General features: G+C 38.9%; 7 protein-coding genes across 14 annotated transcripts; 2 read left to right on the top strand and 5 right to left on the bottom strand.

Moving 5' to 3' along the window:
* Positions 1-58,326: 58,326 nt before the first annotated feature.
* On the top strand, positions 58,327-60,200 carry LOC138894843 (uncharacterized). Its single transcript, XM_070179573.1, has 5 exons — positions 58,327-58,333; positions 58,413-58,541; positions 58,618-58,913; positions 59,367-59,558; positions 59,871-60,200. Exons 1-5 carry the CDS (start codon positions 58,327-58,329, stop codon positions 60,198-60,200), a joined length of 954 nt encoding a protein of 317 aa, XP_070035674.1.
* Positions 60,201-69,826: 9,626 nt separating this feature from the next.
* Positions 69,827-73,750, bottom strand: LOC104091669 (transcription factor PIF7-like). Its single transcript, XM_009597052.4, has 6 exons — positions 73,601-73,750; positions 72,649-73,129; positions 71,740-71,826; positions 71,314-71,379; positions 70,635-71,099; positions 69,827-70,072 (listed from the first exon to the last, which is right to left on the bottom strand). The coding sequence occupies exons 1-6, from the start codon at positions 73,714-73,716 to the stop codon at positions 69,947-69,949; spliced, it is 1,341 nt and encodes a 446-aa protein (XP_009595347.1). The 5' UTR covers positions 73,717-73,750; the 3' UTR covers positions 69,827-69,946.
* A 15,408-nt stretch (positions 73,751-89,158) lies between these two features.
* On the bottom strand, positions 89,159-90,688 carry LOC104091670 (remorin 1.4). The gene is made up of 4 exons (XM_009597053.4): positions 90,107-90,688; positions 89,755-89,923; positions 89,532-89,613; positions 89,159-89,460 (listed from the first exon to the last, which is right to left on the bottom strand). Exons 1-4 carry the CDS (start codon positions 90,249-90,251, stop codon positions 89,269-89,271), a joined length of 588 nt encoding a protein of 195 aa, XP_009595348.1. The 5' UTR covers positions 90,252-90,688; the 3' UTR covers positions 89,159-89,268.
* A 5,820-nt stretch (positions 90,689-96,508) lies between these two features.
* On the top strand, positions 96,509-106,193 carry LOC104091671 (heparanase-like protein 2). 4 transcript variants are annotated; one of them, XM_018769291.3, is made up of 11 exons: positions 96,509-96,924; positions 97,852-98,118; positions 98,243-98,279; positions 98,500-98,683; positions 99,603-99,751; positions 99,854-100,087; positions 103,367-103,417; positions 103,610-103,799; positions 103,889-104,014; positions 104,134-104,233; positions 105,531-106,193. In XM_018769291.3, exons 2-11 carry the CDS (start codon positions 97,909-97,911, stop codon positions 105,918-105,920), a joined length of 1,671 nt encoding a protein of 556 aa, XP_018624807.1. In that variant the 5' UTR covers positions 96,509-96,924; positions 97,852-97,908; the 3' UTR covers positions 105,921-106,193. The 4 variants fall into 4 exon arrangements, with proteins under 4 accessions (XP_018624807.1, XP_009595353.1, XP_009595357.1 ...); XM_009597058.4 differs by having other exon boundaries at positions 96,510-96,924; positions 97,861-98,118; XM_033654932.2 differs by lacking the exon at positions 96,509-96,924 and adding an exon at positions 97,206-97,355 and having other exon boundaries at positions 97,861-98,118.
* Positions 106,194-106,332: 139 nt separating this feature from the next.
* LOC104091673 (SNAP25 homologous protein SNAP33) lies at positions 106,333-111,975 on the bottom strand. Of its 2 annotated transcripts, XM_033654933.2 has the most exons (7): positions 111,819-111,918; positions 111,267-111,343; positions 110,015-110,564; positions 109,440-109,533; positions 109,171-109,301; positions 106,892-106,989; positions 106,333-106,646 (listed from the first exon to the last, which is right to left on the bottom strand). In XM_033654933.2, exons 3-7 carry the CDS (start codon positions 110,504-110,506, stop codon positions 106,547-106,549), a joined length of 915 nt encoding a protein of 304 aa, XP_033510824.1. In that variant the 5' UTR covers positions 110,507-110,564; positions 111,267-111,343; positions 111,819-111,918; the 3' UTR covers positions 106,333-106,546. The 2 variants fall into 2 exon arrangements, with proteins under 2 accessions (XP_033510824.1, XP_009595358.1); XM_009597063.4 differs by lacking the exon at positions 111,267-111,343 and having other exon boundaries at positions 111,819-111,975.
* Positions 111,976-115,690: 3,715 nt separating this feature from the next.
* On the bottom strand, positions 115,691-118,243 carry LOC104091674 (zinc finger protein ZAT1-like). Of its 2 annotated transcripts, XM_009597066.4 has the most exons (2): positions 117,452-118,243; positions 115,691-117,301 (listed from the first exon to the last, which is right to left on the bottom strand). In XM_009597066.4, the coding sequence occupies exons 1-2, from the start codon at positions 117,698-117,700 to the stop codon at positions 116,252-116,254; spliced, it is 1,299 nt and encodes a 432-aa protein (XP_009595361.1). In that variant the 5' UTR covers positions 117,701-118,243; the 3' UTR covers positions 115,691-116,251. The 2 variants fall into 2 exon arrangements, with proteins under 2 accessions (XP_009595361.1, XP_070033996.1); XM_070177895.1 differs by having other exon boundaries at positions 115,691-118,243.
* Positions 118,244-126,835: 8,592 nt separating this feature from the next.
* Positions 126,836-132,734, bottom strand: LOC104091675 (uncharacterized). Of its 3 annotated transcripts, none has more exons than XM_009597067.4 (3): positions 132,306-132,734; positions 128,867-129,017; positions 126,836-128,685 (listed from the first exon to the last, which is right to left on the bottom strand). In XM_009597067.4, exons 2-3 carry the CDS (start codon positions 129,009-129,011, stop codon positions 127,214-127,216), a joined length of 1,617 nt encoding a protein of 538 aa, XP_009595362.1. In that variant the 5' UTR covers positions 129,012-129,017; positions 132,306-132,734; the 3' UTR covers positions 126,836-127,213. The 3 variants fall into 3 exon arrangements, with proteins under 3 accessions (XP_009595362.1, XP_009595363.1, XP_009595364.1); XM_009597068.4 differs by lacking the exon at positions 132,306-132,734 and adding an exon at positions 129,442-130,233; XM_009597069.4 differs by lacking the exon at positions 132,306-132,734 and adding an exon at positions 129,883-130,233.
* Between the last annotated feature and the right edge of the window lie 11,445 nt (positions 132,735-144,179).

Raw genomic sequence — 144,179 nt, 5'->3', positions numbered from 1 at the left:
ATAGAATACCGGGAACTGTGGGCCTCTTCAAGAATTAATTCACGAAGTACATCCATATTAGACACACAAATACGACCATGTATCCGCAGAACTCAATCTTTCCCCACATCAACTTGCTTGGCACCACTGTGCCACACCATGTCCTTAAGGACAAGTAAATGAGGATCATCATACTGTCGCTCTTTGATACGCTCATATAAAGAAGACCGAGCGACTGTGCAAGCTAGAACTCAACTGGGATCTGAAACATCTTACCTCACGAACTAATTGGCCAAAGTCTGAACATTTGCAGCTAACGTCCTCTCACTAGCCGGAATATACGCAAGGCTGCCCATACTCACAACCTTTCTGCTAAAAGCATCGGCTACCATATTGGCCTTTCTGGGGTGATATAAAATGATGATATCATAGTCTTGCAACAGCTCCAACTATCTTCTTTGCCTCAAATTGAGATATTTTTGTTTGAACAGATACTGTAGACTACGATGATCAGCGCATGAACAATGGCTGCCAATTCTAAGTGATGAACAGGATAATTCTTCCCGTGAACTTTCAACTGCCACGACGCATATACAATCACTCAGCCATCTTGCATTAATACTGCACCAAGCCCAATGCAAGATGCATCACAATATACAGTATAAGATCCTGAACTTGTGGGTAATACCAACACTGACGCTGTATGCAAAACATTCTTGAGCTTCTGAAAGCTCAACTCACACTCGTCTGACCATCTAAATGGGGCACCCTTCCAGGTCAATTTGGTCAATGGGGATGCTATAGATGAAAACCCCTCCACGAACCGACGATAATAACCTGCTAATCCCAGGAAACTCCAGATCTCTGTAGCTGAAGTAGGTCTAGGCCAATTCTGAACTGCCTCAATCTTCTTAGGATCCATTTTTATGCCTTCTGTCGATACAACATGCCCGAAAAAGGCGACTGAGTCTAACCAAAATTCACATTTTAAAAATTTAGCATATAGCTGATTATTTTTCAAAGTCTGAAGCACAAGCCGAAGATGTTGCTCATGCTCCTCTCGACTGATGGAGTAAATCAATATATCATCAATGAATACAGCCACAAAAGAATTCAAATAGGATTAAACACCCGATTCATCAAATCTATAAATGTTGTTGGGGCATTTGTCAGCCCAAATGACATCAGTAGGAATTTGTAATGCCCATACCGAGTCCAAAAAACTGTCTTAGGGACATCAGATGCCCTAATCTTCAACTGTTTGTAGCCAGACCTCAAGTCAATCTTTGAAAACACCTTGGTACCTTGAAGCTGATCAAATAAGTCATCAATTCTTGGCAACAGATACTTGTTCTTGATAGCGACATTGTTCAACTGCCGATAATCTATACACATTCTCATCGACCCATCTTTCTTCTTCACGAATAACACAGGCGCACCCCAGGGCGAGATACTAGGTCTAATGAATCCCTTATCAAGCAATTCGTGTAATTGTTCTTTTAATTCCTTTAACTCTAGCGGGGCCATACAGTATGGTGGAATAGAAATGGGCTGGGTGCCTGGAACAAAATCAATACAGAAGTCAATATCTCTATCGGGTAGCATCCCCTGCAAATCTGCAGGAAATACATCTGAAAACTCACGGACAACTGGAACTGAATCCATAGAGGAACTTCCGCACTAGAATCGCGAATATGAGCCAAATAAGCAAGAAATCCCTTCTTGACCATACATCGAGCCTTCACATAAGAGATAAACCTACTGGTGGAATGGCCAAGAGTCCCTTTCCACTCTATTCGAGGTCACTCCGGCATGGCTAAGGTCATCGTTTTGGCGTGACAATCCAATACAACATGATAGGGTGACAGCCAATCCATACCCAATATGACATCAAAATCTACCATATCAAGAAGTAGAAGATCCACGCTAGTCTCAAGACTCCCAATAGTAACCACACACAAATGATAGACATGATCTACAATAATAGAATTTTCCACCAGCGTGGACATGTGCACAGAAGTACTCAAAGAATCATGAGGCACAACAAAATATGAAGCAAAGTAGGAGGACACATAGGAATAAGTAGATCCTGGATCAAATAGAACTGAAGCATCTCTATGCAAACTAGAACAATACATGTGATCACGGCATCGGATGACTCAGCCTCAGGCCTAGCTGGAAAAGCATAAAATTGGGGCTGGGCCTCACCTCTCGGAGCTACATCTCTTGGACAGTCTCTAACTGGCTGGCCTCCACCTCTAACGACCTGACCTCTACCTCTAACAGTCTGACCCCTGCCCCTAGATGGCTGGGTGGGCGGAGGAGCAGCCGGTGTCGGTATGATGGCACGAGAATCCTGCTAAGATCTGTTGCTCGACAACCTAGCTCAATACCTCATGATGTGACCAATGTTCCCACACTCATAACACCCATTCTGTTGTCGTGGCTGCTGAAGCTGAAGCTGATCCAAATGGGTCGAATAAACACTGTAGTTACTCTGGAGCGGTGGTGCAATGATAGGAGCTGAATGTGCACTAAATGTTGTCTGTCTAGAGTAAGGCATAATAGGACCATGACTCCTTGAAGCACTGTAAGATGCCTGAAGTGCTAAATAAAATGGCATGGGAGGATGACCTCTACCATAAGTACCCCTGCCTCCAGATGAGGCACCTCTGAAATTACCGAAATGGCGGGGCCTCTTATCTGACACCATCCCTCTCTCCTGAGCACGATCTAACTCAATCCGCCTAGTAATATTCACAGCTGTCTGGAAGACAATATCACTCCATGTATCATTTGCCATCTAAAGCCTGATAGTATAAGTGAGTCCATCAATGCATCTACTTACTCTCTCCTTTCTCAGTAGGAAGCAAGACGATGGCATGAAGTGCTAAGTCCACAAATCGAGTCTCATACTAGGTAACAGTTATACTACCCTGCTGGAGATGCTCAAATTGCATGTGGTATTCCTCTCTCAATGTAATACGAACAAACTTCTCCAGAAATAGCTGTTAGAACAGCTGCCAGGTAAGTGCAGGTGAATCCGCTGGTCTAGCAAGTACATAATCTCTCCACCACCTCTTGGCGGAACCAGTCATTTGAAACACAGAAAAATCAACCTCGTTGCTTTCAACTATTCCCATGTTCTGCAGCACCTCATGGCAACGGTCAAGATAATCATGTGGGTCCTCAGAAGGTGCACCACTAAAGTGAACTGGAAAGAGCTTAGTAAACTTGTCCAACCTCAATAAATCCTCAAAAGACATGGCGGGTCTATCAATGGTATATGCTGCAACCACCGGCTGAATTACCCCAACTGGCGTGACTGCTAGAGCTTGATCCTGGGGAGCCATATGCTCCAGAGTGGGAGTAGTGGGAGTCTGTGCTCCTCCCCCAGCCTGTGAGACGGCTAGTGCCACTGGAAATTTACCATTCTGGGCCACGCCCTCCATTAGGCTCACTAGACGGACTAGAGCATCCTGAAGTACTGGACTAGCTACGAATCCTTCCGCGACCTGAACTGGTCCAACATATACAGTCTGAGCTGGAACTTTCACTTCCAAATCCACCTGATGTTCTACAATAGGTGTTGTTGCTCGAGGTCTAGACTAAGTTGTACCTCTGTTTCTACCTCGGCCTCTGGTAGGACGTCGGCCTCTACCCCTGGTCATAGTTACCACTGAGGGATCTGGCTCATATCCGGCAGTAGATGTAGTACGTGTTCTCGCCATCTGTGAGAGAACAAGAATAGAATGGTTCAATTATCGATGATAGAACAAAATTGCACGACAAAATAAGAAAGAAGTGATATTGTTCCTAAACTTCATAGCCTTTGAAAGAAAAGTAAAGACGTCTCCGTACATATCCTTCAGACTCTACTAAGCTTGCTCGTGACTCGTGAGACCTAAGTAACCTAGTGCTCTGATACCAACTTGTCACGACCCGAAATTCCCACCTTTGAGACCGTGATGGTGCCTAACATATCACTGGCTAGGCAAGCCAACGTTAGAATAATTTTAACCATTTTTAACAATTCACCTTAATTAAATAGTAAAGAAACCAACAACTGGAATAATATCTTAATTTAAATGAACAAATCAAAATGAATACGATGTCTAATGTCATGACCCAAAGTCCCACCACAGGCGTTGTGATGGCACTTAGTCTCTAAGACTAGGTAAGTCAATTACAATTTCATTTCGAGCCATTTTTATTTTTAAAACATATCATTGTAACAACCTCCCAAGCTGTAATACGGAGTTACGAACTCTAACTGAATACATGCAATGATCTCAAGGATCGAATATACAATACTATTTGAATAAGAGTTGATAGTACAATATAATAGAAAGACTCCAAGGGATTACGATGACCAAGCAGTCCTACCTTGAATCCTTGCAATCACACTCTAATCTTTGCCCGAATCAGATATCTCTAATACCTGGCTCTGCACAAAAATGTGCAGAAGTGTAGTATGAGTATACCACAGTTGGTATCCAGTAAGTATCAAGACTAACCTCAGTGGAGTAGTGATGTGGTACAGTCAAGACACTCGCTAGTCAAATAACATGTGCAATATAACATACAAAAATAATAGAAAACAAATAGCAATGATGGCAACAATAATCAACTTGTGACATAAATAGCAAAGCAATAGGAACACCATAAATATTGCTCAAACGAACAATAAACATAAGTACTTCCAATTAATCAAGTCCTTCAAAATATACATCTTTTATCTATGAGTTTTTTAAATAACAATCTTTAGAATGTAAACCGTACAATTAAATATATCCCAAATATACATCCTTCAAATAAATATTTTATGAATATAATTCTTTCAAATAAATATCTTTTGAATATAATTCTTTCAAGTAAGTACCTTTCGAATATAATTCTTTCAAGTAAAAGTCACCATGTGACACCTCATTTAACTTTCCTGGTGTGAGAAATATATTTAACATATCACAGTGAATGGCGAGGTAATACCTTCGTGCACATGTCTCATTCTCACCTGATATATATATATATATCAAATTGGCACGGCAACACCCTTCGTGCATTTATCTCTTTCTCACCGTGCATACATATAACAGTACCAACTAGGTGGGAGAAATGCCAATAACAGTAAAAGAAATAAAGTGGGAGGCACATAGGAAGCAACAACGACTACAAGACACATAGAAAACATAGATGCACAATAACAACTCAAGATAAAGGCATGAATGTATACACAACGAAAAGATATCACAATGCATGTCTCTTATCCTCGCCTGCACGGAAACACCCTTCATGCCATGAACATATGATAATATAAAAATAATGGCAAGGCATCACCCTTCGTGCTTTTACTCTCATCCTCACATGATAATATAAATGAATGGCAAGGCATTATCTTTCGTGCATATTAAGAATGGCACGGCATCACCCTTCGTGCTTTATACTTTTCCTCACATGATAATATAACTGAAATGACACGGCATCACCCTTCGTGCTTTACACTCTCAAATGGCACGGCATCACCCTTCGTGCTTTACACTCTCAAATGACACGGCATCACCCTTTGTGCTTTATACACTCAAATGGCACGGCATCACCCTTCGTGCTTTACACTCTCAAATGGTACGATATCACCCTTCGTGCTTTACACTCTTCCTTACCAAGCACATGTATATCATTAACAAGCAAGATAGGAAGCACAAATAACATTAAGGAGAGTGTTTAAACGACAACACAATACAACAATTCATATCACAATTTATCCACCTGCTACAACCAACTCCAAAGATACAATAAAAATCAATAAATTTCAAAGAAAATAGCCCAAGGCTCCACACAACGTATATAAAACCTCAAAAACAACAACGGAGATGGAAAAGTAACTTAGCATAGAACAACACCTTCTTTAATCCAAATTTTTGATAAATATATTAATGCCTCTTTTTAAGCTTATTTAACTAATTATTTGCAGATGAAAAATCCATAATGAAATTAATTTCAAGAAATATCAAATCAACAAACATACGGAATTCACATAAAATCAAAGTGGCAATCACCCCAAATTATCATATAAAATACAAACCCGACAAACAAGGGACGAGGCATGACAAATAAAGGATTTACTATGTTCCAATAATTTTTCAATTTAATATATAAGGGTGTCTACAAATTTTAACCTATATAAATTGTACATATAAACCAAGTACATACTCGTCACCTCGCCTATATGGTTTTCAATCACACAATTTCCAAATAAGACTCAATGTCTAAGGGGTAATTTCCCCCTCAAGGTTAGGCAAGATACTTACTTTTTTGAAGTTATGTCGATATTCCAAAATAGTCTTCTTGCTTGAATTGACCTCCGGACAGCTCATATCTATCCAAATTGATTGTATAACTTCATTAAAATTCATCGGAAATAATTCCGGATATTAAAATATCAACTTAAAATTTTGCATTAAAAAGTCAACGCGGGGCTCGCCTCTCGGAACCCGACAGAAGTTTCACAAAATCCGAACACCCATTTCGATACGAGTTCAACCATACCAAATTTATCAAATTCCAATAAAGAATCGACCTCCAAATCTTAAATTTAAGGTATAGAAAATTTCTACCATTTTCAACCCAATTCACTAATTGCATGATAAAAACAACAATATATTCATGTATTAACCAAAATCGAGTTAGGAATTCTTAACCCCCCCCCCCCCCTCCCAATATTTTCCTTGAAAAACTCTCGAAAAATCGCCTCAGTCGAGCTTCCTTCGTCCAAAAATTGAAGAATGAGATGAAGTCTCATTTTTTTACTTTATTCTGCTGCCCAGGGGTTTGTTCTTCGCCTCGCGACCCTCCCCTAGCTTTCGCAATGAAAAAATTCTTCAACAGCCATTTTCAAACTCTTCTTAGATAGCCTTTAGTATAATGGTCTTAATGTTTTGTACAAAACTAAAAATGACGAATAGTTTGACTTTTTGAAACCTAGACATCAAGGGCTACAACTTTCATGATTTGCTCATCTCCCAATTCCTTATAAATTTCGAGCTCTAAGCTTCCCAATTCAGCCATGTGCAGCAGCAAATGTTCCTTCGCGATTTCCAAACTCTTCCTAGATACCCTATAGTGTATCCATCATAACCTTTTGTACACAACTCCAAATGCCAAACAGTTTAATTTTCTGTAAAATAAACACAAAGGGCTACAACTTTTATTTTTGGATCATCTCCGAGTTCCTTATAGATTGCAATATATAAGCTTTCGAAGTCGGGTAACGGACAACAGCATTTCCTTTTTCGCGAACTTGAGAGTCTCTTCGCGAACGCGAAGAACAAAATCCCAAAAGCGAAATCCTTCTTCGCGAAAGTAGTCCAAAATGATCTAAAACACACCCGAAACACACCCAAGGCCTCCGGAACCCCAACCAAATATACCAACAAGTCCTAAAACACGATACGAACTTAGTCGAGTCCTCAAATTTTCAAACAACACCGAAACTACGAATCGCACCTCGAATCAAACTTATGAGTTTATTAAATTTCCAAATTCTATAACTTATGTCGAAACATATCAAATCAATCCGGAATGACCCCAAAATTTGCACACGTGTCCTAAATGACAAAATGGAACTGTTCCAATTTGCGGAATCAAACTTCGACCCTGATAACAATAAAGTCAACTCCCGGTTAAACTTTCTAAAAAACTTCCATTTTTCAACTTTTGCCATTTCAAGTCATAATCAATTACGGACTTCCAAATAAATATAGGGACACACTCCTAAGTTCAAAATTACCATAAGAATCTATTGACATCATCAAAATTCCATTCTGGAGTCGTTTGATCAAAATTCAAACTCCGGCCAAACTTTAGAAATTCAAGCTTTATAAAATCAAACCTTTTATTTTAGTTTTTTTTCAAAAACTAACGGAAAACGTGCCTACGCACCTCGGAAAAACCTCAAATTTTGTACATAAGTCATAAATATTGTTATGAAGTTGATCGAACTCTCGGAATCTAAATCGGGACCCGGTATGAACAAAAATCCAATTATGGCCAAATTTAAGAATTCTTTAAACCTTTAAATTTCTAGTTTCCGTCAAATGGCGATAATTTATACTAGGGACTTCCAAATTTGATTCCGGGCATATGCCTAAGTCCCAAATCATGATCCGGATCTGTTTGCTCAAAACACTGATCCGGATCTGTTTGCACAAAACATTGACCGAAGTCAAACTCAAATGAGTTTTAAAGGCAAAATTTCACATTTTCTTTGTTTTTCACATAAAATTTTCCGAAAAAAGATAAGGCTTATGCACGTAAATCGAGGAAGGCAGAATGGAGCTATTCGAGGTCTCAGAATACATAAATGAAGGTTAAAATTAAAATTGATATATCGGGTCATCACATCTAAATATCATCCCAGAACTGGAGTCACAAGTGCACGAGCTTTTAGAATAATACAAACAAGGGTCTGAATAAAAACAAAGTTGTCTGAAAGAAAGCACACAACTAAAATAAAATAGAAGGGGACTTCAGAGCTGCGAACGTCGTGCAGCTATACCTCAAGTCTCCTCTGATAGCTGAATCCGAGCAAAATCTACAGTATGCCGCTAGGACCAACTCCGGTATCTGCACAAGAAGTGCAGGGTATACTATGAGTACAACTGACCCCATGTACTCTGTAAGTACCGAGCCTAACCTCGACGAAATAGTGATGAGGCTAAGGAAGGTCGCTTACATTAACCTGTACGCAATAATAATAATAATAATAATAATAATAATAATAATAATAATAATAATAATAATAATAATAATAATAATAATAATAATAATAATAATAATAATAATAATAATAACAAAAATAGAGATGAGACGGGTATATATATATATATATATATATATATATATATATATATATATATCAATAATTGACGTCAATTCGGCAGTCACAACCAATTATTTCTTTTATCATTCTGTTACGGCGTATAACCCGTTCCCACAATATAATTCTTCAATTAATTTCTGTTGCGGCATGTAACCCATTCAAACAATATAAACTTAAAATAATTTTCGTTGCGGCGTGCAACCCGCTCCAACAAAATAACTTAAAATAAAATTCGTTGCGGCATGCAACCCGATCCAACAATATAATTTAACAACACTTAAATATAAAATTTCTCCAATAAGTACCATGATTAATAAGAAATTATTAGACAATAAGGTATACAACAATTATGGATTATGTAGAAAACAATTAAGGGCAAGTAACAATTAAATGTAGAATCAGGGAGAAGATATGCAATTTAACATATAAAATATTAATTTTTTAAATAACAATTATGGCACAAAAATCAAATAAGCATGTAGAAACTAAGGCATGATAGTTGGCAATAAGAATAAGAGATCCAATTAATCTAACAATTAATTCATGAAACAAGGTAATTAATGAAATACGTAAAAATATGGAAACAAGCAAATTGACGATGTATAGACACTCGTCACCTCACATATACGTCGCTATTCATAAAATTCACATAACATGTAGTTCAGGGGTTCTATTCCCTCAAGTCAAGGTTAACCACGACACTTACCTCGCTTAATAACCAACTCACGATTCCAATAAATCGTTGCCTCGTGAATTAGTATCCGAATGCCTCAAATCTAGTCACAAACAATTCAATATACTCAATACGAATTATAGAAACCAATTTTATATGAAAATACTAAATTTTCCAATTAAAATCTGAAATTAAATTCAAAAATTGACAGTGGAACCCACGTTTCGAAACCCGAAAAAAGTTACAAAATGTGAACGCCCAATCAACCACGAGTCCAACCATACAGATTTTACCAAATTCCGACATCAACTTGACCTTCAAATCCCCAAATCGTATTTTCAAATCCCTAGGCCCAAATCCCCAATTCTACCATGAAAATCCTAGATTCTAGGTTGAAATCTTATAAAATGCAATGGGTAATTGAAAGAAAGTAGGTTAGAATAACTTGCCAACGAATTGGAGAAGAAGAGCTCTTGGAAAAATCGCCTCTAAGGTTTCTAGGTTCGGAAATTTGAAGAAATGAGAAAACTCCCATCTAACTCAGCCTAAGTCCAGGCCCAGATATCGCAATTGCGACCTGGGGTTTGTAATTGCGAACCCTGAAAATGCAAAAAACACTTCGCAAACGTGAAGGTCTCACACCTCTACTATCATCGCATTTGCGATGAATTGTTCGCAAATGCAAAATAGGACCTATCGCAAATGCTACCGATTTGATCACAATTGCGAACTAGTCTTCCCCCAGCAGACATCGCAAATGCGAACTACTTTCCCACAATTGTGAACTTGCCTCTATCGCAAATGCGACAAAGTACTCGCAAATGCGAAAACCAGCCCCCCTTGACCATGCTCGCAAATGCGATGTTCTGCAGCAGATACCAGAAGCACAAAGGCTTCCACTATGATTCCAAGTCCAAAGACCTTCTGTAGCCTATCTGAAACTCACCCGAGCCCTCGGGGCTCCAAACCAAACATGCACACAAGTCCAAAAACCTCATACGAACTCGCTCGCACGATCAAATCGGCAAAATAACACCTAGAATAATGAATCGAGCGTCAAACCAAATGACTTTTTTCAATGAACTTAAGAATTTCTATTTTAAAAACCGGACGTCCGGATCACTTTCTTTTGGCACCAAATTTGGCATACAAGTCATAAATATGGTCATGGACCTATACCGAGTTCCATAACCAAAATACGGACCCGGTATCAACAAAGTCAAACTTGGAAACTCTTTAAGCTTTCAAACTTCGAAAATTTAACGAAATGAGAAAACTCCTGTCTAACTCAGCTTAAGTCCATGCGCAGATGTCGCAATTGTGACCTGGGGTTCGCAATTGCGAATCCCGCAAATGCGAAAAACACTTCGCAAATGCGAAGGTCTCACGCCTCTGCTATCATCGCATTTGCAATGAATTGTTCGCAAATGCGAACTGGGACCTATCGCAAATGTGACCAATTTGATCGCAATTACGAACTAGCCTCCCCCCAGCAGACATCACAAATGCGAACTGGGACCCATCGCAAATGCGACCCATTTGATCGCAATTGTAAACTAGCCTCCCCCAGCAGACATCGCAAATGCGAACTACTTGCCCGCAATTGCGAACTTGCCTCTATCGCAAATGCGACAAAGTACTCGCAAATAAGAAAATCAGCCCCCCTTGACCATGCTCGCAAATGCGATGTTTCCTTCGCAAATGCGAGGCTTGCATTGCGAGCCAGACATCGCAAATACGAGATCTGCAGCAGACACCAGAAGCACGAAGGCTTCAGCTATGATTTTAAGTCCAAAAACCTTCTGTAGCCTATCCGAAACTCACTAGGTCCCTCGGGGCTCCAAGCCAAACATGCACACAAGTCCAAAAACCTCATACGAATTCGCTCGCTCGATCAAATCGCCAAAATAACACCTAGAACAACGAATCAGACATCAAACCAAATGAAATTTTTCAATGAACTTAAGAATTTCTATTTTAACAATTGGAAGTCTGAATCACATCAAATCACTTCCGTTTGGCACCAAATTTGGAAGACAAATCATAAATATTGTAATGGACCTATACCAAGTTTTGGAACCAAAATACGGACCCAGTATCAATAAAGTACAACTTGGAAACTCTCTAAGCTTTCAAACTTCTAATTTTCAATAATTTGCTATAACTCAAGCTAGGGACCTCCAAATTAAATTACGAGCATACGCCCAAGTCCCAAATCACGATACGGACCCACAAGGATCGTTAAAATACTGATCTGGATCTATTTACTCAAAATATTGACCGAAGTCAACTTAAGTGAGTTTTAAAGCACAAATTCACAGTTTTATCATTGTTTTCACATAAAAACCTCCCTAAAAATTATATGGATTCCACACGCAAGTCGAGGAGAGTTGAATGGTGCTATTTGAGGTGTCAAAACATAGAAATAAATATTAAATTTAAAGATGACCTATCGGGTCATCACACTTTCTTGGAGTCTAGTGCTGAAGAGCAACAAAAAATCCCCCTTGGCATCTTAAGGTTGTTTATGTCCAAAATGATTTGAATTATATATGCAGATAGCGTAAGAATATTTTGTATTGTCAATATAGTTTAACATGTGATACAAGTTAATTATCATTTTTACAAGGTTATCAAGTAATGCTTAATTGTAAATATTTATATAATTACCTCACATATCGTTTCATAATGTACTGTATCGTATTGTATTTATATTTTACTGTATTGTTTAGATTAATACAATATTTGGATAGATTATAATATTTGTCGTCATTTTATCATATCATGCACACGCAATATGAAGAATAAACATATATTATTACAAAGAAAAATTATGGTACGATGTAGAATTATTATATAAAGAGGTAGTGCAATGAATAAAATATGATTATTTAATAATAATGAAGGGCAAGATGAGAGAAAAAGATAAGGTAACGATGCGACTACATCAAATCGGTCGTTACATAAAGTGATACTTGTCGTCATTACGTAACGACGGATTTAACAATATGATACAATGAAATTTAAATAACAATCTATCACAACTCCAATTTCCCTCCGTAGGATGTCGTGATGGCACCTACTCTCTAAGACTAGGTAAGCCTGTCAATACGGAATAACATAATAAAAATCTAAAATAAATGAAACTAAAATTCAAATAATTACAACTCCCAAAACCCGGTAGAAATAAGTCACAAGCTTATAAGAGAAATACTAAATGTCACAAGCGTCTAAGAGAAATACTAAATGTCTCTATACATCAGAGTCTACTAAAATAAGGAAAACGACACAATAAAGATAGAAGGGGACTCTGGGGTCTGCGCACGCTGGCAAATATACCTTGAAGTCTCTATGTACAGTCAAATTCATTGATGCCTGGTCTGATAGGGTGTACCTGGATCTTCACAAAAAGATGTGCAGAAGCGTAATATGAGTATACCACAGCGGTACCTAGTAAGTTCCAAGCCTAACCTCGGTAGAGTAGTGACGAGGTCAGGTTAGAACCTACTGGAATAATAAAAGACATGGTGAAGAGTTTAACAATATAATAATAATAATAATACTAAAATGACAATGGGAATGAATCAAGTAAGTAGTATGTCACAATTTAACTTCATAGAATAAGGACAAATAATACCTCGCGGAAAGAAAACAAAAACTTACAACTTTAAAGAAATCACCAAAATAACCAAAGGCAAATGCAGCCATAAAGAAATATCAACAAAGGCACTCCCGAGGTACCGCCCCGTAGTCCCAAATCATAAATAATTTCAAAATATCTCATTTCCTTATATCACCGCGGGAGCCATCACAATTAATTTTAAAGAAAACATTTTTTCCAAAATAGCATCCCGCGTTTTAGCCACCCTTATCACACCGCATGACTTCTAGTAGTTCCCCTACTAGCCACGCGTATCAAGCTACCCTTATCTCATCGCATGCGTTTCAACACCTAGACCTTATACCACTGCATGCATATCAATATCACAATATATCATAATTTGCACCTCAAGTGCCCAAATATTTCAACTTGCCAAAATAAATCTACAACAACAATATTTTCCACAATAAGGAGCTCACAGCTCAATCACAATGCGTACAAAATCTCACAAAATATTCAGAAATGAATAACTCAGCAAAAATAATATTTCACAAATTTAACACCTTGCATTAATATCAAAATTTTAAATGTAAAATACTTCATTTTAATAATATTTAAATTAAAAAATCCAACCTTCAAATAATGCACAAAACAAAAGAAACAGAGTTTCAACTAAACAGGTAAAACACATAGCAGGAACAGGTCAGGAAAATCTAAAATACGAAAATATATTAATGATAATGAATATAACAGAATAAAATAATTTAATTAATATGCAACAGTGATCTACCCAATTTAAAGATATAATCTTCCACATTTAGCCCGTGTACATACTCGTCACCTCGTGTACACGACTTTCAACACATCAAAATTTTCATATCAATACCAATCCTCAGGGGAATTTCCCCCACACAAGGTTAGACAAGTCATTTACCTCGAACCACGCTCAATCAGTCAATAAGAATGTCTTTCCCTCGATTTTCTGACTCCGATCGGTTCGAATCTAGTCATAATTAATTTGATTCAGTCAATACAAATTATAGGAAAACATTTCATATGAAAATACAAATTTTCTAACAAAATCCGAAATTTAACCCAAAAATCGTCTATGGGGCCCACATCTCGGAACCAGACAAAAGTTACAAAATACAAATGCTCATTCAACCACTAGTCCAACCATACTATTTTTACTAAAATCCGACATCAACTCGACCCTCAAATCTTCAAATTAAACCAAGAGGGTTTTCTAAATCTTCCAACTTAAATCACCAATTAAATGTTAAAAACAACCATGGATTCGGGTAATTTGATCAATATTTACTTAGGAACACTTACCCCATTGATTTCCTTGAAAATATCCCGAAAATCGCCTCTTTTCGAGCTCCAATTTGTCAAAAATGGAAAATGGGACGAAGTCCAATTTTCAAAACTTAAAGTTTCTACCTAGTCAGTTCTTCTATGCGATTGCGAAGCACAATTTTCCAATGCCCAAAAATTACCCTAAGAGATCGCGAACTCCATCACGTGATCGCGAAGCACTGCTTTCTCAACCCTACACCATCCCGGACAACCACACGCGATCGCGTAGCACAACGCGTGAAACATTCCAGCTCCCTTCTTTACTCTATGCGAACGCAGCTTAATCCATGCGTTCATGTAGTACTGCTGACCAACTACTTAGCGATCGCAGAAATCCCTACGCGATCGCATAGCACAAAAATATCCGCTGCCCAATTAAACCTACGCAATCTCGGACCTTCTCACTCGATCGCGTAGAAGGAAACCAGACAGTGCACCAGAAAAACTTCAGCAAAACACTAAGTCCAAAATTGGTCCGTTAACCATCCAAAACTCACCCGAGGCCTCCGGGACCTCAACCAAATACACCAACAAGTCTTAAAATATCAAACAAACTTAGTTGAAGCCTCAAATCGCATCAGATAATGCTAAAACGCGAATCATACCCCAATTCAAGCCTAATGAAACTTAAGAATTTTCAACTTCTACATTTGATGCCGAAACCTATCAAATCAAGTCCGATTGACCTCAAATTTTGCACACAAGTCATAAATGACATAACAAACCTATTCAAATTTTCAAAATCGTATTCCCACCCCGATATCAAAAAGTCAACTCCCCGGTCAAACTTCCAAACTCAAATTTCTATTTTAGCCATTTCAAGCCTAATTTAACTACGGACCTCCAAATAATTTTCCGGACACTCTCCGAAGGCAAAATTCATCATACGAAGCTATTGGAATCATCAAAATTCTATTATGGGGTCATTTTCACATAAGTCAACATCTGGTCAACCTTTTCAACCTAAGCTTTCAACCTTGAGACTAAGTGTCCCAATTAATTTCGAAATCTCCCTGGACCCAAACCGACTACCCCGGCAAGTCACATAACAGTTATAAAGTACAGAATAAGCAGTAAATGGGGAATGGGGCTACAACTCTCAAAACAACTGGCCGGATCGTTATATCCTCCTTTTCTTAAATAAACATTCATCCTCGAACGGGTTTAGAATTATAATTGGAGTGGTGAAAAAATGAGGATAATAGCTATGCATATCATGCTCGGTCTCCCAAGTCGCCTCCTCAACCGGATGACCCCTCCACTAGACTTTTACTGAAGCAATGCTCTTCGATCTCAACTTTCTAACTTGTGTGTCCAAAATAGCCATTGGTTCCTCAACATAAGATAGATCCTTGTCCAACTGGACTGAGCTGAAGTCTAACACATGAGATGGATCGCTGTGATACTTCCGGAGTATGGAAACATGGAACACTGGATGAACTGCGGTGAGATTAGGTGGTAGTGCAAGTCTCTAAGCCACCTCTCCAATCCTTTCACGTATCTCAAAAGGCCCAATATACCTAGGGCTCGACTTGCCCTCCCAAACCTCATAACACCCTTCATGGGCGAAACCCGGAGCAAGACCCGCTCACCAACCATGAATGCAACATAACGAACCTTTCGATCCGCATAATTCTTTTGTCTAGATTGGGTTGTACAAAGTCGATCTTGAATCAATTTAACCTTTTCCAACACATCTTGAACCAAGTCCATACCCAATAGTTAAGCTTCACCCGGCTCGAACCAACCCACTGGAGTGCGGTACCGCCTGTCATATAAGGCCTCATACGGAGCTGTCTGAATGCTCAATTGATAGTTGTTGTTGTAAGAAAACTCTGCAAATGGCAAGAACTAATCCCAAGCACCCCCAAAATCTATCACATACACACGAAGCATATCCTCTAATATCTGAAAAGTGCGCTCGGATTGTCCGTCCGTCTGAGGGTGCAATGATGTACTCAACTCTACCTGAGTACTCTACTCACTTTATATGGCCCTCCAAAACCATGATGTAAACTGCGTACCCCGGTCAGAGATTATATATACCGGTACGCCATGAAGCCTGACAATCTCGTGAATATAAACCTGAGCCAGTTGCTCCGAAGAGTAAGTAGTAACCACATGAATGAAATGAGCTGACTAGGTCAATCTATCCACAATCACCCAAACTGCATCGAACTTCCTCTGAGTTCATGGGAGTCTAACAACAAAATCCATAGTGATCCGCTCCCATTTCCATTCTGGAATCTCTAACTTTTGAAGCAATCCACCCGGCTGCTAATGCTCATACTTCACCTGCTGGCAATTTAGGTACCGATCTACATATTCCACTATGTCTTTCTTTATCTGCCTCCACCAATAGTGTTGTCTCAAGTCTTGATACATCTTTGCAGCACTCAGATGAATGGAGTACCGCGAACTGTGAGCCTCCTAGAGAATCAACTCACGCAAACCATCTACATTGGGCACACATAGCCTGCCTTGCATCTGTAATACACCGTCATCTCCAATAGTGTCTTCCTTTGCATCATACTGACGCTCTCTGATACGATCATAAAGAGAAGACTGAGAAACCACATAACTCGGCTCGACTCGGAAATATCTAGTCTAACAAACTGGTTGGCCAAGGCTTGAACATCCAAGGCTAATGGCCTCTCAGCTATCGGTAAATATGGTAAGCTGCCCAAACTCTCCGCCTTATAACTCAAGGCATCGGCCACCACATTGGCCTTTCCGGGATGATAGAGAATGGCAATATCATAATCCTTAAGCAACTCCAACCACCTCCGTTGCAACAAATTAATATCCTTCTATTTAAACAGATGTTTTAGACTCCGGTGATCGGTATAAACCTCACAATGGATACCGTACAAATAATGGCGCCAAATCTTCAAGGCATGAACAATAGCTGCTAACTCAAGGTCATGGACAAGATAATTCTTCTCATGTACCTTTAACTGTCTGGACGCATAGGCAATCACCCTACCATATTGCATCAACACTGCGTTGAGACCAATACGCGATGCATCACAATACACAGTATAAGACCCTGAACCTGTAGGTAATACAAATACTGGGCCTCTAGTCAAAGTTGTCTTAGGCTTTTGAAATCTCTCCTCACATTCCTCGGTCCACCTGAACGGAGCACCCTTTTAGGTCAATTTGGTCATAGGTGCAGCAATAGAAGAGAAACCCTCTACAAATCGGTGATAATAACCTGCCAAACCAAGGAAACTCCGGATCTCCGTAGCTGAGGACGGTCTAGGACAACTCTGCACTGCCTCAATCTTCTTTGGATCTACCTTGATCCCCTCGCACGAAACTATATGACCCAAAAATCCCACTGAATTAAGCCAAAATTCACACTTTGAAAATTTTACATATAACTTCTTTTCTCTCAAGGTCTGAAGCACAGTCCTCAAGTGCTGCTCATGATCCTCCCGACTCCGGGAATACACCTGAATGTCGTTAATAAACACAATAACGAAAGAACCAAGATAGGGCTGAAATACATTTTTCATGAAGTGCATAAATGGTGTTGGGGCGTTACTTAGCCTAAAAGACATCACAAGGAATTCATAATGACCATACCGAGTCCTGAAAGCAGTCTTCGGGATATCTGGCTCCCGAATCTTCAACTGGTGATAGCCTGAATACAAGTCAATCTTAAAGAACACCCTGACACCTTGTAGCTGATCAAATAGGTCATTAATACGAGGCAATGGGTACTTGTTCTTCATTATAACCTTGTTCAACTGGCGGTAATCAATACATATCTATATAGAACCATCCATCCTTTTCACAAATAAGACAGGAGCACCCCAAGGCGATACACTGGGCCGAAGCCTTTATCAAGCAGCTCCTATTACTGCTCTTTTAATTCCTTTATTTCTGTTAGGGCCATACGATATGGTGGAATAGAAATGGGTTGAGTGTCTGGTAACAAATCAATGACAAAATCAATATCCCTGTCGGGTGGCATACCCGGAAGATCCGCTGGAAATACATCAGGAAAATCCCTTACTATAGGAACTGAGTACATGGTAGGGGTATCAACATTAACATCTCTCGCATAGGCCAGATACGAATCACACCCCTTCTCAACCATTCATTGAGCCTTAAGAAATGAAATAACCCTGCTAGGAACATAATCCAAGGTACCTCTCTACTCTAGTCACGGTAGACCTGGCATAGCCAACGTCACTGTCTTGGCATGACAATCAAGGATAGCATGATAGGGCGACAACCAGTCCATGCCCAAAATAATATCAAAATCCACCATACTAAGCAATAATAAATCAGTTCTGGTCTCAAAACCACTGCTAACAATCAAACATGACTGATACATGCGGTCAACAATAACAGAATCACCCACGGGTGTAGATATATAAATAGAAGAGCTCAAAGAATCACGGGATATGCCCAAATACGGGGTAAAATAAGATTGACACATAAGAATAAGTGGAGCCTAGATCAAATAAGACTGATGCATCTCTATAACAGACCGGAATAATACCTGTGATAACAGAATCGGATGCAACTACCTCCGTCCTAATATGAAGTGCATAATATTTGGCCTGGCCTCCCCCTCTAGATGGCTGTGTAGGTGGAGTGGCAACTAGTGCAGTAATCATGGCCTGAGAAGCCTGAGGGCCCTATGGAATAGGTGGGGCATGAGAAATCTGTGGAGGTGCACCCCTCCTAAATCTGGGGCAATCATTCAATATATGACGAGTTTCACCACACTCAAAACAAGCCCTCGGAGGACGTGGCTACTGGGACTAGCTAGGGCCTGATCGACTGGACTGCCCGCTGAAAGCACCCCGTACAGGAGGTACAGTAGACACTGGCGATGTATAATATGGATACTGAGGTTTGGGAGTAGCCGAAATACCGCTGGAAGCTGGAAATGCTGAATGAATAGGATGGCTCACATAGCTTCTACCATGACGGGCTACAGCTGGGCCATTAGAACTGTTATATGTGCCAGAATCTTGAGGTCTATTAGCTTCCTTCTCTTCTCTCTCCCGAGTCCGCATCCCCTCCAATCTCCTAGCAATTGACACCACATGTTGGTATGTGATGTCCATCTCCAGTTCTCGGGCCATACTGAATCTGATACTAGGGTGGAGCCCCTTAATAAATCAATGAACCTGCTCTCGAACAGTAGCAACCAAGGCTGGTGCATGCCTAGCCAAATTACTGAATCGGACTGCATACTCTGACACAGTCATAGAACCCTGGCACAACTGCTCAAACTCTACGTGTCATGCATCTCTGAGACTCTTAGGAACATACTCCCTCAAAAACATATCTGAAAATTGAGTTCAAGTGAGTGAAGTTGCCTCAGCCGGACTATCCAACTCATATGCCCACCACCACTGGTAGGCTGCTCCTCTAAGCTGGTATGCCGTGAAAGAAACCCCACTAGAATCCACAATACCCATAGTACGGAGGATACGGTGATATTTCTCAAGAAAACCCTGAGCATCCTCTGAAGCCAAACAACTAAAAGTGGGAGGGTGGTACTTCTTGTACCTCTCGAGACTAAGCTGCTCCCTCTCCGAAACTGCTGCCCTAGCCTCTGTCCGAACTGGGACAACTGGCTGCACTGGTATAACCTCTAGGGTATGGTCAACCTGGGCCCGTGGCTATAGGGTAGGGGCGGCGGGAGTTTGTGATCCTCCCCCGGCCTGAGATGTGGCAGGAGCAAGTGGAATCAACCCTGCCTGAGCTAGAGTGCCAAACATGCTCAAAAACTGGGCAAGAGTCTCCTAAAGTGCAGGGGTAGTAACAGGCCTGTCAGGTGCCTACTCTCAAACTAGAGTTACTGGTGGTTCTGCTGCAGCAGCTCGTTCAGGTGTTCTGGATGCACCATGTGATCTTCCTCGGCCTCTGCCCCAGCCCCGGTCTCATGTGGCTCCAACAGGGGGCGTGGGTATTTGATCATCGGATCTAATTGTGCGTGTCCTCACCATATGCGAGAGGATAGAAATACAAGGGTTTAGAATTTTGAAGTCAACAAATGTGCATGATAAGGAATCAAAGAAGTGAACATTTTCCTAACAGTTCCATAGCCTCCCGAAGATAAGTACAGATGTCTTTGTGCCGATCCGTGAGACTCTACTAAGCTTGTTTGTGACTCATAACACCTATGAACCTAGAGTTTTAATACCAACTTGTCACGACCCCAAATTCCCTCAGTAGGATATCGTGATGGAACCTAGTATTTAAGCCTAGGTAAGCCTGTCAATGCAGAATAACATAATAGAAATCTAAAATAAATGAAACTGAAAATCAAATAATTACAACTCCCAAAACCCGGTAGAAATAAGTCACAAGCTTCTAAGAGAAATACTAAATGTCTCTATACATCTGTAATGACTCGGTCGGTCATTTTGAGGAGCCTCTCGTTCGTGAAGGGTTAATGTGAGCTGGGAAGATTTTGTTCTTCGCTTTCGCGAAGAAGAGGACGCGAACGCAAAGGTGTGGTCTGCGTGTGGATCGCAAGCACGTGAGTGGTGTCGCGTTCGCAAAGAGAAGTGAGGCAGCTGGGGACCCTAGTTCTTTGATGTACGCGTTCGCTAGGTATGGGCCGCGTTCGCGATGAGTTGAGCTTGTAAATCTTTGCGTTCGCGAAGGTTTGATCGCATTTGTGAAGAGTAAACTGGGAGGCAGTCTGAGTTGGCCTACGCGAACGTGAGAGGACGGTCGCGTTCGCGAATAAGGAAATCTGGGCAGACAGTATTAATTTCAAAAATGAGGGTTTGAACCCATTTTTTGCATATTTTGAGCTAGAGAACACGAAATTGGGCGATTCTTGAAGGGATTTTTGTGGAGTTTATTAATTCCTACTTGGTTTTGGTTAAATCCCAGGATTTCATCTTTAATTTTACCATCTAATTTGTGATTTGGGGTAAGAAATTGGGGAAAACGAGGAAGAACTCTTGAGTTAGAATATTGAGGTTTTGAATGGGATTTTGTTATCGGATTTGAGTAATTTTGGTATGGTTAGGCTCGTGAGTGAATGAGCTTTCGAGTTTTGTGACTTTTGTCGGATTTCGAGACGTGGGTCTGGGGGCCGGGTTCGGGCTGATTTCGGATTTTTGGCTTATAATTTCGTGTTTTCTTGTGGAATTGATTCTTTTAGATTGTATTAATTACATTGTACTGCTTGTGGCTAGATTCAGCGAATTTGGAGATTGATTCGGTGGGGCAAAGGCATTCCGGAGTAGGATTTTGCGTGGTTTGAGGTAAGTAACAGTCTTAAATCTGGTTTTTAGGGTATGAAACCCTGAGAATTGGTATGATGTGAATATTTGGAGGTGACGCACATGCTAGGTGACGGATGTGTGAGCGGGCTCCGTGAGGGATTGTGACTTGGTTCATCCCGTGAGACTATAACATCGAATAGCCATTGTTATTACTTGTTTTTCCTTGTCTTTGAGCAATTGACTGCCTTTCATGTTAGAAACCATGCTTAGGCCATATGAAATCACTGTTGGGACCCGCAGAGGTCGTATACTTGTTGAATTGACTGCTAATTTATGTCTTGTAGTCAATCACAATCTTACTTGTGTGCTATATCTCTGTTCCCACTCATTTCTTGTTGATACTTGTTGTATTCTCTGTTTGGGCTAATTATTATGATATTCTGTAAGCCCGAGGGGCTAGAGAGGTTAGTGACTGAGATATGGCCTGAGTGTCGAGCTGTGAGCTGTAAGGTATATGGATCAGGTTGGACGCCGCAACAAGCCTTCGGGCTATATATATATTATTGGATCAGTTTGCACGCCGCAACAAGCCTTTAGGCTATATATATATATTATTGGATCAGTTTGCACGCCGCAACAAGCCTTCAGGCTATATATATATTATTGGATCGGGTTGCACGCCGCAACTAGCCTTCAGGCTATATATATATTATTGGATTGGGTTGAATATATTATTGGATCGGATTGCACGTCGCAACAATATTGGATCGGGTTGCACACCGCAACAATATTGGATCGGGCTACACGCCGCAACAATATAGCGCTTGGGCTGAAGGAGCCCCTCCGGAGTCTGTACACCCCCCGTGAGCGCAGGTACCTATTGAGAGTGTGTGTTGAGGGCTGAGAGCCGAGAGTATGAGCTGTTGAGATAAGTTGAGTGACTACTGCCTTCAGAGGCTGTACTTGCTTTTATTTATTATTGCACTTAGTTGTTATCTGTTGTTGTTGTGAAATTTCTGGAAGATTCATATCTGTTTTACTTGAGCTCGAACTGAATTGACTTATACCACCGGATTTGAAACATGTTCACTCTTTACTGAAAACTTTTGAAATGATCTGTGTTTTTTATAGCTCGTCACTGCTTCTCAGTTCCTTATTTAATTCTGTTACTTGCTGAGTTGGTTGTACTCATGCTACACCATGCACTTCATGTGCAGATCCAGATGTGTACGGTTCTGGCGGTCGATGAGTTCGTGCGCGAGCTGATTATAGGAGACTTACGAGGTAGCTGACGGCGTCCGCAGTCCTTGTTTCTCCTTTTGTATTATCGTTTCTCTCTTGTATTGGCATTTGGAACAGACTGTTATAGACTTTGTTTCTATATTGGTTGTTAGATGCTCATGAATTAGTGACACCCCGATGTCGGGCTATTATTCCTCACTTGTGTTTTGGGTTTAACCCCATTATTATGTAAACCTCCGGTTAATTTAATTGCTTTAGCTCATTTCTATCATATATTGAAAGCATATTGAGAATGTCGGCTTGCCTAGTTTCACGATAGGCGCCATCACGACGGGTTAGGTATTTGGGTCGTGACAAGTTGGTATCAGAGCATAGGTTACCTAGGTCTCACGATTAATGAGCAGGTTTAGTAGAGTCTTGCGGATCGGTATGGAGACGTCTGTACTTATCTTTGAGAGGCTGCAGAACCCTTAGGAAACTCCACATTCTTGAATTCTTGTCATGCGAATCTTTTGATTCTGGTAACTAAACATCTGTTGTTTCATTCTCTCACAGATGGTGAGGACTCGTACCACTGGGCAGGATGCACAACCACCAGTACCACCAGCCAGGGTCGCGAGAGGCCGAGGTCGCGGTAGAGGCCGAGGTCGCGGTAGAGGCCGCGGTAGGGGCAGAGGTGTAGCCCGCATAGCAGCTGGGACAGTACGTGTAAATCCACCAGTTGTCCCAGATCAGGATCAGATTCCAGTTGTTGATACACCAGCTCATGCACCACCTGTGCCCATCATGATTCTTGGCCTTCAAGAGGCCTTAGCTCAGATTCTGACCGTGTGCATCGGCCTTGCTTAGGCGATCTCTATTTCGATGGTAGCAGCCACTTCTTAGGATGGGGGAGGCACTCAGACTCCCGCCGCCCGCACACCTGAGTAGGTAGTACAGGGACTCCAGACACCGGGGGCACCACCAGCCCAGCTGGTTGCAGATGCTCAGGACTATGTGGTTCCTGCTATTCCTGAGGATGAGCAGTGTAGATTGGAGAGGTTTAGGAGACTCCAGCCTCCATCTTTCAGTAGTGCAGAGGGAGAGGATGCACAGGGTTTCTTGGATAGGTGTCAGAGGATACTCCGTACAGCAGGTATTCAGTTGGTGGGAGGATTACAAGAGGGGTAGGCTGGTCGGCGCAACGCCCCTTACCTAGCAGCAATTCTCCGTTATCGTTTTGGAGAAGTTCGTGCCTCAGTCCCGCAGAAAGGAGCTGCGCAGATAGTTTGAGCAACTTCGTCAAGGTGATATGTTTGTGACGCAGTATGAGATATGATTCTCGAAGTTGGCCCGTCATGCTATCTGGTTGGTTCCAATAGATAGAGAGAGGATCAGGAGGTTCATAGATGGCCTCCCTTTTCAGCTGCGATTGCTTATGACCAGAGAGGAGGTGTCTGGTGCAAGTTTTGATGAGGTTGTCAACATTGCTCATCAGATTGAGATGGTACGCAACTAGGAGCGGGTTGAGAGGGAGGCAAAGAGGCATCGTAGACATGGTGGATTTAGCGGTGCTCTTTCTGGGGGTCAGTTCCAACACGGTAGAGGTCGTCCTTTCAGACATGCTCAAACGGCTCGTCCAGCTCATCGTGGTGCATCATATGGCCATGGTTCTCACAGTTATTAGAAGGGACGTTCATCTCTCGGTGCCCTCCCAGCGTAGAGTTTTTCCCGTGCTCCATCGGGTCAGGGTTCGTCTATGCCAGGTCCTTCTACCAGTTATTCCGGTGCTCGGGGCTCCTTTCAATCCCCTGCACCAACACCGGGGAGTTGCTATGAGTGTGGGGAGTTTGGTTACATGAGGAGAGAGTGTCGCCGTATAGTGGGAGGTCCTGCTCCGCAGAGGAGCCAGTCTATGTCATCAGCACCAGCCCCTCCACTGCCCGCTCAGCCAGCCTGGGGTGGAGCCCAGTCAGTTAGGGGTCGCCCGATAGGGGGAGGCAGATCATGGGGTTGCCAGGCCCGTTTCTATGCCCTCCCTGCCATACCAGATGCCATTGCTTCAGATGCTGTGATTACAGGTATTGTCTCAGTTTGCCACAAAGATGCCTCTGTATTATTTGACCCTGGTTCCACTTATTCATATGTTTCCTCGTATTTTGCTCATTTTCTGGATATGCCCCGTGAGTCTTTAGTTTTATTTGTTCATGTATCTACTCCTGTGGGTGATACTATTATTGTGGACCGCGTATATCAGTCATGTATGGTGATTATTGGTGGTCTGGAGACCAGAGTGGATCTTTTACTGCTCAGTATGGTCGATTTTGATGTGATATTGGGTATGAATTGGTTATCTCCATGTCATGTTGTTCTAGATTGTCACGCTACGACTGTGACGTTGGCGATGTCGGGGTTGCTGAAGGTTGAGTGGAGCGGTTCTATAGACTATGTTCCTAGTAGAGTGATTTCATACTTGAAGGCTCAGCGGATGGTTAAGACTATGTGAGGGATGTTAGTGCAGAGACTCCTGCCATTGATTCTGTTCCGGCGGTGCATGATTTTCCGGATGTGTTTCCTGCAGACCTGCCGGGCATGCCTCCTAACAGGGATATTGACTTCGGTATTGATTTGGTGCCGGGCACTCAACCCATTTCTATTCCACCGTACCGTATCGCACCGGCTGAGTTGAAGGAGTTGAAGGAGCAGTTTCAGGAACTCCTTGATAAGGGGTTTATTCGGCCTGGCGTGTCACCTTGGGGTGCACCAGTTCTATTTGTGAAGAAGAAGGATGGTACTATAAGAAAGTGCATTGATTACAGACAGTTGAACAAGGCCACAATCAAGAACAAGTATCCTTTGCCGCGCATTGATGATTTGTTTGACCAGCTTCAAGGAGCGATGGTATTCTCCAAGATTGATTTGAGGTCAGGGTATCACCAGCTGAAGATTCGGGACTCAGATATTCTTAAGACAGCTTTCAGAACCCGATATGGCCATTATGAGTTCCTTGTGATGTCTTTTGGGCTAACCAACGCCCCAGCAACATTCATGCATTTGACAAACAGTGTGTTTTAGCCTTATCTCGACTTGTTCATTATTGTATTCATTGATGACATCCTGGAGTACTCTCGTAGCCAGGAGGAGCATGCTCAGCATCTGAGGGTTGTGTTACAGCGATTGAGAGAGGAGAAGCTTTATGCAAAGTTCTCCAAGTGTAAGTTTTGGCTCAGTTCAGTCGCATTCTTGGGGCACGTGGTGTCCAATGAGGGTATTCAGGTGGATCCAAAGAAGATAGAGGTAGTGCAGAGTTGGCCCAGACCGTCCTCAACCATGGAGATTCGGAGCTTTCTTGGGTTGGCGGGCTATTACCGTCGTTTTGTGGAGGGTTTCTCAATTGCATCGCCCTTGACAAAATTTACCCAAAAGGGTACTCCTTTCAGGTGATCGGAGGAGTGCAAGGAGAGCTTTTAGAAGCTCAAGACTGCTTTGACCACGGCTCCAGTTCTAGTTCTACCATCAGTTTCTGGTTCTTACACAGTGTATTGTGATGCCTCGTGGATCGGCATTGGGTGTATTTTGATGCAGGGAGGTATAGTGATTGCTTATGCTTCGCGCCAGTTGAAGCCCCATGAGAAGAACTATCCCGTCCATGACCTTGAGTTAGCAGCTATTGTTCACGCCTTGAAGATTTGGCGGCACTATTTGTACGGGGTCCATTATGAGATTTACACTGATCATCGGAGTTTGCAGCATTTGTTCAAATAGAAGGATCGTAACTTGCGTCAGCGGAGGTGGTTGGAACTTCTGAAGGACTACAATATCACCATTTTGTACCATCTCGGGAAGGCCAATGTTGTGGCCGATGCCTTGAGTCATCTGGCGGAGAGTTTGGGGAGCTTAGCATATCTTCCAGCAATAAAGAGGCCATTAGTATTGGATGTTCAGGACTTAGCTAGCCAATTTGTTATATTGGATGTTTCTGAGCCGAGTCGAGTATTGGCTTGTGTGGTCTCTCGGTCTTCTCTTTATGATCATATCAGGAAGCGTCAGTATGATGAACCCCATCTGCTTGTCCTTAGGGACACGGTCTAGCACGGCGATGCTAAGGAGATCACTATTGGGAATGATGGTGCATTGAGGATGCAGGGGAGGCTATGTGTGCCCAATGTATATGGTTTGCATGAGTTGATTCTCCAGGAGGCTCACAGTTTGCGGTATTCTATTCATCCGGGTACTGCGAAGATGTATCAGGACTTGAGACAACATTAATGGTGGAGGAGAATGAAGAAGGACATAGTGGATTATGTAGCTCGGTGCCTAAATTTCCAGCAGGTGAAGTATGAGCATCAGCGACCAGGTGGGTTGCTTCAAAATTTAGAGATTCTGGAGTGGAAATGGGAGCGGATCACTATGGATTTCGTTGTTGGGCTTCCACAGACTCAACGAAAGTTTGATGTAGTTTGGGTGATTGTGGACCGGCTGACCAAGTCAGCTCATTTTATTCCTATGATGACTACCTATTCTTCCGAGCAGCTGGCTCGGGTGTATATCCGCGAGATCGTCAGGCTTTATGGCATACCGGTATCTATCATTTCTGACCGGGGTACATAGTTTATATCATGGTTCTAGAGGGCCGTACAACATAAGTTGGGTACTTGAGTGGAGTTGAGCATAGCATTTCACCCTCAGACGGACAGACAGTCCAAGTGCACTATTTAGATATTAGAGGATATGCTTCGTGCATGTGTGATAGAGTTTGGGGGTTCGTGGGATTAGTTCTTGCCTCTAGCGGAGTTTTCTTACAACAACAGTTACTAGTAGAGCATCCAGATGGCACCGTATGAGGCTCTGTATGGTAGGCGGTGTAGGTCTCCAGTGGGTTGGTTCGAGCCGGACGAGGCTAGATTATTGGGTACGGACTTGGTTCAGGATGCTCTGGAGAAGGTTAGGGTGATTCAAGATAGACTATGCACAGCCCAGTCTAGATAGAAGATTTATGCGGATCAGAAGGTTCGCGATGTTGCATTCATGGTTGGAGAGTGGGTCTTGCTCCGGGTGTCACCCATGAAGGGTGTTATGAGGTTCGGAAAGAAGGGCAAGCTGAGCCCGAGGTTTATCGGTCCATTTGAGGTATTGCGACATGTTGGGGAGGTTGCTACAGTCAAAAGCCTCCCAGTCTAGCAGGAGTTCATCCAGTATTCCATGTTTCTATGCTCCGAAAGTATCACGGCGATCCGTCTCACGTGTTGGATTTGCAGCTCAGTCCAGTTGGACAAGGATTTATCTTATGTTGAGGAGCTGGTGGCGATCTTAGATAGGCAGGATCGAAAGCCGAGGTTGAAGAATATTGCTTCTGTGAAGGTTCAGTGGAGGGGTCAGTCGATCGAGGAGGCGACTTGGGAGACCGAACATGATATGCGCAGCCGTTATCCTTATCTTTTTACCACTTCAAGTATGTCTCTATGCTCGTTCGAGGACGAACGATTGTTTTAAGAGGGGTGGATGTAACGACTTGACCGGTCATTTTGAGTGTATTATCCTCGATCCCCTATTTACTGTTTTCCCCGTACTTGTTTCTACTTATGTGACTTGCCGGGAGGTCTTGTTTTTGGTTTCAGAGTGATTTGGGACACTTAGTCCCTAAAATATAAGCTTAAGTCTTAGGATTTTGACCGTAGTTGGAATTGTGAGAAGACGACTCTGGAATGGAGTTCTGTCAGTTCTGTTAGCTCCGTTGGGTGATTTTGCACTTAGGAGCATATCCAGACTGTGAATTTGAGGTCTGTAGCTAATTTAGGCTTGAAATGGCGAAAGTTGAATTATTGGGGAGTTTGGCCGGGGGTTGACTTTTTGATATCGGGGTCAAATTCGGATTCCAAAAGTTGGAGTAGGTCCGTAATGTTCAATATGACTTGTGTGCAAAATTTGAGGTCAATCTGACGAGGTTTGGTATGATTCGGCATCGTTTGTAGAATTTGAAAATTCTGAAGTTCATTAAGTTTGGATTGGAGAGTGATTCATGTTTTTGATGTTAATTGAGGTAGTTTGAGGATTCGACTAAGTCCTTATAGTGTTTTGGGACATGATGGTATGTTTGGTGGAGGTCCGGGGGGGCTCGGGTGAGTTTCAGGTGGTTAACGGATCATTTTTGGACTTTGGTTGATGGCTGATATCTGCTGGTGTATATTTTCTGGTTTCCTCTTACGCGTTCGCGAAGGGTTAATGTGAGCTGGGAAGATTTTGTTCTTCGCGTTCACGAAGAAAAGGATGCGAACGCGAAGGTGTGGTATGCGTGTGCATCGCGAGTGCGTGTGTGGTGTCGTGTTCACGAAGGGAAGTGAGGCAGCTGGGGACCCAGGTCTTTGGTCTACGTGTCGCGAGGTATGGGCCGCATTCGCGATGAGTTGAGCTTGTAAAGCTTCGTGTTCGTGAAGCATTGATCGCGTTCGCGAAGAGTAAACTAGGAGGCAGTGCGAGTTGGCCTATGCGAACGCGAGAGGACGGTCGCGTTCGCGAAGAAGGAAATCTGGAAAGACAGTATTAATTTAAAAAACGAGGGTTTGAACCCATTGTTTTGCATATTTTGAGCTAGAGAACACGGAATTGGGCGATTCTTGAAGGGATTTTTGTGGAGTTGATTGGGGTAAGTGATTTCTACTTGGTTTTGGTTAAATCCCATGATTTCATCTTTAATTTTACCATCTAATTTGTGATTTGGGGTGAGAAATTGGCGAAAAAGAGGAAGAACTCTTGAGTTAGAATTTTGAGGTTTTGAATGGGATTTTGTTATCGGATTTGAGTAATTTTGGTATGGTTAGGATTGTGAGTGAATAGGCTTTCGAGTTTTCTGACTTTTGTCGGATTTTGAGACATGGGCCCGGGGGCCGGGTTCGGGCCGAATTCGTATTTTGGCTTATAATTTCGTGTTTTTCTTGTGGAATTGATTCTTTTAGCGTGTATTAATTATATCGTACTGCTTGTGGCTAGATTCGGGGCATTTGGAGATTGATTAGGGGGGGCAAAGGCATGGCGGAGTAGGATTTTGCGCGGTTTGAGGTAAGTAACAGTCTTAAATCTAGTTTTGAGGGTATGAAACCCCGAGAATTGGTATGATGTGAATATTTGGAGGTGACTCACATGCTAGGTGACGGGCGTGTGAGCGGGCTCCGCGAGGGATTGTGACTTGGTCCGTCCCGTGAGACTGTAAAGTCAAATAGCCATTGTTATTACTTGTTTTTCCTTGTCTTTTAGCAATTGACTGCCTTTCATGTTAGAAAACCATGCTTAGGCCACATGATATCATTGTTGGGACCCGCATCGGTCGTATACTTGTTGAATTGATTGCTAATTGCTGTCATGTACTCAGTCACAGTCTTACTTGTGTGTTATATCTCCGTTCCCTCTCATTTCTTGTTGATACTTGTTGTATTCTCTGTTTGGGCTAATTATTATGATATTCTGTGAGCCAGAGGGGCTGGAGAGGTTAGTGACTAAGATAGGGCCTGAGTGCCGAGCTACGAGCTATGAGGTATATGGATCGGGTTGCACGCCGCAACAAGCCTTCAGGCTATATATATATTATTGGATCGGGTTGCACGCCGCAACAAACCTTCGGGCTATATATATATTATTGGATCAAGTTGCACGCCGCAACTAGCCTTCGGGCTATATATATATATATTATTGGATCGGGTTGCACGCTGCAACAATATTAGATCGGGTTGCACGCCGTAACAATATTGGATCGGGCTGCACGTCGTAGCAATATAGCGCTTGGGCTGAAGAAGCCCCTCCGGAGTCTGTACACCCCCAATGAGCGCAGGTACCTATTGAGAGTGTGTGTTGAGGGCTGAGAGCCGAGAGTAAGAGCTGTTGAGATGAGTTGAGTGACTGCTGCCTTGAGAGGCTGTACTTGCTTTTATTTATTGTTGCACTTAGTTGTTATCTGTTGTTGTTGTGAAATTTCTGGAAGATTCATATCTGTTTTACTTGAGCTCGAACTGAATTGACTTATACCACCGGATTTTAAAACATGTTCACTCTTTACTGAAAACTTTTGAAATGATCTGTATTTTTATAGCTCGTCACTGCTTCTCAGTTCCTTGTTTAATTCTGTTACTTGCTGAGTTGGTTGTACTCATGCTACACCTTGCACTTCATGTGTAGATCCAGATGTGTACGGTTCTGGCGGTCGCTTAGTTCATGCGCGAGCTGATTATCGGAGACTTATGAGGTAGCTGCCGGCGTCCACAGTCCTTGTTTCTCCTTTCGTATTATCGTTTCTCTCTTGTATTGGCATTTGGAACAGACTGTAATAGACTCTGTTTCTAGATTGGTTGTTAGATGCTCGTGACTTAGTGACACCCCGATGTCGGGCTATTATTCCGCACTTGTGTTTTGGGTTTAACCTCATTATTATGTAAACCTCCGGTTAATTTAATTACTTTAGCTCATTTCTGTCATATATTGAAAGCATATTGTGAATGTCGGCTTGCCTAGTTCCACGATAGGTGCCATCACGACGGGTTAGGTATTTGGGTCGTGACAACATTAGAGTCTACTAAAATAAGGAAAACAACACAATATGGATAGAAGGAGACTCTGGGTTCTGCGTACGTTGGCAAATGTACGTTGAAGTCTCCATGTACAGTCAAATTCATTGATGCCTGGTCTGATAGGGTGTACCTGGATCTGCATAAAAAGATTTGCAGAAGCATAGTATGAGTATACCACAACGGTACCCAGTAAGTGCCAAGCCTAACCTCGGTAGATTAGTGATGAGGTCAGGTCAGGCCCTACTGGAATAATAGAAGACAGGGTGAAGAGTTTAACAATATAATAATAACAAAATGACAATGGGAATTGTAAGGACCCAAAATCCGCATGTCGTGATGGCGCCTATCTCAATACAAGGCAAGCCGACAATCACAATAAAATACAATATCTTTTAAGTTTGAAAATATAATATTCGAATTCAATAGAAAACCTCACAAATATGGATATAAAACACTCCCAAAACCCGGTATCACTAAGTACATGATCATCTAAAAGAAAACAAAGTCTGACTGATAAAAACATTGTCTGAAAATATAGAACAGTACAATAACTGAAAGGAAGAGAGTCAAGGTCAGCGGACACCAGGCAGCTACCTTGATATTCTCCAACTGATAACACTCTGAGATCTAACTGTTGCCGAGTCCGGATGTACCTGGATCTGCACACGAGGTGCAGACTGTAGTATGAGTACAACCAACTCAATAAGTAACAAGACTAACCTTTAGGCTGAAAGAGGTGACGAGCTCCGCAGGTACAGTCCAGTATAGAAATAACGGTACAGAAATGTAGCCATGCTTTCAAGTTCAACAGTTAAACTAAGTACAAGATAAATCAATACTGCATGATATGAGGAATATGACATCTCAGTGGAAACCCTCGTGTACTCATGATCACTAATCGCTCGGCCACTCGGTACTATTTATGGCCAATTTAACCCAGGGATATTCCATCCTGTATATATATATATATATAAACACACACATTGACTGACAGTCAGTCACTCAGTACCGTATAAAGCCAATCCAGTCCTAGGTAATTTATCCCCAAATGTAAATGTTTCAGACAAGATCCATGTAAAGGGAAATTCATCACAATCATAAATAAGTATGGAAAGTCCATGCCCTGGGAAGTCCATCCCATATATATAAATAATCTATGCTCACTGTGGGGGTGTAGACTCCGAAGGGGCTCCTTCAGTCCAAGCGTGATATAAAGCCGATATGGCCTGCTGTAGGCGGGCAGCCCCGATCCATATAATGATAAAGCCTCGATCCATATAATGATAATATATATAAAGCCGATATGGCCTGCTGCAGGCGGCAACCCCAATCCCATAAATATCCTCACAATGGATAAACATGACTGAGTATGAAATGTACATTTTAAAATAATTAAATTCAACAACACAACCCTATGGGTCCCAAAGTATCGGCACGTAGCCTAAACATGATCTTTAATACAAGTCTCAGCTCAATTTCTCTAACACGTGGAGGATACGTGGATAATAACATGATTCATTAATTTTACAACTCCACAGAATTTATTTAAGTCACAATTTCTATGGTGCAAGCCCACACGCCTGTCACCTAGAATGTGCGTCACCTTCATACAATTCACATAACACGTAATCCAGGGATTCATACCCTAAGAACCAAGTTTAGAAATGTTACTTACCTCAAGCCGTGCAATTCCTTACTCCTCTAAGCCTTTGCCTCGCGAATCGGTTTCCAAATGCCTCGTATCTAGTCATAATTAATTTGATTCAATCAATACAAATCATTGGAATTAGTTCCATATGAAAATACTAATTTTTTCAGCAAAATCCAAAATTTAACTAAAGATTGCCCTTGGGGCCCACGTCTCAGAACCCGAGAAAAGTTACAAAATATGAATGTCCATTCAACCACGAGTGCAACCATACAAATTTTATCAAATTTTGACATCAACTCGACCCTCAAGTCTTCAAATTAAACCAAGAGGGTTTTTCTAAATTTTCCAACTTAAATCACCAATTAAATGTTAAAAACAACCATGGATTCGGGTAATTAGACTAATATTGAGTTAAGACCACTTACCCCATTGTTTTCCTTGAAAATCTCCCAAATATCGCCTCTTCCTGAGCTCCAAATCGGTAAAAATGAACTTAAACTCTCTACCCAGACATTTGCTCTACGCGATCGCGAAGCACAGATTTCCCCCTGACCAATTTTCCCTTACGCGATCACGGATCTGACCACGCGATCGTGAAGCTCAGTTTCACAAACCTACGCGATCGCGAAGCACAAACGTGTGACCTCCACTTCTGCTCCATTTCCTCTATGCAAACGCGACCTTAGCCACGCGTTCGCGAATCACAAAATCCCAGAGCTACGCAATCGCATAGAACAAAACTCAGTAGCCCCCAATTAACCCTACACGATCGCGGATATCCCCACGCGATCGCATAGAACAAAACCTCACTGTCCAACTAAGCCTACGCGATCACGAACACATTCATACGATCACATCTAAGAAAATCAGATACTGACATCAGAAAATTCCAAGTCCAAGAATTGATCCGTTAATCCTCCAAAACTCACCCGAGCATCCAGAACCTCAACCAAATACACCAACAAGTCCTAAAACATCATACGAACTTAGTCGAAACCTCAAATCACATCAAACAATGCTAAAACCACGAATCATACCCCAATTCAAGCTTAATGAAACTAAGAACTTTCAACTTCTACATTCAACGCCGAAGCCTATCAAATCAAGTCCGATTGACCTCAAATTTTGCACACAAGTCATAAATGACATAACCAACCTATTACAATTTTCATGATCACATTTTAGCCCCGATATCAAAAAGTCAACTCCTCGGTCAAACTTCCAAACTTAAATTTCTATTTTTGCCATTTCAAGCCTAATTTAGCTATGGGCTTCCAAAATAATTTTCCAGACACGCTCCTAAGTCCAAAATCATCATACAGAGCTACTGGAATTATCAAAACTCTATTCTAGGGTCGTTTACACATAAGTCGATATCCGGTCACTATTTTAACTTAAGCTTTAAACCTTGAAACTAAGTGTTCCAATTCATTCCAACACCTCACCGGACCTAAACCAATCACCCCGGCAAGTCACATAACAACTGTAAATCATAAATTGAGCAGTAAATGGGGGAACAGGGCTGTAATACTCAAAATGACCGGTCGGATCGTTATATTCTCCCCATCTTAAACAAACGTTCATCCTCGAACGGGTTTAGAATCGTACCTGGAGTCTCAAATAGTGCGGATATTTGCTCCGCATCTCCTGCTCAGTCTCCCAAGTAACCTCCTCGACGGGCTAGCCTCTCCACTGTACTTTCATTGAAGCTCAATTCTTTGATCTCAACTTTCGAACCTGCCGGTCTAAAATGGCCACCGGCTCAACATCATAAGTCAAATTACCATCCAACTGCACTGTGCTGAAATCCAAAACATGACGGATCTCCGACATACTTTCGGAGCATAGATACATGAAAACTGGATGAACACCCGATAGATTAGGTGGCAAGGCAAGTTCATAAGCCACCTCTCCAATCTGCTTAAGTATCTCAAAAGGTCTAATATACCTAGGACTCAACTTGCCCTTCTTCCCAAACCTCATAATACCCTTCATAGGTGAAACTCGGAGTAGTACCTTCTCTCCTACCATGTAAGCAACATCATGAACCTTCCGATTGGCATAACTCTTCTATCTAGATTGCGCCGTGCGAAGTCATTCCTGAATCAATTTAACCTTTTCCAAAGCATCCTGAACTAAATCAGTACCTAATAGCCTAGCCTCACCCAGCTCAAACCAACCCACCAGAGATCGACATCGTCTCCTATATAAATCCTCGTACGGAGCCATCTGAATGATCGATTGGTAGTTGTTATTGTAAGCAAACTCTGCAAGTGGAAAAAACTGATCCCAAGAACTCCCCAAAATCTATAACACAAGCGCGTAGCATATCTTCCAATATTTGAATGGTGCGCTCGGACTGTCCGTCCGTCTGAGGTGAAATGTTGTACTCAACTGAACCTGTGTACCCAAACCTCGCTGCACTACTTTCCAAAAATGTGATGTAAACTGCGTGCCCCGATCTGAAATGATAGACACTGGAACACCGTGTATGCGAACAATCTCGCGGATATAAAGCTCAGCCAACCGCTCTGAAGAATACGTAGTACAAACTGGAATAAAATGTGCGGACTTGGTCAACCGGTCTACTATAACCCAAACAGCATCAAACTTCCTCAAAGTCCGTGGAAGTCCAACTATGAAGTCCATGGTAATACGCTCCCACTTCCACTCCAGAATTTCATGTCTCTGAAGCAATCCGCTTGGTCTCTGATACTCGTACTTTACCTATTGACAATTTAAACATCGAGCTACAAACCCAACTATATCTTTCTTCATTCTTCTCCACCAATAGTGCTGCCTCAGGTCCTGATACATCTTAGCGGCACCCGGATAAATGGAATACCGCAAACTGTAGGCTTTTTCAAGAATCAATCCACGCAGCCCATCTACATTTGGCACACAAATACGACCCTGCATCCTCAATACCCCATCATCCCAAATAGTAACATCTCTAGTAACATCATCCCCAATAGTAACACAAACATATCACCATGTTGAACCGTGTCCTTAAGGACAAGCAAATGGGGATCATCATATTGGCGCTCTCTGATGCGATCATATAAAAAAGACCGAGAAACCACACAAGCCAGAACCCGACTGGGCTCTGAAACATCTAATCTCATGAACTGATTGGCCAAGGTCTGAACATCAACTGCAAGAGGGCTTTCACTAACAGGAATGAATGCAAGGCTACCCATACTCACCGCCTTTCTACTCAAGGCATCGGCCACCACATTGGCCTTCCCGGGATGATACAGAATAGTGATATCATAGTCCTTTAGCAGCTCCAACCATCTCCGCAGCCTCAAATTTAGATCCTTCTATTTGAATGAGTGTTGAAGACTCCGATGATCTGTAAATACCTCACAAGACACACCATAGAGACAGTCTCTCCAAATCTTCAATGCATGAACGATGGCTGCCAATTCTAAATAATGGACAAGGTACTTCTTTTCATGTGGCTTCAACTAGCGTGAAGCATAAGCAATCACTCTACGCTCCTACATTAAGACACACCCAATACCAATCCAAGAAGCATCATAATATATTGTATAAGAACCAGTAGTCGAAGGTAGGACTAGAACTGGAGTTGTGGTCAAGGCAGTCTTTAGCTTCTGAAAGCTCTCTTCACACTCATCCGACCACCTGAATGGAGCACCTTCTGGGTCAATTTAGTCAAAGGCAATGCAATAGACGAGAAGCCCTCTACAAAGCAACGATAATAATCGGCCAAGCCAAGAAAACTCCGAATCTCAGTAGTTGAAGATGGCATGTGCCAACTTTGAACTGCCTCTATTTTCTTCGGATCCACCTTAATTCCTTCACCGGACATTATGTGTCCCAAGAATGCCACCGAACTAAGCCAGAACTCATATTTAGAGAATTTGTCATAAAGTTTCTCTTCCCTCAACCTCTGTAGTACAATACTCAAATGTTGTGCATGTTCCTCATGGATATGTGAGTACGTCGGGATATCATCAATAAATACTACGACAAATAAATCAAGATACGGTTGGAATACACTATTCATCAAGTGCATAAATGTTGCTGGGGCATTGGGCAACCCAAAAGGCATCACGAGAAATTCATAGTGACCATAACAGGTCCTGAATGCCATCTTTAAAATATCCGAATCCTGAACTTTCAATTGGTGATACCCGTATCTCAAATCAATTTTGGAGAACACCCTCGCTCCCTGAAGCTGGTCGAATAAATCATTAATATGTGGCAAAGGATACTTGTTCTTGATTGTAACTTTGTTCAACAGGCTGTAGTCGATGGACATCCGCATTGTACCACCTTTCTTTTTCACAAATAGAACTGGTGCACCCCCAAGGTGACACACTAGGCCTAATAAACCCCTTTATCAAGAAGTTCCTGGAGTTGCTCTTTCAATTTAGTTGGTGTCATACGATACGGAGGAATAGAAATGGGCTGAGTGCCCGTCACCAAGTCAATACCAAAATCAATATCCATACCGGGTGGCATACCCGGCAGGTCTACAGGAAATACATCCGTAGAGTCTCACACTACCGGTAAAGAATCAATAGTAGTAGTGTTTGCATCAACATCTCTCATAAAGGCCAAATATGACAAACACCCCTTTCCAACCATATGTTGAACCTTCAAGTAAGAAATTATCCTGTCGGGAACATAATCTAGAAAACCTCTCCACTCGACCTTCGGCAATCCTAGTATCGCCAAGGTCACGGTTTTTGCGTGACAGTCCAAAATAGCATGACATGGAGACAACCAATCCATACTTAAGATTACATAGAAATCAACCATACTAACCAATAAGAGATCAACTCTAGTCTCTAGTCTCCCAATAGTTACCACACACGACCAATACACAAGGTCCAAAATAATAGTATCGCCCACCAGCATAGATACACAAATAGGTGAAGCTAAGGACTCACAAGGCATATCCAGATAATGAGTAAAATACGATGAAACATATGAATATATGGAACCAGGTTCAAATAATATAGAAGCTTCCCTGTGGCACACTAAGACAATACCTGTGATCACTGCATCTGAAGCAATAGCATCTGGCCTAGAAGGAAAAGCATATAATTGGGCCCAACCGCCACCTGATCGGCCTCCCTCTCTTGGGCGACCCCTAACTGACTGAGCCACACCCCGAGCTGGCTGGGCCGGTGGTGGAGCAACTGGTGCAGGAGTCGTAGCCTGACTCCACTGCTGAATTGGACCTCGCGAAAAGCGGGGACAATATTTTCTCACATGACCCAGCTCTCCACACTCATAGCTATCCTTCTCGAAAAATGATTGCAAGTTCTGAGGTGGACCTCGAGAACCAGAATAACTACCAGAAGTTCCTGGTACCGATGAACCATAAACTGATGGTGCACGAGATTAACTCTGAGCTGGAAGTGCACTAAGAGAAGACTCACTCTGTCAAGCACTGTATGGACCATGGCTAGCTGATGCGCCATGATGAGCTGAACGAGCCATCTGAGCGGGCCTATAAGGACGACCCTTACTGTGATAGGGCTTTCCTCCAGAAGGAACACTGCCGGAATTACCCAGACCAGGCCTATTGGCCTCCCTCTCCTCACGCTCCTGAGTACGGACCATATCTAGCCATCGAGCACTGTCAACCACCTCATTGAATCTAGCACCTGATACATTCCCCAGAGTCATAACAAAATAGAATTGTTGGTTGAGGCCATTAATGAACCTCCTGATCCTCTCTATCTCAGTAGGAACCAACCAAACTGCATGACGGGTCAACTCTGAAAATCACATCTCATACTGAGTCACGGACATGTCCTCCTGACATAAATACTCGAACTGCCTGCGCAGTTCCTCTCTGAGGGTCAGTGGCACAAACTTCTCCAGAAATAATACGGAGAACTCATTCCATGAAAGTGGTGCCGTACCAACTAGTCTTCTCCTCTCATAAGTCTCCCACCATCTGAAGGCTGCCCCAGAAAACTGAAAAGTAGTAAACGAGACCCCACTGGTCTCCAGAATATCTGATGTCCAAAGCATCCGCTGACACTTATCCAGAAAACCCTGAGCATCCTCTGACTCAGCACCGCTAAATGATGGAGGTCGTAGTCTCCCAAATATCTCAAGTCTCCTCTTCTCATCATTGGCCATAACGGGGATCACCTGGGCCTGAGCAGTTGCAACTGGCTGGACTGGTGGTTCCCCCGGTATCTGAAGTCCTTGCACTACCTTCTCTGGAGTACGGGCAATAGGGGTATGAGTACCTCCCCCGGCCTGAGAAGTGGCAGGTGCGGCCTGAGCCGAAACCACCTGAGCAAGGCCAGAGCAAACTATCAATATCTGGGCTGAAGCCTGCTGAAGACCTGGAATCACAATGGGCACAGTTGGTGCCAAAGCTAGTCCTGACAGCTCAGCTATATCTGGAATCTGCTCCTGAGCTGGAGCAACTGGCGATTCTACAGGTGCTACTCCAACTATTGTACGAGCTACACCTCGACCTCTACCATGGCCCCGGCCTCTCGTGGCCCTAACTGGTGGCACTGGTGGTTGGCCGTCTGATCCGGTAGTACATGTCCTCACCATCTGTGAGAGAATAGAATAATAGATATTTAGTTTCTGGAATCAACAAATCCGCACGGCTGAATAGAAGGACGTGAAATTTTCCTAAGGGTTCGGCAGCCTCTCAAAGATAAGTATAGACGTCTCTGTACCGATCCGCAAGACTCTACTAAACCTGCTCATGACTCGTGAGACCTATGTAACCTAGGCTCTGATACCAACTTGTCACGACCCAAAATTCGCATGTCGTGATAGCGCCTATCTTAATACTAGGCAAGCTGACAACCACAATAAAACACAATATCTTTTAAGTTTGAAAACATAATATTCGAATTCAATAGAAAACCTCAAAAATACGGATATAAAACACTCTCAAAACCCGGTGTCACTGAGTATATGAGCATCTAAAAGATAACAAAGTTTGACTGATAAAAACACTATCTGAAAATATAGAACAGTACAATAACTTAAAGGAAGAGAGTCAAGGTCAGCGGACACCAGGTAGCTACCTTGATAGTCTCCAACAGATAACACTCTAAGATCTAACAGTTGCCATGTCTGGAAGCACCTGGATCTGCACACGAGGTGCAGAGTGTAGTATGAGTATAACCAACTCAATAAGTAATAAGACTAACCTCTGGGCTGAAAGTAGTGACGAGCTCCGCAGGTACAGTCCTGTATAGAAATAACGGTATAGAAATGTAGGCATGCTTTCAAGTTCAACAGTTATACTCAGTACAAGTAAGATAAATCAACATTGCATGATATGAGGAATATGATATCTCAGTGGAAAACCTCGTGTACTCATTATCACTAATCGCTCGGTCACTCGGTACTGTTTATGGCTAATTCAGCCCAGGGATATTACATCCCGTATATACACACACACACACACACACACACACATTGGCTGACAGTCAGTCACTCAGTATCGTATAAGGCCAATCCAGCCCTCGGTAATTTATCCCCAAATATAAATATTTCGGACAAGATCCATGTCCAGGGAAATTCATCACAATCATAAATATATATACACACATACACACACACACACACATTGGCTGACAGTCAGTCACTCAGTACCGTATAAGGCCAATCCAGCCTTGGGTAATTTATCCCCAAATATAAATATTTCGGACAAGATCCATATCCAGGAAAATTCATCACAATCATAAATAAGTAAGGCAAGTCCATGCCCTAGGAATTCCATCCCATATATATATATATATATATATATATATATATATATATATATATATATATATATATCATCTACGCTCACTGTGGGAGGTGCAGACTCCGGAGGGGCTCCTTCAGCCCAAGCGTGATATAAAGCCGATATGGCCTGCTGCAGGCGACAACCCCGATCCATATAATGATAAAGCCGATATGGCCTGCTGTAGGCGGGCAGCCCCGATCCATATAATGATAATATATATAAAGCCGATATGGCCTGCTGCAGGCGGGAAGCCCCGATCCCATAAATATCCTCACAATGGATGAACATGACTGAGTATGAAATGTACATTTTAAAATAATTAAATTCAACAGCAACACAACCCTATGGGTCCCAAAGTGTCGGCACGTAGCCTAAACATGATCTTTAATAGGAGTCTCAGCTCACTTTCTCCAACACATGGAGGATACGCGAATAATAACATGATTCATTAATTTTACAACTCTACATAATTTATTAAATCACAATTTCTATGGTGCAAGACCACACGCCTGTCACCTAACATGTGCGTCACCTTCATACAATTCACATTACACGTAATTCAGGGATTCATACCCTCAGAACCAAGTTTAGAAGTGTTACTTACCTCAAGCCGTGTAATTCTTTACTCTGCTATGTCTTTGCCTTGCGAATCGATTTCCAAATGCCTCGTATCTAGTCATAATTAATTCGATTCAGTCAAAATAAATCATTGGAATTAATTCCATGTGAAAATACTAATTTTTTCACGTCTCGCAACCCGAGAAAAGTTACAAAATATGAACGCCCATTCAACCACGAGTCCAACCATATAAAGTTTATCAAATTCTGATATCAACTCGACCCTCAAATCTTCAAATTAAACCAAGAAGGTTTTTCTAAATTTTCCAACTTAAATCACCACTTAAATGTTAAAAACAACCATGGATTCAGGTAATTTGACCAATATTGAGTTAAGAACACTTACCCCATTGTTTTCCTTGAAAATCTCCCAAACATCACCTCTTCCCGAGCTCCAAATCGGTAAAATTGGAACTTAAACTCTCTGCCCAGTCATTTGCTCTACGCGATCGCGAAAAATCTCACGCGATCGCGAAGCACAGATTTCCCCTGACCAATTTTCCCTTACGCGATCGCGGACCTAACCACGCGATCGCGAAGCTCAGTTTCACAAACCTACGTGATCGCGGATTAGTCCACGTGATCGCGAAGCACAAACGTGTGACCTCCACTTCTGCTCTATTTCCTCTACGCAAACGCGACTTTAGCCACACGTTCGTGAATCACAAAATCCTAGAGCTACGCGATTGCATCCCTCTTCACGCGATCGCATAGAACAAAACTCAACAGCCCCAAATTAACCCTACGCGATCGCGGATATCCCCATGCGATCGCATAGAACAAAATCTCCACTGTCTAATTAAGCCTACGCGATCGCGGACACATTCATGCAATCGCGTATAAGGAAACAAGATACAGACATCAAAAGATTCCAATAATTTTCCAAGTCCAAGAATTGATCTGCTAACCCTCTGAAACTCACCCGAGGCCCCCGGGACCTCAACCAAATACACCAACAAGTCCTAAAATATTATACAAACTTAGTCGAAACTTCAAATCACATCAAACAATGCTAAAACCACAAATCATACCACAATTCAAGCTTAATGAAACTAAGAACTTTCAACTTCTATAGTCAACGCCGAAACCCATCAAATCAAGTCTGATTGACCTCAAATTTTGCACACAAGTCATAGAAGACATAACCGACCTATTCCAATTTTCATAATCGCATTCCGGCCCTGATATTGAATTTCTATTTTTTTCCATTTCAAGCCTAATTTAGCTACGGGCTTCCAAATAATTTTTTGGACACGCTCCCAAGTCCTAAATCACCATACGGAGCTATTGGAATAATCAAAACTCTATTCCGGGATCGTTTACACATAAGTCAATATCCGGTCACTATTTTAACTTAAGCTTTAAACCCTTGGAACTAAGTGTTCCAATTCATTCCATGTCATGACCCAAAATCCCCCCACAGGCGTCGTGATGGCACCTAGTCTCTAATACTAGGTAAACCGATTTTAATTACATTTTTGAAGTCATTTTATTTTTAATTAAATAAGTAATCAAAACTAACATCGGGACAAATAAGAATATACAACCTCCCAAGACTGGTAGTACTAAGTCACGAACTCTAACTGAATACATGGAATGATCACGAGGACCAAATATACAAATATTGTTTGATTAAAAATTAACAGTACAATGAAATGAACAGACTCCAAGGGACTTCGATGACCAAGCAGCTCTACCTTGAATCCTTGCGATCACACTCTAACTCTGTCCGGGTCTGATACCTCCAATACCTGGCTCTGCACAAATATGTGCAGAAGTGTAGTATGAGTACACCACGGTCGGTACCCAGTAAGTATCAAGACTAACCTCAGTGGAGTAGAGACGAGGTACAGTCAAGACACTCACTAGTCTAATAACCTGTGCAATATAGTATACAAAATAATACTGGAAAATAACTAGCAATGATAACAACAAAATCAATCAGTGATATAACAACAATGCAAAAAGAACATCAAAATTATTGCTCAGGCGAATAAGGAACACATGTATAACCAATTAATCAAGTCCTTCAAATATAAATTCTTTCGCCTATATATTTTTCAAATAATAATTTTCAGGATATAATACTTTCCAATAAATATATTTTCAAGTAAAAGTCACAATGTGACACCTCATTTCGCAATCATAAAAATTACGGGTCTCAGCCCACTTTCATATTTTTTCCACGGCACCTCGTGCCCATATTTCTATCACCATCACACGGACCACTCACGTGTCAAATATCAATGTTTATAAGATCCGCAGGATCAATTTATTTTCACTAAAGTAAGGTTAAAATCTTTAAATCAAGTAAGAAATCAACAAAGGAATGTATTTATTTTAGAAACCATTTGGGTGAAGAAAATGACATTCCAATAAAAATGAAGCATCCGATAATTACTAATTTGGATGTAAAATTTATTAAATTAAAATATAATAGCAATTTCTTTTATTCAAAATAACTCAATTCTCGAAAACCAGTAAAAATCATAAACACAAATCTATAGAGTCTTGTACAAGGAGCCAAAGCAAATATAATACAACAAGGAATGCAAAACACATAGTAAAATCAAATAATACATCACGGAAGAACACAAGAATTTACATATCACGGAAAAACAAAATAACCAAAGGCAAGTGCATCCATAGAAAATATCAACAAAGGGAACTCCCGAGGTACCGCCTCGTAGTACCAAAAGTAAATATGCAATACAGGAGGATCTCTTGGAATACCGTTCTGTAGTCCCAAAGTAAATATGCAGGGCAGGGAGATCTCCCGGAATACTGTTTCGTAGTCCCAAAGTAAATATGCAGGGCAGGGGGATCTCCCGGAATACCGTTCCATAGTCCCAAAGTAAATATGCAGGGCAGAGGATCTCCCGGAATACCGTTCCGTAGTCCCGAAGTAAATATGATTTCAACAACTGCACATCAAGTGCTCACATATCATAAATGGCTCATCAAGTGCTCAAATATTTCAACTTGCTACGGAAACCAACAATACATCATTTTCCACAATAAGGAGCCCATGGCTCGACCATAATGTGCACAAAAATCTTAACAAAAATATCCGGGAGTGAACAACTCAATAAAATAATATTTCACATAAATTCAAGGTGGCAATCACACCAAATCATCATATAAAAATAATTTCAACAAACAGGGATCTAGGCATGACAAATAGTGGATTTAATAAGTGCCATTAATTTCCAACTTAATACATAAGGGCGTCTAAGGATTTTAATCAATGAAATTTGCACATATAAACCAAGTACGTACTCGTCACCTCGCGTACATGGTTTTCAATTACACAATTTGCATATAATGCTCAATGCCTAAGGGGTATTTCCCCCACTCAAGGTTAAGCAAGACACTTACTTTATTGAAATTGTGCCGATATTCCAAAATAGCCTTCTTGCTTGAAATAACCTCCGGACAGCTCAAATCTATCCAAATTAATTGTATCACTTCATTAAAATTCATCGGAAATAATTCCGGATAATAAAACACCAACTTAAAATTTTATTCTAAAAAGTCAGTGCGGGGAACGCCCCTCGGAACCCGACAAAAGTTTTACGAAATCCGAACACCCATTCCGATACGAGTTCAACCATACCAAAATTATCAAATTCCGATAACGGATCGCCCTTCAAATCTTAAATTAAAGTCTAGAGGATTTCTACTATTGTTTAACCCAATTCACTAATTTAGTGATAAAAACAACAATAGATTCATGTAATTTAACCAAAATCAAGTTAGGAATTCTTACCCCAACGTTTCCCTTGAAAAACTCTCAAACAAGTGCCTCACCCGAGCTTCCTTGGTCCAAAAATGAAAGAATGAGACGAATTTGGACTTTATTCTGCTACCCAGGGATTTGTTCTTCGCGTTCACGACCCTTCCCTCGCGTTCGCGATGAACAAATTCTCCAACAACCATTTTCAAACTCCTCTCAGACAGCCTTTAGTATAATGGTCATAACTTTATGTAAAATGACAAATAGTTTACCTTTCTGGAAACTAGACTCAAAGAGCTATAACTTTAATTTGTTGCTCATCTCTGTATTCCTTATAGATTGCGATATATAAGCTTCCAAAGTCAGCCCTATGCAACAAAGATTTCTAAACTCTTCCTAGACAGCTTGTAGTATATCCACTATAACCTTTGGTACACAACTCCAAATTTCAAATGGTTTACCTTTCTGAATACTAGACACAAAGGGCTACAACTTTTATTTTTGGATCATCTCCAAATTCCTTATAGATTGCGAGATATGAGCCTCTAAAATCAGACGACGAACAGCAAACTTTCCTTCTTCGCGAACGTGCGAACCTCTTTGCGAACGCGAAGAACAAAGTCCCAACAGTAAAATCTTTCTTCGCGAACGCGAGAGGCTCCTCGCGAACACGAAGAACAACACCAGAACCAGCAACCAGCAGCATCAAAACACTCAAACATGGTCCGGAACCACCCCGAATCAAACCCGAGACCCCCGGGACCCCGTCCAATCGTACCAACCAGTCTCAATACATAACACGAACCTGCTCGAGGCCTCAAATCACATAAAACAACATCAAAGCCACGAATCATACGGCTACAACTTTTATTTTTGGATCATCTCCAAATTCCTTATAGATTGCGAGATATGAGCCTCTAAAATCAGACGACGAACAGCAAACTTTCCTTCTTCGCGAATGCGCAAACCTCTTTGCGAACGCGAAGAACAAAGTCCCAACAGCAAAATATTTCTTCGCGAACGCGAGAGGCTCCTCGCGAAAGCGAAGAACAATGCCAGAACCAGCAACAAGCAGCATCAAAACACCCAAACATGGTCCGGAACCACCCCGGATCAAACCCGAGACCCCCGGGACCCCGTCCAATCGTACCAACCAGTCCCAATACATAACACGAACTTGCTCGAGGCCTCAAATCACATCAAACAACATCGAAGCCACGAATCATACCCCAATTCAAGCCTAATGAACTTTGAAATTTAAAATTCTATATCTTGTGCCGAAACACATCAAATCAATCTGGAATGACTTCAAATTTTGCACACAAGACATAATTGACATAACGAAGCTATTCTAATTTCCAGAATCGGATTCCGGCCCCGATATCAAAAAGTCAACGGTCAAACTTTCCAAAAATTCATCTTTCGTCATTTCAAGCCAAATTCCTCTACATACCTCCAAATAATTTTCCGGACACGCTCCTAAGTTCTTAATCACCATACGGAGCTATTGACAGCGTCAAAATTTTATTCCGGAGTCGTCTTCACACAGTTCCGACTATGGTAAAAATCCTAAGACTTAAGCTTCCATTTTGGGGATCAAGTGTCCCAAATCACTCTGAATCGTTCGGTAACTGAATTCAACCACGCACGCATGTCAATACACATAATAAGAAGCTTTCAGGGCCTTATGCCGCAAGACAGGGCTTAAATTCATTAAATGACAAGTCGGGTCGTTACATTCTCCACCTCTTAAACCAACGTTCCTCCTCGAACGTGCTAAGAATTATTCTGAGGTTACCAAATCGATGATTTTACTTTTACAAATATACTCACGGTTGATCCCACATTACCGCATTTGAGATAAGCCCGACAACACCATCTCAATTGAGATTATTCCTTTTATCTATATTTGTAAACTTTAAGACCAATTTCTTACACTCCAAGCATTTTCAAAAGGCCTAATTGTTTTTTCACAACAACGCACGGTATTATTCTTAACTGGCTATAGCAACTCGTGCCTACGCCCATATCAATTTTCTTGATAGTGTTGAAGTACTTCAAAAAAAATTTGGGGTGTTACATTTTTCCCCGCCTAGGATCATTCGTCCTCAAACACATAACATAATTTATCTCTTCTTTCACACATATTAATCTCCCAAATTTTTCTAACTCCCAAATTTTTCACAAAATTTCGGCAAAGTCTCCCCTGTAAATGGGCCTATCCACCTGCCAGAGTAACACCAAAACGACTCCTAGCAACACATCCACAAGGTATATATCAATAACACTGATCTCAGCATTATAAGTATTGCATTATCATTATGATATCGGGACATGAAGTACATCATATGTATACTCATCACCATATCTCAGGTCTTAAAAGGTGTTCATAATTAATTCTGGCATCATCAATTAATCTCATATTAACCAGTACCCCGTTTCAAATTTTTCTCAATACTGACAACATAATGTGAGGCATGAAGACCTCATAACTATTTTGCCCGATTTAACGAGTCACACTTAACGCCACCTGGGCACTCATCTTATAGGTTAAAACTCAATGTTTACAGCACAAAAATGGATGAATATGCACAGAAAATATACAAGAATTATCAGATAAGCCTAACAGGCATGACTCCCTATTAATATTATTGTACAAATTACATTTCACAAAGGGAGAATTTTAAACTCATATATATTTTACCACAAGGACCTCGTCCTTATATAACTTTCACCGCGGCTTGTAGCCTGGTTTAAATATTTCACATCATGTAAAAATGCGAGGATCTAGTCCTCAACTCCAAATCACAAGTATTTTGCACATTGTGCCAACTGAATTTCAATTTCCTTTCTTTCTTCCTTTCAATAAATTTCGTAAACATTTTTCATAACACATAACGAACCCTCATACCGGTAGGGCATATAACTTATAAAAATTGAAATCAATTATTCCGAAATCACATCAAACCCCACTGTAATGAATAATAAAACTTTACTTTTGGACTTATAGCCCTAAATGGTTCACAAAAATAAAATGACAGACACGGGCTCACATCTTTAAATCTCCCAACAGGGATAAACATATAAGTGAGTCACAAATTTACGAAGCTCACCCATAAGTGGAGCATAATAGGGGGACTTACCTCAATATTCTGAACCAAATCAAATTAAGGGAAAATAGCCTCTTATAACAGAATCAGGATCGTACCTGTAACGACACCATCTGGTGTATCGGCCTTAGCCAAAATCATAGTGATTATATCAACGGGTCGAGCCTCCACCTCTTAGGCGCCCTCTACCCGCCTGTCCTCCACCTCTAATTAACCATGCACGTGGAGTATTAACTGGAATAACCACTATAAGAACCCCGTGCCGATGGTGCATTAAAAGAACTTACTGTAGCACCCCGAATATTTTGAAATTGTTGATGTTACCCTGCTGGTACTGAAATGTAGAATTATTAAGGACGCAGGAATACCTCAAGCCCCAACATCATCCCATACAAATCTTACCCCTTACTCATATACAAGTTTCGGAGAACCTTTCATTATCACGTAAATACATCTCAGGCCAAAACTGATATAACACATGACCCCACAATCTAATCGTTAATAGTGGACTCCCCTCACTTGGCGCAAAGCCATAGGACACATGCCGATGATCCACAATACTAACCTTCACCGGTCATACGACACCTCAAGCCATTTATTTGGCGCATGTCACCCGCGTGACAGTTAAACTCGCTTTCTCCAGTGCCTTGGCTGCCAGTATGTAACCTTTGCTAAATAGAAATCCCATACGAACTACATAGTCTCTAATACCACCAACTATCTTCATATCTACATCCACCTCATGACCCTACCACGATTGTGACGATTAGTCAATTAATTAAACCTTCTTAAGATCATACTTATTAACCAGATGTCAGAACCTGCTGCACCCCCATGTGCACAACTGAATGATCTCTAAATACTTCCACATCCTTGATCTAGACGACACGTTGTAACAATGATTGAACAAACCTGGCACCCTTATAACCCCTCGGTAGTATCACAAATCGTTGGCGCATAGTTGATACCGAGTGCGCAATTTTATACACTAGTGGATGCAAAAGAACATAAGATATATGCTTCAAGCTGAATAAATGCTGCATGACAAGGAATAAAAGAAGTGAATTCTTCCTACTAGCTCTGTAGCCTCTCGAAGATAAGTATAGACGTCTCCGTACCGATCCGCAAAACTCTTCTATACTCGTTCGTGACTCGTAGAACCTATGAACCTAGAGCTCTGATACCAACTTGTCACGAACCAAAATTCTGCCACAGGCGTCGTGATGGCACCTAGTCTCCAATACTAGGTAAGCCGATTTCAATTATATTTTTGAAGCTATTTTTGTTTAATTAAATAAGTAATCAAAACTAACAACGGGACAAATAAAAATATACAACCTCCCAAGACTAGTAGTACTGAGTCACGAACTCTAGTTGAATACATGGAATGATCACGAGGACCAAATATACAATACTGTTTGATTAAAAATTAACAGTACGATGAAATGAACAGACTCCAAGGGACTGCGACGACCAAGCAGCTCTACCTTGAATCCTTGCGATCGCCCTCTAACTATGTCCGGGTCTGATACCTCCAATACCTGGCTCTGCACAAACATGTGCCGAAGTGTAGTATGAGTACACCACGGTCGGTACCCAGTAAGTATCAAGAATAACCTCAGTGGTGTAGAGACGAGGTACAGTCAAGATACTCACTAGTCTAATAACCTGTGCAATATAGTATACAAAATAATACTAGAAAATAACTAGCAATGATAACAACAAAATCAATCAGTGATATAACAACAATGCAACAAGAACATCAAAATTATTGCTCAGACGAATAAGGAACACAGGTACAACCAATTAATCAAGTACTTCAAATATAAAATTTTTCGCCTATATGTTTTTCAAATAATAATTTTCAGGATATAATACTTTTCAATAAATATATTTTCAAGTAAAAGTCACCATGTGACACCTCATTTCACAATCATAAAAATTACGGGTCTCAGCCCACTTTCATATTTTTTCCACGGCACCTCGTGCCCATATTTCTATCACCATCACACGGACCACTCACGTGTCAAATATCAATGTATATAAGATCTGGAGGATCAATTTATTTTCACTAAAGTAAGGTTAAAATCTTTAAATCAAGTAAAAAATCAACAAAGGAATAAATTTATTTTAGAAACCATTTGGGTGAAGAAAATGACATTCCAATTTAAATGAAGCATCCGATAACTACTAATTTGGATGTAAAATTTATTAAATTAAAACTTAATAGCAATTTCTTTTATTCAAAACAACTCAATTCTCGAAAACCAGTAAAAACCATAAACACAAATCTGTAAAGTCTTGTACAAGGAGCCAAAGCCAATACAATACAACAAGGAATAAAAAACACATAATAAAATCAAATAATACATCACGGAAGAACACAAGAATTTACATATCACGGAAAAATAAAATAACCAAAGGCAAGTGCATCCATAGAAAAATATCAACAAAGGGCACACCCGAGGTACCGCCTCGTAGTCCCAAAAGTAAATATGCAAGACAGGGGGGATCTCCCTAGGTACCGCCTCGTAGTCCCAAAAGTAAATATGCAAGACAGGAGGATCTCTCGGAATACCGTTCCGTAGTCCCAAAGTAAATATGCAGGGCAAGGGGATCTCCCGGAATACCGTTTCATAGTCCCAAAGTAAATATGCAGGGCAAGGGAATCTCCCGGAATACCGTTCTGTAGTCCTAAATTAAATATGTAGGGCAGGGGGATCTCCCGGAATATCGTTTCGTAGTCCCAAATTAAATATGCAAGGCAGGGGGATCTCCCAGAATACTGTTCCGTAGTCCCAAAGTAAATATACAAGGCAAGGGGATCTCCGGGAATACCGTTCCGTAGTCCCAAAGTAAATATGCAGAGGCTCCTCGCGAACGCGAAGTACAACACCAGAACCAGCAACCAGCAGCATCAAAACACCCAAACGTGGTCCGGAACCACCCCGAATCAAACCCGAGGCCCCCGGGACCCCGTCCAATCGTACCAACCAGTCCCAATGCATAACACAAACCTGATCGAGGCCTCAAATCACATCAAACAACATCAAAGCCATGAATCATACCCCAATGCAAGCCTAATGAACTTTGAAATTTCAAATTCTATATCTTGTGGCGAAACACATCAAATCAATCTGTAATGAATTCAAATTTTTGCACACAAGTCATAATTGACATAACAAAGCTATTCCAATTTTCAGAATCGGATTTCGGCCCCGATATCAAAAAGTCAACCCCCCGGTCAAACTTTCCAAAAATTCATCTTTCGCCATTTCAAGCTAAATTCCTCTACAAACCTCCAAATAATTTTCCGAACACGCTCCTAAGTCCATAATCACCATACGGAGCCATTGACATCATCAAAACTCCTTTATGGAGTCGTCTTCACACAGTTCCAACTACGGTAAAAATCCTAAGACTTAAGCTTCCGTTTTGGTGATCAAGTGTCCCAAATCACTCTGAATCATCCAGTAACTGAATTCAACCACGCACGCAAGTTAATACACATAATAAGAAGTTGTTCAGGGCCTTATACCGCCAGACAGGGCTTAAATTCTTAAAACAACAAGTCGGGTCATTACATTCCAACACCTCACCAGACCCGAACCAATCACCTCGGCAAGTCACATAACAACTGTAAAGCATAAATTGAGCAGTAAATGGGGGAACAGGGCTGTAATACTCAAAATGATCGGCCGGGTCATTACAGGAATGAATCAAGTAAGTAGTATGTCACAAATTAACTTCACAGAAAAGGGACAAATAATATCTCGTGGAAAGTAAACAGAAATTTACAACTTTAAAGAAATTATCAAAATAACCAAAGGCAAATGCAGCCATAAAGAAATATCAACAAGGGCACTCCCGAGATACCGCCTCGTAGTCTCAAATCATAAATAAATTCACAATATCTCATTTTCTTATATCATCGCGGGAGACTTCACATTTAATTTTAAAGAAAATATTTTTCCCAAAATAGCATCCCATATTTTAGCCACCCTTATCACACCGCATGACTTCTAGTAGTTCCCATACTAGCCACGCGTATCATGCCACCCTTATCTCACTGCATGCGTTTCAACACCCAGAGCTTATACCACCGCATGTGTATCAATATCACAATATATCATAATTTGTACCTCAAATGCCCAAATATTTCAACTTGCCAAAATAAATCAATAGCAACAATATTTTCCACAATAAGGAGCTCACGGCTTAATCACAATGAGTAAAAAATCTAACAAAATATTCAGGAATCAATAACTCAACAAAAATAATATTTCACAAATTTAACACCTTGCATTAATATCAAAATTTTAAATGTAAAATACTTCATTTTAATAATATTTAAATTAAGAAATCCAACCTTCAAATAATCCACAGAACAAAAGAAACAGAGTTTCAACTAAACAGGTAAAACACTTAGCAGGAACAGGTCAGGCAAATCTAAAATACGAAAATATATTAATGATGATGAATACAACAGAATAAAATAATTTAATTAATATGAAACAGTTATCTACCCAATTTAAAGACACAATCTTCCACATTTAGCCCGTGTACATACTCGTCACCTCGTGTACACGACTTTTAACACATTAATATTTTCATATCAATACTAATCCTAAGAGAAATTTCCTCCACATAAGGTTAGACAAGTTATTTACCTCGAACCATGCTCAATCAGTCAATAAGAATGCATTTCCCTTGATTGTACGACTCCGATCGGCTCGAATCTAGTCATAATTAATTTGATTCAGTCAATACAAATTATAGGAATAAATTCCAAATGAAAACACAAATTTTCTAACAAAATTCAAAATTTAACCCAAAAATCGCTCGTGGGGCCCACATCTCAGAACTCGACAAAAGTTACAAAATACGAGCGTCCATTCAACCACGAGTCCAACCATACCATTTTTACTAAAATCCGACATCAACTCGACCCTCAAATCGTCAAATTAAACCAAGAGGGTTTTCTAAATCTTCCAACTTAAATCACCAATTAAATGTTTAAACAACCATGGATTTGGGTAATTTGACCAATATTGAGTTAAGAACACTTACCCCGTTGATTTTCTTGAAAATATCCCAAAACTCGTCTCTTCCCGAGCTACAATTTGTCAAAATAAAAAATGGGACGAAGTCCCATTTTCAGAACTTAAAGTTTCTGCCCAGTCATTTCTTTTATGCGATCGTGGACCAAGTCTCATGATCGCGAATCACAATTTTTCACTGACCAAAATTTACCCTACACAATCGCGAACTCCATCACGCGATCGCGAAGCACAACTTCCTCAACCCTACGTGATCGCGGACAACCACACCCGATCGCGTAGCACAACGCGTGAAACATTCCACCTCCCTTCTTTATTCTATGCGAACGCGACTTAATCCACGCGTTCGCGTAGCACTGCTGACCAACTGATTCGCGATCGCGGACATCCCTACGCGATCGCATAGCACAAAAATCTCTTCTGCCTAATTAAGCCTACGCGACTGCGGACCTTCTTATGCGATTGTGAAGAAGAAAACCAGACAGTGCACCAGAAAAACTTCAGCAAAACACTAAGTCCAATATTGGTTTGTTAACAATCCAAAACTTACCTGAGGCCTCCGGTACCTCAACCAAATACACCAACAAGTCCTAAAACATCATACGAACTTAATCGAAGCCTCAAATCGCATCAAATAATGCTAAAAACGCGAATCATAACCCAATTCAAGCCTAATGAAACTTAAGAATTTTCAACTTCTACATTAGATGCTGAAACCTTTCAAATCAAGTCTGATTGACCTCAAATTTTGCATACAAGTCATAAATGACATAACGGGCCTATTTAAATTTTCAGAATTGGATTCCGACCCCGATATCAAAAATTCAACTCCCCGGTCAAACTTCCAAACTCAAATTTCTATTTTAGCCATTTCAAGCCTAATTTAACTACGGACCTCCAAATAATTTTTCGGACACGCTCCTAAGGTCAAAATCACTATACTGAGCTATTGGAATCATCAAAATTCTATTTTGGGGTCGTTTCACATAAGTCAACATTCGGTCAACCTTTTCAACCTAAGCTTTCAACCTTGAGACTAAATTTCCCAATTCATTTCGAAATCTCCCCGGACCCGAACCGACTACCCCGGCAAGTCACATAACAGTTATAAAGTACAAAATGAGCAGTAAATGGGGGAATGGGGCTACAACTCTCAAAATGACTGACCGGATCGTTACACAATCAAAATAAATATTTTACTTGAAGTAACAATATGGTACAATATAAATATGTAACAATCAACCAAACAATTTGTTAATGCTAAGTGATATGATTGTATAAATATTTTATAGTGTGAGTGTATAAGAGCTCGTTTGGACATAAGAATATTTTTTTTTTTCAAAAGTTTTTTACTTTTTTCCGAAATCAACGTTTGTCCATAAAATTTTCAGTTTTTACTTGAAGATGCATTTCAGAAATTTTTGAAAATTTAAAAAACTTCAAAAAGCTGTTTTTCAAAAACTTCACTCATAAAACTTCAAAAATAACTCAAAATTATATTCATGTCCAAACACAACTCTAAATTTCAAATACCATTTTTAATTGAAAATATTTTCCCCTATTTTAGAATTCTACAATTCATATGTCCAAACGCCCACTAAAATTTAAAGAGGATAACAAATGATCAAAAGTCTGATAGTTAGATGTTGGTCCACTATTCTTGTAATCATTGGACATTGATCAATGCTTCTCATTTCTAGTTGCTTATTTGACATGGGAAGTATGGCAGTTGCCCAAAACTATAATGCTTCAAAGTGAAAGATACTTCCTTTGCCTCCGTTTCAATCATTTAATTTGATAATAAAACAAGAAAAATCAAATGTATGTCTTATTCCTATTCTCCATCCTTTCCCTAATTACCAATTCTGCACTTTGTACAAGAAGAAAAAAATATAGAGAGAAGCTAATAATCTTCTTCAGTTAGTAATGCATTGGATAAATATGTGTATGTGTATTTGTGTATGTACATAGATAAATGTAATATTAGTACAAATACTTTTTATTAGTGACCTACAATGTAAAAAAAACTCTAAATATCAGCATGTTGTAAGAGTATCATGGCCTTAAGAGCAAAATGCGCCCAAAAGTTTCACTGAGAAAACTTGCAAAAATAAAAGAAAAATGGGAATGACATGCATATACAACACCCAAAATCTATTGGCATACAGTATTTTTTTTTTTTTGGGTCTAAAATTAGGCTTATCAATTTTAAAATAGAATAAACAATTATAAGAAAAAGAAACTAACTTATATCATGATATAAAATTGGCCAAATACATAGAAAACCCATTGAACTTGGCTTCATTTTTTATTTTGGCACTTTATCTCAACCTTGATCCATTTTGGCCCTCCAACTCTATTTCTTATGTTTCATTTTGGCACTCTATCTCAAACGTTTTCCATTACGGGTTCGAAAGTTCGCGGTTTCAAAAGTTTAGCGGTTCGAAAGTTTATGAAATTTGTGGGTATTTCAGGATATGCATGCACACACGTTTCACAAAATATAAAAAAAAATTCAAAATATTTTTTTTTTAATTGTTTTTTTTTTTACGAAACCGACCAACTTCGGTCGTTTTTTTTGCGCAAAAATACAGGAAACTCTTTTAGTGTCCCGCAAAATTTATTTTTTAAGAAACCGACTGAAATCGGTCAGTTTTCATATAAATAGTAAATGGGGAAGGAAATAGTGAAGATGAAATATGAGGGAAGGAAGTTAGGGGATTAAAAATGGGGCCAACAGTTATTTTATTACTGTTGGATAAGAAATTTTTGCCATAAACAATCTGCCTCACGCGCCTACCATGTGAGCCAATTCACACTATGTGACTAGTCATCTTTCGTGTTAAAATGAAACATAAGAAATAGAGATGGAGGGCCAAAATGGAACAAGGTTAAGATAGAGTGCCAAAATAAAAAATGGAGCCATGTTCAATGGGCTGTTATTACCGTTTAAGAAGTAAATTTGCCCAAAAAAATCTCCCTCACGCGCCTACAAGGGTGAGACAACTCACACGCTGAATCTAGTCAGCTTTTGTGCCAAAGTGAAACATAAGAAATGGGGTTGGAAGGCCAAATGGAACAAGACTGAGTTAGAGTGCCAAAATAAAAAATTGGGCCAAGTTTAATGGGTTGTCTATGTATTGGGCCTATAAAATTTGATATCTTAACTTACCACGCGCCCCCATTTTTTCTACGTAAGAAAGTTGTTTACCCGAAAAATGGATAGAGTTAAATTTATACGTAGTTCTAAGGATATGTGGTATAACTTAGCACAAATCGGAAAGTAAGTAGAAATATATTGAGTATTAACTGTATAAAGAATGAAATGCAAACCAAACTGAGTGAAAAACGGTTTATGAACAAGCAAAACGAATCAATATACAAAACCCAAAAAGGATAATCTCTATATGAGTATCAATATGTTTTTCTTTGTGAATATCAATAATATGAGAGTGTATCGATGCCTTAATGTTGGATCCCCCTACAGAAATAGTAGTTATCCCTCTTATAGTGGGAGGTATCCTACTTTAGATATAATTTAAAATACATAGTGGGGATCCCATGATAGATTAGTTTTTCCCTAATTCCCGCCGAGATTCTCTCCCTTAGTGCGTCTGTAACGGCTCTTGTCTCTTGGCTCGATCTTGGTCGGATTTGGTATTGGTCGATTTTCAGATTTAGAGCTCGATATTAACTCGAGCTCGATATTGACTCGAGCTCGATATTGACTCGGGGCTCGGTATCGAATCGGGATTGATATTGGTCGGTCTCTGGCTCTTAAGCTCGATGACACCGCTTCACTTCATAGTTCGATTTGGACTCGAGCTCGGTAATGACTTCGAGCTCGGTATTTGATTGGTCCCAGAAATTTTAGCTTGGTAAACTAGATTTAAATCTCATCTCGATATTATGAAGTGACCTTCGGTCCATTATGTTCCAATCTTGACTAATCATAAGAAGGTCAAAATCGGTTTTGACCGTATACAGATAGTCCCCTCATTTCTCGGGAAGAATGTGACGAGAAACTATGTGATTTTCCAATGGTATGACTAGATATACACTGATATTTGCATCGAGCCCGACCATGAGTACGTGATAGATGTCCCGTCGGTTCAGTTACCAAGGCATTAAATGTGTGTAAGACGATGGTCGGCCATTGCTGATATTGAACCGTCATTGCCAACCCTATAAATAGCTCCTCTTTTACCATTTTTTACTTTTACATCTCCAATTTCCAAATCTTCAAATCCAAATGGCGAAAACGTCAAAAATTGTTCCTCAAAAAGAAAAAACTTCTTCTTCGCGGCCCGCCGGTGATAAAACACCGGTGGAGCCACGATTTGAGGAGTGTGTTCCCGGGGAGTGTGTTCTTACCTTTGTTTTTAAGATCGACAAAGCCTCGCCGGTTCCCGATCGATGCTAGCTAGTATCGAGGTATATGTGCTCGATAACCGAGGGACATCTTAAACAGTTAAGGAAAGATTTCAACTGGGAGAACAAAGAAGTGATAATCCCGGCTCCCGAAGAAGATATTACTACTCATGTGAAAGGGTTTTTAAGTGTTTATACTTACCCTTTCACGTTAGGCCCACTCGACCCAGTTGTCATCGATTTTTGCCGCCAATACCAAATAACCCTAGGCCAAATCCATCCTTCTTTTTGGCGGATCATTATTCTGATCCACTTCTTTGTGAAAAAAGTCGAGGGGATGCCTTTCACCCTCGACCACCTCATTAGATTATACAGCCCCTGCCTTTATCGAGGTGGGTTAATAAAACTCTAACGTCGGGCTAACAAAGTGTTGTTCTCAAGCATAGACAAGGACAAGGACCGAGGTTGGATGGGAAGGTTCGTTCGAGTGAAAACCTCCGACCTAATTCCGACCGAGAAGATTCCATTTCCCGAGGAATAGAACATGAAGTGTAAGTATAATTCTACTATTAACTCCTATTGTTTTGCTCCTTCGTCTCTTTCTCACCGAGATCCTTTTCCATGATGCAGCGGTTGCTTGGATGCCCAGTGCTATTCCTAACATTGAGAGCTGGGTATGGAACCTGGCTTCGACCTCCACATATGACAAGCACTCATGGCGCGACTTATCAAAGGGCCGATCGGAGGCTAAAACTCATGGTAAGCCTCTTTTCCATGTCTTTGATGATTCGAACAAAATGTCTTTTTTATACTTAACCAATTTTCTTGTGTGTAGGCCTGGGCAAAGATGCGGTCATGAGGCCCTCATCTGGAAAGGAAAAGACTTCGGCCCCGGTTCCAAAACCGGCGAAGGACAACAAGATAAAAAGGGCCTCTACTTCCGAGGATCCAAAACTTAAGACAAGGATGGCTCGTAAGCCGAGGAAGAATACTATCCCTTTGACCGAAGAATCAGTTCGGCATCTAAGGGATAAAGACGAAGAAGAAGAAGAAGAAGAAAATGACGGGTCCATACTGGTGGCCCCAGTGAAGAAAACCATCGATGCCTCAAAGGCAGTTGGGTCGATGGCGGTTGATGAGGCTCCATCCCGAACTGAGGGGATATCATAGAAGGACTCAGACAAAGTCCCCGAGTCATTAGAGATCGAGGATGCCTCCCACCGAAGTTAACAAACGGTCGGTATATCTGAAGGGGCCGGCCCTGAAGCTCTTCGAACTGAGGAGAATGCCCCAAGCGACTCGCTTGGGGCAATAGTAATCGGAGACTCGCCTACTCTCCCTGCTTTTTCCGAAGGGGCAATTCGGAAAGCCCGAGCTTTGGGGACCCTCGAGGTAGACAGGGCCCATGAGGGAGAGGACCCCTTTCGTAATTTGTTTACTGGTATCGAGGATGCTGCCTGCCCGAGTGATGCGTCGGGTATTTTCTTCGAGGTTCAACGAACCCTAAATCGGGTAAGTCTCGATTCCCTTTGTTGATGTCATATTTTTCCATTTTCTGCCTAACTTTTTCTCTTTTTCGTATAGGCTTTAGCTCTTCATCAAGCGGAGTTTTCCAAGTCTCGGGTAGAGTTGAGCCAACGTGAGGCCGACTTCCAAGGGCTTTCAGAGGAGAGAAATGACCTCAAACTTCTTAGTGGGAAGAGAGAGGAAGAGATCAAAGATCTTCGAGCCGAGTTGGCCAAGGCTCACCAAGATCAGACAGACCTGATCAAGCAGGTAATGAAAATTTTAAAAGCTCACAGGCTCGACTCGGGAACGGTGGCTAACATTTCAATCTCACATCTGCAGTAGAAGATCGAGAGGATCGAGAAGTTTCGTGAGGAGGTCGACACGATAAAGGCGGAGTCCTTGGGATGGAAAGAAGGTACGGACCGTCTTGCTGCAGAGAAAGAGACCGCTCGAGCTCAATTATCATCGGTCGAAAGTCAATTTCAAGGCATGAAGGAGAAGAGCTCGGCTCAAGCAAGAAAAATAGAGGATCTTGAAGCTCGGGTGGCTTCTGAATTTTCCAAGGCCGAATAAGCAAAGGTCGAGGCGGATGCAATTGTGGCTGTCTATCGGGCCAATGCCGAAGCCGCCCAAGTTCAAGCAAGAGAGGCAGCCGAGACCGCTCAAACTCGAGCATATGGGGTTTTTGAACTCACCAAATGCCAATCTCGGAGGAAAACCCTCGAGGAGATCCATGCTCGAGGTTTTTATCTTACCGAAGAGATACTAAAGGCTAAAGAACTTGAAGTCGATGCTGGAGCCCTGGATTCCGATAATGATGATGATGATGATGAGAGCAAGAGTGGGTCTGAGAGTGGGGAGGAGCCCGATGGAGAAGAGACTGCCCCTGGAGATAATCAGGAAACTTAGGGTTTTTCCTATTTTGATCTTTTTGTGTAGGGTCCTGATCGAACCTTGTAAATACTCTTATATATATATATATATATATATATATATATATAAAGATCTTTTTCCTTTCCCGACTTGTCTTTGTCTTATTCACTCCCTTGTGAAGATTTTGTTTCATTCATGCCTTATGAAAGTTTTCATAAGTTCGAGGCTTTAGGCAATTTGATTGAAGTCGAACCTTGTAGTTTTTATAACCGAGTGAGTGTTTGCTCGAGCTCGATGTAAGAGTAGCTCTTAGGCTTAAAAAGTTGAGTGAGTGTTTGCTCGAACTCGAAGTAAGAGTGGCCCTTAGGATTTATGGTCGAGTGAGTGATTGCTCGAACTCGAAGTGAGAGTAGCCCTTAGGCTTTACGGTCGAGTGAGTGTTTGCTCAAACTCGAAGTAAGAGTAGCCCTTAGGCTTAGCAGTCGAGTGAGTGTTAGTTCAAACTCGAAGTGAGAGTAGCCCTTAGGCTTTACGATCGAGTGAGTGTTTGCTCGAACTCGAAGTAAGAGTATCCCTTAGGCTTATGGTTGAGTGAGCATTTTTGCTCGAACTCAAAGTAATGTAGCCCTTAGGCCTTATGGTCGAGTGAGTGTTTGCTATAACTCGAAGCAAGAGTAGCCCTTACGCTTAATAGTCGAGTGAGTGTTTGCTCGAACTCGAAATAAGGTAGCCCGTAGGCTTTTTGGTCGAGTGAGTGCTTGCTCAAACTCGAAATAATGTAGCCCGTAGGCTTAAATAGTCAAGTGAGTGTTTGCTCGAACACGAAATAAGGTAGCCCTTGGGCACCGTAGTTGAATAAGAATGATTTCTCGAACTCTAAATAAGAATAGCCCTTAGGTTTAGTGGTCGAGTGAGGATTTGCTCGAACTCAAAATAAGGTAGCTCTTAGGCTTTGTGGTGCTCGATCTCGTTGATATTTTGGTTGGCAGTCTCCGATTAATGGGGTAATGGTCAGCCCTTAAGCCTGTTTGCATAATAGATCACGAAATAGAGGAATTTTTATGGGATATAAGATATCGGTAAAGAAGAAATTTTTCTTTATAAGTCATTATACATGTGTTCATGTTTTGTGCCAGGGCTCGGGCCAACTACATGGGCATGGCTTGTTTGACCATTTGGCCCTTACATTTTTTCCCGTCGAGACCCTGTTGCCATGAAGTGACGAAGTAACTTCCTTGCACCGAACTTGATAATCATCGTTGATATATTCGATGACAATTCCCCCCAGTATTTGAGGTTGATTGTAAGGAGGCCTCGGATACTGTTAAATTGTTTCAAGTTAGCACGATCAATGGTTGCCTCATTAAAAAACCTTGTCGAAAAACCCATTTGGGACAAAAACCGGTCTAAGGGAAAAAGAGTGCAACGTATGCTTTCTGGCCTAAAAGCTTCGAGTTGAATAATCCATACATGTCTCTGGTCGAACACCTGCAAGGGTTAGTTTCGAAATATAATTGAACAGGGGAGGGTCGTACCTTAGCAGTAGTATCGTTTTAGGTGTGACACGTTCCAATTGCTTGGTAGTTATTGCCGTTTATCACACCGAGCTTGTAGGATTTCGACTATACGGCCGGTATCGGTCCCTGATCGGCCTTTGTTCTCGGTTGGTATCCCTTTTAATAACGAACCCAGAACTCAACTGGTCGTCTTCAACTCTGATCTTCGATTGATACCGATTGTGTACATCGACCCAGGTAACAGCTAGGTACCCAATCAGGTTCTGCTTCAACCGTCATGAAGCCGTCGAACTTCGTTCGTTTAGGCCTTGAGTGAAAGCTTGAACAGCCCAATCGTCTGTGACTGGTGGTAGATCCATTCATTCCATTTGGAAACGAGATACGAATTCTCTTAGTATCTCGTTATCCTTTTGTCTTACCTTGAATAGGTCTGACTTCCTGGTCTCGACATTTATGGCCCCAGCATGTGCTTTTACGAAAGAATTTGCAAGCATAGCAAAAGAATCGATAGAGTTAGACGGTAAATTATGATACCATATCATTGCTCCCTTTGACAGGGTTTCACCGAATTTTTTCAATAATACAAATTCGATCTCATCGTCCTCTAGATCGTTCCCTTTAATGGAACATGTGTAAGAGGTGACATGTTCGTTCGGGTCAGCCATTCCATTATATTTAGGAATTTCGGGCATGCGAAACTTCTTGGGGATAGGTTTCGGAGCTGCGCTCAGGGGAAAAGGTTTTTGTACGAATTTTTTGGAATCCAAGCCTTTCAATATCGGTGGTGCCCCCGGGATCTGATCAACCCTAAAGTTATATGTTTCCACCTTTTTGTCATTTGCTTCAATCCTTCTTTCTCCCGACTCTATTCGTTTTGTCAGTTCTTCGAACATCTTAACAATTTCGGGATTAGTCCCCGATTCTTGCTCATTCGACCTTACTACAGCTGGCCCCATTTTGTGGGTGATTTCTCGGGGTTGACTGGGCTCGAGTCTGGTCGGTGCCTGGGTTTGGCTCTATAATTGGGCTATTGCTACTTGTTGAGCTAGCAACATTTCGAAAATTATACGCAAGCTGATTCCGTTTTCTTCAGGGTTTTGGGTATTTCGAGTTGCAGATCGAGTTCCACCATTAATGCTATTTTCAGGGTCGGAGCATTGGTTTGCCTCGATTGCCGCATGTGAATTGACGTTTATTAGTTCTTTGACCCAAGCTCCAACGGGATCGATGAGAGGCCTTCCACCCCCGGGGGTTAAGTTGTTGTTCTCATCTTTAAGGCCAGCTTCATTGTCGATATGTAGGGCCATTAATTGAGAATTCGTCGTTTTCAACCTGAAATCAAAAATACTTCCAAGAGCAAGTGTAAAATGGTGTGTTTTGCAGAGATTCGTACCAAATAACCATTGTTATCCTTAGCCCCACGGTGGGCGCCAAACTATTTACCCGAAAAATGGATAGAGTTGAATTTATACGTAATTCTAAGGATACGTGGTATAACTTGGCACAAATCGGAAAGTAAGTAGAAATATATTGAGTATTAACTGTATAAAGAATGAAATACGAACCAAACTGAGTGGAAAACGGTTTATGAACAAGCAAGACGAATCAATATATAAAACCCAAAAAAGGATAATCTCTATATGAGTATTAGTATGTTTTTCTCTGTGAATATCAATAATATGAGAGTGTATCGATGCCTTAATGTTGTATCCCTCTACAGAAATAGTAGTTATCCCTCTTTTAGTGGAGGAATCCTACTTTAGATATAATTAAAAATACATAGTGGGGATCCCATGATAGATTAGTTTTTCCCTAATTCCCACCGAGATTCTATTCCTTAGTGTGGCTGTAACGGCTCTTGTCTCTTGGCTCGATCTTGGTCGAATTTGGCATTGGTCGATTTTCAGATTTAGAGCTCGATATTAACTCGAGCTCGATATTGACTCGAGCTCGATATTGACTCGGGGCTCGGTATCGAATTGGGCTTGATATTGGTCGGTCTCCTGCATTTTCTTTAAGTGTGATTTTTCAGCTTTCATAGATCTAGTCATGTAACTTTGGTTTATTTTTTTTAAGCATTATTAAGGGGGACCAAGCAATCAAAACTTTCAAGCAAGCAAACAATTCTCTGTACTGGTGTCTCTCCTCCCGACACCGTCTTGTTTTTCTGTAATAGCTTTCATTCAATGCAATCAAGCTTTCTTTCATTCTCAATTCTCTTTGCTGCTCTCTTTCAATTGCTCATGACATTGATTTTCCCGTACGGCACTGACAATCTAGTCTAGCGTACGGAGGGGACCTCAGTTGGCGGACAGTAACCGTACTGACATCGGTTGCTTAGCCTTACGTCGCCCTTCCAAGGAACTTCAGGAAGGCGCCGCGTAACAGTTCACGTGAACAAATACTCCTCTCCCTAAGTCATGTATAATAATATTATATTTTTTTAAAATTACTTAAATATGTGTGCGTGAACTCATGCTCAAAGACTATTATGGTACAACAATTATTGGGTGCATCTCTACAAGTGAAATTGACAGTTCAAATCCCTTGTTTTCGGCGCGGATTAAACATATATATGTAAAAATTACTAAAATTTCAAAAAGAATATAATTTTAAACGTATAATTTTAAAAGTGTAGTGAGTCATGGTAAGAGACTAAAATTAAATCAGTCAAATATTATAAATTATAGATCCACTTCTTCACAATTCTGCATGCACTATTTTCAGCTCCGAAACACTCAAAAGACTAATTTAAGATCCAAGTGGTGAAAATTGTTACAAGAAAATTACACAATAAAGAAAAATGCACCAACATCAAGTAAAAGATTGTTGATGAAAATTCCTTAGGAAAAACTATTGGCTATAACACCAGTGAATAGTGGAACATTTATAAGTGTATATTGTAGGGTAAATTTCACAAATGGTCATATAACTATGACTTTTTTTCACCTAAGTCATATAACTTTGTTTTCTCACACAAAAATCATATAACCATGACTTTTTTTCACTAAATTCATATAACTTTCTTTTCTCATACAAAAATCATAAAACTTTCACTAACTCATATAAAAATCATAGCGGTCGAAAAATAAATTTTCCAGTAGTATTTTTTTACGTTTTATTTATTTATTATTTTCAGACTAATAAATAATTACTCAATTAAAATAGGAGAAATATGAGTATAGTTTTAGTCGCTCCCAAAAATAATAGCCGATAAAATATTTTTATATATAATAAACACATTCTATATATATATTTTGACTAGCAAATGCAATTAGTTTCGGCCGACCGGTTAATTTTATATTTATTTTTTTAAAATAGGAATGACCCAACTCATCCTGACCCAATACCCATTTACATAAGTTAAAATAATACTAAAAAGTGAATTCTTCACCCATAAAAACTTAGTTCAGAATGCATGAGATTCTGACAAAAAAAACAAAGAAATAAAAAGTATAATTAGAGAGCACATGAAAAAATAATGTTATCAATTTGAATAAAAATTTTGAAAAGAAAAATAAAAGATAGAACTATCATGTTTTGGGTTGGGTGGGCCAGGTCGGGTTGTGTCATCCCTATTTTAATTGGATTATTATTTATTAGACTGAAAATAAAAAAAAATACTACTAAAAGTTATATTTTTCGATCACTATGATTTTTGTGTGAGTTAATAAAAATTGTATGATTTTTGTGTGAGAAAATATAGTTATATGACTTTGGTGAAAAAAGTCATAGTTATATGATTTTTGTGTGAGAAAATAAAATTATATGGCTTTGGTGAAAAAAATCATAGTTATATGACCATTTGAAAAATTTACTCCGTAATTGTAAGCTTGTTGGGGAACAGTGAGTATCTCAAAAGGGAGTGTTCTTCATTGATTAAGAAAAGCTCATTTTTTCACTTTATAAAGAATGAGAAATTGACATTTATATGCTAGCCAGGCAAAAGATTGACATAAAATAGAGGCCTTTCTCCTTGTCGGCACATTTAACCCATATGTCTAGAGCCGTTAATATGGGTTTGACCCGTTGGGCCAGTCCAACCCTTAATTTGGCGGAATTGGGCTAGAATTTTTGAAACCCATTTTAAAATGAGGCTTTTAAGCCTAGCCCGAATAAGTTCGTGGCCCGTGAGGCTTGATCGAGGCTGGGCTGGGCCGGCTCGTGGGCCTAACAAAAATATTTATTTAAGATATAAAATATATATTGCCTCTAGCAATGGAAAGTAAGAATTGGGTCTTTACTTAGAGGAACCAAAGCTTGATCTTAAGAAGTTTCAAGAGATGTATTGGAAGGACCATTCTAGAAAATATCCCGATCTTTCAGTGATGGCGCGTGATGTACTTAGTATTCATATGACCACTATAGCATTAGAATCAATATTTAGCATTGGTGGGCGTGTTCTGACAAAGTACAAAAGTTGCATCCATCGTGAAAATATCCAAACACTTGTTATTACTTGAATTGGCTGCACGGCTTTTCCCAAACTCAAACTGGTAGTATTTTTTTTATGTGAATTTGAATATTATTAATTTTTTAAAATCTTATTATTCTTAATATTTAACTAATTAATATTACATATGAATTGTAGATATAGATGAAAGTGAAAATGTTAAGACAACCTTGTCATGAGCGGATTCATATGTGTTTGATAAAGACGATGTGTTGGATATTCCATAAGCGTCATGGACGTTCTCTTGAATAGTTTGTTTTGAGTTTTGATTTTTAGTGAATAAAATATAGTCTTGTATTTTACTTTTTTAGTATTTATTGTGATATATTGGAACAGTATAAAAGTTATTAAATTTTACAAAAATATTTCAATAAGATATTGACTTTTAAATATTTATCCTTTTTTAGGTTAGAACTTAAAGAAAAAATATAACATTATATTTTTTTTAAAAATGGGCCGACCCGTGGAGGCCCGGCCCACATAAGGCTGGGATGGGCTGACCATTATAAGGTCCATCAAAATGGTGGACTAGCCCAGCCCAGTCCGTCAATTGCTAAAGTCCACATGATCTAGGTTGGGCAAACCCGACCCGGCCCATTGGCAGCTTAAGCTAAGCTCAATCACCCGTTATGTTCTGCCTTCTTCAATTGTCCATATGGTGTTGAACTTTTCCCCGAAAACATTGAAACCATGGCTGTAAAATCTGAAGGTTAAAAACGTGAATATAACATTGAATACATTGTTTGAGTTTGAAGTAAGACCCAAAAATACCATTGAACCTTGGTTCAAATTTTTTCAATTTGCGTGATTATAATTTGTTTCGATTGGGTGATACGGATTTTATTGAAAACATCTTAAGAAGCTTGAAGTTAAATCATGAAATTGTTTGGAGAAGATTGGAGGTAAATTTTAGCTAATTTTCATATTGAAAAATTCAAAGTTGAAGATGACTTCATCTGTGTATATTTTCCTGTATAACCCCTGTGTATCAATTTATATTCCTCCATATAGGAGTATATGTTTATTTCCTGTATATTATGTATATCTGTGTATATTCATGAAAATGTGTGTGATATATATGGATATACATAATATACAACTTGATATACACATATCACAGAAATATTTCATAATAATGTAATTTATGGGAAAATCAGAAATAGCCTGATTTGCAACTGGTAATTGAAAAATAGCCATAGTTTCAAAAGTAATCGAAATTTAGCCATTTTTTCATGTATAGATAAAATCTGAACAAAAGCACCCTTAAATCCGAAAAAATTTAGCATAATAGGCCGGAGTTCAAATATTCTTCATATGAGATTCCAGTATATATTGAAGGGGAGTCTTGGCGTAACTGGTAAAGTTGCTGCCATGTGACCAGGAGGTCACGGGTTCGAGCCGTGGAAACAGCCTCTTGCAGAAATGCAGGGTAAGGCTGCGTACGATAGACCTTTGTGGTCCAGCCTTTCCCCGGATTTCACGCATAGCGGGAGCTTAGTACAACGGGCTGCCCTTTTATGAGATTTCAATATAATGTGCTGGAATTTCGTAATTGAATTCCAACATAATATGCTGGAATTTTCTACGCAGGAACTACATAATTCGGCATATTATGCTGGAACTTTCCGCGTGCTGTAGTTCCAACATAATATGCTAGAAATTGATATACATGAGCTCCATAATTCAACATATTATGCTGGAACTTCACGTGTTTTAGCAGAATAGTAGCTATTTTTCAATAACTTTGTAAATGTTGGCTATTTTTCAATTATCAATCCGACAACTGGCTAGCCCGCGAATATCCTAAGCTCGTATTAGCCCCATTGAGAATTCATATGCGAACTTTAATGCTAGCTTACGAGTGCCAAAACGTACTTGTCAAAGATTTGATACTATGTGGGGGGGGAAATCTAAGGACCCATTTGTCCATAGATATTTTTTTTTTTTCGATTTTTTTTTTAAAAACGTGTTTGTCCATGAAAGTTTGCAAGTTTTGGGAATTTTTTCAAAAACCAAAAAGTGGTCTTTTTCAAAATTTTCAGAAATTTTTGTTTCCCATCTCACAAAACTGCAATATTTTTCAAGTGAAATACATGTCCAAACATAATTTCTAATTCCAAATATTATTTTTCAACTTAATTCCAAATATTACTTTTTTTCAAAATTATATTATTTTTATGTCCAAACGCCCTACTAAATACCTAACTCAAAATCTTAAGAAAAGAGTGACCCAAGATATTTGTAAACCCTCGGAACCCTTACTCAATCCGTGTGAATTAACAACAATATAACTCAACAATTTGGACTATCTATTAAAGGAAACCAATAAGCTTGTACCAATGATATCATGCATCTTGGAAAAGTCTTAAATTTCTGAAAGAGATTTTCCATCCAGTTAGTAATATGGGACATATAGAATGTCAAGAATGGCAAGGAAAACATTGTCCTTCCTTTTCAAGTATACAAATGACTCCAACCATTTCTGTTAGGTCCAGCCTATGACAAAGATGCAAATGGTCCAATGTAACCTCATCAAACGCCTTAAATTCTGCTTCTTCTTTAATGCATTGGGGTACGAAACTTTAATTTGTTGCAATATTCAACTCTATCACCATCCATCTCTCATTTCTAGAATTTTCCACATTTATAATACGAAGGTCTAAATCACACCCTTGAGCCGTGACACTTTCCTGGACCTTATGTGACCACATAATACTATATGTGTCGGGCTGACTTTTTTATAATATGAAAGTCGTGTTATATATCAAGAGACTGTTTCGTGTAGAACCCACACAAAATCTTTTCGAGATAATCCAATTGGTTCTCGATTTTGTTTTTTCTTTTCCTTTTATATTCCCTTTCGTATGAGGATGAGGATGACCACTTCGCGAGTGGTGATAAAAAATCAGAGTTGTGAATCTAATTTCATATCGTCGGAAGAAAAAAAATCGTTCACAATGACATCCTTCTTAATCTTTGTATACGGGTGAAACCGGGGCTAATGAGCACCCCGATTTTCCGGTGAGTCAAAACGAAGCAAGGACGTCCTTTCGCTAGTCCTACTACAAGGACACGGTTCGAGCCCCGTGACTCCGAAAAACACTACAAAGTAGTTGCACACGACTAGCGAAGGGTCGTGATATTCGCGCCCGATCGGGTATCACGGCGTGAATCTCGGCCCGTATTGACAGCAGATCAGTGATTAACGAAAAAAAAGATTTTTATCTTTTTTAGAATTGTACTAGGGATAAAACTCTCCTACTATATAAAGAAAATAGTTTTTATTCAAGAAACACATTATAACACGTATACCAAGACAATATACATTTATTTTCTCTGTTTCTAAAGGTGACTCAAAGTTCTTAATTTTGTTTATAGTTCTTCATAAGTGTTTGGCTCCGAACCGAAGGCAGGCTAATTGTTAAGCTCATAACCAAGCCCGGATTCAGTACTACTACTGATTTGGATGTTCATCTATCTCTCATCTAACTTTATTAATCACTTGTATCGAATTAATCTACATATCCTTAAAACTGCGTATAAATTCAATTATTATCTATTTTTAAGAGTAAACAATCTTATTTGAGTATTAATTAATTAGAGTTATTTACTTCAATTAAATAACAAAATTGACAAATACTTTGTTTAAAACATTGTTCGAGAAAACTTATTCTACAAGAAAAAAGAGTAAAGAAAGTTCAATGCTAGGATATTGCACAGTAAAACTTGGATAATACCTTAAAGTTTACAAGATCTGTGCACTTAAATGCATCAAATGCACGAAAATAAGAAAAATGCGGTATATATTATGATCATTCCGTTTGCCTTTGGTTGAGGTTTCCCTGGTTCAAGTTCTTGCTTCTTGTCTGCATAGACAGATTATTTGCCTGCTGCATATACTGCGCAGCCATCTCGTTATTGAACTCCATGTTCATTGACTGTAAGAAACCACAAAATAAAGAAACTCAAAAATTACCAAAACATAGAAATAATATATATTGGTTCAACGTTAGCTTTCTATAGTAGACCTAAGACGCAAGGAGTGATATTGACCAAATCTTCAGTTTTCAACCTTTTAAGGAAATATTAAACATATAAATAACGAAGCCAACTTTCTCTTTTTTAGAACCTATATATATATATATATATATATATATATATCTGTACCTTCTAATCAAAATGTTGAAATTTTAAAAGTTATGAGGTGAAATATAACCTTGATCAAACACTACTTGAAAAAAAAAGAGTTAATTTAAACAACATTGTTGATTGGATGAAAAAAGGTATGTCAAGAGGAGTGTAACTACATATATCATATCATGTAAAAGATAACCTAAAACCTACAAGTAACCTCATATATAGAAAATGAGATCAGTTACCTGATAGCTAAGACAAGTTACTTACTGCGCGCAACGGATTAAAATACATTAATAGCTTAAAATTCTTAATGTTACCAGTGTATGAGTACTGAAATTTGTCAAGAACATAGGATTAACTTACTTGCGCTAGAAATGCACTGCGGGGGTCATTAAAAGGGAATGAATGGGTATCACTGGGGGCGCCAAATGCAGCTCTGCTTGCATTCGCATCGCCATTAGCTTGTGGCGGAGTAGGAATGGTCGTGGCCATGGCAAAGGCCGGTGACATGAAGGGAGGACAGGAAGTAGCAACTGAGGTTGGATAAATGAAGGGAGCAGTAAGAGACTGATGAGGAGTTGTTGCAGCAGCTGGAGCTAAATTAGCAGTCATATTGTTAAGCATTCCTGTTGTCATGCCAAGATTGACACCCATGCCCATTCTTGCTAGTAAAGGCATCTGAATATGTGGTAGTTGCATTAATCCTAGAGACAATGGAGGCATCATCATTTGAGACTCCATGTTTCTTGCATTGCTTATTAACTGAATTTGTGCTTGAAGCTGCTTTAAGTACTTTATGACTTCGTCCAACATTGATGCTTTATCTGTCTGTATAATCCACAGTTTTGTGAAAATTAAATAACCTTTAAGTTATTAGTTTAATTGTTATACACTAACAACATAAAAGTATCAACTTTTAATAACTATCAGGTCACCTAAAAGATAATCACGCAATTAAGTATTGTGCTCGTTACATGATGAATATGCGGAGAAACCGCATTTATCAGTGTGGCATTAGATATATATGTTGTAGCTAACTCACCTTACTTGCATTTGGCACCAACTTCTGCAGAGCTTTCATCTTCTCATTGATTCTATCGCGGCGTCTCTAAAACCCCCAAAAAAATGTGATTTAGTACTTCATATTATTATAAGGCCTCTGCCAAGTTAAATATTTTTGGTCCATAAGGTTTTTTGTAAAGAAAGATACTGATAACCTTAACTATATAGTATTTGTCTACAATCTCCTCTATTTCTATCTTAAACATCTCACTTAGTTAACAATGAACTAATTGGTGCAGTAATAGTGAATTAGAAGGGGAAAAAATTGTTTTCTAGCTAGATGTCAAATATTTTTAAATAAATTCAGTTTATATGGACAGGAAATAGTACTGTTTCACTACCTTATTTTCTGATGTTATATTAAGGTATTCATCCCTATAATTAAGGTGCATTAGATCCAACATACCCGCTCTGACTGATTATGAACAGCAGCTGTTCGGCTGCGTCCTAACGTGTTATGGGCTTTTGTTTCACGTTCTGTCTCCTTGTTTTCCTGTCACAAGTCATGATCCAATATGGATTGAGAATTTGATGATATGTTTATTTTCTCGAGGTAGCTAGATATACCACTACAAAATATTCGAAAGTACTATATGTAGTACAAGAACATAGCATTATATCATCATACTGGCTACAAAATATACATTTTTTAGTACAAGGATTACGAGAGTTCAAATTAGAAGGATCTAAACATTTTTTGTGTTGAGTGGGATATAAATTAGAAATATATTTTTAGGAACCATGTGAAGAGTTATTTAACTATCACAATTCTTTATACTTAACCATATCTAAAGAATGTTTTATGTTGGAATCATACCAATGGAGTATATGTTTACTTATATGTATATAGAAGAACGAATTATATTTCGTAGAAGCATGTAATGTTGTCACGTATAAAGGGGTTGTAGGTATGCTTTAGTTACAGTAGAAGGTAATCATAGGTAAATCCTTATGATAAATATTAATCGCTAACTAAATAAAAATGATAATAACTAACTTACTAATAAGTTAAATCTACATTAAAAGTATAAAAAAAATCTTATATCCTTATATATACAGTCAGAATTCTCTATAACAATATCTTTATATAATAGACATTCACTATAAAAGCCGAGTTTTTCTCGGAACTGATTATTATATTATGTTATAATATATATCCTCTATAACAACACTTCACTATAACAGAAAAAAAATATCGGAACAAACGGGGTTGTTAATTGTTATCGAGAAGTTTGATTGTAAAAGTTAAATCCAAAATAAGAAAAGGAGATTATAATTAATCAGTACTAGTATAGTTGCACATATAGAAAATTACCAAGCCAGCAATATGACAGGCAGAATCCTCATTGAAAGTGGCTTTGGACTTAAAGCTGCGAGAAGACTCGTCAAGGGAATGATAATTAGGCCATGTCATAACAGTGTCCCTAGCACTTGCAGAAGCACTAGGTTCAGCATGCTGATCAACAATATTCTTATGAAATTCTCCTACTAATCTTCCACTAGTCCCATATAATTGGGGGTCAGAATCTGATCTCATCCTCTTTTTTGCCACTCCACCTATTGTTTCTTGCTTCACAATATTCTCAGTATTGATGTTTGCCTTATTTTTGTCACTTATTCCCTTTAGATCAAGATTTTGCTTTTGGCAATTAGTGGCTTGATGCACAACAGACTCTAATGTGTCACTGGCCCTTTCCCATGTGTGTTTTGTTTGCTCATTGGGGAGGTTGTTTCCAAGTCTGAGCATAGCTAGTTGCCCATTTTCCCATGTTAGCTCTGCAACTTCACATTTTGACCTGAAATTTTAAATGAATTTGTTATCATGTGACCAGAAGGTCATGGGTTGAGTCGTGTAAACAGCCTTTTGCAGAAATGCAGAGTAAGGCTGCGTACGATAAACCCTTGTGGTCCGGCTCTTTCCCGGACTCCGTGTATAGCGGGAGCTTAGTGCACCGGGCTGCCTTTATGGAATCATTAGTGGGGTTATGATTTCTAGCAGCAGCACAAAAAAATCTTCTGGTTTTTCTTATTTACTGAGCATGAAACTTTGATTATTTGAACAAAGAGAATCAGATAAGTAGAAAGCAATAAATTAAGTTTCAAGAAAAATGTTACTACTTGCTATGTTGCTCGGACTCTCCAAAGATGTTGCTGGGTGCGTGTCGAATCCTTCAAAAGTAATGTATTTTTAGAGGATCCAATACGAGTGTGGCAGCATTTTGGAGAGTCCGCGCAGCATAGACTACTAGTAGTATAAGAGAACATACATGGGGACAAGATGATTCTGAGGTTGCTGGTTATGCACGTGTGGGTATCTGTTTTCCTCTTGTTCTTCTACTACTTGTTCTTGTCTTTGTTGCCTATGATTCCAATTATGACTCATTTTGATGCCTCTGACAGAGTCTAACTCTTCTCAGTGCCAGACTGCCACTCCTAATAATGAATACATTGGCTTACTCTCTCTTTTATACTAAATGTACTTAATGTCATTCTGGTCCCCTTTAGGAGATGTCATATTCAGCTGACTATATATACTGTATACACACCATGTATACTGTAGCAAGTAAAGCCTGGATTTCCAAATGGATAAGTTTTGGCTTCTTCCTCTCTACTGTTCATATCTGTCAACCTGCCTATTCATATATAGTAACTTGTATATTCTTATTCTGCCTATATTCCTCCTTTTACTAAATAGACTCTGGTGGGAAATTAAGACTATTCATCCACCTAAAGATCTGCAATATATGGAACTATTCTCTTTTTACCTTAACAAAGATATTTTCCACTTAAATGGGGTTAAAAGCATTCAATTCGATTCAATTTGTCGCGATCTATATCTGGACTTTGGTTTCTCTATATACAGTCAGACCTCTCTATTACAGCATTTTTCTATAAAAGCCAAGCTTTTTCGGAATCAATTTTTATATTATGTTATAATATATGTTCTCTATAACAGCACTTTGCTATAACATCCAAAAATATTCGGAACAAACGAGACTGTTATAGAGAGGTTTGACTGTAACTAGTGATTCAGCAATCTTAATTTATGTCCCACCTCATAAGTGGAGGTGGGACTGGTCCTTTATAGTTTATCTCTTGTCACTCTCATCCCTGATCTCCTATAAACATTATAAAGTTCTAAGCACCCTTAAATTAAAATTAGAATCCTTAGAGATCTCAAAGTCAATGTAAATGTGTGCTAGATTTATAAGTTAATGCGGTTAGTAATTAACTTTTTTATAACTTAAGCACTTTACCCCAGCTTAGTAGTTGCATATTGAGTACTACCACTATTAGCTACCACGAAACAGAAATTATGCTGCTTTAAAAGAACCAAGAATTCTCATAATCAATTCCCTCTTTCATTTCTTGTTACCCTCTTTCAAAATAAATTTGTGATAACAGGGAAGTTTAAAGCATTAGTGTAGTGCAGGGCTCATTACCTTTTCTTTGTTTACATAGAAACTAATAGATAAAGAATCCAAGAGCTATTGTCGTAGCATTTATCATCTCAAGAGACAAAGAGCATAAGTCCTGTGTCAAACATTTTCTAGCCTAGGCAAAGGGACAACAGGTTTTCTCTAAGTTGGTATTGTTTTGTTCTGAATCAAACATGTCAAGTACTTCCGCAACACCTTGTCATCACGTGGAAGATTGGGTGACAATTGAATTAGATATCATTTATGCTATACTACCTAACCAGGAGGCCCCATGCAGAGGTGGAGCCAGGATTTGATGTGTATGAGTTCAGAATGTTAACTGATGTTTGGCATATTTCGATATGTGTTGATGTTACTTTGCCCATGTTTTAACCACTTTTTGATGTTATTCAATCTTTAAAACACCCAACATGGTGTAATTATTGGTTTGATGACTAATTAAGTTATGTGTGACGATTTAAGGTGTTCGGAGTGCAAAATATGAAGAAAAGGTGGTTTAGCCAGAGGAAGAAGGGTTGGATGCGTCGCATCCAACCTAGGAAAACATCATCCTGCATGCAACCTTAGCAGTGAAGTTGGGCCATAGCGTCCGCCATCGCGTGCAAGCTGAGAAATAGAGGACAAGGTGGATGCGTCGCATCCACCTTCGCAGAAGAAAAATTGAAATGGAGGACAAGGTGGATGCGTCGCATCCACCTTAGCATCAATCCCTGAAGCCGATTTGGACTAGGAATAGGAGAGCTTTGGCCCACGACTTTTGTACGCAATATATAAGCCAAAAACGCCTCCTTTAGGTTATCTAACATATTGGGAAGAGGAAAAAAGCCACGAAAGAGCTGTGGAGGCCGGAGTTCATCAAGTTTCTTCTTTCTCCCACCAAACTTAGTAATTTTTATGTTTCTTTATATGATTTGTTTGGCTACCATGTCTATGTGGAGCTAAACTTCACGTTCTAGGGTTGTGGTTCTTTCATGACTATTGTTATTCGGATATTGATTTTGACTTCTTGATTTATCATATTAGTTTATTTATTCAATCTTGCACTTAATTATTTAATTGCTTGATCACCAATTGAATATTATCTACGAATCTAGAATTGAACTCGAAAGTGGGAATTCTATATTGCATATAGGATTGAGTAGGGCAAGTTCTTGAACTCGGGCATCGGGGAACGGATTCGTGGTTAGGATAGACATATACCTAATTGCCTTGCTTGGTTGATTTACAGGAATTATAAATGCGTTCTTGTTGATTCTAACTCCATAGACATATAGGCGTTAGGTTAGCTTGAATAGGCGAGTAAGAACTCGACAGATTCTTATGAGCATTAACCCTGTCAACCAATAAGCTAGATAAATCAGTCGGTCAATTAAATTGAAGAATACAATAGGATTGTTAGATAGCCCATAACCCTAGATCGTTTTCATTACATTGATATCATAAAAATCTGCTCTTTCTCTGTTCAAAGTTTATTATTTATATTTTTCTTATTTAATTAGTTGGAATAAAATATTTTTAGATTTAATTCTTGTTTAGATAATAAGGATAGTCTAATTTAGTTAATAGTTAATTATAAGTCCTCGTGGGTTCGATATCCGACTTTTAGTCACTTTATTACTTGACGACCGCGTATACTTGCGTGAGTATGTTTGGTCGCAACAAGTTTTTGGCGCCGTTGCCGGGGACTTAGAAATTAGCTACGTGACTAAGTTAAGCTTTTATTAGATATTTGTTTTCAAGTTTTAATTTTCAGTTTGCCTGGTTTGTGTCAACGCAGGGTTTTCTCTCGAATGCAGAGGAGTAGAAGTGCAAACAACCTCATTCCTCTTGATCCAGAAATCGAACGAACACTACATAGAGTGAGAAGGGAACACGAAGCTAGAACGAGAATAGAAAGAGATTTGGACATCGCAGTCCAACCACAGCCAATAGATATGGCAGGCAATGAAGAGCGTCCGGTAATTGAAGCCGCAAGGCCCAATCTTGCGAATATGACTCAGGCTATTGTGAAGCCTGATATCACTGGGCATTTTGAACTCAAACAGTACATGGTACAGCTGATTCAGTCCACAGGACAATATGTGGGTCTATCTCATGAGGACCCGCAGAGGCATATTCAGAACTTCTTGGAAATCACGGACACTTACAATTATCCGAACGTCTCCAAGGACTATGTCAGGCTGACACTATTCCCTTTTTCACTGTTGGGGGAAGCTAAAGAATGGTTGCAAAAGGAGCCCGCGAACTCTATCCACACTTGGGATGATCTAGCAAGGAAATTCCTAATCAAGTTTTTCCCAACTAAGAAGACAAAGTCGTTGAGGAGCCAAATTCTTGGGTTCCAACAACGGGATGGCGAGACACTTCGTCAAGCTTGGGAAAGATACAAGAAACTACTCAGAGACTGCCCGCATCATTGTCAAACTGATGAGGTATTGGGTCACACTTTTGTTGATGGGTTAGATGAAGCATCAAAGATGAATCTTGACTCAGCTTGTGGGGGTAGTTGCATGGCAAGACCGTATAGTGAAATACAACTCTTGCTAAATAATTTCACTGCTAATGACCATAATTGGCAAGGAGAGGGGGATTCACGAAGGGGAATTAAACAGAAGGCCGCCGGTTTGATTGAGCTTGATGACTTTTCCGCCATGAGAGCCGATATAGCAAAATTGGCAAATCAGATGAATAGAATGACAACACAACAAATGCAACATGTACAGCAGATGTCTATTTGTTGCGAACTATGCGGAGATAGTCATATGATTGACATGTGCCCCACGAATCCTGAATCTATATACTATGTGGGGCAACAAAACAGAGGTCCTATGAATCAACATGCGCAATATGGGAACACTTACAACCCAAACTGGAGGAATCATCCTAACTTCTCATGGGGCGGAAGTCAACAGAATCAGTATAGGCCTCAAGGGAATTTTACTCAACCTCAGAAGCCACCCCAACAAATGGAAGAAAGTACGAATGACTTGCTGAAAAAGTTGTTACTAGACAATCAACAGCTCAGGACCGATTTCAGAAATCTTGAGAGGCAAATGGGGCAGTTAGCAGCAAACCAAAATACTAGACCTACAGGCTCACTTCCCAGTGATACAGAGAAGAACCCTCAAATTAATGCAGTTACACTTAGAAACGGGAGGGAACTAGAGGAAGTGCCAAGGAAGATAAAAGAAAAACCTATACCTGGGGGGAGTTGACACCTAAGGCAACACAAGAGTCAAAGGAAGATGATGCAAGTTCAGAGCGAATGGAGGTTACAAGGCCACCACCACCTTTCCCCCAAAGATTGCAGAAAAGGAATGACGATCGCATGTTCAACAAATTTCTCGCCATGTTGAGTCAGGTTCAGTTAAATATTCCATTAGTGGATGTACTTCGTGAAATTCCAAAGTACGCTAAGTACATAAAAGACATAGTGGCTCATAAGAGGAAATTGACTGAGTTCGAGACGGTTGCACTTACTGAGGAGTGCACATCAAGGGTCCAAAACAAGCTTCCCCAAAAGCTTAAGGACCCTGGCAGCTTCACTATTCCAGTACAAATCGGTAATATTAACGTGGGACGTGCTCTGTGTGATTTGGGTGCAAGCATAAATCTGATGCCGTTATCCTTGTTTAAGCAATTAGGTCTGGGAGCTCCGAGACCAACCACCGTGATGTTGCAATTAGCTGATAGGTCCATAGCCTACCCCGAAGGAGTGATTGAAGATGTGCTGCTGCAAATTGGAAAATTCATCTTCCCAGCTGACTTCATTATTCTAGACTTCGAGGCTGATGAACAAGTTCCAATCATATTGGGACGACCTCTCTTGGCTACTGGCGATGCAATAATTAAAGTGAGAGAAGGGAAAATGATTATGAGAGTGGACAACGAGGAGGCAGTCTTCAATGTCTACAAAGCAATCCAACTCCCCCGCCACTATGAGGAGCTCTCTATGATATCTGTGGTGGAGGTGGATGAGAAACTTCTTGACACGAGTGTATATCTAGGCGACTGTTTAGAAAAAGCAATCATGATGTTTGATAGCTTGGAGATGGATGATGAGGTTGAGGAGATGAAGGGAATCCTAGATACATCATGTGGTTACATGCAAGGAATAATCCCGTTTGAGCCCCTGAATAGGCCAAGTGGCCCTCCACCAAAGCCGTCAATTGAAAAAGCTCCAAATTTGGAACTTAAACCCCTACCCCCTCACCTTCAATATGCTTATTTGGGAAGTTCTGACACTTTACCTGTTATTATTTTTGCTCACTTGTCTAAATTACAGGAAGAAAAGCTATTAAGGGTGCTACGTGAGCACAAGCGAGCAATTGGGTGGACAATGTCTGACATTAAAGGCATTAGTCCAGCTTTCTGCATGCACAAAATCCTCATGGAGGACGGACACAAGCCAAGTGTAGAACACCAACGCCGACTAAATCCAATCATGAAAGAAGTGGTAAGGAAAGAAGTGATTAAGTGGCTTGATGCAGGTATTGTATTTCCAATCTCTGATAGTAAATGGGTAAGCCCCGTTCAATGTGTGCCGAAGAAAGGGGGGATAACCGTAGTAGTTAATGAAAATAATGACTTAATTCCTACAAGAACTGTAACTGGATGGAGAATTTGCATAGATTACAGAAAACTGAACAATGCCACCCGGAAAGACCACTTTCCCCTTCCTTTTATTGACCAAATGCTTGATAGATTAGCTGGCCAGGAATACTACTGTTTCCTGGACGGTTATTCGGGGTATAATCAGATTGCTATAGCCCCAGAAGACCAAGAGAAAACTACATTTACATGTCCTTATGGCACGTATGCGTTCAAGAGAATGCCCTTCGGTCTTTGTAATGCACCTGCGACTTTTCAAAGGTGTATGATGGCTATTTTCACTGACATGGTTGAAAGATATGTAGAAGTATTCATGGACGATTTTTCTGTGTTTGGATGTTCTTTTGATAGTTGTTTAATGAACCTTGATAAAGTGCTAGCTAGGTGTGAAGAGACGAACTTGGTGCTAAACTGGGAAAAGTGCCATTTCATGGTACGTGAAGGTATAGTTTTGGGGCACAAGGTTTCAAAAGATGGTCTACAGGTGGATAAAGCAAAGGTGGAGACGATCGAAAAATTGCCCCCGCCGACATCCATCAAAGGCATTCGCAGTTTCTTGGGTCATGCAGGTTTTTATCGTCGTTTCATTAAAGATTTTTCGAAAATTTCTTCCCCTTTGTGCAGGCTTCTAGAGAAAGACGTTACCTTCAAGTTTGATAATGCATGTCTGAAAGCATTTGAGGAGCTGAAGGGAAGATTGGTGACTGCACCAATTATCATTGGCCCCGATTGGGCACAACCATTTGAGTTGATGTGCGATGCAAGTGACATAGCAATTGGAGCGGTGTTGGGGCAAAGGAGGGATAAAATCTTTCACTCCATTTATTATGCAAGCAAAACTATGAATCCAGCTCAGATAAATTATACAGTGACTGAAAAGGAGTTGCTTGCAGTGGTGTGGGCGTTTGACAAGTTCAGATCCTATCTAGTGGGAACCAAAGTCATCGTCTACACGGATCATTCAGCTATCAGATACCTATTTGAAAAGAAAGACGCCAAGCCGAGGCTGATTCGTTGGGTCCTCCTCTTGCAAGAATTTGACTTAGAGATCCGAGATCGAAAAGGGACAGAAAATCAAGTGGCCGATCATTTGTCCAGATTAGAGAGCCGGAACCATGTAGCTGAAGGAGGGTCAATTAAAGAAACATTTCCGGATGAGCAAATATTAGCAATCACCTCAGGTGAAGCCCCATGGTATGCAGATTATGTGAATTTTATCGCAAGTGGGGTAACGCCACTAGAATGGACAGCTGACAATAGAAGAAGATTCTTACATGATGTAAGGTTCTACGTGTGGGATGAGCCATTCCTATATAGGCAGTGTGCAGATCAGTTGGTGAGAAGGTGTGTTCCTGAGGAAGAGATGAAGGCTATACTACATGACTGCCATGCGTCACCATATGGAGGTCATCACGGCGGGGATAGAACCGCCCAAAAAGTGCTACAATCAGGTTTTTATTGGCCAAAATTGTTTAAGGATGCACATGCCTTCGTTAAAAATTGTGATAGATGCCAAAGAACTGGAACTATCACGAGGAAGCACGAGATGCCCTTGCAAAATATACTGGCGGTAGAACTTTTTGATGTTTGGGGGATTGATTTTATGGGACCATTCCCATATTCTAACGGACACAGATACATCTTGGTGGCGGTCGACTATGTTTCTAAGTGGGTAGAGGCCATAGCTCTTCCTACTAACGACGCAAAGGTTGTGGTAGGCTTTGTAAAGAAGCACATCTTCACACGTTTTGGGACCCCAAGAGTGTTGATAAGCGACGGGGGAACTCACTTTTGTAACAAACTGCTGAATAATATTCTTGCAAAATACGGAGTCAAGCACAAAGTTTCCACTGCCTATCATCCCCAAACGAGTGGTCAAGTAGAAGTTTCCAACAGAGAGGTCAAGCAGATTTTGGAAAAGACAGTAAGTATGAATAGAAAGGACTGGGCCGGGAAGCTGGATGACGCATTATGGGCATATCGCACTGCGTACAAGACCCCAATAGGCACTTCTCCGTACAGGTTGGTTTATGGGAAGGCCTGCCATCTGCCCGTCGAGCTTGAACACAAAGCATATTGGGCGATTAAAAAGCTAAATATGGAGATGGACTTGGCCGGTGAGAAGAGATTGCTACAACTCAACGAGCTTGATGAGTTTCGATTGCATGCGTATGAAAATGCCAAATTGTATAAAGAGAAGACCAAAAGATGGCATGATAAGCATATCCAACATCGTGAGTTTGAACCAGGTCAAGAAATTCTACTGTTTAATTCAAGGCTAAAGCTTTTTCCAGGAAAGCTTAAATCTCGATGGTCGGGTCCGTTTGAAATGGTTAGTGTGAAACCTCATGGTGCGATAGAATTGTGTGATAAGGGGTCCAATACGACATTCTTGGTAAATGGCCAAAGAGTAAAACACTATTGGGGTGGTGACATTGCACGTCACAAGACCACAATGGATTTAGTGGAGGCATGAAGAACATGTTGCGTCGTGCCGCGACGTTAAATCAGGCGCTTCTTGGGAGGCCACCCAAGTTAGTTAGTTTTTTTTATTTTTATTTTTAAATTTTTTTATTTTTTTGTTGTTTTTTCTTTCTTTTCGTAGGACATAGATTTTATTCAAGAAAACGAGGCGGATGCGTCGCGTCCCCCTCAGCAAAAAAAAAAAAAAAAAAAAATTTGACGGGCCAATTGCTCAAGGCAGTGAAGTCTGCCTATCGCGCCCGTATCGCGTCCGAAAATTTTTGAAGGAAGACAAGGGGATGCGTCGCGTCAAAGCTCGCACGCACAGGTAAGTAATATATATTTTAACACATCTTAAGATAACCTATTCGAAAAAAAACGTTTCTTGCGACGCATCCACTCGTCTCTTTTTGGCGAAGCCTACGAACGCAGAACAGAATTCTCTCATCAAAATTGTAACGCGATAAGCTCAAACGCGACAGGTACGCATCATCCTTTTCGTTCTTCCGTTGGCTTCTCTCCTAATTCATCTCTCCTCCCTCCTTCAATGGTAGCAACAAGTAGGTTTTGCAATTTCAAGGTTTTTAGGGCTGTCGTTCTTGGTAGTTGTAATGGTTGCGAGATGATAAACTATAATTCCCTTCATCTCGTCCAATTTTGGGAGGGTAGTTGCATTGCTCAACTGATAGAATGAACTAGGCACACTTGTTGCATACCACATGTTCGACGAATTGTCCCTGAGGAAAATTTAGGCGTCGGTGAAGTCTGAGTAACCGAGCAACATTGGTGTATGCTTGAGAATAAGTGTGGGGTCGAGTGAGGGGCTATGTGAAATTGAATTTTTGAAGAGAGTTATCACATACTTGCTGAAAGTCATGAGCTACAATTCCATGAAGAGTGAATGGCGTGACTTTACGAATAAATTGAAGTCTGCAAGCTGTTGCAATTGCTTTCAAGCTGAACTTCGCTGTTTCATCTGCTAATTGTTGAATTCTTTGCATTGCAGGTACTTAGATTCGTAAAATGACAGCAGCGAGTAAACCATCCAAGCAACAAGACAAAGATGGTAACAAGCAACCGCCCAAAAAGCCTACCGGAAGGGCAGCGGGCGGTCCAAATCCACAGAAAAAAAGGAAGCGGACGGAGAAGGAAATGGAACTGCTGCCTAGGCAGTTAAGTGATGATTCAGAGCAAGAGGAGGAGGAAACATTGGTCAGGAGGACAGTGAAGAAGGGTATTACACCAAGCAAAGGAATAGAGATACGAGAGCCTGTGACATACCAAAGAAAAGCTTCGAGAATGAGTGCTCCAACTGATAAAGGGAAGGAGAAGATTACTACAGAATCTGAATCCGATTCCGATTCGGACAATGACCACCTACAGATCAACATGAGTGATGAAGACGAGGGTGAACCCATAGACCGAGTTGATTGGGAGAAATACTTTGTTAATGAGAAGGCATTCCGAGCCTATAAGAAGATATTGGTTTCAAAGAAGTACATTCCGGAAAAGCCGATAAACATCGGACCACTTAAGACAAAGTACTCAGAGTTTCTCCAGTCAATTCGAGAGGTGCAAAAATGGGGACCCATTCTGAAAGGCCATGGCAAAGCCAACCTCACCATTGTTAGAGAGCTCTACGCCAATTGGCGTCACGCAAGGGGAAACATTGTGCGAGTAAGAGGGGTAGATATTAATGTGTCAGCTGAAGCTCTGAATAACTTCTTAAGGGTGCCACACACACTCACAGACAGGTTTGACGCCATATGCAAAACACCAGATTATGCACACATTAAGTCTGTCCTATGCCCTACCAGGAAGGATGCAGAATGGAAGCATGGGAGTATGGAGTACCACTCTATAGCAAAGGAATTCATGAGTGCGTTAGCACGTGTGGCTCTAAATTTCATTTGTAACCGACTGCTGCCATGCCAACATAAAACTGATGTCCCTCGTTACCGCGCACTCGTATTATATGCTTTATTAGAGGGGATACCACTCAACTTCGGAGCCATCATGCATGATCAAATGCAGCGAACCAGGATGAATTACAAGTGGAGGCTGTTCTTTGCTAATACCCTAACGGCTTTTTTAACAGAGAGGGGAGTACTATGGGACAAGGAGAATGACGACATTGAGGCTAAAGCTCCAGGACCATATGATGTCACTCATGTTCTAGAGCCGAACAAGGGAAGGTCTTCTAAGCTCACCATCCAACAATTATTTGAACATATGCAAGCAGATATGCAAGAGAACAGGGCTGAGCTGATAGCGACTCGTGTCGAGTTGAGTGCCACCAGGGATGAGTTGAGACAGACTCGTGCGGATCTAAGCCGAGTTCAGACCGAGCAGGCCACGATGATGAAGGAGATATCATTACTCCTCAGAGCTCTGGTTCAATGTGCAGGTACAGACATCTCCCAGCTGATTGCATCATCCACTGCCGGACCATCCACTCCTGTTCCTCCCATAGTCACCGAGGCTCCACTCAACAGGCCTATTGAGGTCGCTGTAACACCTGATACAGAATCCGCACCAGTTGTTGATGATAGGAATGCTATGGATGCAGATGCTCCTCCACAGACTGCGGATGAGCCCTCCACCTTGACTTGAGGGAGTTCTTCTCACCCTACTTTACCTTGTTTGTGTGCGTTGGGGACAACGCACAGTCCTAAGTGTGGGGTGGGGGTGATTTATGTTTGATGTATGGATGAATGTACTAATATATTCACTGGATTAATGGCATAAAATAGCAGTAAATTCATCTATATGGAGTAATTATCAGTTTATCTATCAGTTTATCAATTAAAAATATGAAAAAAAATGTATATATATATATATATATTTATAGTATCTTTGTAGATAGTAATAATCCCCTGTGGTTTTTCTTTGTGCCTCGGTTCTTTTCCATGGGATGTAGTTTGAACCGGGTAATTTTGTTTTCTTTTTAGAGTAGGAATGTAGGGAATAAAAGAAGTAAGAAGGGACCCTTCTCACTCTGAAATTATTGATGATGCCTTGTTAAAACGGATAGCATGTTTTGTTGCAGCCTATTTCTCATTTTCTTGACTTGTGTTCACTTTGCGCTTAATGCTTAATATCTCGTTGCTCCGTGAATACTTGCATTGTTTGAGAGTCGGAATGTGACCGTCCTTAGCGAGTCATGTGCCATGTGTGGTGAGGTTTTTGTGTAGTCCATGTAGTGTACTTGTGTCTAGAACTTGCCCGGTATGTGAGTTGAAGCGAAATTTTAGGTGATGCTCGGTTTGAAAAATGATTTTAGGCTTTCTTTGATCTTTTTGAGCTTATTGCTTATCACAAATGAAATCTATCCCTAGTTAACCCTTTTGAGCCTGTAAACCTTTTATTTGGTACCCACATTACAAGCCTATACCCTTTTTATTTTTAATTGACATTGTTTTGATCCTTTTACCTCTTAAAGCACTTTAATTGTTAGATGAGCGCTAAAAGAAGTAAGAAGGGACTAAGTGTGGGGTGACTTTTGAGTGGAACCAATGAAAGAAAGAAGGGTGCACTTATTTTGTAAAATAATACACCACTAGCGGAAATTAAAAGAAAAAAAAGAAAAAAAAAGAAGAGAAAAATCTGGAAAAAAAGAAAGAAAAATATAAATGAATAAATTGTTATCTTGTTCTTGCTAGTGGGTATGAATTAAAGTAGTGCTTAAAGAAAAAGGGACTGTTTTGGGGGTGATATTGTTTGTGAAATTGAAGTGGTGTTGAAGAATTTGCGCTTAAAGTAATTTTGTGATGTATTAAAGTGCTTAGGAGGGTGAGTCACTATTCCTAAAATATATCCTACCTTTCCTTTAGTCCACATTACAACCATGAAAAAGTCCTAATTGATTTTAGATCGAGCGAGCTTACATTAGTAGAGATTTACATTAAGGGCAAGCATATGGTACCAACTACATGCATGTGACTTCTTTTGTGAGAGTGAGCGATTTTCTTTGTGAGCATGAGATTCGAATGTGTGGATTGATTCTACTCGCTCTCTTGTTCTTGTTGTGAGGGCACATGGTTTCACGAGGGATAGGTAACGTTATTAGACTTCTCTATGATGTTGGGTGTTCAAGCCATGAGTGCATAGTGACATTGAGTCGGTTTTTGAGGTTAGGATTGTTGTGAGCATGTTATCTTTGTTCGAATATTTTTAAAAGAATGGCTTAAGTAAAGCGAAGGGTATGTGATGCATAGCCTAGAGCCTAATTGTTGCAAATAACCACGGTCAGAGGTGCAGTGTGCTTTGAATGATAAGAGCTCAATTTTGTTTCGTCTACTATAGGATGGTTTGTTCGAGGACGAACAAAGGTTTAAGTGTGGGGTAGTGATGTTTGGCATATTTCGATATGTGTTGATGTTACTTTGCCCATATTTTAACCACTTTTTGATGTTATTCAATCTTTAAAACACCCAACATGGTGTAATTATTGGTTTGATGACTAATTAAGTTATGTGTGACGATTTAAGGTGTTCGGAGTGCAAAATATGAAGAAAAGGTGGTTTAGCCAGAGGAAGAAGGGTTGGATGCGTCGCATCCAACCTAGGAAAACATCATCCTGCATGCAACCTTAGCAGTGAAGTTGGGCCATAGCGTCCGCCATCGCATGCAAGCTGAGAAATAGAGGACAAGGTGGCATCCACCTTCGCAGAAGAAAAATTGAAATGGAGGACAAGGTGGATGTGTCGCATCCACCTTAGCATCAATCCCTGAAGCCGATTTGGACTAGGAATAGGAGAGCTTTGGCCCACGACTTTTGTACGCAATATATAAGCCAAAAACGCCTCCTTTAGGTTATCTAACATATTGGGAAGAGGAAAAAAGCCACGAAAGAGCTGTGGAGGCCGGAGTTCATCAAGTTTCTTCTTTCTCCCACCAAACTTAGTAATTTTTATGTTTCTTTATATGATTTGTTTGGCTACCATGTCTATGTGGAGCTAAACTTCACGTTCTAGGGTTGTGGTTCTTTCATGACTATTGTTATTCGGATATTGATTTTGACTTCTTGATTTATCATATTAGTTTATTTATTCAATCTTGCACTTAATTATTTAATTGCTTGATCACCAATTGAATATTATCTATGAATCTAGAATTGAACTCGAAAGTGGGAATTCTATATTGCATATAGGATTGAGTAGGGCAAGTTCTTGAACTCGGGCATCGGGGAACGGATTCGTGGTTAGGATAGACATATACATAATTGCCTTGCGTGGTTGATTTACAGGAATTATAAATGCGTTCTTGTTGATTCTAACTCCATAGACATATAGGCGTTAGGTTAGCTTGAATAGGCGAGTAAGAACTCGACAGATTCTTATGAGCATTAACCCTGACAACCAATAAGCTAGATAAATCAGTCGGTCAATTAAATTGAAGAATACAATAGGATTGTTAGATAGCCCATAACCCTAGATCGTTTTCATTACATTGATATCATAAAAATCTGCTCTTTCTCTGTTCAAAGTTTATTATTTATATTTTTCTTATTTAATTAGTTGGAATAAAATATTTTTAGATTTAATTCTTGTTTAGATAATAAGGATAGTCTAATTTAGTTAATAGTTAATTATAAGTCCTCGTGGGTTCGATATCCGACTTTTAGTCACTTTATTACTTGACGACCGCGTATACTTGCGTGAGTGTATTTGGTCGCAACATTAACCCATGTGAGTTACTATGTTCTAAATTGATAAATTTATACGTATTAAATGAATTTCTTAAGATAAATATAGGGTTTTAATGAAAGCTATTGGATTCGGCCGAGTCCATAGTCGACCGTAGTCGAAACTCTACCTCTGCCCCAGGTTCCACGTACCTAGTTTGTCGATTTTGATTTAAGTTATGCACACTGAGAGTGTAAAAAGTCCTTAAAACTATTTGTATAGTTTAACCTGAGACAATAGGTTAGTTATCAATAATGTTCATTATAGAGATTTATCGGTAATTACCTTATAAGTGATATGATTATATAAATATCTTTTACATCGTCGACATTGCATGAAACTTGAAGTCTTGCAACTTATGCCACTGGTTCTGAAGCGATATCAGGTCACAATTGATCTGGATAGACATATTTCGAGTGTTCTTTGCTACAAAAACAAACATTTCAACGTATATTGCACTCTATTGTAAGTGCTTTAGATATGGTCAGGTGGGCACCAATAATCAATTCCAGAAGTGGATTTACCTATACCTGTATCAGAAATAATTTTGTAGTATTTCTTGTTTCCATGTGATCCTTATTAATTGGTGTTTCAGATATTGATTTACAAAATCTGAAAACTGCAAGTCCAAGCTTAGATATTGGAAATGGAATGTCCATCAATAACTAAATAGAGACATGAGTTCACAATCTGTTGAACCATTCAAACTTTGTGGAAATAGATTATTTCTCTCCATGATTGAGATAGAAAAAGGTGCGCGATGCGTTTCTATAGGTGACCAGGGTTGATCTTATGAACCAGCCTCTCCCTCGCCTTCCCCCGAACGAGCCTAGGCAGGAGCCTTCTGGCACTAGGGTCCACCTAATGATTGAGATAGAAGTCCTAGTCTCTAGCTAGGCCGGCTCTTCTGGTTTCTGAGAAACAAAATTTATGGTTCTAACTATCCCCGTGTTAGCTATAATGACAGGATGGCATTTTCTTTGAGTCAGCCTGTCTATCACATGTTACTGTATTGGTCCATCATCAGGCAAAAAAGGGCCACCTTTGAATTCTGCTTGCTCATTAGCATACATAGATTATCAAATGAAAATGACAGTTTTACTTTTGAGCAACAGTTAGTGTTGTTCTTCATTTGAAGGTTCTGAATGTCAACAGAAAACAGGAGACAACATGCTGCTGGAGAGGTTGCAACATGTCGGCAAGGCTCTGTTGATTGTGCACGAACAAAATACGAATCCAAGGGTAAGAAACGGTTTAGCCTACTGAGATATTAACTCGTGCAGGAACCAGTCACGCGTAAACCATGTCAAACCGCAGCACAATAGCAGCAGTAGTCACTTAAACACTTGAATTGGCATGAACCTTGGTTTTTCTTTTGATTACATCCGCTTCTTGTAGTGAATTGCAGTACAACAGAATTAATTCACTTCAAATGTTATTTACCTACCAATCATTGCACACTAGGACAACAATTCTTTAAGATGAAAAAAGGACAGCCTGGTGCACAAAGCATTCCGCGTTCACTCAGGGTCAAGGAAAGGGCCGCACCCCAAGCCAAGAGTTTGTGATGTATGCAACCTACCCTAATGCAAGCATCAGTGGCTGATTCCACGGCCTCGTGACCTGATTCCAATTTTTAAAGATGGATTTCAATATTAAAGCCAGTACAATTTTGTGGAAATAGAATTTCAATGGATTTTAATTTTCATATTCAGATCTCATACTTTTTTACACTTAGAAGCAGAAACATTTAACAGAGACGTTTCCTGTTGATCTAATCTTATTTGATTTCTCTTTCACAATAGATTCTTCATATTTTCTTTTCTCTTCTGCTTGTGTTCTTGCTCCTTTAGCAATATGATCAATCCTTGCTAGTTTATTTTTGTAATGCTGCAAGTTCCTTTTCATAGCAAGCTCCAATTGATTCTGCAATTTCTCAACAACAGTCATTTTAAGCTCTAATACCCTTTTGCACTATTAACATCTCAAAAACTAACCTTTCTTCTTTCCATTTGTTGTTTTGCTATCATCTTCTTTTCATTCTCCCAAGCAAGTAGTGCAGAAAGCAGTTCATCATGTCTGAAATTAGAGAATATTCCTTATACTAAAATACCACTAAATTACAATATATCTTGCAACAAAAGATTTAAAAAGTGTGTTATATGTGGTTTTAAAATCATCAACCTCAATAAGATTAAAAAAAATGCAGCAAAAGTGTACCGCTTCCTTATTTTCGCGGTCTGAGCTTTCTCCCAAGCATCAGCTTTGTTTTCAGCATTTCTGCCTCCTCTTGAAATTTCATTTTGAATTTTATCGTTAGCAGCAGGAGTTATGGTCGTTATTGCTGGTGACGTTTTACCATTTTGCATCGATAGCCTTCTCGTTGGAGCTTCAAATCAAACATAGTTTAAGTTCAATGCACTAGATATTTTCACGTAAATATCAATGATAAATATTAATTGGAAAACTAGTAAAAATGATAACTAATATATTTAATTATACTGATGATGTAAGTGTCAGTTATATACAACTAAAATCCAGGGAAAATTATGTATACAAGGCAGAGATTTACCTGCTTCTGCAGGCCGAACGGGTCCTCTTGTTTTTGTCTGATATTGAGAGCCAGCATTTTCTTCAAAGGAATATATAGCAAATGCAGAAGCTGCAATTGCTGCTGCAATTTCTCCATCACCCAAATCATAATAGTTTCTTCTCATCTATCTAGCTGATACCTGTTCTGGTGCTTTGCTAACAATATTATGGCTATTTAAAACTTTCTGACTTCCCCTTATATTCAATAACCTGGATCAAAACCTTTGTATATATGTTTTCTTGGCTTCAAATGTAAAGAAAAGTCAGCCTTGATGTCAATAATACCAGTAACAGATAAGAAACAACTGATTGAAAAATCTTGAAAATCAAGAACCAAACAGGACTAATAAGACTTCAATTTGTTTCTATTTTTGGGAAAGGTATTGCTACCCTTTTTTACTTAAACCAGATGTTTCATTTGCTGTTTTCAATATTATCACTACCTCAAATTCATGTAGACCTCTTTTAACCAGAATCTGCTAATTTCAATGCAAATACTAACATTTGGTTTTCTCCTGTAAGAAACTCTTGTACAGCCAGCTTTAGTATTTAGTTTATGAACAGAAAACAGGACTATATATATATATATATATATGTCCAATATAATGTGCAGAATCTTTTGCAACTATGTTTGGAATAGTTTCTTGCAAAAGCAATGGACTTTTTGATCTTATTTCCTATCAATCTTTTCCCAAGGCATATCCCATGTGGCCAAAATGAGAGAGAGAGAGAGAGAGAGAGAGAGAGAGAGAGAGAGAGAGAGAGAGAGAAGCAAAAAATGTAAAGGGAAGCCTTAACCAAATTGACAAACCTTTTCTTTCAACTTGACTTCTTGAAGTGTAAGATCAAAGTAAGTCTTGGAGGAAAGGTATGTCTCTTGTTTCTGTTGCATGTCATGCTGGAAAGGTATCTCTTTGGAGTTTTTCAGAGAGTTTTTGTGCAGTCAGCCCAAGCGGCCCAATAGATAGGTATTTGGGCCTCTTGTAAATTATATGGCCCAACTACAATTTTACTGGACCCAGACCTGAAAGTCGTATTCTTCGTACAATATTGGGCAAGTTACAAATTTGGCCTGTCGAACAAAAATAATTACATACGCTAGCCAAATATATAAAAATTATACACTGATTATGTATAAAAAAATATATATTATAATTATTATACAAAAAATATATATTGTGTCGGCTATTATTTCTTGTAACGGCTATACGGGGTAGTTTTCCCTATGATATATTTCGTGGTCCAACCCATTTAATAGTAAAACATAGTAGAAATGGTGTGGGATAGAAATGGCGTGGATAGCCACTTTTTAACATGGTATTTAGTTTCTATCCAATATTTTTAATGCTGAGCAAAAATAGCCACTACTCTATTAAAATTGATACGAAAAGATGTTTTTACCCTTTTTTCATTAGTGCTGTGTAAATATTAAGGACATGGTGTCCTTAACATTTACACTGCACACATGAAGTTAAGGACGTCATGTCCTTAATATTTACACTAAACATATGAAGTTAAGGACATGATGTCCTAAAGTTTAATAACGGAAGGTACAAATACAGGACACGTTGTCCTTAATACTTACACAACATTCATGAAATTAATGACACATGTCCTTAATATTTACACAATACTCATAAAGATAATGACACTATGTCTTTACCATTTACACTATACACATGAAGTTAAGGACACCATGTCCTTAACATTTACACTGCGCATATGAAGCTAAGGACATGAGGTCCTAAAGTTTTTGTCACGACCCAAACCAATGGGAGGCGACGGGCACCCGGTACCTTACTTAACCGAGTACCAACGTAACGTATCTTTCGTATCATACTATCATAGGTAAATGAGCCAGAGAGGCTGTCGTGAGATAAGTAGAATAAAACATGAGGAAATACTCAATATATGGTGACCCAACTTGATATACCGACTTATACATATGACGTACTAGCCTATAAGGCCATACCAGTATCCTTATACATGACATCTGTCTACAAGCCTCTAAGAGTACATAAATATCATAAAGGTCGGGACAGAGCTCCGCCATACCAAATAATACATATTCAAATCATACTGACCAAATAGGCAACTCCGGAGCAAGTGGAGTACACAAACACCTTCTGCTGAGCCGATAGCCTACTAGGAGAATCTCAACGTGTCTTTTGGGACCTACGGGCATGAAACGCAGCGTCCCCAGGCAAAAGGGATGTCAGTACCAATAAAGTACCGAGTATGTAAGGCATGCCAGTAGTATATAAAAGACATGAAAGAAACATGGAGTAAAGATCTCAACCTGAAATTCTGAATAGCTCTGTGAATCATGAAAATTTATAATATCATGCATGTGCGTATAAATGCCATACCATGCATAGGTATATGCGTACATAACATCATCAATCCTCTGAGGGTATCCCATCATATCATCTCATCTACTGTGGGCAAAATCATTAATGTATACCAGCTGATCAGGTGGTGGTATGTATATAACGCCATAACCTTTTTCCATATCCCATATACATATAATATACGCGTATATAACGCCTTCTGGTCATGGGTCAATGTACATGTATAAATGCATGAAATGCATAAGAAATACTTTAATAAGATTTTTCGAATATCATAAAATCAATCTGCCTTTCGGACAAACTTTATCAAATACGTATTTTTTTAAGACCCATGAACAGAGGATATAATAATAATTCATATGGGGAATCAAGAATATAGACACCCCCTAGTATTTCTATGAATAGAGTCATTTATGAAAGTTGCGTATTTTTCTCGTTTCGTTTGTATCATTTGGATCATGCCAAAAAGAAAGAAGGTATAGCCTTAACATACCTTAACTCCGTTGAGTCCTTAATACCTTCCAAGAAATTCTTCAAACAACTCAATTAAATCTACCACATCATAAGGAGATTCAAAATCAGTGCTGAGTAAAGACTAAGTTCGCAACTTAAACTAGTAGCTCGTTTACGTAAATTTGGGCAGCATCCCCCCCGTAACTAGGCCCTCCTCCAATACCATATACCAACAATAAGAAGAACACAATAATAACAACATGTAAGCATCATTTTCTAACATTATCTCCATCACAATATACCACAAAATAGCCCATACACCCTACTCACTTCATACATAAAACGACAACCAAAGTAGTGTCAAACAACTTAAAAATAATGTAAAGACGAACGACCAGCCCACCATTCCGTCATTATGTGGTGTTTCTCCACACCATTTGTCCTCCAAAACTCCATTAAACAGTAGAAAAATATACAGCCCAAAGGCAACACGAAACAGCTCACAAAATAGTCTACTATAAGTCAAATAACTCGAACTCACGGCTTCCGATCACCGTCCCGTGAGTTCTAACTATTAGGAAATGAATTTATCACCATTTCTTGATTTTTAAACACTTAAATACAGAAAGTATACGTTTTTTTAACTATGAAGTACCTTCCAAAACTCAAACTACAAAGAAAAAGAAAGGCAATATAGCGATACTTACGTCGTAGGGATCGTTTTAATGTTATCGCTTCTTGATTCTGTGCCCGAGATGATAATCTTGTTTGAAGCTCTTGCAAAGAGCTTAAGAGTAAAGTTAGGAGTATTATTTGGGCGAGCTCTCTGAAAAAATGGAGAAATAGATGAGATGAGATGTAAATATCCCTTTTTTTTTAAAAGTAAAATAAGTGCTACTTGGCACCCTATGATTGGCCCTTCTTCCAATATTTATAACTTTTTTATCCGGGCATCGAATGAACTAACGGTTAAGTGCATTGGAAACTACATTCCAAGACCTTCAATTTGGTATATAATATGTCCCCAAAAGACCTCATATAGCATACAAAATATATTTCTCAAAAATCTCTGTTACAGGACAAATCCTCAGTCGGTGTTTCCGCAACTTTAATCCGATTTTTTCCAACCTTCATATTTTCTATCCAAACATCATATATAGCCATATTATGACTTGAAAATTATTTAAATCATGATTAATAAGTCTTGTATTCATTACGTCACCTTGGGACGGACAGGGTGTAACAGTTTAACAACAGAAGATGCAAATACAAGTTAAGGACATTATATCATTAACATTTATACTGCAAACATGAAGTTAAGGACGCCATGTCCTTAATATTTACACTGCACATATGAAGTTAAGGACATAATGTCCTAAAGTTTAACAATGGAAAGTGCAAATACATGACACTTTGTCCTTAATATTTACACAACATTCGTGAAGTTAAGGACACCATGTCTTTAATATTAGCACATGGGTATTTTCGTCCGGGCGGGTAAAATATTATTAAGCACTGGCTAAAAAGTAAATATATTTTAAACATTGGCTAAAGAGTAAATACATGTCGAATTAGTGGCTAACCGTGCACTTCCCCACGGCTAGTTTATTACTCCTTCCGTTCCAACAGAATTGCAGGGTTCGCAACACGCATGTCAATATATTTAATTGTTGTTCGAATATGAACATGAGTTTCTGATCACGCCCAACTATGCCTTATAAAAAGGACTAAGCGGTCGTTAGAAATATAATTCGCTTTACAAGTCCGGAGTCGAATCCCACAGAGAATTAACTAACTAATCACAAATGCTAGTTTCACAAGAATTCAAATAATCAACTTTCAGAAATATTGAATAATGAGTTGAGTGTTTACTAACTAAAAATAAGGTAATTAAAAAGCTGTAATTTTATTACTAACAAAGCAAATGTTGTAGACAATATTGGAAAGATCTAGGGTTTCGATTTCCCATCTTATCAGAATCCTCCTTGTTATGTCTCCTATAAATTCGCCTAGATACTCTCTACCGATCGTGAGTATTTTAGGTGTCGTAATTCTCTTCCGAACAAATACAACAATTTACTAAACGTATTTTTCAAACTACGCTAGCTGGCACTAGTTTACCGCTCACTAAGATCGTACCAAGGTTTCGTTATTCCTAATCCCACCTTTAAACCCTCCGTATTGATCCCTCGTATATGTTAGGAATGATATGTTCAACAACTACCTAAATATATACCCTTTTTCAAGTAATACACATTAAATAGGCATAGTCAATTGAGAACCCTTCAATCAACCACAATAATAACGTAGTGGAACAAGTACAGAAAATCCAATGGCAAACTTATATTAAACGCAACAAAAATTCATCCTCCAAGAGGTTCCATCAACCCCTAGAATAAAGAGTTTAGCTACTCATAATTATTTTCACAACTACAATATAAGAATTCACCACCAATAATAGAAAATGGGAGAAGAAAGATTAAAAAAAAATTTGTTTCCAAATCTTCCGTATTGCTCCTTGCTTGTTCTTGCCTTCAAAGATGTTGTGTAACACTTAAAAAGTAATTCTTTGATGTATTTATATCACTTAGGGTTGCTAAGGGGCGGAACTTTCCAATCCAACTTCGATTGGGAGAAGCTGGAATCTGCGTCTGCCTTCGCGCGTCGCGCGCCCATGGACGCAGATTCAACTTTTGAAATTCTTCCATTTCGCGAAGCGATCCGTGCCTTTGCTTCGCTTCACTGTTTTGTGGCTTCACTTTTCTCCTTTTTCGCGTCCGTTTTCGTGCCACGCACGAGAATAGACGAGCTCCCAATCCTTTAATTTTTCTCCTTTTTGCAATAATTTGATATCTTTTGCTCCATTATCATTCAAGCTCACTCCTACAAATAAGAAATACGTAATGAGTATAATTCACTTCAAATATCATATAATCTCCCACAACTCACACGACAAATGAGATGAAAATACACTCAAAATCATGCATTTTTGGCCATTTATCAGCTTCTTAAGTGTTATCTACATATTTAGAAACATATCAAAAGTATTAGGGTCGCATCTATATAAAAATTGGACAAAATTCTAAAATGAAGACATATTATCCCAATTCAAAATTGTGAGTTAATAAAATTAGAATAATAACATGCATTTGAATTGAAATCAAGTCTTGAGTATAGATTTACGAAGTTGAGGTCTACAACATGAATCCACCTGTGTGTTTTAAGCACGAAGGTCCAATAGGGTTATTGGAGATTACTTTACACTATAACCACCCACATTTGTTTTTTTTTAATTTCAGTTATTTATTTCCAAACTTCCAATATTAGAATTCACGTAAGTTTTATTTTCCAATTAACTATTCATTGGATTTGACTGATGTTGACCGAATTGGACCAAATCTTAGTCAATTTTGAAAAATCCATATAAAATACATTTCTGAAAAAAACAAAGTAGTACCACTTCTATTACTCAGCCAGTGTTAATCTCCTTTTTGTCAGTTAGCCACTGCTAACGACAAAGTGACGGCATGGCTATAAGCTTAAGACAACTCACAACTGGAAATCCAACATATATATTGGACTTATGGTCATGCCACCTCACTCTATAAATTTTGTCTTTCCTCTTTCTCATTTTACTGTCTAAACTTCAAGAATGCCAGCTGTTTTGTACAAAAACCCTTGATTCTTGAATAAATGAATGTTAACTGTTAATTTATTAGCCAAAAAATAAATAAATAAAAAAAGCTATTGCCATTTAACAAACCCATATTAAAACAACTCCAACTTAAGCTGATACACTTTGAAATCTGACACTTAAACCTTTTTTTTACTTAACACACTTTTCTTGTCCTTCACCTGTGCATTCTTTTCTCCAACCACAAGGTGCTGTAATATAAATCTCTTGTCCTTTAGCACTGAGGCTGCACGCTATTAGTGTGCTTTCTTTTGGAACTTGTGCTCTAGTATTGTCATTCAAAATCTTGTAGTGTTTGAGGTAATTTCTCATCTGGGTTTAGCTCAATTTATTGTAAGTGATTAGCTGAATGTAAAAGGTCTTAGCTTTTTGTTGTTTTGCATTCAATTATTGAGAGTTAGTATAAGGGACTTTTAAGTAATAGTTGGATCTAGTTCTGGTTGGCTGATTCTGATTGGTTAATTTGCATGTTTATCTTAATGAATATGGTATGCTAATGGAGACTTTGCTTATACTGCTGGTATATGTGGCTAATAGATAATGATTGCTTATATTCTATTTGTTTTCTTCAATAGGATCTGGGGACAAATGTTCAAACTTATTTTTTCAATTTTTAGTTTTTCTGTCCATACTGCATGTTTAGTGTCTTTTTAGTACTTCCAAAATGTAATTATGTGCACTTGACCAGTTCTGGTTTGAGCTACTAGCATCTGACCAAGATAAGCAATTTGGTTTGTACCCTTATTTCCTGCTCATATTTTGTTAGTCTAATATTTTTTGACATTATGTTGGTAGAGGCGGATCTAGGATTTCAATTTGATCGGTTCAACCTTTAGTTTTTTACCACTAAACCCATTATACTTTAGAAATTCTCAGTTCAAAGTGTTTTAGAATTTTAATTACTTTTTTGCATATACTCCATGTCGAAAATACTGAGTCACTTGAACCCATCGTTTACACGCATCCGCCACTGTATGTTGGGATCATTTAACCTAGCCAATAGAAAATGATCAAATTCATAGTTTTCAGAATGGTTATATGTAAATTAGTTGTTAGATTCCTCAAGATACTGAAAGGGCTTTAAATACAGAATGGCAAGAAGAAGTTATTTTGTTAAGCTGCTTAATAAGAGAATTATTAGCTTTCTGTTTGATATTTTTCCTCAATTTCATTCATGTACAAGTTCATTTATTTTTGGTAAACTTCTCTTAACACTTAATTCGTTAGCCGTTGCAGTTGATGACCCTGTTCAAAGAGGGGTGAAGCTGAGGAGGTTAACAGAAAATGGGCTTCCCACCCTTCTTGTTAATCTTTCTGGCGCTGTGTCCTGCATTTTTGGCACAAATAGTTGAAGATACAGCACTTGTGATTGATGGAACTGTAAAAATTGCTGAGACAGATGCTAATTATGTATGCGCTACCCTCGATTGGTGGCCTAAAGAAAAATGTAACTACAACGAATGCCCTTGGGGCTACACATCTCTGATGAATCTGGTAAAATCCTACTAGTTGTTATTGTCATATTGCTATTTCTAATAGTTAGTGCACATCTCTCATGCAGTTTCAGATGATGGAACGAGCAGTTAACATTTATGATTTTTCTTTTGATTTTTTTCAGGATTTGTCTCACCCCTTTCTGGCAAATTCTATTAAAGGTTTGCATGTTTCCGTCATGTTATAACTTCACCTTAACATTTGAGATCTTGTTGTTCTTACTCTAATTAACAAACTTTGATTGGTAAACTCGATAACTTCACCTTAACGTCAAAAGCATCCATCTACTTGCAATAGTGAGCAAATTAGACTTAATGCTTGTTTGGGCTGCTCACATATTTTCTTCTGTTCTGATTGCTGCCTACTTAATTGGTGGTACAGCTTTCAACCCTTTGAGATTACGACTTGGAGGTTCTCTGCAAAACCGAGTAATATATGACGTAGGCAATTTGGAGTCTCGTTGCCATCCGTTTACCAAGCAGGGGGATGGGTTGTTTGGATTTTCAAAGGGATGCTTACATATGAATAGATGGGATGAGCTAAATAGCTTTTTCAAGAAGACGGGGTGAGTTATTAACTTTTGTGCTGCTTTCTTGTTCCAATTTTGTTTTCACATTGCATTTAAAGTACCCTAAGATTTAACTCTAGAATCTCACTATAATCTGCTTTGCTTTATAGACTTGGCTGTAATTCCTGCGTTCCTTTCTTTCTTTCTTTATTTTTTCTTGTTCTTTTCTTTTTGTCTTGAAGCTATTGAGGAAAATTTGCCCCTAAATTGGTTATACCAATATTAACCTTTGTAAGGTTTTCAAAAGGGATCATTGAATCTAAATAGATGGATATTTAGAGTTCCACTGCTTAACAACCAATAAGTATACTACACTTACACAACCAAATTCTTGTATAATTCATGTTTCTTCAGGATTTGCATCTGAGAAAATCGAGATTGTGAATGCTGATAGGAATCATGGATTAGCATTTAGTAACCAGATTCCTGTACATTTCAACATGCTTGTTGAGATTCCTGCAATCTAGAGATCAAGAAACTAAGCTCTGAAAGCTGTTACCTTTTTTTAATACTTCCCATTCTTTCTGGCGTAACAGTCCTACCTGACATTTTGGTATTAATTTGAATTTCTTATGATACTAAGGAGTATGTCGAAACTTACTTTTGTTAAGACATATGAATAAACAAGTGTACTCTCTCTAACAGCTTAAGCTTTTAAATGAGGTGGTAACTGACTTCAACATGGTATTAGAGCTAAACAAGGGTCCTGGTTTCAAGTCTCAGCACCACCTATTGACAAAAAGTATTTCCATGTGCTTGGCAAAGAGGAAAAGAAAAAGCATTAGGCTTGCATGTGAGGGGTGTGTTAAGGCATAATAAGATAAATAAAAGTGTCCCCTATTAATAGCTCAACTTTTAGATGAGGTGGTTACTCAATTCAACAAAGTTCATCCCAGTTTCACTGCTTATGCTGCAGAGCACTTGTGACCTTTGGCCTGAATGCCTTGCATGGGAGGCAGCGGACGGGTAAGCGTTTGTGGGGAGGGAATTGGGATTCCAGCAACGCCCATGATTTCATAAATTACACTATTTCCAGGGGCTACCAGATACACTCATGGGAATTTGGTATGATTTCTGACAATTTCCTTCTCTCTTTCTTTTGGTAAGTCACTCTTCTTTAATGGAGAGGTTGGATTTCCTTAAACAATGCTTCCCCTTGGTTTGCAGGAAATGAGTTGAGTGGTAAGGGGATTGGTGCAAATGTTGATGCCGAGCAATACGGAACAGATGTTATCCATCTTAACAATCTCATAGACCAACTGTATAAGCATTTCCAACCCCGACCACTTCTCTTAGCACCAGGAGGATTCTACGATAAAGAGTGGTATGAGAAGCTCCTTGAGGTGTCAGGGCCAGGCACTGTCGATGCCTTGACTCATCATATATATAATCTTGGTCCAGGTAAGTTAGCATAAATGTTTTTACAGATAGCTTGGCACTGTATGAAAGCTTCTATTGATTTAGAAAATCTAGCGCAATGATGATTACGTCAAAATTAAGTGTTGACCACTTTTTCCTGCCTCATGATGTGTTTCAGTTTTTTTTGTTGAGAAGGTAACATATTTGTATATTAATATATAGACTTCACTAACTTTGTGAAGTCACCCATAATTACAAAATGAGTGCCCAAAAAGAAAATTAAAACACTTATAATCCTTGGTCTTCTCACAAGGAATCTAGCACATCAAAAATGGATTCATGATCTTCCAAAAACTTTCCTTTACACCAAAAATAGAAAAGAGCTAGACATTTCATCTTCGTCTTCTGGATGTTCCTGGATTTGTCTTCAAAACATCTCTGATTTCTCTCTTCCCAGATTGTCCACCATATGCCAGCTGGGACAATTCTCCATCTCTCTTTATAACTAGAAAGGTAGCCCTCTTTATTCCAGCAAGTTAGAACATCAAGAATTCTTCCCGGCATTGCCCATAAAATTTCCCTAAAACTAATAAAAATCCTCCATATTTGAACGGTGAATTTGCAATGCAAAAAGAGATGACTAATTGTCTCCTCCTCCTCTCCACATAAGTAACATCTAGAGCACAAGTGAAAACCTCTCTTGATTAGATTATCTTGTATTAGAACCGCTTCTTTTGCTAGTAACCATGTAAAGCAAGCAACCTTGTAAGGGATTTTTACTTTCCATATCATCTTCCATGGCCAACATCCAACCTGGTTATTAGACAGGTTGAATTCCTTATAAGCAGACTTAACAGAAAACTTCCCCTGCCTATTCCTTTGCCATATGATGAGATCTTGATTAGAGTTGATTCCACTGAATAGCTCCAAAGTATTGTAAAACTCTATTACTCTGTCAATCTCCCAATCATTTAGAAGTCTTCTAAAGGTAATATTCATCTAGTGTTGCTTGTTGTTGTTGATTCAAAGTATATATGTAAGGAAAAAGTAGCTTCAAAGGGCCTTGGCCTAGCCAGTTGTCATCCCACAAGGAAATCTTCATACCATTTCCTACTTTGAATCTGGACTTCTTAATCACTTTTGGCCACAAATTCCTAATTGACTTCCACAAACTGACATCATATGGTCTTCTCACTGGTTTGGTTGTCCATTTTCCTTCCATTCCATACTTCTCCCTAACGACCTCTCTCCACAGTGATTGCTCATCTGCCACAAATTTCCATAGCCGCTTCATCATCAAACTATGATTCTGGACTCTCAGGTTTTTGATTCCCAATCCCCCTGTCTTCTTGCTAGTAGTAAAAGAATTACATTTAACCAGATGGAACTTCTTCTTCTCACTGTTGCCTTCCCATAAGAAATTTCTTTTTAATGCATCAATATTTTTCACTACATTGGCTGGAATTGGGAATAGAGACATCATATAAGTAGGCATGGCATCAAGTATAGAGTTAATCAAGATTAGTCTACCCCTCATAGATAGATATTGATTCTTCCAATTTGCTAGCTTCTTTTCACATTTCTCCAGCACACCATTCCAAATTCCTTTTGATTTGCTCTTGGCTCCCAATGGCATCCCCAAATATACAGTAGGTAATTCACCTACATTCCCACCAAGAATATCAGCAAGACTTTGTAGCTCTATTACCTCATTGACTGGATAAACAAAGCTTTTGTGCCAATTTATGTGTAGCCCAGAAGTGGCTTCAAAAAGAATGAAGATCACCCTTAATACTTTCAGTTGTTCTTTATCAGCTTCACAAAACACCAAGGTGTCATCAGCATACTGCAAGTGGGAAATCATCATGTTGCTATCAGTCCTACATTCACATTGAAGCCCCTTATCCAATTATTTGTTTGAGCTCTTTTTAACATATCATTCAATCCTTCCATGGCAATAATGAATAGGAATGGGGAAAGGGGATCCCCTTGTCTCAAACCCCTCTGAGAAGGAAAAAAACCAGCTGGTGCTCCATTAATAAGTATTGAGAAGCTCACAGTAGAAATGCAGAATTTTATCCAGTTAATCCATCTTCCACCAAAGCCCATTTTCCGGAGGGTTTCCAGAAGAAAATTCCAGTTCAAATGATCATATGTTTTCTCTATATCCAGCTTGCATAATATCCCAGGTTCCTTGCTTATTTTCCTTGTGTCAATGCATTCATTGGCAATTAGGACAACATCTATAATCTGTCTGCCTCTTGTGAATGCCATCTGTTGAGAATCCACCAGTTTGTTGACCACCTTCTTGAGCCTCTCAGTCAATAACTTGGATATAATCTTGTATATACTGCCTATCAAACTGATAGGCCTGAAGTCTCTCAGTTCTTTGGCCCCCACCTTCTTAGGAATCAAAGCCACAAAAGTAGCATTAAGGCTCCTTTCAAATATTCCTTGGTCATAGAAGTTCTGAACAGCTACTACCACTTCCCAGCAATTAGTGAAGAAGGCCATTGAGAATCCATCTGGGCCAGGTGCTTTGTCGCCAGCACATGCCTTTACACTTTCCCATATCTCATGTTCTTCCAAGGGGCTCTGTAGCATTAAGTTATCTTCTGGTGTAATCATCTGACTATTTCTGATGGAACCTAGTGGCCTCCACTCCTCTTCTTCTGTGTAGAGGTTTTGGTAAAATCTGATAACCTCCCTCTTGATATATTCTGGATTCTGCAGAGATTCCCCTTGTACTATCAACTGATTAATATTGTTATATCTCCTGTGAGCATTAGCTCTTCTGTGGAAGAACTTAGTGTTCCTGTCTCCCTCTTTTAAGACCTCTGTCTCCTACTTCTTCATGGTTTGCAATCACCTCAAACTCTATGGACAAAGAGGTTTTTGTAAATATTTCCTCCTCTGTCAAGCTCCTTTGGTCATGTAACTCTTCCAGCTCTGCAAGTTGGCTGAGGATACTTGCTTTCTGCAGTGCTAAGTTGCCTTGGAGAGTTTTGCTCCATTCTTTGAGCTTTGCCTTCAAGGCTTTAAGTTTGAAAGCTAGGATGAAATCAGGCCTTCCTTCACAAGTAAAAGAGTTCCACCATTCTTGTACTCTATCTTTGAATCCTTCGGTCTGCAGCCACCAGTTTTCAAACTTAAAGTATGATTTGACTGGACCCCAACTACCACATTGAAGCATCAGTGGTGAATGGTCTTCTATGTGTTTCAGTTTATAAAACATCATGTGTTTCAGTTTATAAAACATTTTTCACGTCTTCTATGAAAATTTCTTTGTCACTAATATTTTAATATTTTGGACATCATTAGGAGGTTGGGAACCATCCAGTAAAAGAGAACTAGTTGGTAGAACAAAATTAGGTAAATTACTTCTGTTTAATTCAAATTATGAACAACTGCTTAGGTAGTTGGGTGATTTTACTTTATTTATCTATCTTTTTCTCATAAGTGGTTTGTGTGCAAAGTTACATTACTACTTGCGTTATCTGGATTTGTAAGTCGATTTGTTCATGTTACTCCATTGAATAGAACCTTGAAATTTATTTGTTTCAGGATCTGACCGCAATCTCGTCAACAAAATTTTAAATCCCCTGCACTTAAATAAAATTGCCGACACATTCAGTAATCTTACCCAAACCATTGCAATGAATGGTCCTTGGACGTCAGCTTGGGTTGGAGAATCTGGTGGGGCCTTCAACAATGGAGGTCATAACGTGTCTAACACATTTGTGAACAGTTTTTGGTAAATTTCTTGCCCGACTCGATTTATTTTTTATCATTCTTTAATCATTTAATTGTTTGCTTTATGCCTTACCTTGTCGTGGAATTTAGGTACTTGGATCAGCTTGGGATGGCAGCCAAGTACCTCACTAAAGTATATTGCAGGCAGACTTTTGTTGGTGGAAATTATGGGCTCCTTGACACAAGCACATTTATCCCAAATCCTGATTATTACAGGTGAGGTGATTGGTTTACCAATTCAAGGTTGATTCTCTCTGCTACTAAAAAGAACATCTTCCTTTATTCTTGTTATTAAGTCCCTGATAATCTGATCCGACCTCTTTCAACGAACACAGTGCACTTCTTTGGCATCGGCTGATGGGAAAAGGAGTTCTTGCTGTTAGCAGAAATTCATCATCATATCTGCGCTCTTATGCCCACTGTACAAGAGATAGAGTAAGAGCTCCGTGGATTTTTGAATCACTCACTTATAGAATTTAGATGCATCTTTGGCTGGAGAGTGGAGATAAATTAACCTTTACAGGAAGTAATTTGATGGTTTCCTGGAAGGAAGTCTTAAAATTTCACACGTAATTACTGGTTGATAATCCTTGTTCATCATCAATAGTGATATTTATTACTTCTTCTGTTGCATCAAGTCTATTCATGCTTCTGGTCAATCTATTTGTTTGTAGAGGCTAAAACATCACACCTACTTTTAATTAGGCAGCAAAGATGCAGTGAGAATTCAACTATATGAGCTTTGCATAGTCGGCCCAAACCCGGATTAAGGAGAAGGGTTGTGGTAGGTTGGTTGTCAGCATAAAAATAGTCATAATATGTTGAAACCTCTAAATGTTGAACTGGAACGTGGCATCCGTATTACTGTTAAATGGGCAAGGCGTTCCATCACATCATTGTGTTGGTGTGAGAGAGTTTACGCTAAGTTCCAATACCATGAAAGGCCTAGGACCTGAAAGTATTCGCACTGGAATGAAATGGTTTGAATAGAGCAAAACAGATATACAGGAAATAATTCAAGTAGCCACCAACTACTTTAGCATTGAGGTTTAGTTAATTGATTAATTGATAGCAAAGCAAGCTGTTTTTCGTGATTATTATCTTTAAGATCATTTCAAAATTGTAACTTGTAAAGACCATATGCTTTAATGCTGCAGAGGGAGTAATAATTACTAAAAGAATTTGTTTAAATGCTTTGAGTGTTATAATCAGAGTTGATGCTATTCAGTCTCAACTAGTTTTTCTTTCCTAAGGGATGCTGGCTCTCCCTTGTGCTTATTTTTGTAGGCGAACTTACTACTGGTGGATAGTTAGAACTTGAGTGTCTACTCTTGGATAGGCTAGAACCTAAATGTCAACAAGATGTAGGATAGAACGCCCTTCTACTGAACCATTTTGTGGCTTATTGGTGAAGCCAGCTTCTGGTTGCTAATCTTACCATTTTATCCTAGCCATACTGCAGTAATTTAGTTTTCTCATTAATGTATACTTCGTTTTATCTTTCCTGAGGTGAGGATCTACCGGAAACAGCCTCTCTGCCTTCTTAAAGGTAGGGGTAAGGTATGCGTACACACTACCTTCCCTAGACCTCACTTGTGGGATTATACTAGGTTTGTTGTTGTTATTGTTGTTGTTGTTATTCATTAATATATACTAGTTTCAAATTAACATGTGATGATTTGGATGTGCTTAAAACTTAACATTTCAATTTCCTGGTGTTTCCTTTGTGCAGGCTGGTGTGACATTACTTTTGATCAATTTAAGCAACCAAACTCAGTATGGAGTCAGCATCGAATCTAGTGCAACCACCACCTCGCATGCCAACGAGAAATCAAATCACAAGAAGTCGTTTATACATGGTCTTAAGAAAACTTTTTCATGGGTTGGAAGTAAATCATCAGACGTTACATTGTCACGAGAAGAGTATCATCTGACTCCACTAGATGGGAACCTTCACAGCAAAATTATGCTCCTGAATGGATTACCATTACAGCTCACAGAAGATGGAGACATCCCAAGTTTGTCTCCAGTCATTGTAAACATAAAGTCCCCAATATCAGTTGCCCCCTTGTCCATCAAATTCTTAGTATTCCCCAACTATAATTCTCCAGGTTGTAGATAGGATTAGGAAATAATGCTTACTCTATTGATTCATACCTTAGTAATTGTACACTAGCTACAACAAAATGAGTAGCCAATTTTTTAACAATTATGTATTATATAGCTAGATATATCCCTCCCCCTACTAATAGTGTTTCCCAGGAACATGTGTCATTTAATGAAAGTTAGTTATCAACTAGCATAGCATTGTAAGCAGACAAACAGCTGTATTTAAACATTTGCCACAAGCAGGTATCATGTTAAGTGGATGGGAAATGATTTTTCTTCCAGCCAATATTGGTTAGAAAGGCTTTGAAGAATCAAATATAGTTCTGTTTGATATCGGTGTTTCATAAACTGTACATTTGTGTTTAACGTTATTAGGACATAAAATTATCCGAAAAGAAGAAAAAGATGCATTATGCGGACAGCAATTTGTTGAACTTTCCAAATATCAGACGATAAATTTGGTTTACTGTAATAGAGTTGTGTAAAGGCATAATACAAAGTACAATTGAAATTTACAATAACAAAATATTAAAATCAAGGGGGATTTGTGAGAGCTCAGAAGAGTTGAAAGGATAAAGAACTGAAGCAAGTTGACATCCGAAAGCTCATTATTAGCAGGTCTATCAGACGTCTACTGGTTTACTTTCGAAGCAAACGGTGAATCCTCTGGTTGGCCCCTTTAACTCTGAAAGCAATCTCATCAACATCATCTTCAACATGATCCAATGCCTTGTTTTGCCTGTAATATCCAACAGCATATACAGAATTCTAAGAAATTGTGGAGAATTCTAGTGCTAGAGAATGTTCTTTCAAAAAAATATTGGACTGCGACAGGTTTAAATAAAATGATATGGAAAGTGAGGATTCATAGAGTTTACGCTAACTTGTTTGGAATTGAGGTGTAGTTGTTGCATATACATAATTCTTAGAAGTAACTAACACAATAAGGAGAAAGTGGAAAGGGAGAGATAAAGGAAGACTAACCTCTCAATTTCAGATCCCATATCCGTAGCCATATGCTTGAGCTCCCCCAACAGGTTGCTGAGATCTGATAGGCCATCATCTTGCTTTGCTTTCTCAAGCTGTCAAAATTTCAAATGAAGTAACTTAGCTAAATGATATTACTATTCATATTCATGCAAAAGGCAAAGAAAGGAAAAAAGGGAAAAACAAGGAGGAGCTGAGCCATCTCCAATCTGGTAGCAAAGGATAAACAATGTTTTGTTACTAGGACTTAAAATTTTTGTCGGAACTAATTTGTATCGTCTCATGGTCCAACAGGCCAAAGCATTACAAAGGCAAACTTTTCAAGAAACCTAAGTTACTGCAAGGATCACAATGTTTTACTACTTTTGTTGTTTAGCTTTTGGGGTTCCAAAATGAAACTTCTCTCAAATTTAAAGCCACACTTGGAGCCTTGGTGGGCAAAGTTACCCGATACCTGTACTGGTGGGAGGTAATAGGTATCCACGGTGGAATAATCGAGGTGCGCGCAAGCTTATCCGGACACCACCGTCATAAAAAATAAATAAGCCACATTGAAAATGGAACAAGGTTGTTTCTCAATGTTTCACTCAGAGATCAGCTCAACTATTTTCTTATATTTCCTCCCCTCGTGAATACGAATAGAAGTCACTCTTCCAAAAGCAAGTGGATATTTCCTCCCGTTAAATCCACTATTATTTTTCCTCCATTCACATTTCTTTACTCATCATTTAAATGAAGTTCGGGAGAAGTTGAGTTTCTAGAATTATATTTCTAGCTCACCAAACAAGTTTTCAGTGAATATCCGAGTTAGAAATAAGGAACCAAAAATTAAATGAGGAAGTTCCCGAGATCCACATGCACACTAAAACTACAACTACCCAATATGCAGGATACCCTATTGATTAGTTTTGGTCACACTTAGGTCTGTGGCTTTCTGCATCTTTCCTCACTTTGCCATCCACTTTTCTAGCATTTTCGCCTTTTCATTTAAAGTTGCAATTTACCAGTTGAAATATTGATGATTAAGAGTATGTAACAAATTAGTTAGTATTTCCTCATTTAACTTTGCAGAGAAAATTTTATTATCTAAATACCAAAACGAAAATATCATAGAATAGAATTAAAGAAAGACGAGAAAGATTCAGACACGTAAGCACATTGTCACTTCTACATAATTCTTTTAGTTTGTCAGGGTTGTTATTGTGCAATCACAGGTACGGTTGATCCTGCATAATTATACATATCCAACCCCCGCTTTGACAACAACAGCAACATACCCAATATTATCCCACATTGTGGGGTCTGGGGAGGGTAGTGTGTACGCAGACCTTACCCCTACCTTGTGAGGATAGAGAGGTTGTTTCCAAAAAACCCTCGGCTCAGGAAAGCATAAGCACCACATTAATGAAAATATATACAAGAAGGGGCAGTACCAAAAAGCCATATAAAAGCATAATAAAAACAACAAGATAGTAAGGTGATCAACAATGAAAGAAAACAACGGTTAGTCATAAGAACCTACTACCAACAGAAAACGAGACTGCATGCCAATACTACCGTTATGAACACTCTAGACTACCTACTCTACTACCCTAATCCTCGACCTCCATACCTTCCTATCAAGGGTTTGACAAATATGCTTTAAATCAAAATTCACGCAATATATACACTTGGATATGTGGATCTGACTCTCTTACATCCAAGAGCCACATCTACAAAACGGGATGTGAAAGCACAATACCTTGAAGCAGACTATAATAACTGCTTTAAAAATGCCACAAATCTTATTTTCACTTTACATGGTTTTAATGATTTCAGAACGGAGTTGGTAGACACCGAAAGTGAACAAATGACAACGGCATATTTCTGGTCTGTTTTCTTTTATGCTTTTTATTTCTCTCTTAGCTCTTCCTAAAATCACCATGAGTCACAAATCCTCATTTCCAAGCCCATTTTAGCAAGAAAAATGACTTTCAAGGACAAAATATCACAAATCAAAGACTATAGCTTGCAAGATGATATCCTTGAAAGTTTAGATGACAACTCTTATAACTCCATGCTGATGAAAACACGGCAAAACGAATAAGGAAAAAGCCTTTTGGCAAATGAAAGTTCACATATTAATCTTAATCTTAACTTTTCATTCAATGCTATAGGGAGCAACTTTGGACTTTTCTACTCCATGCAACTTCAATTCCATAACTCACTCAACGACTTTATAAAAGAGTTCTTGTAAATCAGTATTATCTATCTTGTATCAAGTCACATGCACATACCTCAACTTTCTGCAGGACATTCGCAGGTTCTGGGGGTGGTGTTCGTGAACTTGACCTTGCCTTAGGTGCAGAGCTCAATCCTAATTTCTCCCTCAGCTCCAAGTGGTTCCCCCTTCTTTGAACTGGATCATCTGCCGCATTAACACAGCGTCAGACTAGCTATCATTGTCAGGTGACATGACCTTTCCGTTACTAAGCATCTTGTGCACATTTAATCCAGATATCAAATCGTATTAAATGAACGAGAAGAACAAAATTAAATGAGTCACCTCTTGTGATAACGGGTCCTGTAATTGCGCGATTCTTCTTTGGCTTCCAAGTCTTAGAAAAGATGCCCCCAAGACTTCCCACGAGTTTTTCACCCTGAAATAAAATTTCAAACTTAAGTCACCCAAGATAACAAGCAACAATAGCAAAACAGCTGCAGAAGGCAATTAAATGCAAAATCTACCTAATCAAGAAACATGTAATGAAGAATTTACAGCTCGTGAGACATAAGGCACGAGGGCGTCTAGGTAAAGGGTAAAGCAGATTCTTTATGATCTAATAAAACCCTTACCAAAATCTATTTTGTTCTAAAAGATGCATATCGGACAAACGAACAAGATTCATCTTCAAATGAAATAGAAAGTAAAAACTATCACTTAAACCCAACAAACAAAGAAAAAAAATAAGAGAAGATAGTTGCTTCAGGAAATGATTAACAAAATTATCAGAAATATAAAACACATAATGGATATGGGCAGTTAATTAAAGCCAATAACATAGATGATAATGTTGGCCACAGTTGTCTCTGCTTTTGCAGAAAACCAAATAAGATATCAGCGGACTAAACAAACCATACCCTGCTAAGATCATGGTCAATGTCGGCTGCAGTCATATGGGTTCTTGTAATTTGTTCTCCCTGTTGATGTAAGGTGATCAACGTTTTTGTTGCATCCTCACGCATCTCTTCTGCAATCTTCAGGCAGCCGTTAACAGACTTTGTAGTCTCTTCAGCCTTGTATACAGCATAGTCTTCCAATTCCTCTACAGTTTGGTTTTCAAATCCTCCAGACTCCCGGAAATCATTCTTGTATTTATTTCTTGCTGTCGAAGTTGAGTAAGCACGTGAAGGAGTCTCTTTAATTTCTTCATCATCAAAAGGATTTGCACTCAAATTTGGGGTCGCTACAGAAGGCTCTGATGATGTTCTCCTTGATGGTTTGACTGTTTGCCTCTTGTCAGATTCATCATCAGAATCAAAGGGATTTGACCCAGATTTACCATGGAATGCAGGATCTGCAGAGTTTTTTCTAGCATTCCAATGTAAAGGAGACTTCTTAAAACCATGCATTTTTTATGGATATGAAGCAACCGCACGGGGTGGGATCTGCTACAGATTAAGGAACTATCTGCAGAAAGACACAAGATCAAATTAAGAGCACGTTCACAGAAACAATAGTTAGTTTGTCTCTGTGAGACACGTACAAGGAGGAAATTCAGTTAAAGATCCCTGCTTATATCAACTAAATAAATGAAAGTTAACGGTATTGAACACAACGATTGGCAAGGAGCTAAAAGATTAAGAGAGAATAAATCTCAACTAAAAGACTCAAACCAAGCTTTGTTCAGATAGGAAAAACACAAATATTCAGGAATACAGAGAAATAGCACTAATAAGTAATGGAAAAGCCAAAAATCAAGTATGCAATTCTAATGTAATAAAACTAATACGCCTTAATTCCAAGCAAGTTATGGTTGGATAGCTGAATCCTCGATATCTGTTTAGCTCTATCTGGACCGATGAAATACAAATTACACAGACTAGAGAGGATAGCTTGTTGGTAGCTTCCACCTCCAACCTACGGGCTGACCTAAGTTGGAACACTGTTCTCCAAGGAAAATTCGAGAAAAAGAAAGAAAGAAAAATCCCACAACAAAAGTAGAGGCGAATCTAGGATTTTGAGAACATGAGTGCACCACTGAAGAAGGGAGAAAAAAGAAGTACTAAGTGATTTCATGTTCCTTTGGATTAACTCAACATTCAATCAGGTGTACCATTCAACTTTTTTGGAGTATGAGGTCAAACAAATAATATAAGATCAATTAAATACCTAGTTTAGTGGAAGATCATGAGTTCACGTGCACGGTAAAATAGCCAAAATCCGCCCCCGACAACACGGACCAATTTCTACAAGAATAATATCGAAAATTAAGGTGCATATCTGGTTCTATTTACATCTCCATAATAACAAGACGTGGAATTTCAAATTTCTTCTGTAGAAGTAAATTACAGCAATCATCCTTTAACTAAGCAGAAATTTAAGAATATTCCTCCACTCATATAGTCATATTCCTAACTGCTTTCATGCTGATTTCTCAAAGACCCACAAATCATATAAGAAAACCCAAAACAGAAACCAAGATTGATAGCTAGAAGCATAGGGGTTTTTCCCTAAAAAGTAGAAATGATAGTTCCAAATGATAATTTCAGAAATAAAAAAAAACATATCACTGTAATGAAGTTTGAAGTTACAATTAACCCATATGAATAACAAAGATATTTTGACATAAACTCAGTATATTCATATGTTGAATTTGGAATATCATGACTGAAACACAGAATAAAACCAAAAGAAGAAAGAAGTGGGTGATGTGCAGATTACCTGAAAATCCAAAGAAGATTAAGTATGCAGAAAATCTAGAGAGAAAGATTGAATAGAATTGAAAAAACTGTAGTTTGGTGTATATATAGGGGATGATATTTGTGAAGAAAGAAGCGTGGGGCAGGGGATGTTAAGACTTTTTAAATTAAGCCAACAAACACAGTGTTACAAATTGGACCGTTTCCTCTCCGTATCCCTACGTAGACTTGACCTGCTCTTGTCAACTGCTTTTATTTCCTTTCCTTTTTCTTCTTTTCCCTTTTTCTTTTGTTGATTTTTTTAAATAAAAGTTACACCTACGATTTACACTTGTGATTTATATCAATTTTTAAATTAAACAATTACACCTCACCAAATTCATTCTCAATCTTATACACTATATTGGAATTTTTTTCTTATGTCAAGAGAATTTAATAGTTCATATGGAAAAGAAAATTATTTTTATTTTATTTATACAAATGGCAGCCCGGTGCACTAAGGTCCCGCTATGCGCGTGGTCCGGGGAAGGGCCGGACCACAAGGGTCTATTGTACGCAGACTTAGCCTGCATTTCTACAAGAGGCTATTTCTACGGCTTGAACCCGTGACTTCCTGGTCACATGGCAGTAACTTTACCAGTTACGCCAAGACTCCACTTTTATCTTATTTATACAGTATAATTTTTAAAAGGAAAAAATAAATTTAGCCTCCTTGGCTCCTGTTAGCTCCCCATTGGCCGAGATCAACTTGCCTGCCATGTTTTTCCTTTTTTCGATTAGAATGATTATCTCTCACATTTAATTAAGTATGTTTTTGGAAAAGAGAGAAAAATACTAGTCTAATTTCCTTAAGGTCTAGTTAAACTACATGCTCTCCAATTTAAACATCAAATTCTTCTCCCTAGAAACTCTCTGCTTGAGCCTTTAGATGTGATGAATAATCTTGTACAATGCAGAAGAAATTAATTAACATGTCATTTTGCTAATTAAATAATCATTTTGCTATAAAGTTTGTTTTTGGAAGTGCTGGAGTATTGTGTTTTGACCTATATAAGTAAATATGTTGAAACTATTTAATATACTCTATTCTAAAAGTGATTTAGAATTAGAGTATTCTTTCTTAAGAAGTACAAGAAAATTAACCCTTTCAAAAAAAATTCAGAAGGTATTATATTATCGTGGGGATCGAAAATAACAAGGCGTCATGCGAAAACTAATAAAACAAACTTAGGTGACGATAAATCAGACAAAAAAGAAAACATAGTAAATAAACATACTATATTAATATAGTTCGGTCAAGTGACCAACATATATATGATTTACTAATATCAAAGAGAAAAAAGCTTATGAGAGGATAAATTCTCCCCCTAAACAAAACTATCGTAATGACTACATTGTGGATTCTATTGTGTTATGTATGAAGGAGAGATCCTCAATTTATAGAGGTCCACAAGCTTTTTCTACAAGAAAGAAATTGTCAAATATAGAAGAGAATCTATACTTTTCTTTTAGGAAAAATAAAATAATTATGGTTAATATTTCTACCCTTTCTTCAAGTAAAAGAATAAATTCAAATAAGATAAAAAAATTAGGACAAATTCTTAACAATTACTTGAAGAAAAAACTATATATACTCATTCATTTCCTATTGACAATCATATTTGACTCCACATTATTCTAGTAAAAATCTGAAATAAATATATCTTTAAATATATGGGGGAAAACACCAAACATCAAAGATCATATTTTTTCTTTTTTACTTTTTAGTAGTAAAAATGTATATCAGGAAAAAAAGGATGTGGTACTAGATTGCAGAATAAGTAAACAGGTATTAATGTCATTGCGTTTATTGACACGTAAGAACTTCACTGCCATTTGCTTAACTTAGAATTATTAGCATTGAATTAGTCTAGAAATTCCAGTATTTTTATTTCCTAAAAATAAAAATATCAACCTCTAAACTTGCCAAATTAGCAAGTTGTGCATTAAAGCCAATATCTTACTATTTTTAGTACTTTATATCTAACGACAACAATTGTAAATCAATATTGACATGGTATAATGGATCAGTATCACATTACCGCGTGAAAATAGCACGGTCAGTTTTCGGACTGGTAATTGAAAAATAGCCAGCATTTGCAAAGTCATTGAAAAATAACCACTATATTGCTGCAACACGAAAAGTTCCAGCATAATATACTAGAGATTTGTGCACCTGTGTATGAACTTCCAGCATATTATGCCGGAACTCCAGCACACGGAAAGTTCCAGCATAATATCTGGAGATTGGAGCACTTGTATATGAACTTCAAGCATATTCTGCTAAAACTCCAGTATATTATGCTGGAAGCTCACATGTAAAAAATTCGAACTCCAGTATATTATGCTGGAATATTTTCCGGATTTTGAACAGTGTTTTCATTCAGATTTATCTTTACATGAAAAGTGGCTAAATTTTGATTACTTTTGAAACTGTGACTATTTTTCAATTACTACTTATAAATCTGGCTATTTTTGAATTTCGCCCCATTAACGAGTACCAAAACTTTCAAGTAACAAGAAAACGATATGTTGCGATCTCATTAACTTTACTCCTTTCACATAATTTATATTGAAGTCTAAATGATCCATTGCACTTTTTTAGAAAAAAAAGAAGTTACCCACACCAGATAATTACACCAACCAATAGAATTATGACATGTGTTTTTAAATAAATTTATTTTTGCAAAATTAATCATGATTAATTAATTTACTTTCTCACCTGATTAATTTACTTAACCAAAATAAAATGTATGATTGGATAGAAACACTCGATGCGAATACATTTTTACCAACTAATTATTAGCCAAACATAGATATTGGAAATGAGTACAAATGAGGAAGCACACCTAAAACTCTAGAAGACACCCTTCGGGAAAGAAGCTCTTGCAGTTTCTTAGCAACTTCCAGGAAACCAGTAAGAATTAATGATAGTGTATAGAACAATTCTTAACTACTAAGTTTACATTGTTAATTAAGTTTTTTGACTCGAAATCTCATCACTATTTATATTTTGATCTCGCTTAAGAAAAAATAGAAAAATAGTTTTAAAATACGCTTACCAAAATTTGTGGCTGAAAATTTTGGTGATTCGTCTGAATTTATGATAAAATTCTGATGACTACCATAACTGTTGCGTGCTTTAAAATTCTACTTAGAGAAAAATTATGGCATGGGGCAGTTTTTCCAAACTTCGATTAGCGGGATTAAAAAATCAACAGTGATATCAAAATGTCCTATTTTTGTCATTCTCCCTTGAATTTAATGCCTCCAAGCTTATTGGGCCTGTTAATGATGTTATGGATAGTTGGGGATTAGAAAGGCCCACAACACTGTTATACAAGGAAACATTATCATTTTCCATAATTTAAGTTTGGAGTTTAAAGTAAAAAGTAAAGTTATCAATGAAGTTTTGGACTAAAAATTTAAAGTTGGACTTCTGCTCAAAATAGTGCTCACTATGAGGAAAAAGTGGTTATTGCCCTCTTAATATTAAGAGTGACACTAAAGAGTTGAATTTCTGGCAACCTATACTTAGTCTAATACCCAGATTTTCAATGGATAAACTCCTAATAAGAGATTTTTTTTTTTTTTTTTTGTGAGAATCAGTATTGGTGGTCCTGTCTACTGAGTCTTCATTTCTCTGTTGTATGATAACTTTTCATTTAGTATGGATTAAGATAAAGCAATATAATGAGATGTGTTGTCATGTTTTATGATAGGTACCTAAACAACTACCTTTTCTTTAATTGTTTACAATATAAAAATGCTTTTTCTCCTTCATGACTTCATACTCTAATCCCATATTCAACACCTCATAATTCATCTCCCTTCAATGTCAAGAAAAAATAATAATTATACCAGAAAAGTTTTACTCTTCATGCCAAGTCTAGCTCCACTAGGAGCTAAAGTGTATTAAAATATCAACCCAATATAGAAAACAAGTTTACATCTTGTAGAAATAAGATTCATTTCCCTAAGCAAATGTAAAAGAGTGCCTAGTGGCAAAAGGAGCCAAATGCAAAATGTTACTGCTCTGAATTGAACACTTCAATTATGTAAAGAATTAAATGAATCTGTACACTTGTGAACCTTGGATGAAAGATTGAAACCCAGTGTGAACCATGAGATCCCTCCAATCTTTAACAAGAGGTTTCACGTTCGTACTCTAAGAATGGTCACGTTCGTACTCTAAGAATGGAGTAACGAGAGGTCTCACGTCCATCCTTCAATAGGTCCTACGTGACATTAATCCAGATTAGTCAGATCAGTGAATTTTGAATATTTGATGCATAAAAGGGCAGCCCGATGCACGAAGCATCCCACATTCACGCAGGATCGCACCCCAAGGGGTCTGATGTAGGCAGTCTACTCTGATGCAAGCATGAATGACTGATTCCAATGGTGGAACCAGATTCAGTTAGAAATTAGGCCCACTAGTTGCTCATGTTTGTGGCTGCTTCCTATCCACCATGTTTGGAACCCAACATGTTCACTGCTCTCTTCTTCAACTGGAGCAGGCAAGTTAAGATCCAAAAAGTCTCTGATTTCTGGTGTTGGTTTCTGTAATATAACAGCTTGGTTGTTGCTTTTGGCCTTAGCAATCAAATGGGATCTTTTGTGACCTCCTAAAGCTTGTCCTGATTGGAAAATCTTGAAGCAAATTGGACACTCATACCCCTCTAGTTTCTTGGACACAGAACTTGTCTCAACCTTTTCACCAAATTCATCAATTGTACTGTCATTAGAGCTATTCTTTGTGTTTGTGAGCTTGTTATCAGCAGCTTGATTTTGCGTATGCTCAATCGCAATAGTAATGTTTTCACAACCTTTAGTTCTTTTGTGGCTTGCTCTATGACCACCAAGAGCTTGGTAAGAGTAAAAGCTCTTGTTACAAGTAGTACACTCAAATTTGATCTTTTTCTCAGAATCAGAATCATGATCTCTTAGTTTCTTTGTGTTGCTATCTACACTAATATCACACTCATTCATTTCAAAGTTTCTTTTCTTGCTATAGCTCCCTTTGTCTAATTTGTAGTGAACTTCAATTTGAGACTCCTCAAATCTATTTTCTTTATCCTCTTTAATCTTCTTTTGCTTATCATCTGATTCCTCTGATTTGTCCATTTTGTAACCATTTCTTGGAATCCTAAGAGCTCTAGCATTTGACTTTGAGCTCTCACCTTGTTCTGGCTTCCCATTTTTGACTTTCTTCAGCTTGACCAATTCACCATCTTTACATTTGGAGATCTTACTCCCATTTTCATCAGTAAAAAGATTTAGGCCAACCCAATTTCCTGAATCCTTTGAAAGAATAACCAAACTCATAGCAACCTCCTCTTGTTCTTGTTCAATCTCAGTTACAGTAGAGGAAGTTGTAGTTGTTATGTACCTTTTAATCTTTCTTGATGATCTCTTCTTCTTATTGGGAGTTGCTGTTTCAGTATCAGATTGAATATCCATAACCTGTTTGTGAATTGCATAATTAGCATCATTGTTCCAAGAATCTTCTTCTACTGTACTATTCATATATGATATTATTTTCTCTGAGTGACACTTCATGTGGCCAAATAATGCTTTCCAAGATTGGAAACTTTTGCCACATTCTTTACATACCTTAATCTGATTTGGAACCAAATTAGTATCTTCACTTGACTCAGCAAATTTTGAAGCTTTCTTTGGATTTTCCCTTAGACCATAATCAGCAATAGGAGAACTTGCTTCAATAGATGGAAGCTTCTTTTTAGTCTGATCAAAGGAAGAATTGATCAAATGAGACCTCATATGACCCCCTAAGGATCTACCACAAGGGAAACTTTTGTTGCAAAATTTGCATACATACTTCAGTTCTTGATCTTCTTTCATTGAATTTAATGAAAATTCAAGAAAAAAGAATCCAATCTGATGATCAAGAAAAAAACCAAACTTTAACTAGTATTCCTCACAGATATGCTTCAACTCTATATACCATTGTACTAAACCAACAAGCTAATGATATAGAGTCAACCAAGAAAAAACAGAACCAATTATAAACCAGATAAGAAGCTGAAATATGAAATGGGGTTTCAGAATTCTGAACTTTTAGCTCAAAAAAAATGAATTTTTGATCAATAACAAGATCTACTAGGCAAGAAAAGAGAGCTGAAGAAGCTGGTGGATAAACAAGCTACTAAAAGAAGAGAAGAAAATTTAAAGTACTAGCAGTTTACTGTCTCTCTAGAGTTTCTCTCTCTTGCAATTTACAATGCTAAATTTGGAATTAGGAGGAGAAAACCATGCATGGAAGCAAAAGATAAAAAGAAGAGGTAAAGGGGAAGATGGTAGTAACACGTGTACTTAATTGAGAATCCTACGCTAACCCAAATCCAACGGTTGACATTTGAGCATCTCTGTTCAGCTAGCTCCTGCTCAATCACACTTAAACAACTGTTTATAACTATTTTTTCCCTTTGTCTTTCTATTAAGGAAGCCCACAACTTCAAGTGATAGAAAAAATAAATAAAAATTCCACTCTCTGGTCTTCTTGTTTATTTTCCTAATTATTCTATTTTTCCAAAGACTTGTAGGTCCTGCCAGCTCCCTTCTTTGCGGTTTCTTCACTTACCAACTCTTTTTTCACTTACTAACTCAATCGCTGTATATAGTATAAATCAAGCTCTTACTCTATTTTACATAGTGACAAAAAATTTACATTGTATTGTTATAATAATAAATAACTCACCTTATTTTATTAGGTTAAGTTAACCTAGAGTTAATTTTTTTACCAGCATTATAGGATAGCCTGAAAAATAGAGCAATAGCCTACTAGTATATTGTTTGAATTGCGCTTGTTGTGCTAAAATCAACTTAAATATATTTTTAATATAGTGTGATATTATACGCTTTGAGCCAAGTCGCATCGTTTGAATTGCGCTTGTTGGGCTAAAATCAACTTAAATATATTTTTAATATGGTGTGATATTATACGCTTTGAGCCAAGTCGCATCGTCAGATTATTTATGACAAGCGAAGCCCGCAACTAGTTCTTCTTGTGTGCGCATCTCCAAGCTCATAAGTGCAAGCAAACCGAGTCCCGCACCATCACTCGGCCATAGCCATACTTGTCTCGCCAAACCTAGGCTTTGATAGCAGTCGTTGGGCTAAAACGAATCCAAATATACTTTTAACATGGCGTGATATTGTCTGCTTTGGGCCACACCCGTACGGTTTTGTCGTCTCACACCACTAAGAGATTCCTACATTTTATATGAAAGCTCCCAATCTTTTCAATTACCAATGTGAGACTTTGTTCGAACAACGATGAAAATGTAAAAGGAGAGAGGTTGCCGGCCTGACTTGATTGCAGCCTGCTATGATCATATCACTAAAACCACAACGTCAATTTCTTATTATATATTAATGATATTAATCACGTATTAGGAAGGTAGGTGATGAAAGTTGTTTACCCTTTTTGCCCGTTTTATAAGTCGGCAATCTTAGCACAAGAAGTAGCTGTAAATTTGTGTTTGGGATTTTTCCTTTGCTCTCTTTGTTTCCTTCTCTACTTGAGCAAAATTAAACAAAGAAATTTTTTAGATCAAACATGTGCGAGCACATTATTTTATGTCTAACTTTCGCCTTGTGAAGTATACATAATACATGCAATATGATTGTTGTGTGAGGCAAAATGTCTTGTGATTGGCTAAAGAATCTATGATTTTAAAAGGCAAATTCTTGAGATTTTTAGGTTTTCTGAATTTGATTAATCACTAGGAAAAGATAAGCTTTTTGAGGGACAAAAATGATTGGGAGGAAACACTGCATCAAATCTCATTTTCTGGTCAACTTTGAGCAAATTAATTCTGAGGTTTAAGCACAAGTGAGTAGAACAACTCATTATATGGCTGTCATGTCCGTGTTTAGTACTTTAAAGTTCATATCTAACTTCTTTGGTGTCTGATATTTAAAAATAGGACAGACTTGCCTTTTCACGGTTAAGAGGAACAACCACATGCATGTGGATCATTTTTATTGGTTCTCTAGAAAGTATGATTTAATATTATAAGAGAAGCACTGTTCCTCATATTAATTTAATTTAATTACAAAACATAATTTAGCATAGTAATTCATAATATAAGGGCATAAGGCCATGGTAGATGACAACAATAACAGCCCAGTGAAATTTCAGTAGTGGAGTCTGTGGAGGGTAGTGTATACGCAGACCTTACCCCTACCCCGAAGAGATAGAGAGGCTATTTCCGAAAGACCCTTGGCTCAAGAGAACAAAAAGACAAAAGGAGACAATATCAGTATCACCACAGAAATCATAGGAAAAATAGGAACAACATGAAATCCAGAAGAAAGATGCAAAGTAAAAATGATAGCTAGTAAATAGGTTCGGCACTGAAACGCAAAATAGTAAGATACGACATTACCACTAGTTAGTTTAGACAAAAACCCTACCAGACTAGTCTCACAACGGTACGAAAGTAAGGCAAGACTCACCTACCTACAACCCTAATACTCGACCTCCACATCTTCCTATCAAGTGCCATGTCCTCGGAAATCTGAAGCCTCGCCATGTCCTGCCTGATCACCTCTCCCCAATACTTCTTCGGCCGCCCTCTACCTCTCATCGTGCCCTCCACAATCCGCTGCTCACACCTCCTTATCGGGGCATCTGGGCTCCTCCTTTGTACATACCCGAACCATCTGAGTCTCGCTTCCCGCATCTTATCATCAATGAGAGTCACGCGCACCTTCTCCCGAATATCATCATTCCTGATCTTATCCATCCTAGTGTGCCCGCACATCCATCTCAACATCTTCATTTCTGATACTTTCATCTTCTGTATATATGAGTTCTTAACAGCCCAACACTCTAACCCCGTACATAATGGCCGGTCTAACCACCGCTTTATAGAATTTATCTTTGAGTATCGGTGGCACTCTCTTGTCACACAGGACTCCAGATGCTAACCTTCATTTCATCCATCCTACCCCAATACGGTGTGTGACATCCTCATCGATCTCCCCTCCCCTCTAGATAACTGACCCAAGGTACTTGAAGCTGCCTTTACTTGAGATGATCTGTGAGTCAAGCCTCACAACCACGCCCACTTCTCCCGGCTCAGCGCTGAACTTACACTCCAGGTATTCTGTCTTCGTCCTGCTCAACTTGAAACCCTTAGACTCAAGAGCCTGTCTCCAAATCTCCAGCCTCTCGTTAACACCGACTCGCATTTCGTCAATCATAACTATGTTATCGACGAATAGCATGCACCATGGTACCTCCCCTTGAATATGGTGTGTTAACGCGTCCAACACCATGGCGAATAGGAACGGACTGAGCGTAGAGCCTTGGTGTAGCCCCATAACAACCGGAAAATGCTCAGAGTCGCCTCCTACTATCCTTACCCGTGTCTTAGCCCCATCATACATGTCCTTAATCGCCATAATGTAAGAAACCGACACACCTTTTGCCTCCAAGCTTCTCCAAAGAACTTCTCTAGGAGCCTTGTCATATGCTTTCTCTAGGTCAATAAAAACTATGTGCAAGTCCTTCTTCCTATCTCCGTACTGTTCCACCAACTACCTAACAAGGTGTATAGATTCTGTAGTAGAATGTCCCGGCATGAACCCGAACTGGTTGTCGAAAACAGACACTGACATCCTCACCCTCGCTTCAACCACCCTCTCCCACACTTTCATGGTATGACTCAATAATTTAATACCCTTATAATTGTTACAACTCTGGATATCACCTTTGTTCTTATACAATGGAACCACCGTACTCCACCTCCACTTATCCGGAATCCTCTTCGCCTTAAAAATAATATTGAACAACCCAGTCAACCACTCCAAACCTGCTCTCCCCACACACTTCCAAAATTCCATCGGAATCTCGTCAGGCCCTGTCGCTCTACCCCTACTCATCTTACTCATAGCTCCCACGACCTCCTCAACCTTAATGCGCCTGCAGTACCCAAAGTCGCAGTGACTCTTGGAATGCACCAATTCACCTAGCACGATATCCCGATCCCCTTCTTCATTCAGAAGTTTATGAAAGTAAGTCTGTTAATCTGAGAATCTTCCATCAATACTCTACCATCGTCGTCCTTGATGCATCTCACTTGGTCCAAATCCCGAGCCTTTCTCTCTTTCAACTTGGCCAGCCGGAATAGCTTCTTCTCCCCGCCTTTTTCCCCCAGTTCCTCGTACATACGACCATAAGCTGCAGTCTTAGCCTCCGTGACCGCCAACTTAGCTTCCTTCCTAGCTACCTTATACCTCTCCATGCACGCACGCCTCTCCTCCTCACCTATGCTCCCCACTAACTTCAGGTACGCCGCCTTCTTCGCTTCCACTTTACCCTGGACCACTTCATTCCACCACCAGTCTCCTTTGTGCCCGCCAGCGATGCCCGTTGAGACCCCTGACACCTCTCTCGCAGCCTCCCTTATACAGTTTGCTGTCGTTGACCACATAGTGCTCGTGTCACCACTACTCCTCCAAGCTCCCATAGCCGACAACCGCCCCTCAAACTCTTGGGTTTTATCCTTAGTCAAGGCTCCCCACCTGATTCTCGGTCTTCCTCGAGCAGACCTTTTCCTCCTCTTCAACATAATACCAAAGTCCATCACCAGATGGAGCTAGATTATAACTTATAGGTTCGGTCGAATCCAGATGCTTTGGTCGAAACTCTTTATTTGTCTTAAGAAATATATTAATTATTTATAAATTATTAATTTAGAATCCAGTAACCTAAAAGTACTACGTAGAATCTCAAACTTATAAACTTCAAATCCTGATTCCGTCCTCTGCATAAGGCGTTGAAGTTGTGGAAGGTATGAAAATATGCGTGCTAATACAATAGGATAATAGGTTGTTTAAAGTTTTTTTTTTTGGGCCACATTTCCTCTAGCTAACTTACTAGATGGCTGGTGAGATAGCTGCTCAACCACTTTGATCGTAAGGTGGCATATATCAAACCAGTTGGATATTTACACCAACATAACTAAAAGATATTTACAGAATTAAATCACTTATAAGTTAATTAGAGGTAAATTCTATGATAAACATTAATAATTAGTAGCTACTAACAATAGTTACTAATCTACTAAAAAATATTAAATTATACTAATAGTGTAAAAAATATATATAATATATATTATCAGTATATGTGACACAAAACTAACCATGCATCATTGCTTAGAAGAGCTTCTAGCATGTGGCAATTTAATTTCATTGCATACTACTTATCTGGACCACAAATTTGTTATAATATATACATAATGCAGCAACATAGCTTACAAAGTAGACAATTCTAAATTGCTCAAATACGTGTGGACATTTGTATGGCATATCCTATTGCCCAAAGTGACTTCACTTGAGAGTGAAGAAGTTTTAGGACTCTATTTTTGCCAAAACTAATGCTCCAAATTGACAAACAAAGACACTCTTCCAAGTAAAGTTTTGTCACTTCCTGTCTTCTTCAATTCCATGTCTTGAGTCCATTATTTACTCTTTAAGATAAGATGCCCACTTTGGCTTTATGCTTTGAGTGTCAAGCTCCCTCTACTATCAAATTCATGCCCTTTTTCAGACTTAGGCTTGAACACTCTCCCACTAGGAGAGATAGAGGGGACATTGAATTACTATTACTAGTAGACAAGCTAATTTTCCACTAGCTAGAAAGCTAGCCGGCCACCTACTATTCAAAATTTTCTTTATCTAAAACCAATCTAGATTTCTTCTGCTTCACTACGGGGTCGTTTGACAGGAGCCGTAAGAATAATGTTGAATATGATGTATTAGTAATGGTATTAGACTATTAGTAATGTTGAGATTAGTTATGCTGGCATTAATTATGCGGAGATTATTTCTTATTTACTGTTTGGTTTGATGTATTAAAGCATGACATAATTTATAATAAAAAATTAATTATTTACAAAAGTACCTTCCAAAACATGGCGAAAAGTATTTTGAAGACGTTTTGAGGGGAAATTATGTCTTTAACCATATTTATGCAAGTATTAAAAACCCTTGCATTGTTAATACCATGGTTTGCTCTATATTAATTATACATAGGATAATACCAAATATATTGAAAAAATGTACCAAACAAGAGATTAGTAATACTTAAAACTAATACTTACATTATTTTTTTCTAATACCCCCTACCAAACGACCCCTAATTATTTTGTTTCCTAAGCGAAGCTTGGGAGTACTAGTAAAGTTATCATTATGTGAGCTATATTCGCATTTTCGAGACTTGGAATCAACCGAGTAAACCGCTATATCATACCCCTTTGGGGTGCGGCCCTTCTGCGAATCAGTAGCGGAGCCAGAATTTTTGCTAAGGGGTGTTAAAATTTAAAGAAGTAAATAAACAAAGAAATCAAGGGGATTCAATATATAGTATATATACTTAAAAAATAATTTTTACCTATATAAATGATATATTTTGCCGGCGAAGGAGTGTCATTCGGCACCTCTTTGAACTATGTAGCTCCACCACGGCCGTGAATCATGTATAAACTTGGGATATTTCATGCATTGGATTATCCCTTTTAATTCATTTGATTCACCGCCTATAACTTCCACTCTTTTCTTCTCTCTTCCTTTCTTTGCCACAAAAAACATATTGCCGTGCTGGTATTTTCCAAGATTCCTTATCTTTGTTTGGAGTATCTAAAACTGCAGTCCACAATTATCATGGATGTTGTCATTGAAGTGTAATTTCATTAGATATATAATGGATCAAATTTGTAGCCAAAATTATTGGAGTCTTTTGGTCACTTTTACCTTAAGTCAAAGTAAGATCTACTAGGCTTTCCTTGTTGGTCACAACTCACAAGTGAATGAGTCTTGATGAGGAGCTTCATTGCCTCACAAGCAAACAAATAAAGCAATATAATCTTTGCTAAGGACTGGCCAACTAGTAGTAAAGCAAGCAAGCAGGTCACAGCTTTATTGGTCCACTATGTGATATCAGATCCATGATTAAAGAATTGGAATATAAGAAAAGATTCATTGATTGTAAGTAGAGGCATAAATGGTTCGGTTCGACCGGTTATTTTATAAATTTTGTACCATACTAATTTTTCGGTTATTCTATTATGTATAACCAAAATTAGACATTTCGAAACCGTCCCAATCATGTCGGTTACTCTTCGGTATCGGTACGGTTCGGTTAATTTTTGATATTTTTTTTATGTCATATAAAAGTCACTATTAGAAGTAGAATGCAATAAAACACGTACTTGTATAGGACTTAGCCAAACTCTCTAAACATTTTTACTGTTTAAAGAGTGATAAATTAAGAAAACAGGAAAGATGACCAGATTATAGATCCATCAACTATTTTACAACAGCGTAAAAAAAATTAAGCAAATACAATATATATATATATATATATATATATATATATATATATATATATATATATATATATACACACGAGTAGAAAGATATTAACCAAGTTGGGATTCAAGAATAAAGTCTATAGAAGATTAATATTCAAAAAGATAAATCTAAATCATATGAAAGGAAACATATTCAACATATAGTAGTTTGCTACTCATAATTGCTAGAATACCTTGTATCTTACTAGTGAATATGATGGAAATAATTTAGTTTCAATAGGAGTAGCATAATAGGTTTGGGAATTAGGATTTTGAGCTTAATTATTCGTGGCTTGTAACTGTTTTCATAATTTCAACGCTCAAGGAAAAATTAAATATTTTATTATTTTTAACCTTAATGTATAGATATATTTTTCACATGTAAATTTATTCGTTACAGTTCGGTAATTTTTTGATTTATTTTTGTAAAATAAAAAACCTACCCTAATTATCGGTACGGTTATAGATTTATGTAAAAACTTACGGTTTTATTTAAAAAACCTAAAAATCGATTCGGTACGGTTCAGTCGATTTAGTCGGTTTTAAATATCCATTGACACCCTTAATTATAAGCACGTTGAGCATTAATTGATATATAAAATATAAAGACATAACTAGAAAGTATAGTATTTTCCCCTTGGTCGAGCAAATTTAATGGTTTTAGCTCAAATTTGGTATATGTATTAAAAAAACTATTAAATATATATAAATATTAAATTTCGAATCCTAGTTCCGCCGGCCTATGTCACTTCACGGGAAAAATAATGGTGCATGTGTCCATGGCGAGTTATCAAAAGCAATTTCTTATGGATTACTCAATACTCATAAAGGTCAATGAAATAAAAGGGATATAAAACAAAAAATAAAGCCCCATAAAAACAACTTGAATTTCTTAGTCTTTAGGATGGATCATGCAAGTAGTTGGTTAAGTACTCTACCACTACTACTTTGACTTAGTAGATTATTGATACTTTTCCCTTTTATATATAACCAAGCAAAGAGCCCCACCTTGCTACTAGCTACTTCCCCCTTTTCTATCTAATATCCATGTGGCATGTGGGTGGCAGAATATAATTGTGTTGTTTTTATGTACTTAGTATGATATGTTAATTCCTTTTTCAAGTATAATGCAATGACCTTTTTCTCCTTCTATTGTTGCTTTTTCAGGAAAAAGAGCAGAGTCGAAGTAAGTTGATACCATACAATACAGGACTCTTTATCCTGCATTGGAAAGAAACGATGGCTCTTTTCAGGACAAAACTTCTCACATCATGTGCAGGTGAAACAATATTTTGCAGAGTAAAACCTCTATAGCCTGAAAACAGATCTGATCATCGAAAATATCATAGTTACCCTTAGAACATAATTACTCAAACTTCATTAGGCAATCTTAATGTTTTTATGGTAATTAGAGAAGGAAGAGGTTGACCATCAAGAAAGCTGGTGATGTGGCTGCACTACTCACTGAAGACAGAAAGAGAACAAACCACCACTTTCAGAACTAGAACCAGAAGAAAAGCCTTTGATGTATAGTTAGATGATTGCAGGGTACATTTTAAAACTTCTTTTTTGTCCATGGTTATACAAAAGAATAATCAACATTTGGCACATATCAGAATTTAAAATATTTCCTTTTCCATTTCTCGAAATGTGGCTCAACTCGGCCATAAATGTAACTTTACATATATCAATACTAAGCGCCTACCTGAAAACAGCTTCCTACAGCCACCCAAAAGCAAGGTCGAAAATCTCAAATTGGTGTGTTTCAATATGAAACAATGGCAATAAAATAATTTGATAACGGCCATGTATAAATCAGCTGATGTACATCCCCCTAGCAAAATCATTTCTTACATGCTTTCTCATTCCACCACTAACAATATACAAGAAAAAATGGACTCCACTCTCCATAAGAAGCATTCCCAGGATGATGCAACAGCAAAAAAAAAAAAAACGGTGCAGGTTGGTAACAGTGGGTGACTATGTCAAACACTTAGCCTAAACCATGACCATCTTTGTTCTTGGAACTCCAGGCTCCATCTCCAAAGACTTCCTCAATCATAGTGCAGGTTGGTAATAGGTCAACTTTATTTTTAGCACAGCTTAAGTACCCAATGTCCCATTCCTTACCATTAGATGGCCCCATCACAAAATCATGCCCACTGCCACTTCCAACACCAGCAAAATTACTTGCCCAGTGTTTAGAATTGTCAGTCTTTCCTTGTGGTGCTTCTGAACCAAGCCCAGCTGCATCAGTGGTACAAGAGTTATCTTGTATATCATGGTCACCTATTTCATTTGAATGTCTTTCTAGAGGCTGAATATTGTGTCCAGAACTGTTGTTATTATCAATCAACTTATCAGGACATGCTTCTGACTCATCACTCAAGACATTCCTCCTGCCAAAATCTATAGTCCTATAATCTTCCAAGGCTGCACCACCAGCTTCCTCATCATATGCTTTTTTATCATTCTCATATATCTCATAGCTACCAGGATAATTTTGGTATACTGGTGATTCAACCACAGAATCCTCATCCTCATCCGTCATTTTAGCTTCAGCAGCAACAACATCGTCATCGATCTCCTGCCATTCATCATTATCACTGTCTATATTTAATGGGTCAAACCTGTTCTGCTTGGCACGTTTCCGCAAAATAAAGACATTAAAATAATAGCTAACGAGTTCTCTCCTGCTCCGTAAAGGAAATTCAACAGCAAGTTGGTTCCAGAAATTCCTGCCTAGTGAAGCAGGATTGGAAAATACAACCTCGTGAAATAATTCCTCTTCCTCTTCACGCCATTTCTCTGCCACTACCTCTCCCATATCATAAAAACCCAACCTAACAAATATTTCCTCACCTAGGGCTTCCTTAAGCTTCAACCTTGTTTCCATGATATGCAGACGAACACATCCGAAGGAACCAGCATCTTCACAGGAGCACTCAATTTTTCCTGCTCCCATGTTCTCCTCATGGTCTGCAGGTAGCTCTAGTTTAGGCATTAGAATGATACAAGTCCCAGCAAGTTTACTCTCTTCATCACAATGATCCACAAAATCTGATTCTAGATCTTGAGATGGAAGATTCAGGCTTTCATTCGTGCACTCCTTGATGGATTTATTCTTACTATCATATGCACCCCATTCTGGTAATTCAGCTTGGAAATCTGGTCCAATGGGGACCAACTTTCGAGGAGAATTGCTCAAAAGAGAGGCATAGACCTCCCTTGGATGAATAACAACTCTGAATGGAGGATCAATATTGTAATACTCAGAGGCTGTCAATATGTGAAAGGGTGCCTCGGACCTGATATCTTCTTCGCTGGTGCTACTAGTGGTCCAGGAAGAGTTCGAAGCAGAGCCATGAAAGCTCATCTCAGTTCCTTTCTCAGTAGAAATATGGACTTCAGCCACATTGCCACTACCAGGTCTCTTGTCAGTGGTAGCTTTGTCATCTTCTCCACCTACCAAAGAGCATAGATATTAAGATCATCCAAGAATAATGAACCCAAAAATTCATTCACATCCAAACTTGTTGCTAAAAGAGCAATCTTGTAAATAAAAGCATTCCAACAATTACTCACAAAGCAGCTAAGACAATGCAAAGCATTTCGGAAATTTGATAGGATAATATCTCTTCCTAACCTGAAGTGTAACACTTAGGAGGAGCCACTGATTCACATGGAAATTCCAAAAAGGAAACTAGCTGTCTACTTGGTTCTACATGTCTCGGTTGCTTCGATGAAACTTCATACAACTCTTCTTCACCAAATGGTCTTTTCTGCACCATATTTAACTGCAAGAGGAAGTCAAGTTGAAGAGGTGTTAAAAGGATACAGAACGTCACTAACAAAACTACTGCATGTATACTAAATATATTATTATATGTAAGAACAACCAAAACTAAACTATCAATAAAAGAGAGTAAACGATAAACATAAGACCCCACTCTGTTATGAGCAAAGAATCTAGTTGATACCATTTGCCACTCGAGGTATAAAGGACACAGTAATCATTTGTCTAAGTTTTTAATTAGTGACACGTGGCACGTGTACAGCGAAAATGGAGTGGCTCAGAAAGTTTTATTATAGTTTGACGAAAAAATTGAAATATTTAAAAAACTAGCTTTTTTAATTGAATGAGCAAATTTTTTTTTAAAAAATCAGATATTTCAGGTTCAAGAAAGCCAAAATTATCGGAAAAGATGACGGTTTTAGTACCTGGGAGAAGTCTTCGCAAAATCGAGCAAAATATCTTTTGGTTTGAGCAAATTAGGATCAATTGTCAATCGTAATCAGAAATTCGGATGAAATATTTTGGTTTTTTCTGGAAATCGTGAGCGAGAATGATTAATTACAATTTTAGGAAGAAGAAAAAAACCTAACCCTAGATCCCCAAATTTAGATTCGAGGCTTAAAAAAATCAAAAGATCAAATCAACCAGAAATTGATGCGATTGAGCAGAAGAAAAACGGATTAAACAAAAAATCCCCAAAATCCCAAACTATTAATATGAAAAAATCAATCCTTCTTTTTTCTTTTACAAAGGCGAGAGAAATGAAGGGATAATAGCAAAATTGAGATAGAAAACGCTTAATTTCACGAATCCTAGGACAGAATCGAACAGATCTGGTGGAAAAACGATAGATCTGAAACCCTAACCTCGGAATTCGATTTCCGCGCGGCTAGAGCCAAAAGAGGTATCAATCGATAGAGAATGAAACGAATTGGAAGTATCGGAAGTTGATTTTATTGTCGAGAAGAAAAATCGAGGTCGATTCAAGGGAGAGAAGAAGGAGAAATTAGAATTGGGGGAAAATTTGTTGACGAGAAAAAAGGGTAAAGGTGGGTCAAGGGAAATCTGTTATTGGGGTGCCCCGAAATAGTAAAGCGGGTGGTCAGAAATGGACTCCGTAATCACAGGTAATTACGTCAAATGCCCTTACCTTTGGAAATAATTCAATAATGGCTGCACAATTTTAATTTTTTATGTGATTAATCTGCGGGCTAAAGAGTTGGAAACTCATTTGGTCATGTTTTTTATAAAGAAGTGACACACGTGTCATGCACTAAAAATACTTATATAATCAGATTACTTATAATATAATTATAAATAATTTAAGTAATGATTCGATAAAATTGATATTTAAACTACTATAATTGGTTAAACAATTAATAACAATGTACGTAATTTTTTTTTGACATATTAGTATATCAAATTCAATTTTTTTCCTTATCTTTTTTCTTTCTCGTGTGAAAATGCTTTACAAGTTCTACTTTAACAAATATAGTGTAATAGTAAATATATACCGTGTGTTTCATGAAGTCAATGTACTTAAATTTTTTATGGTACAAAGTCAATGTGTTTAAATATCACGGATCCTATGATACGTTGTCACTAGTTTGATCAACATTATTTCTAACAATGATAATAATAAAACAATATAAGTAATGATGTCAACATATAGTTGAGCAACATAATCATTAAGTAAAATAAAAAAACGATATAAATACTGTTAATTTTTTAAGCATGAAAAATTGATACTCCAGTATATTGTATTGTCATTCTATGTAAAGTCCAACTAGTCCCCCCCTCCCCCCCACAAATAGACATACAATCTTTGCTTATTTGGTTGTATGGATAATTTGATAAATACTGAATTACTGAAATCGAAAATGAAAATTTTGGTATTTAATATTCGGTTGTATTTGATATGGTATTCGGTGTCACACCTCCTTTTTTCCAATAGGAATAGGGGAGTTTTTCAAATTAAAGTGACATTAATCAAAATGAGATTATTTATTTAATTTCAGAGTCGTCACTTGGAATATTTATGGTGTCCCAAGTCACCGGTTTATTTTAAATCCCAAATCGAGAAAATTTTACTCTGTTTAAAGTCTGCAAAAACCAGAAGACAGGGTAAGGAATTCTGTTAACCCGGAAGAAGGTGCTAGGCATTCCCGGATTTCACAATTTTAGCACGGTCGCTTTAATCATATCTGGCTTAATTGTTTGTTTTAATTACCTATTTTAGAACCTATGTGTATTTTACCTTTTACCGCTTTTAATTATGACATTTATGGATTTATAAAACGTGCCTAAAGCATTCTAGGAATATTTGTGAGTTAATTAATTTTCTAAGTCACTCTTCCCTAAGTTAAAGATTGCGTGTGCAAGGTTCCTGATTATGGAACAATTGTTGGCAAGGGTTACTTAATCAAATCTGGTGATGAATTAGGTGGGTTTATACTCTCACAAGGTTTATGAAGCCAACTATATTTTCATTATTCTAAATCTGAGGCTCGTATGCATCTGTTTGATTTCTGAAGTTACTTAAACTAAATCAGATGGGTAAGAAGAAAGTTTGTTTTTTTAGAAATAAATTGAATCCAAGATAAAATCTGCATAGCAGTATTCTTGGCCTAGCGGCTGATAACAATGGGCCTAAACGGCTGGCCCAATCACACTATATTCAGGCTGCCCTTAATTGATAAAGATTTTTCAAAACTGGGCCATTTCATTACCAGGCCCAGAATCAAAATAACATACATGCAGACTTCAAACAATTGAGTGAATCTCGAATTTAAACAATGCTGGAAAAACAAACATTATTACAAGCTTGATTTCAAATGAAATGTTACAACTTGGCATCCAAATGGTTAAACTATTACTCTCGCTCCTGATTTACATGTTCATGATTCTCATGCTGGCCTTGACTTCAAACATTAAAATACATATTTCAGTAGTGAGCATCATTGATCCAAATCCTCGAAATTGTTTGAACACTGTTGTTTGCATTGCTAGAGCATTTCACACCAACATATCAATTAGTTACATTTGGATAAGCTTCTACTTCTGAATTAAAATACAAGTGTGCCATAACTTTAGACTAGATTTGCATAACATAGTTCATTATATACTTCACCAGAATCAGTAGTAATGAGCAAAATCAGCTCAAAGCTTAGCTCAGAAAACAAACAACCAAATCAGTTATCGGCAGACAATACAAGTAGGAATAGGTTTAACGATTAAGCACATTTGCATTCATGAGGTTAAGCACAAATATGGCCTGAACAAGACATACCTAATCAGCAGAATCTCAAACAAAAGAAAATAAGTCTCTTAAGTTGAGAAGGAATAACATCAAGAAACAAAGCAGCGGCAGAAAACCAGCAAGAATAAAGAAACAACAGCAAATGAAGCTAAAGAAAACTAACTTTAGAACCCAGAAAAGATGAAGAGGAACTTTTTTTGTTTTTTGATGTTTTCTCTGAAATTCTAAAGCTGGAATCCCAGAAATTTTCTCTAATAAAAATGAAGATGAGTGGGATGGAATTTCTGAGAGAGTGCAGTCAATTAGTGTGTTCAATGAAAAATCAGTGAAGATGAGTATGCGTGTCCAATTTCTGCAGGGAAATCCTCTCTTATATAGACTATATGAGCCTTATGAGGGAATGGGATCAGATCAAAGAATCTGCCAGCTTTCCCTTAAATTCAGGGAAATGACATCTTTTTGTACCAGAAAATGGACAACTGTACCTAAATTCAGCACCTTTTCTAACAGATTTGGACAGTTGTCCCTTTCTAGAAGTTTCTTCTCATTTTCACCCTTTTTAACTTCTGAAAATTTTCCTTTTTACCCAAAATCTGATCTAATTTCTGGTTTTTATTGCACTTTAACCCCTACTAACATCTTCTCGAACCTTCTAGCAAATTCCAGGCCAAGATTCCCTTATTTTTCTCATTTCTTTTAGCCCCCTCAAGTCCCAGTTATGTCAAATAACCACACCAAACACAAAACATACGGATATGGACAAAACCTAATACAACAGACGAACCATTTCAATTAATTGATTAAACTAATAAACAAAATTGAAACTAACATGATTATGTAATGGACTAATTCAAACACGGGATTACTACGAAATGCAACATTAAACTAAATGAAAAAAGAAAGCAGTTACCCTTGAAGAAAAGAACAAAGGGGTTATTTAAAGCATTGGCTGACTGACGACGGTGTAGTCGGATTCCGACATCTTCGAAATAAGCCAAAACTAATGTTAATCGATTGTTCTCACTGAGAACAAATGATCAACACAAGTCTTAGGTCAAATCGATTCTGAAATCACTGAAAGAAATAACAAGAAGCGAACTAGGTTTTTTTGGCGTTTTTTAGATCTACTATAACTGGAATTTCGAAGAGATTTAAGGGATGAGGCTAGGGGCTTTAGAATGAGGGGACACTGTAGATCACATGGTGAGAGTTTGAGGCCATTTGGTGTTCACCCGCCGCCGTGAGACGATTTTCGGCGGCAGAGAAGTTAGAGGGTAAGAGATTAGAGATTAGGGGGAAGTAAGGTTGAATATAGGGTTTTTTTTGGGGGGGGGGGGAAGGGGGAGGGAGGGGCTTCAGACAGTTATATGGGGGAGATAGGATTAGTTCCCAGCCGTTAGATGGTGGGAGATCAACGACTGGGATTAGCTTAGGGCAAACGACTGGGATTAGCTTAGGGCAAAACAGGGTTGTTTGGTCGAAGGGGAAGCTGGACCGGGTGAAGGGTTTTGGGGCTTGGGCGGATGGAGTTGTTTTGGGCCTCTAAGGCTTGGCCCAATTCAAAATAAGACAACCTTCTTCTTTTCTTTAATTTTAAAATCTTAACTCATTAATTAAACAAGCTAAATAAAATTCTAAATTAGACTCTAACTTAAATTATTTTGTAAAATTAATCTTACTTATTTTCGCTAATTTAATACTAATTAATTTAAAACTAAAAGCTAAAATGTAGACATAACTATTGTATTTTTGTGATTTTTTATTTAATAATGCAATTAATCCAGATAATTAAATCCTAAATGCAATTAAGTTCTAAAATGCTATGCAATGAAGAACTAAACATTTTTTTAATTATTTTTATTTTATTTTTATTGATTAAATATGCATGAAAATGCAAATAAACAATAAAAAGGGAATTCCTAAAATTCTATGAAAGTCAAAAACAATTAGAAAGATTTATTTTTTGTAGGAATGTTTTGGTAGGGCAAAAATTACGTGCTCACAGCCGGTTTAAGTTTTTTTAAAAATTGGTATTAGGTATGGTATTTGGTATTTTATTTAAAATACCGAAATATCGATATCGTACCGAAATATATATTATATTACATAAAACATATATTATCAATTATAACATAAATATAAAAAATCTAAAGTTTTACTTTCTTTTATTCTCTAAGTTCATCAATTAACTCTAAACAAGTAACAAGGCATTTTAAATGATCAAATTTATTCTTTTGTGTACAGGTTTCTCTTTATGGGTCGATATTTGCTGGTTTTGGACAAAACTTTTGTCAAAACATTTTCACGTTTGTATTTTTGAGTACTTTAATTAAGAATATTAGAGCATATGGCTCTATGCACTAGTTAGTATTCAAACTGAATAAAAGAAGTTACTGAAACCGAAAGGAGAAAAACCGAACCATACCGAATTTAATTAGGTATGGTATTGGTATAGGATTTTAAGAAACCGAATGCCGAAACGAAATGTCTAAATATCGTACCGTACTGGCCGACGAATACCCCTATTTGGTTGTACAGATTCCAAGATCAAGCGTTCGTTCCTTTTTAAATGGACATATTAATTCCTAAGCTTACAGATTAATCAGTCCAAAATAATAATCGCATTAGAAATTCACATGCTTATATATATATTTGGTAGAATGGAATGACCCGTCAAGAAGAATACATAGAAAAATATATGTATTTACCCATAAAACGGTACAATTGAATTTATACGTGGTTTATAGACAAGTGAATTAATTTGATCCTGAAATAATAGATGAAATAGATAAAAATATGATACTTAGCCTTAGGATGGAGATAAAATAGGAGAAATAGTAATTCCGGGAGCAGGATTTCCGGGCACAATAACAGCGATATCAGTGAATAAAAAGATAAAAAGTGCATTAAGCTTTGAATAGAATGTAGCGTATGTTTGCCAAAAAATTCGTTGTTCTTTACAATGATAATAGAGCTCACTATTTATAGTTGCACCTAGGGAACAAGGTCCTAGGATCAAGCCCATCTTTAATGTCAATTATGAGGGTCATTGAAGAATGTGCAACGACAAGCAGTGAATGCCATATTCCTTGTAAAGGGATGCGTACTTAATGTTGTATAATATTCCCCATTAAATACTACCGGGTGGCAGGTATTTACTTTATCTTTATGATCATCATTCTTTCTGGTAACAGACGAGATTGTTGCCTTCGAATTCGACTATCTTCTGTCTTTGGCTCCACGTGTCACTTTCTCATGCGATCATCTAATATAAACATATTTTACCCTACACAGATAGTCTCCATGCTTTTCGGTGGCATAACTTTGTGTCACCGAAAAGTTGGTAGAAACATCCTCTTTGGCGGAAAGTTTATTGACCCCCTCTGAAAAGTTTCTGACGGTTGATTAGACGCACGTCTCTCCACATTTAGTGCCCCAAACACGCATCATCCCATAATTTAGCATCACTTTTGCCTGTTATCGAGGTAATTATGGCCATGAGTTTAGTCACTTATACCTCTACTTATACACATCAACCTCCTTCATTTACACTTCATAATACTCTAAATTTTCTCGGACTTTCTTTACCCAACTCATACTTCGTCTTTAACCTTTCTTTAGCTTCTTTCTTCAAGAGAAAAACCCTCATTCTCATAAAAAATGGCCTCTTCTTCAAGAAAACCTAGTTCTTCAAAGAACAAAGGTTAAAATGATGATGTTGCTCCCCCTACGGTGAGTACCATCATCCCAAAGAATCTGATTACCACCAAACTTTTTGAAGAGAAGTACCTTTCTGCTCATCCTCGTATGTGGGCTGTTAGTGTATACCCTTCTTCTATCCGTCTTTCCAATATGCCTGCTGTGAAGGAAGATTGTCACTGTCAATATTTGGACATAATCGCTCCCGACCTGGCGGAGTGAATAACTTTACCCAAGAAGGACTTTACATATTTTTACATGTATCACTTCACTTTGGGAGCGTTTTCTTTGAGCGGAGAGCTTAACTCCGTCATTGTGGAGTTCTGCCTCTACTACAGGTGTGTTTGGCATAGGTAAGCCCTTCTGTGTGGAAGACAATCGCTTGTCTTCGGTGCCTGTGCCAGGAGACGGGAGAAGAGCTAATCTTAGCTCGAGTGATGAACCTCTATTCTCCCAAACTCTTCCGCGGGGAAATGATAAATTTCAGCAAGCGTGGCCACCATGCACTACTTTCTAGCATGGATGATGACAACGACCGTGGGTGGATGGAACGGTTCATTTCATTCGCCACCTGCACCATCATCCCGGCCACGACTCCGACTTTCCCGGAATTATGGAACTACACTCGTAAGTCCATCGTCTGTTTCTTCTTCTGTTAAAGGTCATTCCACATTATTACTGGCTCTTCTTCCTTTGCATGTTTCAGCGATTCGGTGGGTTCCTCCTAGGGTTAAGGGCTTGGACCAATGGGTCCAAAAGATTTTGGACGTTACTACGCCCGAAACCCACGCGTGAAAAGAGTTGTCCCTGAATACCGGTGGAAGGCCAAAAATTATGGTAAGTCGAACTCATCTTGTTTTTAACTTTTCACATAAGGAAGTTGTTTAACTCTTTCTCTTGTTGAATTCAGGTCTACCCCAGGTCTCAGTTGTCGTCCTCGAGGATGACATTTTGGCTAATCTTGTTGATGTGGCGAGGCTGTTGCAGGAGGCTTTTACACAGACATGTGTCTCCTAGCCTGCTTCTGGTGCGAGTGCTTCTTCCCGGAGTCCCTTGCCGGAGAACAAGCAACCAAAAAGAAGACGTTCATCCGTGACCGGGAAAAAATATTAAGAGGACGAAGAATGCCGCTCCCGAGTCATCTCCGAAAGTTTTGGTGATGAGCCCCTCGCCCGAGTTGGCCATAGACACTGTGATGATTGATAATGATGGGGAAGCCAGCGAGGGGGGGCTTCCCAACATAGAATATGACGACCTTCCTTGGCTCAACAGACTGCTCAATCTGTTGAGTTAGTTACACTAACTGAGGACAATGCCTCGGCGCTCTGGGGGAGTTTGAGATGGTGGAAAATGCCAACTCCCGTTTCTGGATCCTAGTCGCTGCGCTCGATACCGTGAGGCTGAGTACCGGATCTCTGCCGTATTTGGTTGACGAGCAACCAACACCCAGCACTGTGCTTGCCATAACCACTTCTCATCCTTCAATGCCATCAGCTTCATCTCCTTCTTCACCAACTCTTTCACCAGCAACTTCTACATTATCTCTATCGGCCGCATCTATCCGATAAGAGGATATTGCTCCCCCCCAGTCCCCAGTTCATGGGAACTTGGGGCAAAATTACGCCGCCCCTGAGAAGATCCACAAAGGAGGAGGAGTATTACTCTCTCGGTCTCTGCCGGATGCAATCTATTGTCTCAGCTGGTGGAACTTGCTAACTATCTGAAGCCTTTGGCTTCAGAAAAAGATTGGGGAAAAGATACAAGCTCTCTCGGGAGAGTGCTTGTTGAACAATGTTATGCACAACTCCGCAATGGTATATTATTCATCTCATCCGTTATCTCTTCTATCTTTGATTTAGTAGTATTTTGAGTTTGCCTTTTTTGTTTTGCAGGCCAATTTCCTTGCTTCCTAGGGCCTCCAAATGTTGATTCTAGATAAGGAGGAACTTACCTACGAGTGGGATCAACTTTTGGCCGAACGTGACCAAAGTATTGCTCATCTCTTAGAACTAGAAGCCAAAGCTACTAAGGTTATTGTGTTGGAGGTTCATTTGTAGCAAAGCGAGCAAGAAGTAGAGACCTTTAGCCAAGAGATCGCCCCTCTTAGGGTTCAATTTGAAGAGGCTAAGGCCAAATGGGTTAAAGTCCATAATGCCATTTTTGCTACATCCGATCGCGAGGCTGCCTCCATTGAAAAATTAAATAATTTGGAGGCAGCCTTGAACTCCAAAACAGAAGAGCTTGCTGTTGTCGGGGCAAAATATGCCCAATTTGAGGAGAAGTACAAGAGGACCATTGAGTGTAACATACATTTCAGTTCTACTATCCGTGATCTCGATGTTAGCCTCTGGTCTATTAGATATGCGCCGAAAAATCTTTCTGCCGAGGTTGACCAACTTAAAGAAGTACTCAAGCGCCGAGCGGCTTCCCTCGTTGTTGAAAAAACATATGTTATGTACAATATGAGAAGAAAAACCTTGGAAGTGGCTAATTAAGGCGGGTGTCATTGACTTTGATGTCGAAATCGCTAAAGCCTGTGAGCTAGAGTCAACTGCTAAAAGGGGTCTTCCAGCCAGGCCTGATGCTTCTGATTCTGGTTCCGAATTCTCGGAAACTGAAGAGGAACTGGAAGTCAAAAATGTTGAAGGTCAAAAATGATGAAGGCCAAGACATCGAGCCGGTGGCAGATCTACACACTTCTCCTGTGAGCGTGAATGCTTCTCTTCCTCCGGGTTCTGGAGATGCAACAACTTAGCTTTTTATTTATTTTCCCTACTTTTTGTACTTGCGCCGTTTTGGCACATTCATTGTAAATAAAAATACCTTTTGCTCAAGTATTACATGAGTCTTTCTGCGTACTTTTGTTTGAACATTTATGGAAGTTTAATCTTTGTGTTATTTCTCGTTTAAGTGTTTCGCGCAAGTTTTACTGTTTGCGTCTGATCATGCAAGGCTTTGGGTGTATTTTCTCCCAAAAGCATTTGGATTTCGGGCACAAGTTCTTACAAAATCAACCCTTTATCATGAGGGTATTCATAAGAGAGGGCCCTCTTATGTTTACGGTGCTTTTGAAGAGGACGTCTCCTGTTCATTACGACACTAGCATTTGAAGTACTTATTTAACTTTCAAATGAAAAAATCAATTTATCGTTCAGACAATAAATAAGATAGAAATAAAAGTACTTTACTTTATTCTTTCCATTTTCAGAAAATACATAAGCATACGTTGTGCTAAAAAAAATTGTCATTTCTTATGGCTAACCTATACAACTTGTTTCTACGGGGCTGGCCGCGCAGTCCCCGGTCCCGATAGTATAACTATGCTTTCGGGTTTCGTATTTCGGTCGAAGTGGCAGTCATTGTTGCCGTATCCTTATATCATTCCCCCAGTGTTCGAATGCGAATTAGAACACTGGAAGTTTAACACCTTCGAGGATTCCACTAATGAATTGCTAGATAATCTTTAGTTCGGTAACAATCTGCACTTCCCCTTAGGAATTTATGCTATCAAGCCAAAGATTTTCTAACAACCCCTAGTGGCTTGTACTTGTGAACGATCGGGTAACCTTGTTCGATAGCAAACTCAACTTCCCGATGGGAACTTAGCTATCGAGCAAAATATTATCTAACCGCTCTGGAGTGGTTCTTCACTTGTGTTCCCTGTTATTAGAAGGTCTTATTCCTGATGTTTAAACTTCCTTCGTAGTATGCTTTATGTTGCTGCCTCGTAAAAACCTTTCCAGAAAAACCCAATTGGGACAAAAACTGGACGAAGGAAAAAAGAGTACAGCACATACTTTCAGTATGGATGATGTTTATCAGCAATAATATCTCTTGAGGTGTACCACATTCTAGTTGCTTGGCAACTTTTCACCATATTGATTCTCCAACTCGTATGATCCTTTCCCGGTGACAGCCGAAACCGGTATGGGCCTTTCCATGTTGGACCTAGCTTCCCTCCATTGGATTCCCCGGTGTTTTGAGTTATTTTTCTCAAAACCAAGTCTCCCACTTTGAAATAATGGAGGTTGGATCTTCGATTGTAATATCTCTCTATTCTCTGCTTTTGAGTTGCCATCCTTATGTGCGCCAAGTCCCTGCGTTCATCGAGCAACACCAAATTGACCAACATTATTTCATTGTTTGCTTCTTCATTTGCTTGGAAGTATCTCAAGGTAGGCTCCCATACTTCCACCGGGATCATGGCTTCTGCTCTGTACAAAATGGAGAAATGAGTCTCTCATGTGCTCGATTTAGCCGTTGTTCATATGCTTATAGTACTCCAAGCAGTTCCTCAGGCCATCTACCTTTAGATGCTTCTAATCTCTTTTTGAGACTTTGTATAATCATTTTGTTCGTTTATTCCACTTGACCATTTGCGCTCGGATGATAAGGCAAATATGTGATCCTTTTGATTTTCAAGTCTTCAAAGAACTTCGTGACCTTTGCGCCTATAAAATGTGGCCCGTTGTCGCATGCTATCTCCTTTGGTATCCCAAATCTGCAAATTATGTTCTCCCATAATAAATCCACCACTTCACATTCACCGATCTTTTCATAAGGACCTGCTTCAACCCACTTAGAAAAATAGTCAGTTAAAATCAGAAAAAAACTTACCTTACCAGGGGCCGGCGGCAAAGGTCTGACGATATCCATTACCCACTTCATGAACGGCCATGGAGACAAAACCGAGTGCAATGGTTCTGCTGGTTGATGTACCAACGGAGCGTAGCTTTGACACTTATCGCATTTTTAAACAAATGTTTTGGCGTCTTGTTCCATTTGGGGCCAATAGTATCCTGCATTTACTAACTTTAGTACTAAGGAATATGCGCCCGAATGATTTTCACAAATCCCTTCATGAACTTCTAGCATAACATGATTAGCTTCGGAGGCTCCTAAGTATCGGGCCAGCGGACCTTGGAAAGATTTCATGTACAATTGGCCTCCTTTGAATCTATATCGTTCTACTTTAGCGCGCAGCGCCCGGTACGCCTTAGGGTGTTCAAGCAACTTTTCGTGCTCGAGATAATTAATGATCTCATTCCTCCAGTCCCAGACCAAATTAGTCGTGTTTACCTCATAGTAGCTATGTGCGTCTAGAACCGAGTGCATAAGTTGTACGGCCGCATCAGAGTGTGATCCCTTCATTTCCATTGATGAGCCAAGGTAAGCTAATGCGTCCGCTTCCGAGTTGTTTTCCCCGGAATATGCGTAATTGACCACTCCCGGAATCGAGCAAACAGAGCTTGAACCTTCACTACGTATTTCTGTATGTGTTCCTCTTTGACCTCAAAGATCCCGTAGACCTTATTTACCATCAGTTGGGAATCACATTTGATTTATATGACCTCAGAATCTATTCCCCAGGCCAATTCGAGTCCTGCAATCAAAGCTTCATACTGCGCTTCATTGTTAGTTAGAGGAATCGTTCTTATGGCCTACCTTAGGGTTTCTCCCGAAGGCATAGTTAAAACTATGCCAAGCCTGAACCCTTTTACGTTAGAAGCTTAATCCGTAAATAGGGTCCAAACTCCTGATGTCGATTCTGACACCATCGCTGCTCTTTTGGTTGCCAGAGGTAATAATCCCGGACTGAAATCGGCCACAAAGTCGGTCAAAACTTATGATTTAATCGTAGTCCTAGATTTATATTCTATGTCAAATTCACTCATTTCGACGGCCCATTTGGCCAGCCTACCCGAAAGTTCGTATTTATAAAGGATATTCCACAGGGGAAAGATGGTCACCATAACTATTGTGTGACACTGGAAATAAGGCCTTAGCTTCCGAGCGGCGACTACGAGGTCCAAGGCCAGCTTCTCCAAATGTGGGTAGTGAGTTTTTGCTCCCATTAAAATTCTACTAACATAATAAATGGGAGATTGAGTACCTCCATCCTCACAGACTAAAACGGTGCTTACTGCTACCTCCGAGACTTTTAGGTAGATTAATAATTTTTTGCCTTCCTCCGGCTTTGATAGTAACAGAGGACTTGACAGGTACCTTTTCAAATCCCTCAAAGCATGTTAACATTTCGGGGTCCAATCGAAGTTGTTCTTCTTTTTAAGCAGCGAGAAGAAATGGTGGCATTTCTATGAAGACCGGGAAATGAACCTGCTCAAAGCGGTCAATCTCTCTGTGAGCCTTTGAACCTCTTTTACACTTGATAATTGGTCTGGGATGTCTTCGATGGCTTTGATTTTATCAGGGTTAACCTCAATCCCTCTTTGTGACACCAGGAATCCCAGGAACTTGCCGGAGCTGACCCTGAACGCACACTTCTCGGGGTTAAGCTTAATGTTATGCATCCTTAGGATGTCAAAAGTTTCTTGCAAGTGTTTAAGATGATCACCTACGTTCAAAGACTTAACAATCATATCGTCTATATAAACTTCCATGGTTTTCCCTATCTGTTTCTCAAACATCTTGTTTACGAGCCGTTGATAAGTACCTTCGGCGGTCTTTAGCCTGAAAGGCATCATATTATAGCAATATTTGTCGAAATTCATTATGAACAAAGTTTTTTCCTGATTCTCCGGGTTCATTAATTTGGTTGTACCCTAAGTAAGTATCAAGGAAACTCATTAACCCATGCTCGGTCGTTCAATCAATAATTTGATCGATGTTTGGCAATGTGAATGATTCCTTTGGGCACGCCTTATTCAAATCATTATAGTCTACGCACATGAAAAAATTCTTCTTCTTCTTTGGAACTACTACTATATTAGCTAGCCAGTCTAGATACTTCACCTATCGGATTGAACCGATATCAAGTAGGCGAGTTACCTCTTCTTTGACGAATTTGTTTCTGGCCTCGGCAATAGGATGTTTTTTCTGTTTTACCGGGGGAATGCTGGGATCCAAGCTTAGTTTGTGTACGGCCACCTCCGATGGTGTACATGGCATATCCCCATGAGACCATGCAAAACAATCGTCATTAAGTTTAAGAAATTCAATAAATCCAGACCTTAGTTCGGGGTGCAGTCCTGTCCTCAAGTGAAATTTCATCTCTAGGAACTTCTCGAATAATGCGATTTGCTCAAGATCTTCCACTGTGGATTTTGTTGCATCTGTCTCTTCTAGTATCTGGAAATACCTTGGCACTTGATAAGATTCTGGCACCTCTTCCCCCCTGGTTAACCTCGCTTAGCTTGGGAACAAGTGTCGGTTCATGTAATTACTATGCTGCATGTTCTTTCACATTTATTCTGGAGACCAAAATTGTATTCATCTCCCTTGCCGACGGTTGGTCACCTCTTATTTGTTTAATTCCATCGGGAGTTGGGAATGTCAGCATTTAGTGATATGTCGATGGCACAACTTTTATCTCGTGCAACCATGATCTTCCTAAGATAATATTGTAACCCATATCACCATCTACCACCTCGAAAAGGGTCGTTTTCATCACCCCTTCATCATTCATGGGTAGTAGGATCTCTCCCCGGGTTGTCAAGCTTGCTAGGTTAAACGCGGCGAGGAGTTTCCCCTTCAGCATTCGTGGGTAGTAGGATCTCTCCCCGGGTTGTCACGCTTGCTAGGTTAAACACGGCGAGGATTTTTGTGGCCGGAATGATGCTTTCGGTAAGCTTGGCTTGCTCCAATACCCTCCATTATATAATATAGCCCGAGCTCCCTGGATTCACCAGAACATGTTTGATTTTAAAATCTAATACATTTAAAGGGATTACCAATGCATCATTATGCGGTAGCAACAATCTATTTGCGTCTTCCTCCGTAAAAGTGATGTCGTCTTTAGCGACTTCCCCGAGTCTCTTTATGTGGGTTACCGACACCTTCGTCTTCTTCGCCGCCGAGAATGTAACCCCATTAATCTCGTTTCCCCCAAAAATCATGTTGACCGTCAGGCACGGGGGATCTTCTCCTACTTTCGTGGGTTCCATTTTGTCACGGTTGCGACCGTAATTATCTTTAGCCTGATCACTTAGGAATTCCCTGAGATGGCCATTTTTTAGCAATGTCGCCACCTCTTCGCGCAAATGTCGGCAGTCCCCAGTCTGGTGACCGTTCGTCCCCTGGTATTTGCACCACAAATTAGGATCCCTCTATATGGGATCATATCTCATTGGCTTTGGGAACCGTGCTTCTTTTATATTCCTTATAGCCGATACCAACTCTACTACACTAACGCTGAAGTTATATTCTGAAAGTTTACGGTAGGAATAATCTCGAGAACCTGACGTT

Source organism: Nicotiana tomentosiformis, chromosome 6, assembly GCF_000390325.3.
Source record: "Nicotiana tomentosiformis chromosome 6, ASM39032v3, whole genome shotgun sequence".
Lineage (NCBI taxonomy): Eukaryota > Viridiplantae > Streptophyta > Magnoliopsida > Solanales > Solanaceae > Nicotiana > Nicotiana tomentosiformis.
The sequence above is the reverse complement of the archived record's forward strand: the minus strand, read 5'-3'. Positions and strand labels throughout refer to the sequence as shown.

Bases quoted from the DNA above. Each gene is read 5' to 3' on its own strand.
- LOC138894843 (XM_070179573.1), top strand. The intron at 58,542-58,617 runs GTAAGCCTCTTT...TCTTGTGTGTAG, and splicing joins ATCGGAGGCTAAAACTCATG to GCCTGGGCAAAGATGCGGTC. The intron at 58,914-59,366 runs GTTGATGAGGCT...TTTTTCGTATAG, and splicing joins AGGCAGTTGGGTCGATGGCG to GCTTTAGCTCTTCATCAAGC.
- LOC104091669 (XM_009597052.4), bottom strand. From the start codon at position 73,716: ATGAGTCATAATTGGAATCATAGGCAACAAAGACAAGAACAAGTAGTA. The intron at 71,827-72,648 runs GTAATTTTCTAT...GACTTGTGACAG, and splicing joins CCTGTCATATTGCTGGCTTG to GAAAACAAGGAGACAGAACG. The intron at 71,380-71,739 runs GTATGTTGGATC...TGGGGGTTTTAG, and splicing joins TTCATAATCAGTCAGAGCGG to AGACGCCGCGATAGAATCAA.
- LOC104091670 (XM_009597053.4), bottom strand. From the start codon at position 90,251: ATGAGAAGAAACTATTATGATTTGGGTGATGGAGAAATTGCAGCAGCA. The intron at 89,924-90,106 runs GTAAATCTCTGC...TTTGATTTGAAG, and splicing joins CGTTCGGCCTGCAGAAGCAG to CTCCAACGAGAAGGCTATCG. The intron at 89,461-89,531 runs GTTAGTTTTTGA...GAGAAATTGCAG, and splicing joins AACAAATGGAAAGAAGAAAG to AATCAATTGGAGCTTGCTAT.
- LOC104091671 (XM_018769291.3), top strand. From the start codon at position 97,909: ATGGGCTTCCCACCCTTCTTGTTAATCTTTCTGGCGCTGTGTCCTGCA. The intron at 103,418-103,609 runs GTAAATTACTTC...TATTTGTTTCAG, and splicing joins AGTTGGTAGAACAAAATTAG to GATCTGACCGCAATCTCGTC. The intron at 104,234-105,530 runs GTAAGAGCTCCG...TCCTTTGTGCAG, and splicing joins CCCACTGTACAAGAGATAGA to GCTGGTGTGACATTACTTTT.
- LOC104091673 (XM_009597063.4), bottom strand. From the start codon at position 110,506: ATGCATGGTTTTAAGAAGTCTCCTTTACATTGGAATGCTAGAAAAAAC. The intron at 109,534-110,014 runs GTATGGTTTGTT...ATTTTATTTCAG, and splicing joins TTGACCATGATCTTAGCAGG to GGTGAAAAACTCGTGGGAAG. The intron at 109,302-109,439 runs GTGACTCATTTA...TTAATGCGGCAG, and splicing joins AGGACCCGTTATCACAAGAG to ATGATCCAGTTCAAAGAAGG.
- LOC104091674 (XM_070177895.1), bottom strand. From the start codon at position 117,700: ATGAAAGAAGATCAAGAACTGAAGTATGTATGCAAATTTTGCAACAAA.
- LOC104091675 (XM_009597067.4), bottom strand. From the start codon at position 129,011: ATGGTGCAGAAAAGACCATTTGGTGAAGAAGAGTTGTATGAAGTTTCA. The intron at 128,686-128,866 runs GTTAGGAAGAGA...GCTCTTTGGTAG, and splicing joins TCCTAAGTGTTACACTTCAG to GTGGAGAAGATGACAAAGCT.